The 132,911-nt window shown below is 37.0% G+C and overlaps 3 protein-coding genes across 5 annotated transcripts; 1 reads left to right on the plus strand and 2 right to left on the minus strand.

Annotated features, from left to right (window-relative positions):
• The first annotated feature begins 5,216 nt into the window (after positions 1-5,216).
• Positions 5,217-31,129, plus strand: APCDD1 (APC down-regulated 1). Its single transcript, XM_026671927.2, has 5 exons — positions 5,217-5,963; positions 16,264-16,441; positions 17,699-18,230; positions 25,490-25,811; positions 29,797-31,129. Exons 1-5 carry the CDS (start codon positions 5,906-5,908, stop codon positions 30,246-30,248), a joined length of 1,542 nt encoding a protein of 513 aa, XP_026527712.2. The 5' UTR covers positions 5,217-5,905; the 3' UTR covers positions 30,249-31,129.
• Positions 31,130-38,477: 7,348 nt separating this feature from the next.
• On the minus strand, positions 38,478-73,768 carry VAPA (VAMP associated protein A). Of its 2 annotated transcripts, XM_026671929.2 has the most exons (7): positions 73,654-73,768; positions 56,826-56,978; positions 47,809-47,912; positions 46,758-46,838; positions 42,562-42,687; positions 40,672-40,848; positions 38,478-39,255 (listed from the first exon to the last, which is right to left on the minus strand). In XM_026671929.2, exons 1-7 carry the CDS (start codon positions 73,727-73,729, stop codon positions 39,100-39,102), a joined length of 873 nt encoding a protein of 290 aa, XP_026527714.2. In that variant the 5' UTR covers positions 73,730-73,768; the 3' UTR covers positions 38,478-39,099. The 2 variants fall into 2 exon arrangements, with proteins under 2 accessions (XP_026527714.2, XP_026527715.2); XM_026671930.2 differs by lacking the exon at positions 42,562-42,687.
• A 14,034-nt stretch (positions 73,769-87,802) lies between these two features.
• Positions 87,803-121,497, minus strand: RAB31 (RAB31, member RAS oncogene family). Of its 2 annotated transcripts, none has more exons than XM_026671926.2 (7): positions 121,159-121,497; positions 112,797-112,876; positions 109,636-109,717; positions 104,853-104,924; positions 98,206-98,312; positions 92,045-92,154; positions 87,803-91,196 (listed from the first exon to the last, which is right to left on the minus strand). In XM_026671926.2, exons 1-7 carry the CDS (start codon positions 121,195-121,197, stop codon positions 91,099-91,101), a joined length of 588 nt encoding a protein of 195 aa, XP_026527711.1. In that variant the 5' UTR covers positions 121,198-121,497; the 3' UTR covers positions 87,803-91,098. The 2 variants fall into 2 exon arrangements, with proteins under 2 accessions (XP_026527711.1, XP_087817632.1); XM_087961506.1 differs by having other exon boundaries at positions 90,742-91,196; positions 104,853-104,945.
• Positions 121,498-132,911: the final 11,414 nt, after the last annotated feature.

Raw genomic sequence — 132,911 nt, forward strand, 5'->3', positions numbered from 1 at the left:
AATTATCCAGTGAGCATCCATGATTGAGGATGGTCTAGAAACTGGCTTTCCCTCCTCTTAATTCAACACTTATCCATGGATTACAAAATTCTATTATTTTTTTAAAATGATTAAGCCTTAAGTCTCTTTCTATAAAGTGTTGCTTGTCTATGTTGTCTCCTTAATAATAAGTGATCAAATTGGGAAGATACTTTCCAAAAGTTTAGCTTTTTTGTACTAGCTTTATGGCAGAACATGGAATATTTTCTTTAAAACCTATTTGGAGGTCTATAAGGTGATAAGGATTCAATATCAGTTTGAGAAACAGTTTATTTTGGATTAACCTAACTATTATACTAAAATAATGTTGTGCACTGCCTAGAATTGGCAACTATACCAAATTTGATGAATGAATGAATGAGTGAATGAATAATATATAAGTAAAAATACAGGGCATCCAATTAATGTGGCCTATCTGTAGATAAATAAACTTGGTGGGAAGATATTTATCTTTAATTACCTGCTATGTTGCATGTACTACTATAATCCATTATCTAGATGACAACATTTTTGGTTTGTTTTAAACTGCTAAGGAAGTTTGGAACACGTTAATATCTGATGGACTGGGAAGTTTTTTTATTTTTTATTTATTTTATTTGGTTTGTCAATTGCTTACAAGATAATAGGTATAAGTAAAAACATAGTTATGAATACATGGATACATATAAGAAAAATAAAAGAAACAATAGGACAGGGATGGTAGGCATGTTGCTGGGCTTATGCACAACCCCTACAGACCTCTTAGGAAAGGGGTGAGGTCAATAGTAGAAAGTCTAAGGTTAAAATTTTTGGGGTTTGGGGAAGAAACCACAGAGTCAGGTAGAGTATTCCAGACATTGACCACTCTGTTGCTGAAGTCGTATTTCCTGCAATCAAGTTTGGTGCAATTAACCTTGAGTTTGTATCTATTGTTTGCTCTTGTGTTGTTATGGTTGAAGCTGAAGTATTCATTGACAGGTAGGACACTGCAATGTATGATTTTATATACTATTCTTAGATCAGACCGAAGGCGGCATAGTTCTAGGTTTTCTAGGTCTAGAATTTCAAGTCTGGTGGCATAAGGTATTCTGCAACAAGTAAAGGAGTGGAGAACTCTTCTTGTGAAATATTTCTGGACTTTCTCAACTGCTCCCAATTTTGACCATTTGTTGTCTGTTTGACAGGAATGCTTCTATCCAGTTATGCAGGTGTCCAGAGATACCATAAGATTTTAGTTTTAGGAGTAGTTTGTCATGTACCACTGAATCAAAGGCTTTACAGAAGTCTATGTAGATTGTGTCTATTGCTTTGCCCTGATCAAGTTGTGTAGTCCATATGTTTTTGCAGTGTAAGAGTTGCAGATTGCAGGATAGTTTTTTTCTGAAACCAAATTGTTTATTAGAGAGTAGGTTGTTTGTCTCTAAGTGGAGGATAATGGATTGGTTAATAATTGATTCCATGACTTTACAGGTGACACAGCATAAAGAGACTGGTCTGTAATTTTCAACTAGGCTGGGGTCTCCCTTTTTGAAGATGGGGATGACTGTGGGTTGTGACCATAGTTTTGCCAAGGAGCAGGTCCTGAAAGATTTTTCGAAGATTATGCTTGGAGGTTCAGCTATGACAGTGGATAGCTTTTTTAAGAAGTAGGCACATATTCCGTATGGTCCAATAGATAGAGATGGTTTTAGATTGCGTAGTGCTTTTTCAACATTGTCTATTGTAAAATCGACATGTATTAGATAGTTGTAATTGTCTGTGGTTCGACTAGGGAATACTGGGCATGATCCATTGCTGTTGACAAATACTGAGCCAAAGAATGTGTTAAAGAGGTTGGCTTTAATAGTGTCGTAGTTGCAGTCTTTACCATTAGGTCCTTTCAGGGGTGGGATGGACCTTGAGTCTTTTAGTTAGTTGTTTACAAAATTGTAGAAAGCGGGGGTGGAATTGGTGCGTAGTAGGTTTTCCTCGTGTTTAATGTGATAATTGGTGCATTCAGTCTTTATCTGGTGGCATAAATTTTTGTATTGGCTTTTGAAGTTGGCAACGTGAACAGATTTGTTTTTCCACCAAAGTGATCTCTTCTTGGATTGACGCTTCCTTATTGTTATGGGTAATCTGTTTTTTCTGGTTTTTGGAGTTGTTATTGGTACATATAGTTTGATGACTCTTTTGACTTCAAGTAAAAATATGTTGTAATGGTCTTCAACAGTATTGCATCCAGTGAATAGAAATTGCCAATCAACCCACATCAAATGATGTGGGTTAAGGAATGGATAACATTAAGAAATACTAGATTGTTGACATTAGAAGGACATGATCTGTTGCTGGGGTGGCATGCTTTTCTATGGTATAAAGGAACTAAAACACAGGGATATTTTAGAAGACATTATATACGGGAGTCTCTGTGGTTAAACTGGGAGAAGACTAAAAGGCAATGTTATTTGAAAATTCCAGTCTGGCTATCGACTATTGAAGCATTTTCTTATCCTATAATATATAAAAAGAAACAAACAGTTAGATATGGTGAAATATTGAATGAAAAGGGTGAACTTAAATCTATGCAAAAAGTAGAGGAATGATGTATAAAGATGAATTGGTTTTCATATGCGCAAATACATTCAAGGTATGACAAAGATTCTAAAACAGAAGGTTTCTATGATAAACTGACTGACTTAGATAAGATTTTGACAGGTACTAATGAAAAGGTGATTTAAAAAATCGTATGGATATTTATTAGAAATTAATTAAACTAGAAGAAGAACAAGTTAAAGAAACTATGATTGCTTGGGGGAAGAATTTTGGATATGGGATCGATCTAGAGAAATGGCAAAAATTGTGGTCTCAAAATTATAAAATGACAATGTCAACAGCTTATAAAGAAAATTTGTATAAGATGTTTTACAGGTGGCATTTTCCCCCGACAAGAATAGTAAGAATGTTCAAGAACAAATCTGAAAAATGTTGGAAATATCATCAGATACCTGGCTCATATTACCAATGTGGTGGACTTGTGCGGATGCCAAAAAATATTGGACTAAAATCCACACGTGGTTGGAAAAAAATGACAAAAAAGCATATAGACTTGAAACCAGAGATATTTTTATTGGGAATTTTACCTGAAATATATAGTAAAGAACTGAAATACCTGATTGTAAATGTATTAACGGCGGCTAGGGTTGTATTTGCCAAAAACTGGAAAAATGAGAAAATACCATTACAGGAGGAAATCATTAAGAAAATATTGGAATGTGCTGAAATGAGTAGATTGACATTTGAAATCAGAGAACAAGATGATAAACAATTTTATAAAATTTGGGATCTATTCTATCAATGGTTAGACAATAAAACATGGTAATGAAATATGTAGATTCTTAGAAAATAATAAATATATAAAGATGTATTCTTTTCTTATTATATCTACAAAATGATTGTAGGATAGATTTGAGATGATAATATGAACTGTCATAAAACAAATTAAGTAAAATATGGATTAGTTCGTAAAACATGAATGAATAAAAGTATAGTCAAATGATTAACAATGATATTAATGTATTTAATATTTGATTGAAAATATGAGAATATATACAATGTAATTGTAATTGAAGACTACGAAATGGAAACACAAAACAATTTGTAAACCAACCGACACATTGTATGTATATATATGGAAGATGGCTTGATGTTTTTATGTTTTGTTTGTCTATGTTTGTTTTAAAAACCAATAAAAAATTAAAAAGAAAAAAAGAAATTGCCAATCAAGGGATGAGAGATCGTTGTCTGTTAGATCATAGTTGCTTTTTTGAAGTTATAATTGGGGATCACATTGTCGTGTTGATTTTTGTGTGGACATATATTGAGACAAAAGTCAATCATGCTGTGATCACTGTTGGAAAAGGGTTCTTTAATTTGTATTGCAGTTGTTAAGTCTAGTATTGTTGGTTACTAGTTGTTCCAGTCCCAGGTTTGTTACAGCATTGTAGAAGGTTGCATGTATGGGTTCAGTTTTACATTCGTTTAGGGTCCAGTTAATGTGAGGTAAATTGAAGTCACCAAGAAAGATAAAAGCCTGTGGGCAGGATGTTGCCCATGTTAGTAGTGAATTTAGCTTGTTTACATGTTCGATGTCATAATCAGGGGCTCTGTAACATAGTAAGAATCGAAATGTGATATTTAAGGACAGTTCACAGACAATGGTCTCAGGAAGAGCAAGCTCTTGGGTAACTTGGATGTTTTTTAGATGTAAGGACTTTTTATAGAAGATAGCAACCCCACAGTTCAGAAGATGACAGTAGCAAATCATTTCTGTACTTTCACCAAGAAAACCATATGGAGATGGGTATGAATTGGCTCAACTCCAAGTAGCCTTCATCAGTAATCCTGGGACAAAATGTGGGTTTTCCCACTATAACAGACAAAGAGGGATTTATGGCATCTCCTTAAAAATTATGTATTTATTACATTTGTACTAACCAATTCTCAGTGCGGTGCAAATAAGTGTTTATTCAACAATGAACATCTGGCACTCCGGGGCAAGACTGGGCTACACAATCCTCAAAGAAGACTGCTCATTCACTTCTGCCTCAACAAGAAAAAAAATCACTTTCATTCCTTCTCAGTCAGAGGCTTGGATAATAGAAGATTGCTTCCCTGGCCAGAAACTCGGTAGGTCCATGCCCCCTGCAGACAGAGAACCCAAATTAGGGAACAACGGAGCCCACCGCTGCTTGCACACTTTTGTATCTTCTCGACCCGTGACACAACCCCCAGGGCAGCAAGGGCAGAGAAGCTCTAGAGTTTCCCCGAAGCGATTCTCCGTAGGTGTGCATGAAGCAAGGCACAGGGTCGTCTTTTTCTCTGGAGTATATATAGTGAAATCTATTAGCTTAAAGATGCCACATTTCCTCGCTGTTGTTCTTTTGCAGCAAAAGGGCTACCCCTCTGAGGGGAGGAATTGGGGGGGGTGGACCCCTCCTTTTCAAAATCTGGCTCCAACGTCATCCGCTGTTAGGCCCCGACTTGTTTGGTACCCACGATCAAAGGAAGGCTGAAGCGGGAGCGCAGCCTGGGCAGGAACTCCCGGATCCTCCCTTCTCAGCCTCTCCGCTCTTTGTAGTCTCCTTTCAAGTCAAGGGTGTCTGGTTTCAGGCGGCAAGCTGTTCGCCCCGCCCCGCCCCGCCCCGGGCCACCTCAGATCCCTCCCTTCTGGGGTTGCGGCTGGGAAGGGAAATATGAAGGGGAGTAGTTGTTGGTGCCACCGTCGCCGCCGCCGCCGTTGCCGCTGCCGCGCTTCAGAAAAAGCCGCAGGAGGAGACGCGGAGGGGGGAAAAAGACGGCGGTCGGCGCCCGAGACTTGCTCTGAGCAGGCAGCGGCTTCGGAAGGCCAAGAACCGGGAAAGCCTTGGGAGCTGGGCGAGCGCTCGAAGCCCCTCGCCTCGGCCGGCACGAGGCGGACCGCCTTCCCCTGAAAAGTTTTGGTCGGCGGTGGGTGGGATAGCTGGAGGACTGAAGCCCAGGGCGGCAACTGCCTGAAGACCCTGGAGCCTCGCGCTGCTTTCTGCAGTTGGGGTTCGCCCCGAGGTGGGAAGAGAAGGTGCGAAGGTTTGGGGGCGGTTGGATCCCGCCAGGTGGGTTGCGCGGATCCGGACTTCATCCTTTGAGCAAGAACCTTCGCTCGCTCTTGCGCTGGGTTTTGTCTTCTTCTTTTTTTAATGATTATTATTACTAGCGCGTGTTTCCAGCTTCGTGTGCGTGAGAGGACTTGGGGGATTTGGAAGAACTTCAGGGGTGCGGAAGAAAGAGATTATTAAAGCAAAAAAGAAGAGAGGATTTTTTAAGGGCGCAAAAAAAAAAAGTTTGGAATAGAGAAGTTATTGAAAAGCTGGAAATGTCCTATCCCTGCTGCGTCTTGGTTGGGTACCTGTTCCTAGTCCTGCTCTTGCATGGTGAGTACTCCAGAAAGAAACAATGCATTTGTAATAATCTTTATATTATTCTTGTAACAAGAATAATTCTTATATCTTCTAGCCAGACTTAGGGTAAAGCTAGAAAGGCTACTTCTTGCCTTAACTTCAAACTCCTATGCATTTACTAATGCTGTTATTCACTATTTACTAATAGTGAATAGAATACTTTATTGGCCAAGTGTGATTGGACACACAAGGAATTTGTCTTGGTGTAAATACTCTCAGTATACATAAAGAAAAGGTACATTCATTAAGAATCAAGAATTCTTATGGATAACAATATTTTTCCCTTTAACAATGGGTTGTCTTCTGTCATTTCAAGCCTTTTTGTGTTGTAATGGGAAACGATATTTTAAATGTTTCCTTTTTGGTGTGCAAATGGTTAGAGACATTAGCCTAGTTTTTATTGGAGGTATTCTCATGTCAACCAGGCTTCTCATTGCCTTGAAAGAGGCACATTGGTGAACAATTTAAATATGCAATATTTCTGAGGCTGATTTTTTTTTATTAAAAATGTCAGCTCCAAAAGCAGGAATTGCTGTATAGATGCATTCATTATAAAGTCTGTTGCATATTTGATATATAAGATATTGAAAGATCTAATACAGTATTTAAGTAGAGAGAAATTGGAGATTTTGCTTTGTTATCCATATTAATATAGTTTTGCCTGTTTAGAAGTTTCATAAAAGAGCTTCCCAGTTTTATTTTCTTAAATGTGCACCTTAATGTCACTATGGCCTTAATAGAGAGGCCAAGTTGACTTCTATATCCAAGAAGACCTAGAATAAAGGGTCTTAGGCCACCAACCCAAACTAGTGTTTACTTCAGATGCATGATTCACTAATAAAATGATTGTTATATTGCAGTCACAGTTCTTTTTCATTTAATGATGAAATGCCAAGATGCGTTCTAATGAGGAGGGTGTTTGTCTACAAGTCTACAAGTTATGTACATAAAAGTAACAACAGGATCACTTCAAGCACTTGTAGAATTTATCTTATGTTCCCAACAATACCTAGCTCAGCACTCCACAAATGAGTAATGAACCCATAGTGGTCTTTCGTAGTTTGACCCCAAAATTAGTATCCAAGAGTACTGAGCACTGTTTTTAAACGTATGGTTTTTTGTTATTGCCAAATCTTTTAAATTCATTTTAAAACAGGGATATAACCTCATACTATAGAAATGGATTCTAGAAGCTACAGTACATGCTATGTAAGAAAATACATTTCTTGGCCTGCCTTGACTTTAATGTTCATTAATGTGTATTGCAGTGTTATTCCATACTATTTGTGATGTAATGTACCTCTGACATGATGCTCTCCAGTTTTCTTATTTTCTAGACTGTAAAGTCCATTATTTTAGTCTTTTTGCAAATGGAAGATAATAACTGCATCATTTTTGCACCTTTTCTATTGCTCTACTGTCATTTTTGAGATGGGATATCTAGAACTGTAACTAAAATTGCAGATGATGTAATACTACACATGTCTGTAATAGCATTATGATATATCTATCTTATTTTCAGTCTTTTAAAAAGTTTTTTTTACTGTTGCTGTAAAATCTGGTATTCGTATTCTCCTGCTACAGTTCCAATGTCTTCCAATAATTATAGCTGCTTCATACATCATCAAAGTGTACAAGTGATTAGGATTTTTCTCTTTTGCACTAAAGCAAATTTCAGGAAATTTGAATTAGAGAGAAGAATGTAAGGGAAAATTCAACTGTGCAAAAAGCCCATTTACTTGTTGCATCCAATTCCAAATCACTATACATCCATAGAGGAACCTTTACTCTTTTCACCCCGCTTCTTCTTCTCATTTATTAATTGACAAGAGGACTTTTAAGTTTGTATAGGAGCTTATATTTATATAGAAGTCTATTAAAAACAACTATAGATTTAAAAAAAATTGTTAAGAACAGTGCTAATATTCTTGCAGCAAGGCTTGTTATTTCATAAAATTCTAGCTTTGGTGATCTCCAGTTTAGAATGTCCATAAAAGTTTGTAATGTTTTATTCTAAGTTATAACTGAGGAACCTCGGGTTCTCCACTTATGAGGTCTAGTTCCCAGCTAGGATAAATGAATGATTGGAATTCTAACCCAGTAACATTAAGTTTTCCACCTTACTCTAAATGTTATCTGATAGAAATGTTTATTCATTGGATGAATGAGTATCTGAATAGTTATCCAGTATCTGTTAAATTAATACAAATTTAACATCAGCATTTGAACACAGATGTGGATTTTATACAGGTGTTTTAAACACATAGATGTTACCTTTCCATCTGTTTGGATGCTCTCAAATGCAGAAATGCCACTCCATCATGATTAAAAAAATCTGTACCTTCTAGGTAACTTGTCATTTTATAGATAAAAGGACTGCTTTCAAAAAAGGTATTTATTCTCCTCCAGTAACTCAGCACAACGTATACAGGCTATATAAATATATCTGGTTGAAACAGACATGCCTGGACGCCAAGGTGTACTTTAAAATTCTCTGATCTGGGAGTCTAGAAGTTAGAAGGGAAGGTTTGAAGTTAGAGGCTAAGTAAGGAGAGAAGGTATAATTATAGGGTTAGATCATAGGCTCATCTGCTTAGAATTACCAAGCTGTTTTAAACTTTGGCTGAAATGTGAAACAAATCAGGGCCAGTAGTCAGATCAAAACAGCCTCTACCAAGAGAATTTGAAACGGGGAGTTTTGCTTGTCCCTCCCTCAGAGTACTATCAAATTGGGAACATGAGAAAAGAAAAAAGAGGGGACACAAAAAATCAATTGTTAAGGCTATAGTAAACATAGGGGGAAAGAACGTAATAGAAAATCATAACTCTTTTGCATTCAAGTAAGGACAGACAATTGGATGGGCAGTGCTGGCCTCTTGTGTATGAGTGCATTTTTTTGTTGCTAAATTTATGTAACATTCATCATGGTGACATTTGTTTATAAATAAAGGAATCTATAGAGTAAAGCAACTGCCACCTTTATGTTTTATATAATGCAGCTAACTGAAGAATCTATCAGTTTCTGGTATGTATCTTAAATCTTTTATTACTGTCATTAAAGATTTAAGCTCATTTTTTCCCCTGAACTAATATCTCTTAAGTCACTGGTTCACAATCTGGTTGTGAGTGTGCGAACATGCACATACGTGTTGTATGATACACATAGAATCAAAGGGCCTGAGGTCCAACTTGGGAGAAATAAAAGGAGATTTTAATGCTTATATATATATTCTGTCACTACATTTATAATTTACTGTCTCAGCAACTTTAGTCCTCGACTTGCGATCACAATTGGGGACCAGAATTTCCATTGCTAAGCGAGGCAGTTGTTAAGTGAGTCACACCCAATTTTATGACCTTTTTTGCCATTATTATAAATAAATCACCGCCATTGTTAAGTGAATCACATTACATGGTTGTTAAGCAAATTCAGCCTTCCCCGTTGAGTTTGCTTGTCAGAAATGGCTAGGAAGGTCACAAATGATGATCACAAGATTCTGGGATTGTCATAAAAAACATGCTGATTGACAAGTACCAGGATTTTAATAATGTGACCACTGTGTAAATACCAGTTGTAAGTCATTTTTTCAGTGCCATTGTAACTTCAAGTAGTTGCAAAATGAAGGGTTGTTTTTATATATATATCGTAGATTTTCACGGGTACAGGTATATAGGTCTAGGTGTGTTTGGATCTTTTCACATGTAAGATTAAGAGTATCTTGGCGACGTTTCAGCGAGGTCCCACTCGCCATCCTCAGGCTGGTGCTTTCGGCTTTGTGCCAGTGCAAGCATATATGTATGTATGTATGTATGTATGTATGTATGTATGTATGTTATTCAGCTTTGTTTGGGTATTTTCCCACGTCATTATAGTTGTGCTTTTAAAGTTGTAGCAACGTTTAGGCAGAATCTCATCTGCCATCATCAGGCTTCTGTATTGTGTTCGTCTGTGAGTCAGACTGTAAAACAACTGTAAACAACTGTAAAAGTCTGACTCACAGACGAACACAATACAGAAGCCTGATGATGGCAGATGAGATTCTGCCGAAACGTTGCTACAACTATAATGACGTGGGAAAATACCCAAACAAAGCTGAATAATATATATAATTTTTGTTGCCTTAAAATGTGATGAATTTGTTGAACTAGTTGGAGATGAATGGATGCGTTTGTTGAATTAGTTGAATGTGATGAATTTGTTGAATTAGTTGGAGAATAGATTTGTCAGACTATTAACTCTGATAATCAAGCAAGAGTTTGCATATTAAGAAACAGTACATTTCTGAACTTCAGTTTCTTGCATGCAAACACACATTGCCTCCCGTGTCTTGTTTGTGGGTTTCCTATAAGCATCTGGCAGGCTATTGTTGGAAGCAGATGGCAGAGATAATCTAAATGGACTTCTGATGTCTTTGATTTTTGTTCTAAACATGGAGAGTCTTTGTCTATTATTTCTATGACTCATACTCTCTGAATCTTTTCCAATTCCACCACTGGTCAAAACTTGAAAATCTTGTCTGGAAGATTATATCTGTTGGAGCTGCATAATAGTAATATTACATCCCAATCTCAGGACTTTTCTTTTTCCAAGGCAGACTAAATTATTCCTTCAGGTCAACTATTAAAATTGACATTTATCATTAATGATTGTTTAGGCAAGATAAAATTGAAACAAATCTGTCAAGATACTAGAGTTGTATCTAACCAAGCGGAACTACATGTGGCAATTTGTAATTTATTATGTATATTTATATCAAATATACAAAAACTCTGCTATATATTTGAAAATTGAATTAATTTCCTTATCTACTGACATTATGTAATATAATAAAATGTAAATTGATAAAATTAACTGTATAGAGCAAGGGTGTCAAAGTTGTGTTGTCACTGCGGCTTCACGTGACATATCAGAACTTTTTTCCCCCTCACTAAACCGGGCAGGACTTGGGGCCAGCATGTGACATATCTGGCCCGCGGGCCGCCAGTTTGACACTCCTGGTATAGAGGAGAAAAAGGAGAAAATTGCACCAGGAGAAAAAAAAGAAAAAGAGAGCATCTTATCTTAATAACTTGTAAAATGACCTTTAAAATCCTACATTTATTACTTGTTGACTGTTAAAGGTTTGCACCATGTGACAAAATATTTCTGCTACAGAAATTCTGATTAAAATGTGCAATGGAGTTAATTTATTTTACAATAAAATAGGATAGCTTTCCAAAATAATTAATATTTATATTGTACATTATATATAATGTTACTTACTTTATATTTCCTTTCACAAAATAAAACGATCACTGTTATATTCAGTTTCCAGCTAGTTAACATGAAATATCAGAATAAATAGCAAATACAGACACTATATGGTACCTATTGTAATTGCTTTTATAAGGTGCTTTCAAGTTAGTCTTGACTCCTTTAACTACATGGACCAGTTCATGCAGTTTTCTTGGCAAGGTTTTTCCGAAGTGATTGTCATTGCCTTGTTACTAGGGCTGAGAGAGAATGACTGGCCTAAAGTCACTCAGCTGGCTTCATGCCTGAAGCAGCGCTACAATGCACAGTCTTCTAGTTTCTAACCCACTACTTTAACCATTTCATCAAGCAGGTCTTACCCTTTCTCTTTTTTTCTTAAACAAAACGTTTAAATGTATCCAATGTTAAGAAATAGAATTTGGACTGTGGAGGCATCAAAATAAGGACTACTCTTGAATTTTCAGTAAAATTATCATTTCAGGCATCCATTCATCCTAGAAAGTAACTTCTGTTGAACTATATTAAAAGTCATGATTATAATAGGTACATTATTCTGTCAAATTTGTTTTTATGTTTATTATTTATGTGATTTTGTAAGTATATAAACATCCTTATTGACTGAAGACTTTCATATATAATATAACAACGTTACTAACGTATTTTAGTTGTATACTAATGTATGCAGGCTGTGGAAAAAGTTTTGTCTTTTGATGGTAAAATAGGTGTGACCTAAATATTTGAACAATTAAAAACAAAGAATTTTCATCTACATTATTTAAACTTTGGAAGATTCTTTCTAAATTACTAAATACGGAATTACCTAACAAACTGCTACAGACTTCCACGGGACATAGTAAACTGTTGCATTCTATTCATTCTATGTTGGTTTAGCTATTTATTATGGTTGGTCATACAGTCAGTCAGATGTTTAGCTAGGATTTGCCATTTTATCCAACCATCAAGTCCTTCCCAAGGACCTGGAATAGGCAGAAATTATTTGATGGTGTTATAGTTAAAGCTGTTCCAAGCAAAGCTGACTTTTGCAGTTGACTGATGATGATTTTGTCAATACCCGATGGTGGTATTCCAACTATTTTGGGATTGTTCCCAATGTGTCTATCGCTGTTGGTACTATCTTTGCTTTGCTGACTTACCCACAGCCCTTCTTTTCAAGCCAGATATTTTTATAATCCTACTAGGGGTTAAATTTAAGACCATTTACATATAGATCATGTACTCTTTCTACTGAGTTTTAGCTCCTCCCCCTTTATAATATTTTTTTCCTTTAGTAAGTTTATATCACAATCACAGATTTAAACATAAGCAAGAAAACGTAAGAATATGGCCATTGCTCAGCAAAAAATAATGTATTTAGCCATTCTCCAGTATCTTGCAGTTGTTCCATTGTACATTAAGTCCTTGCAAAAGGATACATGTTTTTAAGGGAGGTATACTAAAGTATCTGTTGACCCACGGAGGGAAAATAGGTTCAGAATTTCAGAGAGCATCTGATTATACTTTAATAACTTGGCTGTAATAAGTTACTGTCATTAGAACTCCATTAAACTTTTATTAACTAGCTCCAAATGGAAAACATTTGTTCCAACATTGTGCAATCTCCCATCTTTCTGGTTTAAGTAGGAAAAGTTACTATGTTATTAATAATTTACTAATCAGTTTGTATGGCCGTCCAACTCACAATTGTGACTTTCAGCAGCTAGCATCATCAGAAAAACACATAAACAAGGCAACAAAATAAATTTTAATAAGGAAATCTATTGTTAACTGCAACCACTCTTAACTCTTACACAACAGGCTTGTCCAACATCCTAGTCCAATGCCTCAAAGAAGAACCTCTCAAAGCCCCTAACCACATTGCTTCATTCTGGACCAGTTGTCTCTTCCAGGTGGTCTTCAAGGATATTTATGTGTAGTTTGCATTGTAATAGTCCAAATGGGAGGCGATCAAGTTTGAGGGATCATGACAGGGCTTACCAACCCTGGAGCTGGTGCAATTAGTGCATAACAGAGGTTTGCTGAAAGACTTTTCTAGCCATAGCAATAACTATGGGATAGGAGCTACGAGTGCAAGAAGATCCCAAATGTATATTAGTTCTTTTTAGGGAAGCACTACCCTATCCAGAACTAATGATGGAAAGTCCTCTGGGGAGCCCTAAAACTCACAGTTTTGAAGCCTATTTTTACTCCAGATCCTCATCAACACTGGGAAAGAATCTAGATGGAATCACTTGGTTGGCCAGGGATAAATATGTGCAACTAAGCATCATCAGTATATTGATGTTGCTTAATCCCTTACCAATGAACCACCTCAACTCGCAAAGCAAAGGCCTAAAATTAGACCTGTCTCCCTACCAATATAATTGGAACCAGCCCCACAGGGAGTAGCACCATTCTGCCCCCCACCCCATTCCTAATTCTAATATCCAATGCTGATCCAGAAGGATACTATGATTAATGACACTTATTTTATTTCCTTCCTTCCTTCCTTCCTTCCTTCCTTCCTTCCTTCCTTCCTTCCTTACTTACTTACTTACTTACTTACATACATCGGCTTTATTGAAGGTCTTTGATAGATGAGAGAGGGCTGTGATAGATGTTCTACCCCTACCTTGGCTGACCAAAAATTATAAACAAATATAATATATCACGGGTGTCAAAGCGCCATGTCACTTTGTGTGACATATCGCAACATTTTTTCCCTTTGCGGAGCTGGGGTAGACATGGCCTGTACATGATGCATTTGGCCCACGGGCTGCCAGTTTAACGCCCCTGTGAAGAAAGTAACAAATATCCTAAAGCATGACAAGTCCTTTCAGCAATGTTTTGGGATGCAGGACAAAGAAAAGTCCCATTTCAGGTAACTCAGAATTTTGTAAAACTTTGGCAAGTTTCTGCTGCAAAAAATATGTTGCAGAATGTAAAGCTTTATATTAATACTGTCATAATAGACTGAATATTCACGTTACATGTTTTTATTAATTTATATCCCATCCTTATTAATTTTATAAATAACCCAGGGTGGTGAACATATATAATACTACTTCCTCCTCCTGTTTTTCTAACAAAAGTCCTGCAAGGTAGGTGGGGCTGAGAGAAATAACTGGTTATCAAGCTGGCTCTCAGGCCTAAGGTAGACTAGAACTCGCGGTCTCCTGTTTTCTGGCCTGGTGCCTTAAATATTAGACCGAATTGGCTTTCAGTGCTCTCATATGTGCTAAACTTATTGCATCATGGAATCAAGTAGGCCAAGTCTTAATTTCTCTTCGTTAAAATATTTGTTAATGACTGCACAGTGCCTTCTTTATACAGAGTTATTCAGATTTTCCTTGCATAAAATTTGTAACCACAGTGAGTATAATCTTGAGATCTGTGCATGTATTGGGTATGAATATATCATATAATTTTTGTATAATTATATCAGTTCTGATTTCCCTCAGTTTCAGAATTTTAGAAATGAAGTAGAAAAAAAATTAAATAGCAGTTCTATATCTCAATTTTGAAAGGCATTTATATTTTTTACAATGTATTACAGGATGAAGTGTTTTCATGGGATATTGTGTACTGCATATAAAGTATTATAATAGAGCATAAAGACTTGGTTTTCCTACACAGTGATTAACGGATCAGTGCTACCTAGAAAGTAATCTCACCATAGCTTGTCCAAATATATATAAAAGCTATTTTCTAAATACGTTCTAGCATAAACAAGAAATTTAAATGTATACAAAGGAAGAAATTGGGATCTGCAATTAAAAACAACTTGATTGTTTAAAAGAACAATCCTGTAGAATGAGAATAGAAGAGGGTGTTGAAAATAAAGGAATTATTATGAAGTGCAAAAGGATCAGCAGATGCTCCTGATACCTTTGAAGATTAGCTATAGCTTGGGAGGGCTGTTTGACGATGAAATTTAACCTTTTTTTAAACTCAGCGAACAGGTGTCTCTTTCTTTTCCTCCCTGTTTCTCTTCCTTCTTTTTCCATTCCTTTTTTCTTCTTTTTGCTGTTTCTTTCAAGAAGGAGGACAAAGTGTGTGTGTGAGTGTGTACATACATGTGCATGTATGCACACGTGCACGTGTGTGTGTGTAATATGTGTAATATAAATTGGTGCATGAGAAAGAATACTTGGAATACTGGTAAGCTTACTTCTGTAAAAAGTGTGATTTATTTTACTGGCAATTAATTTGATTTAATAGCCATTAATTTAGTCAATATTAACTTCATCCCAGCCCCGATTTTTGCAAGGGAAAGGGGAATTATAGCTGCTAGCAGGTTTGCATATTTGCACACATAAAATCAAATATGTCGCACTCATTTATTGACAAAAGGGAATTTTTAGAAGAGGCTTCAAGTGATTTTGGCAACCCAAGCAGTGGTGGGATTCAAATTTTTTTTACTACTGGTTCTGTGGGTGTGGTTTGGTGGGCTTGGCAGGGGAAGGTTACTACAAAATCCCATTCCGTCTCCACCCCACTAACCTGCTTTCCAGCTCCATTCTCCTGTGCAGGGCAACAAAAGAAGACCCAGCCAATCAGCTGGCACTTGTGAGGCAGAGAATAGATGGGGGCGGGGCCAGTCATAGGTGGTATTTGCTGGTTCTCTGAACTACTCAAAATTTCCGCTACCGGTTCTGCAGAACTGGTCAGAACCTGCTGAATACCACCTCTGATCCCAAGCTAATAAATTTGGAAGTTGGGCACTGCATAAAGTAACGCTTTTTTTTCAATGTAGTGATAGCATGCATGTAATTCATTATATGTTGGATCCAAGGATTAGAATCTGTCAGTCAGTAAACTTTTTGTAATTATCTCTACAGTCTTTCAAAATTTGCATTCATCATAATCTTCATTTCAAGCAGAGGGTTAGTTTCTAGAGGCCTGCATTCACATGTCAAACTATCTCTCATTACCAACAACTGGAATTAATTTTGTATATATTAATTTTTTACATTAATCTACATTCACCAGAATGTTTATGTTTCATCTTTGATTATTCAGGGCTGGGAGAAGGTTCTGCGCTTCACAACAGCAGGACTCATCCTCAAACGTTAGAAAAGAGTGCATGGCGAACTTTCAAGGAATCACAGTGTCATCACATGCTGAAACATCTGCACAATGGAGCTCGTATTACTGTACAGATGCCACCCATGATTGAGGGACATTGGGTCTCAACTGGGTACGTTTATAGGCAAACAAAACGATCATATTGGAAAACACTACAGGCTAAAATACTTTTCACTTGCAATCAGTTAAAGGATTTGAGTGAATTATTTTTTCTTCCCCTTAATGATAATCTCCTCCTCCCCTCTCTTTCCTCTCCTCTCGTCTCCTCCTCTCTCTCTCCCAACCCTTTCCTGCCTCCCTCCCCCACTCTCTCTCTCTGCATAAGTATCAGAGTCAGTTCTTATTGTAACTGTGGGTGTTGTGATTGGCTGCAGAATTTTGTGACCACAATCTGTGTTTAAGCCATTTCAAATATTTTCTATCTTCCTGACTTGGAAACTGCAGCATAGCAGAAAATTGTTCATAAGATCTTATGAATAAACTCATGACTTCATGTTTTATCTTCTGACATTTGTACAAATTCATTTATAAATTGAAATTACAGAGTTATAGTTGACAACCCAAGCATGTGTTAATGTTTAATTGACATTATAGATGTTCTTTTAGAGTAAGATTTATTTTATAGCCGTCTTTTACAGTATACTCTAAATTATGTTCTTAGGAGTATTCTCTAGGTTTACAGTTCCTTCAATTCTAATCCAGCAGGCCTTATTCAGGCAAAAAATACAGCTAGTTAATGGAACGTTTACTTTGATAAACACCAGTCTTCATTCAAGTTACTAAAAAGTCCTGGTAGAAGCTATAAAAGCTCATTTCTTAGGTGAATTCTTATTTAAAATAGGCAAATTGGTTCATTTCATAATCATCTTTTGCATTTATAGTCTGTATACAACCATTTGATACAGATATTTGTTTAGTATATTAGTGTAGCATATGTTACATTATTAATCTAGAAAACATTTATGCTACCGGTGTAAAATTTGATGGATGGGTTCACTCTTTTTATAGGAATGTGGATGAAGCATCTTTACAGAAATACAATTAAAATATCTCCCTACAGCATACCATGAATTCTTAATATATACTAAAGAGGGAGAAAAAAAACAATAACTAAAATAGGAAAATGTAATGCAACCGGTAGGAAGAGAAATAAAAGGCTCTTATCTAAAGTGTTCTGTTAAGAAATCAAAGCAAATATTGTTACATATAGAAACATTAAAGCTCAAGTATTCCAATTATCATTATTATAAATACTGTGAATTGGCTGTTACTTAGAGATGGATTAACTCCAGAACCTATTTTGACAATAACTAAATTTTATAATTTTATACCTTAACAAAGGTTTTTTTTTTCCCCTGTTTCACTATAGTTGTGAAGTTAGAGCAGGTCCAGAATTCATCACAAGATCCTACAGATTCTACCATAACAATACATTCAAAGCTTATCAGTTTTACTATGGAAGCAATCGGTGTACAACCCCAATCTATACCTTGGTTATCCGTGGTAAAGTCCGCCTTCGTCAAGCATCGTGGATTATCCGAGGAGGGACTGAAGCGGATTATCAGTTGCATAACATTCAGATCATCTGCCACAATGAGGCAGTAGCCGATAAACTAAGTCAGTTGGTGAACCATACATGTCCTGGATTTGTAGCAGGAGATAAACCTTGGGAGCAGAATGTGAGCTATGATTTATGGAGAGAGGAGAATGGCTACGAGTGTACAAAGGCACTGAATTTTGCTATGCATGAACTTCAACTGATTCGAGTAGAGAAACAATACCTGCACCATAATTTAGATCACTTAGTAGAAGAACTGTTTCTTGGAGACATCCACACAGATCCTGCTCAAAGGATATATTATCGCCCATCCAGTTATCAACCTCCACTCCAAAATGCCAAGGTATGTGAACATTTCAGTTGTATTTCCAAGACGTAAATGAAGTATGTTTTTAAAATTACTTGGCCCAAAACTTAAATCCAGATCCCATGCAGGCTATCTGTTTTCACTTGTATTCTTTATCAGGATTGCTTATCTTGTCTGTCAGTTATGCCTTCTAGACTTTATTATCCTGTTACATCTTCCTATCTGACAATCAAACTGCTATATTCTCTTTGCTGGCTTATCACCCCTGCTTCCATTTTTTCATGTCTTTTTAATTTGGACATTGGATGCAGACTTGTAGGATCAAATCTGTTTCATGTTGTTAATATTTTAATGGGAAAGAATGTTGCAATGTATCATTTTTTTCAATATATTTACAGTAATGGCATCGAGGAGATAGTGAGGTACAAAATGATAAAAGCAAGTATCATGACCTAGGTGCAGTGCAGTGTAACACATGTAGAAAAGGGATAGAACTTGCTGACAGAATGCAACAATATTGCTTTTGTCCTTTTGAGGAAAGATCCTGCAGACCAGTGATCCCCAACCTTTTTTATGCCGCGGCCCGGTACCGGCATCAGCTGGGCGCCGCGGCCCGGTACCGGCATCAGCTGGGCGCCGCCATCTTTTTTTGATGAAAAAGTGCTTCCGGTGACCTCACCGGAAGCACTTTTTCATCAAAAAGATGGTGGCGCCACGCTCGTGAGCTTTTCCGGGTAGAAATGGCTTTCTGCCCGGAAAAGCTCACCGAGCGCTGGCGCCATCTTTTTGATGAAAAAGTGCTTCAGGTGAGCTTTCTACCGGAAAAGCTCACCGGAAGCACTTTTTCATCAAAAAAAGATGGCGGCACCCAGCAACCAGCGGCCCGGTAGGACTTGTTCCGCGGACCGGTACCGGTCCGCGGACCGGTGGTTGGGGACCCCTGCTGCAGACATTGCTGCTGGACAGAATATTTTCTTTGGTGGCAAGGAAGCATTGATCCATACTCTCAAAAGTTTCTGCTCTTTAAAAGCTGTCAGATAGTTGCAAGAGAATATGTTGCAAAAGTTCCTGAAAAATTGAAAAATATACTGTGTGGCCAGTTACCCAGCCACACACCTGAAAGGAAATTTCAAATTTTATGTTTTATTAAAAGTCAAGTACTTCATATCTACAGAAAAGATAAAAGTAGAATAAGGTAATGGCAAACTTGTTATCTATAAATTTTTATAAAAGAAACAATAATATATAAGTAGTTCATTGTTTTTCAATATTTGCTATTTCAAAGTACATTTCAGATTTTTTTTCAATGCCTAATTTTCCCCCCACCTTTTTTGTACTTTATATACTTAATCTGTTTTATAATATTTTGTCCTTGCTCTTTATCCAAAATATATTCAGAATGGCTTATATGGGATCAGTAACTGTCTCCCTCCTGCCCTCCCCGAGAGGAAGAAGCAAAGTGGGGGGGGAAGCAAACTTGGACAAAGTATGTCAAAATGTATTAAGCATGTGTCTGTATCTGCCAACACAGCTGATAGTATCTCTTCCCTCAAAATTATAAAAGAAATATGGAAATTATTAAATGGAAACTCTAGTGCAGGGGTGTCCAACCTTGGCAACTTTAAGACTTGTGGACTTCAACTCCCAGAATTCCTCAGCCAGCTTTGCTGGCTGAGGAATTCTGGGAGTTGAAGTCCACAAGTCTTAAAGTTGCCAAGGTTGGACACCCCTGCTCTAGTGCTTTCCGTTTGAAAGGAATTAATGTTATAAAGCAGCAGAAAATGGGCAATCCTCAATGGGCAGCATTCGTTTATATTAGGAATGGGGAACAATGGCCTCTTTATGACTTGTGAACCAACTCAGGAATTCTGGGAGTTGAAGTCCACAAGTCATAAAGAGGTCATCATTCCCACCTCTGCTTTATATAATCTTCAAGCATCTTTGAGTCTCGATCATTTTATTGGGGGGGGGGGAATGGCATCCATTTAGAATAGGGTCTTTTATGACTTGTGGACCAACTCCCAGAATTCTCCCAGTTCCCCCCCCCCCCTCTGATTTAGAAGATCATAAGTCAACAAACCCAATTATAGGATCTAGAATTAAAGGGGCAACTGTTTGTTAAAAGAATGGAATAGCACAGATTCAGGATAATCATATAAATCAAAGATTAAAAAATTTGCCTTATAAATTTTGATTGAAAAGGAGCATCAAAAAAATCAAAGAAAGTTATTTTGTCCTTCAAAATAACCTGAGGATCATTAACATACTAGCAGTTTGGCTTATTGGAACAGAAGGACCATGCAAGAGAAATGCACTTCCATACTACAGCTAGAGTAAAGAGGCCAACCCAGTTGCCTGTTTTGATATCTATTTGAGGGAGAAGGGAACTTGGGAGGAGCTGACAAGAACACAGAGAGTGGTACTTGGTCACGAGATTAAGATTGTATAGAGTAGTGTTTCTCAACTTTAGAAATGCCAAAATGTCTGGACTTCCCAGGTGGATGGGGGATTCTGGGAGTTGAAGTCCAGATACATTAAAGTTGCTAACATTGGGAAACACTGGTGTAGAGATTTACTTTTGCATTAAGGAATAATTTGGTGGTATATCATGTGACTCCAATGCAGTAGAACACACCAATGTAAGATTAACTTTTCTTTTGAGTAAGGTGTTACCACAAGCTTCTCTAATACTTCTTATAATTATGTCTAATTATTATTATTATGACACCTGTCCTAGTAATATTTTTTCTATCTTGGAGTTATAAAGCAGCAGAAACTAATGCATATTTACACATTTTAGCTGTAATAAAAACTCAAGATACAGTACCTCAATGAGCTACCTTATTCACAAAAAACACACATAGAAATGAGGATATATTGTTTCACAGTAGGGCTGTACATCTTTTCTGATGACATCTCAAAGGAATGTACATAGTAATCGGAACCACATTTGAGATCAAAGTTGTCATCGGTTAATTCCAGCAGAACCTTTCAGAGTTACTTAAACATTTTCATATCATAAAAATTAGATCATAATTATTTTGGTCATGATCATAACTAGTTTAAAATAAAGTGTGATTGAATGAACCAATAGAATATTTGCAAACAATATTTCTTGGTTGAACTGTATTAATCTTTCTGAATGTTTTGTAGAAATAAATTTGAACAGTACCTATTTAAGTGAAGCATATGGCATTATTTTAGACTAAATAATTTTATTGTGTGCAGTGTTACAAATTGTTTTATTGTCATGAATATGCAATAAGAGAACAGAGGAACTGGCTGTCTGTTCAGATTCAGAGCCCTTTGATGTAATGTTCTATTTCAAGCAAAAGTGCAGATATGTCTCTAAAGTCTTTGGTCAGACTGTGCAATTAAGTTAATACGCATGGGGGGAGCGGGGCGCTTATTGGGCAGATTTCCCCAACAAAGCATCTTCCAGACATTTAACTACAAGAATGCTTAGCCAGCGTAGCTAATGGGAAAATTGGGAATGCTGTGATAAGACTTAAACAAAAGTAGAACATCTATTTGAAGTATAATTGCAGTTTGAAGAAAGAATTCACGTGGCTTCAAAGAACATATATTACTTTTCCCATGTCCTACTTTTTAAAATATTAAACTTGCCTTCATGTTGTTTTTTAGCCCATCAGTACAGTTATAAACATATACCTTATATATATGTAATTCTTCTTTGAGATAATTATTTTGAAAGCATAGATGACACTTTTTCACAGAAATGTGTCGTATTTTAGTTTCTTAGACTTCTTTTTGTAAAAAATAAAATAAAAATAAAATAACTATCGCAGAAATATTTACCAAGTGAACAACTGCACTTTGATTACTTATGAGGTAAGCATAAAACAAGACTTACATTAAATATAAAATAAATTGCATAGTTATTATCCTTCTGTCTTGAACACTGATGAAAAACAAATTAAGTAGTAGACTATATTTAAAATCTCTCATCTTAGTTGCTTCTGGAATTGGAAAAGAGACATTCAATCAACTTTTTACACCAGCTTTTTGGCCATCAAACACTAAAGCCAAGGAAGGAGGAAGGAAGGAGGAAGGAAGGAAGGAAGAGAAAGAAAGAAAGAAAAAGAAAGAAAGAAAGAAAGAAACTCTTCTCTGAAGAGAATCCATTGTAGAGAATCAGCCTGGCAAACCTTGCTTGATTATCTGTTTTTAAATTATAAAACATAAATATAATCCTATTTACAACAAAGGAGAGTTTAGAAGATTTTAAAATTGAGGGATTCCATAGCCAAATTGCCATAAAGCAGAACAGTAATCTCTCAATACCATCTTCTGGAAATTGTCATTGAAATAGGATCAGAACTACCATGGTACAGGGCCTTCACATCCAATTTAGATGGTCTAAACAAGATGCTATGTTCAATATTTTCAGGACATTGATAGCTCAAGGAGAACCAAGCAAGCAAGCAAGGAGAATTGCTATCTTTGTCTTTTTCCTGACACAGATAATTCCACAGGGTGACCAAAGTGATTTCTTTTTTATAGCTAAGTCTGAAATCAGTTTGAAATGAATCTAAAATCATTTTCACCTAAGATAATCTGTAACTGATCAGTTACCACCCTCACAAACTCCTTGCCTAGCAAGGGAATATTGACCACTAGCATGTAACTGATCCACTGGGTCCAGGTTTTGTTTCTTCAGGAACAGCTTGATCATTGTCTCTTTTACAGAGGTAGACACCACACTCTGTCTGGACAAGGCATGTACAACTTCCTGCATCCATCAATCCTGAATTACTCTAAACAAACTTTTTGTACTATTCATCTTGTATTATTTTCTATTGGTTAGTAAACATTACTAAAGCCTTGTTAATAAGGGGCTTTTTCCAGTGGGATGCTAATGTTTCTTTCCAGGATTGGCAAATGTTTCACTGTAGATACTTCAGATGTATTTAATTTGAATTGTTTCTGACCTTTTCTGATACTCTATTTCCCATATTGGTGACTCACAACCAGCAGCCCAAAGTAAAGGCAAGTCATCTCTTTTACTTTTGAAAATGGAGAGCAAAGTTTGGGGGTTTACATGTATCCCCAATGAAATATATACTGATCTCTTGATCTCCCATATCTTCCAGGACATTGACATCCCAAGATATTCATTCATTCATTCATTCATTCATTCATTCATAAATAAATATGAAATATAGTATAATAAAACTGGCAGCCTGAACATCTTCCATTCTGCCATTTAATTAAGATTGAGCCATTGGTTTTCTTCACAGAGGTAACACAGTGTGGAAGAAAAAGGACTTCAGGGAATTCAGTTACTACTCTAATTTACACTTTATGAAGTCAGCAACCCTGAGTGGCTGTGCTTGTAAGACATGATAAAAACAGGCTGTGGGAGTAGCACTTATATCAACATTCAGTCTCAAGCATGTGAAAGGGAGCACATTAATGTGTTGTACAGAAGAGCCCTAAAGTGTAGGATGGACTCTATGAAAGTAACTTGGGTCTTTGTTATGTTCGTCTTTGCAGTTTGCTCAGCAATTTGAAATGGACAAGAAATTAGTTCAGCTATGTTGGTACAGGACCAATATAGCACATATAACGTTGCTGCTTTCTGGACCAACTGCAGTTTCTGGACACTCAAATGAGTAAATTGCAGTAACCCAGTGTTAAGTTACTGGCTATGGTTTATCAGCTTAAGTTAACCAAAAATGCTATTTAGGTAAGTGTCAGGGTCAAATTTAGGTGGAACACCAGACACAGAACTTGATTCTTAGGGGAAAGGGTCAGGGGCATTTTCCCAATTTCAAAATTCAGCAGTAGTAGTAGCTCTTGCCTCATTTGAATTCCGTTTCAGCTTTTTCTCCAACATCCAGGTCCCTTACAGCCTAAACATATTATAGGGAGCCCACAGATTGAGTCCCAAAGGGCCAAACAAGAATATTGCAACAACACATTTTGATACCTCTCAGAATAATGTTTTAGAGAGAGAGAGAGATGCAAAATAAACTCTTCAGGACAACGTAACTGAAGTAAATCAAATGTTGCCTTTCAATTGTTTTCTCATTTGAAACATTTATTATTTTATATTAGATATGGAGATTTGTATTAACAAACATACCTGACATTATGTTTACTATTAATTACCTAAGTGGTTAAAATAGACCATTTGCCACCGAACTCAATGTACATGTAAAATGCAGTATTTTGAATCTGTGAAATGGGAAAATGCAGATGAATAAAACAGGATTAATGACTTGTAATTAAGAGTAAAAATTATATAAAGTATAAATCAAGTGAAGTTTTATTTTTGTTCTAGAATATCAATTTTGTTTAATAAAACTTTATAGATTTCAGATTGTTTCATGCATTTCTTTCACATAGCAGTACATTCAGTTTCAAATGCAGAATCTAAGCGGTTTCACATAAATCAATTTATTACCAAAAATATGTTTTGTTTTTCTTTTTGAGAATGGATTCTTGACCTTTATTCTCACATTTCAGTAAAAGAAACAGAATAGCAGAGTAGCATTTTTAACAGCCATCAGAGAATAAACAACTTTAATTTTTTTTTAAAATCCATTAAATTAAAGTTATTAATCTTAGTGGTTTTCTTGAAGGTTGATTTAGAAAAAGCACAGAAAGGTAATAGGAGTGGGAGAGAATTTAGTGGTTATTTAAACAAAGTGTTTTCTTGAATTGAGATACAATATTTTGACAAGGAAAAAAACCCTTGTTTTTGATAAGGGTCATTTCCCTAACCTAATCCTATGCAATTTTACATTTATCAAGGAATTAGGATCACTTAACTTTGTTCTATAGCAGGGGTGTCAAACTCACGTCATCACATGATGCATTGGAACTTTTTTCCCCCTTCGCTAAACTGGGCATGGGTGTGGCCAGCATGTGACGCATCCAGCCTGCGGGCCAGGAGTTTGACAGCCCTATTTTATAGAGATGGACTTCCATAAGGAAAAAAAATACATCTCTTGCATAGAGTTGTAAGAAAGATCAGAATGTTTATTTCCACCATTATTAACATAAAATACTAAGGCTTGTGAATGCTCAAAAAGTTTTTTTTTAATCAAAAATTTAGACTTTTAATCAAAAAGTCTAAAGATTTATTTCCAGCGTGAAAGTTTTCAATTACCCTGATCTCTTAAGCAGGCAACTCTAGCCTTCTCATTTTAGATTCTAGTCACATTTAAAAAAACATGACCCATATGATATGTAAAGGTTATGAGCATTATGAAATGAATTGTATTTCATACAATTTTTTTAAATGACCAATTTTTATTTTATTTCAGAACCATGACCATTCATGTATAGCATGTAGGATCATCTATCGATCAGATGAACACCATCCTCCAATTTTGCCTCCAAAGGCGGATTTGACTATTGGATTACATGGGGAATGGGTGAGCCAGCGCTGTGAAGTACGACCTGAAGTGCTCTTTCTTACTAGACATTTCGTTTTCCATGACAACAATAATACCTGGGAAGGTCATTACTATCATTACTCTGATCCAATCTGCAAACATCCCACCTTCACTATTTATGCAAAAGGCCGTTACAGCAGGGGTATACATTCAACCAAAGTGATGGGAGGAACAGAATTTGTCTTTAAAGGTAAGTTTCTATTCTCTTCAGTTTCAGATTTCTTCATTTTGGGTGAGATGATGATGTAATAAAGCTACTGAAAGAGATGGAATTTGAGCAGGGGGGGATTCAAATTTTTTAACAACCAGTTCTGTGGGTGTGACTTGGTTGGTGGGCGTGGCTTGGTGGTCATGTGACTGGGTGGACGTGGCTTGGTGGTCATGTTACTGACTGGGCGTGGCCAACTCAACATCATTCACATTGAGGCACGCATCTCCTTGCCTGGCCTCTCATGACTGTGGGGATGCTGCAATAGTTGTAAGTGTGAAAAAGGGTCATAAGTCACTTTTTTCAGTGCCATTGTAACTTTGAATGGTCACTCCACAAAAGCAAAGTATCAGCAGAGGAGGGGGAAAAAACTCCAGAGACGTTCCTGAGACAGGAAGTCTAGTCCTGCCAAGAATGTAATAAGGGTTAACGGAGAGGCAGTTTCTGTAAGCAACACCAGAATGTTTCCTTCCTGCCTTCCTTACAGGATTAGGCCAGTAATTTTTTCAAACAACCGGTTCTCCGAACTGTTTAGAATGTTAACAACCGGTTCTAGCAAATAGGTGCAAACCGGTAGAATCCCACCCCAGAATTTGAGGCATATGTTTTCTCCTCTTGGTTGTGGGGAATGATTTTAAACCTCATGAGGGGTTTAGTATACCAGTGGGTTTTTGTTTTTGTCTTGTTTTCTGTCAAAAAATATCAGGAAGTTACACTGCTTCTGTTTGCCTATTTGTATTGTTGTAATTCAGTTAACAGTCTTGGAGGACGTGCAAGTTAAGGCAGTTAATCAAGGAAAGTTAAAATATGCATATTATTAAAGGGAAAAGATAGCAAGGGTATGTTTATCTTCTAGGTAACAAGGAGATAAATAGGAAGGAAATACTGGTTTGAGGCAGTTTTCCCAATCTCCTGCCTTTAGCTTTATTGTGTTTATACCTGCTAGAACTATGTTTTTCTGTTGGCTATGGAATTCTGGAATGTATCCTAAAGTCACTGAGGTTGAGAAACACTGCTGGAGTTTTCAGGCAGAACTGTAACCCCAATATATTTGAAGGGCACTGAATTAGAGAAGGCTGGCATAATAGAGATATTTGGGAGCAACTTTGACAATGTGAGTGTAGAGTTTAATACAGCTCTTAGTTTGGATGAGCAAAGTTCAGATTGTGTGCAGGTAAATGCATGTCAGCTCTTTAGGACACACATATCCTTTCCTAGGATTGTGCTGTCATTCTGCACGGCAGCCACACAATCCTGAGAAAGACAAATTTGACTTCAGGCATTTCCAACAGGTGCTGTCGAAAAGCTTAAGCACGCACTTGAAAGTCTTCTTCCCTTTGAATGAAAAGTGTTCCCCCACCGTATTACTTGAGATATTGGCTTTGAGCCAGGCAAGCATAATAAGTCTGCAGAACTGATTAACTGCCTGTACTTTGCCTTTTAAAAAAATCAGGTGACATGACAAAATTTAAAGTGTACCTTTTGCAGGTTAATTATAGAATAGTCTCCCTGGCTAAATGGTCAGTTAACTGATCACAAGGGCTGACTTGTATTGTTACCATAAACGTAAAACTCAACTTTAAAAATGAAATTACATCTATATTGGTAATGCCAAATAATTTTTTGCTGGGGTTTGAATTTTTATATATGTTGACACCAGAATTGACATGGAACCAGTGAATTTGTTGGAATTACATTCTCTTTTAGAAAAAAGTAGAATTACACCATATGAAAACAGTAATGTACACATGTGTACATACTGATTATTTATAGGTAAAGGGAGAAGAAAAATAAATTTATCTCACCTTGCTCTTACCAGCAAGTGAGATGAAATTATAGGATTTCTGCATCTCTAAAGTTTTATATGCACAATTGTTAAAATCAAATTGCAAATTACATTTATCACTTTTAAAAATAAAAGCTTTTTTCCTAGTGCTAATTTGTTCTAATAAGAAAGCCATAAGGTTTTGCTCTTGATTTAATTTTCCAAGAAATAACCTGGATTCTCCTCCCAAGTAGTGTTTGCAAAAAATAGTGTATTAAAAGTATAATAGAATTTTCAGCAAAATAACTGCATGAGATCCACACAGAAGATACGAATCCTTTGTTTTTCAGAATGATAAATTTTACCTGTACCCTTAAGACTTCATTACCATAGTCCAAGCATCAAACCAAAACTAATAGCTCTAGCAATTTCAGGGTTTAATCTCATGAGTAAATTATCCAGAAATTATTTGTACCTGGTTAATGAAAATTAATGAGGAAATTTGGGCAATATTGCTTGTGGCTTCAGTCCAAGGTCTCTTTAAAATGAGTTACATTGACACCAAGAACCAGCATATTACTGGACTCATCCTTATTAGAATTGCCAGGTGCGGGTAGCTAGATGTCATTCTGAGGTACAAGCCCTTTATTGGGGATTATTGGGAATTGAACTCGAGGACCTTGCAGATGGAGGGGAACATCATATACAGTATAACATAACATCCATTTCTGTCTCCTCTGAGACCTTAAGACTTCATATACCATTCTGATGGCCTGTGAAAGATATATTTTCCCCATATTCTTGTAACAATTTCTCCTAAATGCTTATCTATTTCTATATTTCACTCAGTTCCCTCCATTGAAATCAAATGTAACTACCCACATAAAAGGAAAGTTTCAGGTGTGCAATCTACTCAGAGAGGACATTCACAAAACCTGGCAGTAATAAGCAACACAATTATGTATTTATAAACACATGCCAAAAATCTAAGAAATGCATTGTTGAAATACTTGTTCATGAACAAAACCCATTCAAAACTGCCAGCTCATTGCTTTTCTAGCTGCACGATATCCATGTTGGATGCAAGAGGATAACCTCTGGAAACATCTGGATTCAGCAGAGCACAGCTACAACAAAATTACTATAGTATTCCAGGAACATCATTTATTACTCACAGATCAGTAGGCAACTGTAGTTTGTCATGATTAATACTCAAACATCCTCTTGTTCACATTTTAGAAACTAGAGTGCTAATTTAGTACTGTCACAAACAGAAACTAATTCTTTTGAGTGTTTTTAGATTTTTCTCCACAGCCTATTTTCCACGCATGCACTCAGCTACAGTGTGAAAATACTTTGAGGGGTATAATGAAGATGGAGCTAAAAGGAATGCTATCTTTAGCTGCATGAAATGCATTCTGTTCCCACTGCATCACAGTTTTTCAAGTTATTCGGGGAAGGTCAATAATACACTTTACTTGGTTGGAATCAGATAAACTGTTTGTTCTTAGTCAAGTGTCTGAGTTCATTACAGCAACCCCGACTAGAATAATAAAGAAATAGAGAGGCAGAAATAAGCAATAATGTCCAGACATAAAGATGGAGAGGTGACATTTTAGGTCCCTTCAAAGCATTATTTTAAGGCTATTTCTAAAGACCGAGCATATATTGAGAATACCCATATAAGCAAATACTCTGCTTAATTTTAATACTTAAGACTACAAGTAACATCTGTGTTTGCAGTAGTGTGAATATCTGTGTATTTTGCTTTTATGATATCTGAGATATTTTCACTCAGTGCAAATGCTTCTGCAAGATGTGTTATTTTAAATATTAACCACATTGAAAGAGGATATATCTGAGTTATCATGAATTCTAATGGAATCTCCAAGTGGTGTCTGAAAACCAATTGCTTAAAAGGAAATAAAAAGTGAAAAAGTTGTTGACTTTTTGAAAGGATCTTGATGAATACCATTGAAAACAGAATGCTGGGGCAGATGGGCAAGTGTTGGAATACCTTTGAAGCAAATTAACTTTAGACCTATTACAGTTACATCCGTTTTAATGTGTAAAAGCACAATTTAAAAGAAAACCATAATTTAAATGTAAGGATTTTGATTATGTTCACAAAATAGCATCAATTCATGACTGGACAACATTACTATACTTCAAAATATAATGCGCAGTTTCTTCTCTTTGCAGTAAATCATATGAAAGTTACTCCCATGGATATAGCTACAGCCTCTCTACTGAATGTTTTCAATGGAAATGAATGTGGAGCAGAAGGATCCTGGCAAGTTGGGGTGCAGCAAGATGTGACTCACACAAATGGATGTATTGCTTTGGGAATCCGTCTGCCTCACACAGAATACGAGATCTTCAAAATGGAGCAGGATGCCAGGGGGAGATACTTGCTATATAATGGCCAGAGACCTAGTGATGGATCCAGCCCAGACAGGCCAGAAAAAAGAGCAACCTCCTACCAAATGCCCTTAATTCAGTGTACATCAGCAGCCCCAAGAATAGAAGGAACATTAGAAGAAAACATTCTAGGATGGTATAATAGTGGCGCATCAGCAAGCAATTCCTGTGCATTTGTGCTAGCCACAATAGTGGCTATTTATACTGTGCCACACTTGGATCTTCTCAGCTAGAAGAACAAACATTTTGAAATTTTTCAGATCAGGACAATATAGAAACTGGGATTAATGAGAATGGCAAAAGGCATTTTTAAGACAAAAAAGAATAACTATTTTCTTGATGCACTTGAATGCCTAATAACTTTTATTATTTTCTCATGCTTTCCTGTATTTGAATCATGAACAGCACTCATTTCTTTGAGCTTCATCTAGTCTGATCTACGGTTTGACATGACTGCACAATAGTAATTGCACTTTAAGACTGCAGTTTCTTTATTTCATATTAAAAACTCTGTTACAACTAAAGAACATATTCTGCAACCTTTCTTCCATCGGCTTTGCTGTTGCAGTCCATTGAATTAAAAAAATAATTTCTTCACTGACTTTAAATATCAGGTATTATACTTCTATTGTGCCAATACTAGAAAACTGCATCTTTCTTAAGCTACAATGTACATATGTATATACAAAAAATTCAAACCATGGATGTATCTAAATATACTTTTATAGATTTTACATATTAAATGCTTAGAATAAAAAAACTGAATGACAAATATAAAATCTTCAAAAATTGAAAATGTATAAAGATTTTTTGTGAAATTAAATTCAGTGATGCAGAATAACATGACACATTTTATATTGTTACTCAATGCATGATAATTTAATGATTTTCTGATTTCCAATAATTTGTAATTAAAATTATAAAGTAAAATGGGGAAGAAAGGATTACAAGACTTCTCAGTTAACAGCCAAAGTGTTTTTTAAATATATTTTCATGAGAGAAATGTTGTCATATTCATTGCACGTACCTTGAATCTCATTTTATTAAAGTGGGAAATTCAGTTAAACAGGAATAAGTTCTAATAAAGTCATTCTTTACAAGGAAACTTTTAAAACTAAGATCATGTATCAATTTGTTAAACAACAGAGATTTATAAGCAACTTAAGTCAAATCGCAAAATTGTGTTGGTTGAGCAAAGTAGAGGCATTTTAGATGAAGGGTAATTCCATCTTTATTTGTATAATGGGAAAGATATATGCTACAAATATGTATCATTCTTTTTCTTTAGAATCACAGCTCCTTATCAAATATGACAAGTCCAGAAAACACAGGCTTCTCCAGATTGTTTTTTCTACAAGTGTGCATTTGTGTGTACTGCACTCACAAATGCCTACATAGTTGCCATCTACTAGTATGCAAGCAAACTGCCACTGTGCATAGAAACAGTAATGAAACAGAGCACATGGGTGAACTAAACCACCATTATATCACAAAATATAACAGATAGCCCTTACACATCTTAAAGAGTGCAGTATATAGAATACGATTTAGCCATTTTATAACTTCCTTAATTTTAAAAGTCTAATTGGAATTAAAAATACAAGAAAAAGTTAAAGGGAAGATTATCCTTTGAAATTAAAAACTTTTTGATATCCCATGTTTAATTGATTTCTACAAATTAAAATTGTAGCTTACGGTTTATTCCCTTTTTAATAAAATGCATTACTGAAAGTACTGCAAAGATCTGAATATGAAATTAAGAAAATTCTTAGCTATTTTTTTCCAGGAATTACATTAAAGCTGAATAGCAATTCTATTAAGATTGCTTTTTGTTAGTTATTTTTGAATCTTTACAGCAAGCAATATATGTAGAAAATCAAAAGTACATTAGTACATATTAATTCTCAAACATTTCTAAAGATGATTTTAAAATATCACCTACCTACTTCACTACAACAGTTATATTTAAACCCCATTATAACTGGTAAGGTAGCAGTTTAGTTTTTAATTTAACAGTGAGAAACAGAAGACTTAATGTGCTTGAACTTCCAGTCAGTACTCTGTACTGTATTCACTTCCATGTGCTTCCCACATACTATTTGAGAATTTATGTGCATGTTTATTGACACAATTCCAGCTCCAAAATTTCACTTTACAGACTGAGTTATTGGCAAAACCGTTCCACTTTTATATTTAATAGGGAAGATCACGAGGATATCACGTCTTTAAACTGAATCTTGCGTTAAAAATGTAGTATATAATGCATTCTATTGTTTAATGCTAATAAAGGGACTGAGCTCTGAAATTTTCATCTCCTGGTATCTGGGTATGCTACTGAAATTTACACGAATGCTGGCTTAATTTCCTTCCAATTGTATGGAAAAGAAACAAAATACACTAAAACCAAAGGGAATGGGAAGATGAAACTATAAGCTTACATTAAAATGATACAAAAAACAACCCATAAATGAGCATTCACAAGATGTATGAAAACTAGAGATATTCTTAAAAGCAAATTAGTATCAGTTGAAATATTCCAGTAATACACTGGCCACATATTCATTTCCAGAGAGAGAATTCATTTATATTAAAGGCATTCATTTAAATAATGAAAACAGCATGTAATCAGCTGTATTTTCTGATGTTGACTGGAAAATGGATTTACATGTGTGCAAAACTACATCTACTGTATTAAAACCAATACAGTAATCCTTTGCACTTAAAGGGTGTTGGACTATGGGATTAGACCGCTGCAATTAAATGGATTCAAGCATGTTTTCACTTTTTGGGACTAGATTGTAAACTGTCTTACGTATGTGCCCAGGAATTGTATAACACACTTTTTTCTAATTTATCCCTGTTCATTTTCTAATTAAAGTGCTTGGAAAATTGGAGCACATTAATTATGTTAATACCCTAAATACATGAAACTAATTACTAGGAGAATAACTAAGTCTTTTAAGTAGAATATGTTGTCAACTTCAGCTGTCTCTCATTTCTTCCTATCCAGATGTGTTGAGATTGAAACTCCCAACATTCCCTTAGGAACCATGGCAGTGGTGGGACTCAAATATTTTTTACTACCGGTTCTGTGGGCGTGGCTTGGTGGGCGTGGCAGGGGAAGGATACTGTAAAATCTCCAGTCAGAAGTGGTATTTGCCAGTTCTCCAAACTACTCAAAATTTCCACTACCAGTTCTCCAGAACTGGTCAGAACCTGCTGAATACCACCTCTGAACCATGGTTTCAAAAACTTTTAAGGGTGCAAGTCTATGAAAAAATGTTATTTGATTGCAAGATGAAACATTTTGCTGTTTTACAAAAGTGACATTCTAGAGAACATTAAATACATTCTAGTACGAACTGGCAAATTCACATAGATAAAATGGTGCACAAAAAGTAATTCTGGTAGAAATTAGCTTTATCTTATTCACTTAGTTGAAATTATATCCAATTATCTTTACTTTTAAAATAGCAGGGCATGCTCACAAATAACTTGGCATGACGTTGCAGCTAATGCTCAAAATTTTCATTTTGCTCTTATATTCTTTCTGAGGGGATATATAAAATCTTCACCTACCATTTAATATTTCCAACTCAGATTTTTTTGTTTTTCAAAAGTTGCAGAGTAAATCTGAATTTCATATTCATTAATCTACTGCTGTGCATACTGTCTATACTGTAATGCCTTAAAAATGAATATAGCATTTTATAAATGAAAACAGCAAGATGATTTATGTAAAACAACTATTAGCACAATAAACTAAAGCTACACAGAAAAATGTTCCAGTGCTTCCAACAAGAATTAAAATATTGCCATCTAGTGGCATCATCTTGCCTCCAAAAGTGGATAGATTTCATAGTAATTATATTTATCTAGCGATATTAGTCATTTATTTACAAGTCAGGGGCAGACAGCCAAACACTGATAAAGTGTGAAATAAATAAATAAATAATGTGGAATATAATATGGTAAACAGAAAAAATCCTCTAGGCTAGTTAGATAAAACTATGACTAACATCTAGATTGCCAAGAGAAAGCCATTTAATAAAACAGGCTCTTTGTCTAAATTTAGTTTGGACAACTGGTTTTCAAAAATGTGTTGAAAGCAAACTATTCAATTTATTGTACAAAACTTTTATTTTAGGACTGATATTACATTAAAAAAATTGTGCACAAATTAGGTTGCATCAGAAAATAGGAATTGTTAGAATTATATTTTAAGCCTGACAGTCCTTAAGACACCCATTTTGTCTATTCTGTTCATGTAACTCAGAGGTGTCAAATTCGCATCATCATGGTGTCACATGATGTATCGGGACTTTTCTCCCCTTCACTAAACGCATCCAGTCGCAAATTTGACAGCTCTGATGTAACTCCTCGATGTATAAAAAATGTTGGTCAACTCTGACTTAAAGGAGACAGGTGTCCTTTAAGTCAGAGAATCAGATCAAGAATGAGGATGGTAGTTACAATGGTATGACTGACACTGTTTTTCTAATGTACATGTTTTTATTACATCTGGTTTTTTTTAATGTACACATAAAAAGCAGGTAGAGCTTTGATTGCGTTCCTGCAGACATCTCTGTAAGGTGATTTTAAAAACAGTTAAAATGAAAATGGCAACAGGCAAACTAGAGTTGTGATACAAAATCCTTTTTTCTGTATTTAGGGAAAGGCTATGTAAGATTTGGAAAGATTTACGAACATCAAAGTTGTTGAACAATGTACAATTCTGTACATTATAATAAAGTAAACATTTTCTGTTTTGTTTCTTTCCCCACTAATTTTAGGTCTCATTAGCACTAAGAACACAAAGAAGATGAGAAGAATGGCACTAAAAGCTCAAACCACATCACTCATCATCCCATAATCCTCATTTGATCTATTTCTGTTTTTGAGAGTTGAAGAACATTGAAATTTGCAGTTTCTCTGAATAAAGGCAAGCTTGAGACAGGCATCTTTTCTTACTCCAGTAGCCCCAGACCCAAGCTAACAGAATAAATCTAATTCTGCAAACTAAGATTTTATCAACTCAAGAAGTTTAATTATGTTTAACAAAGCTCAGTCACAATAATTGAGAAATAAGCAAAACAGAAATCTTCACAAAGACATAACTGTAGCTAATCTCAGATATTACCTGTATAATTTTAATTTTGGTAGCTTCCATGTAAATCACTTTCAGAATGACTGATAAATGGGGGTGCCCACAAGAACATCTCCCTTCAGGCATCTGTTCTAGTTTAGGGAAACAGCTACCATAAAAAGAGCACTCAATACATCATCAAGGCAGCAGCTCAATCTTAGAACATTCTCATTGTGAATACCAAGGTTTATATGCTGACATTTGGGAAATGGCACAATATTACATATAACTGAATAAGTGCAGAATAAGACAAATGACAAAATATATTCAACTTTTCAGAGAAATTTTTATGTTTAAGATTAATCAAATCCAGGATGACTTATTTTTTGTATTACATTGAATGCTTATTTGAATGAGCATGTATGAAATGTGATGCCTCAAAATTATATCAAACATATATTATTAACACAGCAAACAAGATATTCAGTATGATCTGGTCTTAAATTTAAGTACTGTAGTGAAAATATAGTTGTCAAGCTTCTTCAGATTTCTGGAATCAGAGTATGCCAAAACAAAAGTTTTCTAATACAAAATATTTCTATGATACAGTATGTTGAATCATTAATCCTAGAAAAAAATTACTTTGCTTTTGATATATATGTAGGCTGTCTGAGATTATTCTGTGATCACCACATAATTAGCACTGGCATGTTTTAGAGAGAAAGATGCAAAAGTGAAAAGGATTACAATTCCAATAATTTCTTGCCTGAAAACTGATCATGCTACTAGAAAATAATCTATTAGCAGCAACTTTGGATCTTACAAATATTGTTACTTTATTACAAGGGCAATAGATTGCCACCTAGTTTATTAGCTTACACGTATTGCAAAATACAGGAAAAGTACGTGTAATAAGATAGCATTAGATAATCATCAGGGAAATGGTTTCCTTTAATTCATAAATTCACAAATTAGATAAAAGAATACAGTTGCTGAGTCAAGAACAAAATCAAACAGCCTTTCAAATTATCCATGTCTTTTCTGTTAGGTAAGAATATGCCTATTCTTATGCAATTTGCACTGATTCACAAAATATAATTACTTATCTGAGCACAAATATCAACATATTCCAACAAGCCAGTATTTACTGAACATAATATTCAAATCCAATGGCCTATTCTATGCATTTGATTGCATAACAAGTAGTTAAGTTTTATGATCGTCATCAAGAACTAATGGGGCACTCTCCGTATTTTCTGCATTCTGTTTCTCCTATAATTATCCCTAGTCTTAGTACAGGTCTTTTAGATGTTCAGGAATTATAATCCAAAACAATTTCTGTTCTTGTAGTTGCCAGCTTCCCATCTTATGAATACCAAGTTTTAATTTATTTTATAAACTCTGTATTCAACACAACAGAAATAACTTGTATTACAAAACCAATGGGTACCATAAATCCTTTGCAATTTTTGTGAATTTTTGCTCAGTTCATAACTTGTAGTGTTATTTTTCCAATATCTTTAACACCACCTGAATGTCCAAAAGACTTTTGGTAATGAGAAATTCATTGGAAAATTCACTTTAATTTTACCTAAGCGTAATTATTTTCTTTGAAATTGATTAAACAGATTTTGGGTAGAGCTTCTTTCTCACTTTATACAACAAGCAGATGAAAAAATATTTCAGGACTTTTAAATAATTTTGCTTTCTGCTATAATTTCTTGCCATAAGCAAAGTTGCCAACCTTAAATATAAAGCTTGCATCATGCAAGCTGCAGGAGCCAATAATTCACTATATGTAAGATCTACTACAGTGAACACACTGCACTTTCTGATGGAAGCACTTACTAACAGGAACAAATACGTTCCTCACATTGGTGTACACAAGCAAAAAGGCAAAGTTCTAACCATTTCAGGAACAGACAATTTAATCTGTATTACATAAATTCACTAAATACAGTTGGTATCATCCAGAATCACTCTTGAGAGTGAAATAGTTCAGCATTACATTTTATATACAGTTATGAAAAGATTAAAAACTAGAAGCGCATCCACAAACAAGATTTTCTCACTCTACTTACAGTAATTATTGAATCATTCCATAATATTTGTTTTTGAAAGCCTTGCCCTACTAAGTGGCCCAGCTAGGACCCTAATTCTACACTTATAATCATCATATTATAAGCTGTGGAATGCTTATGTTATTGTTGTCTTTATTTTATTTTATTTTTGGCAAGAGATCTGCCAAGGTAAGAGTAATTCCCCATACTATGTTCTGCCAGTTCTGGCTATCTGTAATAAATTCTAAGTTCAGGCTAATAAATGTTAAAGTACTTAGCCAGTGCAAACCAGCTTTAGTTTACTTTAACAGAGAACATACCTTTGAAGCTTTATTCTTTCACAGAAATATCAAAACATATGTACATAAATCTTCCTTGTAATCTCTTCCAGTGATCAAGTTCCTTCAAGGAATGAATGCTTTCTCCTGATGTACCAGTTATACAATACAGTATGAACAATACTACTGTTGCTAGAACCAATTAAGTGAGTACCGGGTATGAGTAAGCTTCTTCAAGTCACCAAAGTCAGAAGGCAGATACCAGAAAACACAAAGAATAACTGTGTTTGCATGCTTTTAAGTGAAACATCAGACAAGTAGTTTGTTCATCATCTTCTTTGTAAATTGCAAGATGTTTATAAAAGCTTATCACAGCGAATTGTGACGGTATATGACATAAGTAGCTCGTCCATTTAAAAAAGCATTAAAAATCAAAGGCAAAATCAAAGATTTATATTTTTCCTGGAACAGTTCTCAGCTATGTAAAATCTACATAGCACTGCTTCATTATATCCAAGGACATACAAAATTCTTATAAGTATAAGCCTTCCAAAATATCAATTTCAAATACTTTCTTATGATGGATTATGTAGAATAGCTGTATTGTACTTTCAAAATCATCTATTTAATGACGAAAATAGCGGAAATTAAACAAACCACAAGATTGTGCAGAAAAAATATTCAGACCAAATAAAATGAATTTTATAGAATTAAGATATGCATAGCTAACAGGCAGCTGTGCCAAGACATTTGCTGAACAAGGTTTAATTTTTTCACAAAACTCAATCAATGTTTTCTCAATCAGTATTAACTTTGGGTTATTTGGAAACATTATAGGGAATGTTCTTCTATGGACACCTGGCCTAATAAGTCTGGATGAAAAATCAAAATACAATTGATTCCATAAATCAGACTGGCACCAGTCTAAGCCACAACTAGTGAACAATTTAAATCTGTGACAAGAACAGGCTGTGTATAGCATATGTTGTAAAATCTTTCAAAAAGAACAATTCACAGAAACAAGCTACCCATCAGAAAGTCTGTTAACAGTTTTATTATTTGTTTGTTAAATACCATGGGACAGGGCTGTTAGGATGATTATTTTTTTCTTCCACAACCACCTCACAAGGGTAAGAAATTCTGCCATGATATCAGCAAAGTAAGGTGTAGGAAAAAAAATGTATACACTAAGAGGAACATTTCCCCACAGAATGCCTCATCATTTTCCTGAACAAGCGAATTAGCATTCTAATATTCTTTCCAAGAGGCAAGAATAACAGATAAATTTTGAAAAGGATTATTAAAATAACATTTACAAGACTTTGAACAATTTTAACTCTTATTAAAACCACAAAAAGAAGAACAATTCTTTATTTATGAGTTTTCATAAAGGACTGAATGTGCAACTGACACCTGCTATTAATGAATTAATATACAATTTTGTCCAGCAGCCGAACAGTTTGTCTTTTTATTGTGTTGTCTAACCGTGCAAGATCATTCGAGGCAAAGCCTGTATGATGCTGTACACAAAAATGGTCACTTTGGCCATACTACCAATGAAGTGGTAGGTAATTTTTTTTTTCTGGCCAAGAAAAAAAAAAGGAAGCAGCATTCTGCATGCTTCTCTCTCTCTCTCTCTCTCTTTTCTCTTTCTCCCTTTCTACAAGATGAACTTCCCTAAAAAGAATCCAATGAAAATGGCTGCAATTACAACAAGAAGTGAAGGAAGAGGATTGGAGCCATTATCTCGGAGGGCCAAGCCTGATGCTCCAGGTTTATCTGGGTGTGCCACCTTTCTCAGCCTCAAGCCTTCATCCTGAAAATACATGGAGGAAATTAATCAATAGAGGGAAAAATCATGAGACCACATCAGGCCTGATGTGGGGTTGACCAGGTTGCATTTCACAGAAGTATTTCAATGCTATCATAGACTATTCATTCATGCATTCTTTTAAAGTGTGAAAAGGGGGGCATAAAATAATAAACTTAAATAGAAAATAGGAAGTAAGAAATTTCCCTGTTCATATGTTTACTATAATAGTATGATTAAATATTTAAAATAATTGAGAACAATGATTTTCTGGAAACATTACCGTATATGCCGGCGTATAAGACGACCCGGCGTATAAGACGACCCCCCAACATTTCCATTCAAAATATAGTTTGTTATATACACGCCCCCTCTTCCACACGCCTTCCACTTTTGCACTTTTTTTTTTTTGAGGCACTTTTGTCTACCGTGGAAACGAATCCCGTGAAGCTGAAAGGAGCAGCCAGCCTTCTCCCAGCTCCCAAGGAAACGAGGCTCGCACCGCCCGGGCTCCGCTGAGGTATCCGGCTGGGGCTGTCAGGAGTTGTTACCGCTGGCGCGGTTCGCGCGCTCCAGTCCGCGTTGCCTCGGGAAGGAAAGGCAAAAGGAAGAGCAGCGGCGGCGCTTTGCAATGGCAGCAGCGGCTCCTGGTTTTGCCTTTCCTTCCCGAGGCAACGCTGGGACTGGGCTGCGCGGAGCCGCGCCAGCGGTAACAACTCCTGACAGCCCCAGCCGGATACCTCAGCGGAGCTCGGGCGGTGCGAGCCTCGCTTTCCTTGGGAGCTGGGAGAAGGCTGGCTGCTCCTTTCGGCTTCACGGGATTCGCTTTCCACGGTGCGCAAAAGTGCCTCAGCCGCGGCAGCCGCAGTGCTTCCCAATTACTATTTGCCGGCGTATAAGACGACCCAGCATATAAGACGACCCCCCAATTGGAGGCATCTTTTTCAGGGCAAAAAAGTCGTCTTATACGCCGGCAAATACGGTACTTCTTATTTCAGCTTTAGGATTACAAATGGTGGCACAGAAAAACTTCTAGGCTTTTAACACCATCCCAGCTTTACAGAAAGTTCAAGAAGAAAAAGTTAAGCCTAAATTCACTTGTAAATCAGAGACTACTAAAATACTAAAATAACTTGATTCACATTTAAAACACATTTATATCTGTCTTGATTAATGGAAGCACAACCTAAAATCTTTAAATATTAGGTGTACTGTATGTGATTAATCTATCATTTTAGTAAATTTAACTGCCTTAATTCTTAAAACAAGTATTTTACCATCATTATTTACTGGATTAGTATTCTATCCTTCCCGTGTAGAAAAACTATTATAAACAGCTTGGTGTAAGCAAAACTGTATTCCATGAACAAATCTGTAAAGTCCAATTTTACTGATGAGCTTGTTGTGTATCTGCAAACTTACTCTCAGATGTCTATTTTCCTCTGATAGTTTCACGATATCTGTCTGAAGTCTTTTGCATTCTTCCACTAGCTTCCTTGTTTCAGTGTCATTAAGCGAAACACTATGCGATTTTGGCACCAGACCATCTGGTTTTGTTGTATTCAGTATTGGAGCAGATTTACTTGTTTCTATTTCATTCTGGAAATATTAAAAAAAAACAGATTCAAAATAGGTATTTCCATGTTGATGTCATTTATTACTTTTTTTTAAAATGCAGGTAATTTCCAAGAAGATAAATATGAAAGGGGTTTGAGACGCAGAACTTAGTTTTGAAATAAATATTTTTAAGTGACTGATAAAAATAATCTGGCACAATAGAATTATATATTCACCCTGCATTTCATTATATAAGTTTCTAAAGAATTAAAACATTTATGCCCAAGCATACAATGGATAGAAACATCTCAGTTGAGACAAAGTTCTTGATAGACCATTAATGTTTCAAGACTTCCACTACTCTATTATTTTCTAACTACACTTCCACCAACTAAAATTTAAAGCTAGTCATAGCCAACATTGACATTTGGACAAATGTAGCTTTGAAAACTGGGAAAAATAGATGGAAGAGGGATATTTATAAATTACTTATTATTTAAATCAAAGCATCAGTGGCATGGTTTAAATGTACACAGAGAGTGCCATATACACACGAAGAGGCCAGTCTGCAACACCAATCAAGAAACTATTTTAAGCAGATTTTTTTCATAGTTGATGCAGTATAAACAATGTTTGCATTTTTCTGCCAGCAGTTATCAGTTTTTACTGAAAGAATATGGAGTTATTTCTCTTCCCCACTGTTCCACCACTATTGTGGTAGTCCTTTAAGCCTTACGAGCAGAGATGCTGCAGTGGGGAGCAAATCTATCAAACTATGCTTAGTAAAATACATAGTTTAGAAATGAATAAAAGTATCTGTTCTCATTAACACCATGCCACTGCTTGGTTTTACATATGAACCAAGCCAACCACCAGATTGAAATGATCACTACCTTACTTAATAATATTTTGTTGTATTCTGCTCCTTCATGCTAAGTGACAGAATAAATAGAAAAATCTTCTATTAACTACAACTTCCTGTTTCAGCAAGAAAGAAAGAAATGCTTAATGTCATAGTTCCCAAAAAGGGCGCCACACTGAACTCAAAGGGACACTGCAAAGTATTTTAAATTTCTGAAGAAAACCCTGTGATATTTGACATCTGTCAAGACATTGCACAAACTGCTAGCCTAGGAACAGTTTTACCAAGACATAACAGGCACCATGAACTAAGAGGGCACCTCTGATTTAATAGATTTGAGTAAACCATGATCATTTTAAATCCTGCCATCTACAAAGCAAGTATGAAGTACTTCCTACTTTGAGTAAACTGTTAACTGAAAGAGTTCTGGGTTTTTAATTTCACCACAAAACAAGAAAGCAAAAGCAAAAAAAACAACCTTGTTCCTTTCACTGTTTATTTACCAGATAAATATCATCCAGACTAGTCCAACACCATTTGGGTTGATTCCAGTTGCTGAAGACGGCTTGTAGAAAAGATCCCCACTGGTTCTACCTTAATTCTTAATTATCAATTTTGCCTCTTCCATTTTCCATTTTCATTTTCTCTCCTTCCTATGCATCTCAATCCTAGAAATTTGCAGCAGTCCAAATTTCACAGGAGTATAAATGATGCAAATTTTGAACAAAACATGTATACAATAGAAAATAAACTTAATAATGTAGCTTGGTTTTCGCTTTGACTGAATTGAACATCCTTGACTTTGAGCCTCTTTTGATATTTTTCTTACGCCAGCTGCAATGAACCACTTTAGAACCAGAAAAATCTTAAAGCTTTCAGCTCCCTCAACAAACCTGATCCATCTTGTATTTGACCTCACTGCCTGGTTCCATCATGTCAATCTTCTGTCTATAATTTGCAGGATCCTGAAGAAAGTTTCTGTTGGCTGGAGTTATGTATACAGATCTTGAAGATAAAACCTGAGAGGGCAGGTAAGACATACCCTCAGCACTCAGGAGATCTCTCACTGCAAGGCTTAAAGGAATGACTAAAACAACGGCTAAAGGATTAGGGTCTGGTACCCCACTCTGCTACTTAGAAAAACATAAATGTCATGTACAAGCAGTTAAGCAATAGCTTATAAAGCATTGAAACAAACAAAAAGAAAAGTCTTTAGACACTTGAGTTTTATAGACTAAAACTAGAATCCTAAATACATTTTTGCAGGATTAAGCCCTAAAAAATAATATGGTTTAGTCATAATACATAGTATAGACAGAGCTAGAAATTCAATCCAGGTCATTTTTTAAAATAATTTTGGAGCAAAAAACAGTTGATTCCAAATGTACAAATAACTCAAAGTAAACTGCCTTAAATAGCAAAGACAGCAAACTCCGTTCTGGCTGTTTGCAGCTCTAAAGATCTTGCATGAAGATTAATTTCTATTATTATAAACATAAGCACCCTAATTTGAGCTGATTTTTATTTTTTTAAAATTCTATTTTTTGCTTGAACTGCTTTTCCTCTGAATGTGGCATCAGATAGTCAGATGTGTTATTTACCAGACTGAATGAACATTCAGCATTCATAAATAACTGATTTATCTGATATGGTAAATATCACAACTATGAAAACTGGACTGAAACCTTTCTGCTTGTATATTTTACTTTAGACAAAAATCTATGAACTATATCAGAATTATCATTGTTCCACATCAAAAATACACTATTTAATTACACGTCAGGAGTGAAGCATTATTCCATAGCTATTAACTATATGCATTCTACTAAATTTTGACACTTTTCTCACAAAGACTAGCTTATATATTATGTGAATATTAATCTTCACATAACTATAATAAAAATAAAATACAGGTAGAACTGGGTTAACAATGGTAGTTGGACCCAACATTTCCATCACTAAATAATGCTGTCATAAAGCCCAATATGATGCCAATGCATCACTTAGTGAGGGTGATTGTAGCAGTCTCCAATACTATCATTAAAAAAGGATCATGGATCATTAATTTGTGACTTCCTCCTGGCTTCCAGAAGCAAAATCAACAAGTACAGTGGCTGGAAGTCACAAAGCCCAGACAGCTTGCAAGCAGCCTGGCAGGCAGCTAAGTGGCTGCTGTAAATCAGTACAAATGCAATTGGGCATGGTGCGGGTCCTGGGGTGGGGGGGGGCAGGAGGGTGTGCAAGAGCCCAGCACAATGACAACCAGACTGGGAATGGCTGCTGCCAAGGGAGGAAGGACCTGCAAGGACTTCTTGAGTCCAGACATAAGTTCAGGACTACCTTCATTCAACCTTCTTGTAACTTTGAATGGTCACTGAGGATTGAAAAATTTTCAATCCTCAAAAATCATAAAATACATTATTAAAATTTACTTGGAAATATTTTCTTCTTGTATCCTGTACAAAACTTGAGATAAAAATGTGAACGTATCGGAAAATACTGAACTGCATACTAGGAGGAATCTGAATGTGGCCCTCATTTCTATGAAAGTAGGCCTCGACTTACAATCACAATTGGGATCGGAAGTTCTTTTGCTAAGCAATGTGGTCATTAATTGAGTCATGTCCAATTTAATGAATTTTTTGCCATGATCATTAAGCAAATCACTGTACTCGTTAAGCAAATCCTACTCCCCCCATGGACTTGGCTTGTCAGAAACTCCCTGGGAAGATTGCAAATGACAAACACATGACTCCAGAATGCTTCAACTCTCATAAATACATGCCAGTTGCCAATTTTGATCATGAGACCAAGAGATGCTGCAAGGGTTGTGAGTGCAAGATGTAAGTCACCCTTTTCAGCACCATCATGACTTTGAACATTTGTTAAATGAATGGCCATAAGTTGAGGGCTACCTGAACAGCAAGATGCATTAAGCAGTAAGTGTGTGTGTGTGTGTATGTGTGTGTGTGTGTGTGTGTGTATGTGGATGTGTATATGTGTGTGTGTGTATGTATGTATGTATGTCCCATCGGGAAAAAAATGTAGTTTATATTACTCCCATTTTCTTCTTACAGGTAGTCCTCAACCTATGACCATAATGGAGATTGTCCATTATGATTGTATGTTGTGATGGTTGTAAATCGGGTTAGTCACATGACCAACCCATATTTACCTTTTTTGCAGCATTTGCTTAGCATTTTGCAGTTGTTAAGTGAACCCATTGCTAAGTGGCCAGTCATAAGTTCAGGACTACCTGTACTTGTAAATAGAGTAAATTAGCTATTCAAGTCACTTATTCTTTAGCATAAGCTAAATGTAAAGGAACCTTAGAGATCTTCTAATCCATCCCTACCCACATCATCTTAGATTTTCCCAGACCAATGGCCATCCAATCTTTGCTTGAAAACCTCCAGTGATGGAGCACTGTAGGAGACTGACTCTTCTACTGTTCAATATTTTTCAAAATAAGGAAACTCCTCCTTATTTCAAGTTTAAATCTCCTTAACTATATCTTCTCACCCACTTTCTATAAAGCAATATTTTGACATAAAACTGAGAGAACTGCCTCACGTGTGCCTATTTTGTAGCTTTCTTTATAGAATGAAGCTTAATAATAAAGAAACTGCTTATAAATAGAACAAACTAATAAAACTAATTTAAAATAATTTAAAATGTAAACTTCCATTTAGGGTAAACAAAGTGCCTAACATTTCCAGGATATTTTAAAACAGAAATATACAGTCTGAGACCACTACTGTAGCATGGAATTCCCAAATACCTTGAGTATAATCCTACTACTCCAAAAATTGTTAACAATAACAAATATTATTATTAGTAGTAGAGTAGTAGTATGCTAGGACATAGAATAATAGGGTTAGAAGGGGCCTTTGACATTTTCTACTCCAACCTCCTGTTCAAGCAGGATACCCTATACCAGAGGTCTCCAACCTTGGCAACTTTAAGACTTGTGGACTTCAATTCCCAGAATTCTCCAGCCAGCTATGCTGGCTGGAGAATTCTGGGAATTGAAGTCCACAAGTCTTAAAGTTGCCAAGGTTGGAGACCTCTGCCCTATACCATTCTGAACAAAAGGTTGTCCAAACTCTTCTTGAAAACTCCAATGATGGAGCATCGACACAGTTTCCCACCCCTTATCATGAATACTTACTGCTAGGGATCCTAATAATAATGTTTAAACTTGTATGCAACCAGACTCTGAGAAGCTCACAACAAATCACAGTAAAACCAATGAAATATAATTATCTGCCTGTGAACTGATGGGAGTTTTGACAATGATTCTGTAGCCTTTTCTAGCCTCATGAGCATCAGCAAATCCTTTTTCTGAAATCAAGTTTTGCTTTGGATTGATACACAGTTCATTTCCACAAACCTGTGCTATGAGGATAACCAGTGTGGCAAATAACACATGCATGTTTTTTTTAAATAAGAGAGGATCACATCTCTCTGACCTAATCTACTCAATTGAAATAGGACATCATATACTTTCCCCATCGAATACACTGAATGCCAGATCAACGTGCTAATAAGCAGGATGTAACATTGGATGTTATTAATTTCACCAGAATCTTTTTATCTATTACAAGACTTAGATGAAGCTTTGATCATGCTATAGGACACAATAATTCAGAATTACTGATAGTTATAAAGGTAATTCAGAATTGCTGATAATTCAGTCTTTCACCATTCTGGGTGTAAATCTCAAAACCCTTTTTTCTTTAAAGAAAGCTGAATGAAAACCAATTTCTTTTATCCACTTCCAGTAGTTATTTCTTCTGTATATCCATTTTCTTAATTTATTTTTAGATATACCCATTTTTTACAAATTATAAACTTGCGCTTATATTATACAGACTAAATGGCTTTATTGATTCCAAACCAATTTTTACTTTGACTAAATTCACAACATGTATTAACATAAAAGTAGCATGATTAAACGTTTACAAAAGCACAGTGTTTCTATATTAGAAAGAAGACTGGAAAGCTTTGGAGGTTTTATTAAAGCACTAATTATAATCCCTATATTTAACAATATGCAAAAGATCTTTTCAATATATATTTTACTTACCAGCTTATCATTTTCATTAGGCATTTCAAATACACATCTCAATTTGGAGTCCATTAATTCCTCAGATTTTGCATCCTTCCACTATAACAATGAAAAACATTATGTTATTAGATGTTGTCAAATAAATTTTCATAATGTATAAACTCTGCTTTACATACTGATTTTCAAGAACTAGCATGGCTTAGCAGACAATTTGTCTTTAAGTAGGAAATCTAGACTTAAATCCTTGTGATATATAAATCACTCCTCATCAAGCATCTATATTTTTTCTAGTTTTGAATAGTCATAGTTTCCCCTTACAATAGGGGTAAGTCAATTTCTGAAGCCATGGTTTGAAATCTAGTCAGACATGTAACGATCTCCTAATTCAGATGTAAAATGAACCTACACTGAATAAAAGCAATAAAGTTGTCTGTATTTATGCTATGCTGAGAAGAGGAAAAGTGCCATGTGCAGAAATATATATTTGATTATATATTCTACCACACAACTTTAAGTTTAACTGCCCACACAAAGTTATTCAAGACAATGGACAATATATACTTGTGAATTCTTTATTAGGAAAGAAATTTGACTGGCACATTCTCAGCAAGAGGGGAGCCTACAAAGTTGTAATATTGTAGATTACAACCTGTAAAATTAGGAAGAAAATACAAGTCTAAATTGTTGCAATTCTTATTTTTACATAGAGTAAAACTAATCAGCCATTTTGTAGTGTTCCTCATGATATTGTCTCAAATATCCTGACATTTCAGTACGTTCAAAATTCCTGAAGCTTCTCAAACACGAAAGCTGCCCTGAAAAAGAATGCCTCCCCCCCCCCAAGCAGAAGACATCCCAATTCCACTACTTTGTCTCTAAATTTAGTGAACATATGAAATCTTTCTCAGAAACTTATGCTGCTTTTTAAAAACAGAATCAGAGAAGTTGGAAAAGCTTTGATATATATAAGACAATAGGCAGTCCAAGGGGGCTGATAAAAAAAAAAAAACCGAGAAGGAATTCATATCTGTCCATTTACTAAAAACTGAAATTGTAGATATTTACATACCACTGCTTCCATATCTGTAATGTTTGTAGGGGCAAAGATTGTCTGTACCATAAACTTATGTTTGCTCTTCTCATTTGGATCATAATCAAAAGGCTGTAACATAACTGCATAATAGACAAAGTTTGTATTATATAAAAATTTGCAAACTTTTTCTTGTGAACTTTTAATTTTATTGTAAATTCAGAAAATACAGCATATACTTTGACGTTTTTTTTCAATAAATTGTTTTATTACGTTCAGCTGATCCTTAATTTCTTGTAATTAGCAACACTTTAGAATTTGAAAAATAAGGTATTTTCAAATATTTATCCTCTTTAATTTAATAATTTCTAGTCTCAAATGAATATAAATTCAGAGAAGACAATAAATAAACTGGTTCCATTAAGAAATAAGGGGGAAAATATACATTGTATTCAATGTTCTGAAATACATTAAAGATGATCAGTAGCTCTCAAATTAGAGTCCCAAAATGCTGTATTTTTTCTGTTGAGAATACAATGTACTAGTCATTCTGCAAGTACAGGTGATGAAGAAAAGAATCTTATTACATAAATAGAACTCAACACATATTGCATTGAATACAAGTACACATTTTATGAAGAGTCTGAGTTGTACTACTTGTCAGCCAATTTATTTACTTTATACAACAACTGTGCACCTGTTCTTCTCATTAGCCAGCAAAGCAAAGTAAAGATAAAATAAAATACCCTTCTTCCCAAAAGGCCAGATAGCTTCAACAGATAAAAACAGAGCTCATATATATACATTTGCCTAAACAGAATACATTTTTCCCTGCCGGAAATATTACACCTGGTTCACATACAACAATTAAAAAACAATCCAAAGTATTTATTTTGGCTTATCTGAAAGTACATATTGTAAACCAAAGTTTATTACTTGAGATTAGTTCATATATCACACTGAGCCAAAACTGAACAATTCACGTAACGTTTATCTTACAGTTATCTTACAATTAAATAAGGATCAATTGAGCCTTCCAATGCAGAAAAAAAATCCATAATGATATAATTATTAGATGAATTCACCTAGCAAGGTACTAGCCATTTATGCCCTCAATATTTCTAACATTTTCTTTTTAAAAATTTAAAACTAGTTTAAATGCTAAAGTTTTAATTCCTAATCCTGAGAAGGGAAGAATAGTTAAAGCAGTAGGTAATGCTATATGAGGTCCTCGTATAGCATTAATTAAAGCAGGGTATATGGTGTATATATATTAAGGAACCTGGAAAGTAATAAGAACAGCATTGTTTTAAAATTGGAGAAAGAAACGTCAATAACCTGTGCTACCCTGATCGCCAAAAATGCAAAGGATCTGCAAGCCCTAGTACTAAAAGACAAAGAGCACACACTCAGCATGGTAAAAAAATGGAAGTTAAATTAAATAGTAAGACAACCAAATTAACAACATGTACAACAAGCACTCTTAGAATTGACAGTGAAGAGACTGAGGTGGTGGATAGCTTTTAGGGTCAACCATCAACAGTAAAGGAACAAGCAACAAAAACAAGGAACAAATAAACCTCAGATTAGCACTTAGTAGAGCAGCCATGAAGGTCTTGGAAAATGTTTTAATGTGTCTATGCCTACAAAAATCAGAATCATGCAAGCCATAGTATTCTCCATGAACCTGAATGGAAACAAAAGTTGGACTTTTAAGAAGGATAGGTAGTGATGCCTTTGAACATTGGTGTTTAGAAGACTCCTGAAAATACCATGAACAGCCAAGAAAACAAACACATTATTGAAAAATCAATCCATGTAATATTTTATATCTTCTCCTCTTCTCTCACCACAATCAAATTTAAAATATGTACTGCAAATGCAAAACTATGAGAATAAGTCTCAGTATACTCCTTTACTAGAACAATTACTCCCTTATTCATTCACCACACACTCTTTACTGAAGATATAATTTTACCACAAAAAAATTTGCTACAAAAAAATTCCATCTCTCCATCCTATTAAATATGGGACAGCTCCAGTCATCAAAATTCATTTGAACATACAGCATTATCCTGTTACAACTACCCTTTAGGTAGAAGAGGTTTAATACATTGAACATGATATATTTATTTTGATTAAATTCTATGTACTTTGCCTAAGTAGAGATTAATAGAATTAGATTTTCTCTGCCTAGAACTGAGTTTACCAGATTGACAGAGACTTTCCCTATAAGCCTTTGGTAGCTACAAAAATGGTAGATAGGGTAAAGGGGAAAATGGGCGTTGGTAGAAGTTACCGTGAATGCCCTTTCTATCTATGCTGCAAGAGAACCCATGATGGGTTGACTCCTTCCTATGATGTCATTTAGCTGAGTCTTTACTAAGATATAAAAGCCAGCCCCCGGGAGAGACCCCAGCTTTGGCAAAGATACTTGACAGACTGAAAGGTGTCTCTGAAAGCACAAATGAATACAGAAATATGTCTTACCCTCTCTAGACAAATCAAGGGAGGGGCTGGGCTCTCTTGCAGCATAGATAGAAAGGGCGTTCACGGTAACTTTTACAAACGCCCATTCTCCTCCATGCTACACCGAGAGCCCAGGATGGGACATACCAAAGCTTGCATTTCCATGGGCAGGTCCTCGTCCGGCTCATCACACCGACTGCGGAACCACTTGTTGAAGCACCCGTCTGCCGAAGGCTGCAGTCGCTGAGGCAAAGGCATCCAGATGGTAGTGTCTGATGAAAGGAGACGGGGATGTCCACGTGGCCGCACGACAAATCTCCTCCAAGGATGCTTGGGTTGTCCAGGCAGCAGAAGTGGCCGCGCTTCTGGTAAAGTGCGCCATCAGACCTCGGGGAACCAGAAGGGCCGCAGCTTTGTAGGCCTGCTCAATGCAAGACCTGACCCACCTGCTAATAGTAGGAGAAGCGGCCTTGTGTCCCAAGTGAAAAGGGAAAAATAAACATGGCTTCCAACTTCCTGAAGGAGGAAGTGCACTTAATGTATATTCTAAGAGCCCTTCTTACATCTAGTGTGTGCCACTGCCGCTCTAAGTCATGGTGAGGGAGGGGACAGAAGTCAGGCAACACAATGTCCTGGGACCTGTGAAACCTGGTGTTAACCTTCGGAATAAATGAGGGGTCCAGACGGAGAACAACCCTATCATTGTGAAAGGAACAAAGGTCCTGTCTGATGGAAAGAGCAGCAAGCTCAGAAACCCTCCTGGCAGAAGTGATGGAAACGAGGAACACTACCTTCAGAGTCAGGAAACGGAGAGACACTGTTCTAAGGGGTTCAAAGGGGGGCTTCGTAAGGGCATTAAGGACCATATGAAGGTCCCAGGAAGTTTACCTGTGAACCACTGGTGGGTACAGGTTGGAAGCCCCTTTCAAAAACCTCCTGACTGAAGGGTGATGGGATAAGGAAGGAAGCGAACCCCATGAAAGGACTGAGGAGAGGGCCGCAACCTGCCTGCGTAAGGTGTTGGGGGCCAAACCTTTCTCCAGACCATGCTGAAGGAAGCTAAGAACTTCTGCCAACTGGGCTGAAGCAGAATAGAGACCCTCCCTAAGGCACCATCGGGAAAAAGCCTTCCAGGTGGCATCATAGATGTGCCTTGTAGAAGGTTTGCGAGTCGCCAGGATAGTGAGGATGACCCTTTCTGGAAGAACAGCCTCCTCTAGCCACTGCTGCTCAAGTGCCACATGGTCAGCTTGAACCACTGGGGCTCTGGGTGGAGAAGGGCCCCCTGGTGAAGGGAGATTAGATGGGCTGGGATCCTCCAAGGAGAAACCACAGATAGGTTGACCAGGTCCGCAAACCAGGGCCTCCTTGGCCAATAGGGTGTCAGGAGGAGGAGCTCTGCTCATTCCTCCACCATCTTCCAAATTATTACCAGAATGATGGGAAGCGGGGGAAAGGCGTAGAGGAGACCCTTGGGCCATCTGCACCGAGCATTGGTCCCCTCCGCTCCCTGGCAAGGAAACCTGGTGAAGAATCTGGTGACTTGGGTGTTTTGAGGAGTGGAGAAGAGATCCATCTCCGGTGTTCGAATCTGAGGGAAAGGTCCCTGAATAGAGACGGAGGAATGGACCATTCTGCCTGGTCGATTAGGCTGAGCCAGTCGGCCTGGGAGTTGTCGACCCCAGAGATGTTGTCCACTGAGATCGACAACAGGTGTTTCTCTGCCCATAACCCCAACCATAGAGCCTCTCTCATGAGTGCTTTGGACCTCATCCCCCATGCCAGTTGACATGAGCCTTGGCGGCCATGTTGTCCATAAGGACTAGAACATGAGAGCCGGTCACTGGTTGCCTGAAATACTTGAGAGCCAGAAAATGGCTCTGAGCTCTAGCCAATTTATGGGAAGAGTCTGCTCTGACCTGGACCAAACGCCCTGAGCTATCTGGCCCTGCATATGGGAACCCCAACCCAGGAGGCTGGCATCGGTGGTTATCACTAGTCTGTTTGGGTCCCTGAACAGGAGTGCCTTCCAGATTGACAGGGAACACCACCAATTGAAAGATCTCTGGATTTGTGGCAGGAGCGGTGGATGATGGATGAGTGGCTGGTTCCTGCTCGTTGGTAGGGAAGCAGGAACCATTGAGGGGTCGGGAGTGGACCGAGCCCACGGGATGATGCTAATACAGGAGACCATCTTCCCCAGAAGTTTGGACAACAGCAACAGGGGGACAGTTTGATGTTGCTGGATCTGGCTGATGATCTCTGCAAGGTTCTTTCCACGAGCTGGGGACAGGAAAACCTGGCACAACGTGGTATCAATAACTGCTCTTTTGGTGTTGATGGAAAATCCGTGGCTCTGGAGATATGACAGGGTAATTTGCAGATCCCGATGGGCTCATGGATGGAGGAGGACAGAATCAAAATGTCGTCCAAGTAGCACTGGATCCTCACTGGAACAGGACGAGAGACGCCATCAATGCTGCCAGAACCTTTGTGAAGATCCTTGGAGCCGATGAGAGGCAGAAGGGAAGTGCTCGATACTGGTAATAGGTATTCTGATAACAGAAACGAAGAAACTGGCGATGATGAGGCCAAACTGGGATGTGGTGGAAAGCCTCCGTGAGATTATTGGAAGAGAGGAGATCGCCCTCCCGAATGCTCTCTAAAATAGAATGCAGAATCTGCATTTTAAATCGCCTATATTTTACAAATTGGTTGAGAAATTTTAGATCAAGGATGGCTCGTCACCCCCACCCCCCCGAGGCTTTGGGAACGATGACTCTGCCTGCCAATTTCGGAGCCATAAAAGTCTTCTTGCTGCTACTGAAGATGCCATGGCCCTGGATGCAAATTTGGCAGAATTGAGAGTGGCATCCGCAGTGAATTCCGCCGCTGTGATAATCTTATTAAGGTCTTGGTGAGACCGAAGGTCAGAAGCAGGCAATGTATTCAGGAGTTGGCACAGCCACCGTATGGATGCCCTCGTGAAAAAAGATGCTGCCATTGAAGCCCAAACAGCCCAAGCAGCGCCCTGGTGATTGCACTTGAGGGTCTGTTCAGAACTTTTATCATCCGGTTTCAGGATATCTTCTGGCTCCGTGGGAGTGCCAGAAGATGAGAACGAGGCCAGAACTGGAATGTCAACAGAAAGCACTGCCAGGGCATTGTCCAGAACTGCGCTGACATTGTAGAAAAGCTTATCCAGAGAAAGATGGGCGAGGACCTGCCAAAGGGGAAACGCACTGTTCCTTGACCATGTCCAGGAACAAAGTGGGAGAAGGCAAAACCTCTGCATGCACTACTGGCTTGGAGAAGAGCGAGTCTTCTTGGCTAGATAGATTTCCTTGTGGCTCAGGAGCCACTTCCTCCGGCAACAGCTTGGCAGTGACCAAAGCCTTGCTGAGTAATGGCCTGAAGAGAGTAGGTTTGAAGACCAATGCAGAGGATGTCTGCTCTGGGCGAGAATCCTCCTCCTCTGAAAGATTTTGGTCAAAAATCTTGCCCTCTTCACACTCTGAACGAGAGGAGTAACTGTGTTCAGATGGTAAAGCCCTTCCTTCCTCATCAACCTCTTCCCATTCTGGTAGAGAATGGACCCTGAGGTCCTGGGGCCTATGTAAATCAGGGTGATGAGGCAAGGAACTTATAGATTGAGAAGGAAGAAGGGCCTGAACCCTTTCCAGAGGTCGAAGAATTTGCTTGAAGCCTCCAGCCAATCCCTGCCTAATGGCCAATGAGACAACATCTTGGATATCCCCTGGTCTATGCTCAAAGGTAGAGGCAGAAGGCCGAAGGCCCGCTGCTGTGGGAGTGAAGGTGGCTTCAGGCCTAGATTGAGAAGAGGTTTGAGGGCTGGAGGGAGGGGGAGGAGCATAGGGCCCAGAAGCCTGTTGGAAATAAGGCCCAGATCTGCTGACATCCTGAGGATCTGATTGTTCTGCAAAAGCCTCAGGAGACCAGGATGGAGGATGGAAAGGCTCATAGATAACTTCTCCTCCCCTGGGAGGGCTTGGCTGGGGCCCACAGGTATCACCTGAAACATGCTGTAGTTGCACTCCCTTCTGTTGAATAGTTCTGTTGAACTGCCTCTCTAGGGCCGCATGTCTGCGCTTCTCTGCCTTCAACTCAGCATGAGTTGCCTTCTTAGGGGCTAGAGCCTTAGCTCTCATTTTAGCATCCACCTCCCTCTGGACTGATTGGGTGCATTGCCTATGTCTTTTTCTCTTATTGGGCTTAAGAGACTGTTCCATTGGGGGGGGGGGGAGCTCTGCTTGAGCCTTATCTTGCTCCATTTGTAGAATAAAGGCTCTTGCGTTGGAAAGAAACTGTTTAGAAATTTTTATTAAGTCCTTTAGGGTATAAAATGGCCCCCGGGCTTACAAAATGGCTGCTCACCTTGTGGTGGAAGGCTTCAATCCAAGATGGCCACTGACTTGAGGAAACAGGCTCCGAGATTGAAGAACCACTCCTTAGGCTATAAAGAGCCCCGAGCGAAGTCAGCAAAGGAAAACACAGCTGCCAGCCTCACAATCAGCTGGCTTGCGCTCTTATCGGTTTGCCAATCGTTTTTACGATCGCTCAAAACCGCAGGCGTGGGGGAGGTCTACTGATGCTGCCCAGCTTGCCTATACAGCGCTCTGGTAACGCTGCTCCCAACGTTGCAGGAGAGCCCTGCTCTCCTGGAAGAGCAGCTGCCCAGATCCCTGGGAGCTGCTTGAAGCGAGGAAAAAAGTACTGAAGATCGCTGGTGAGTGCTATCTAACATAATGTTTTCAGAGACACAGCTACTGACTGAAAGGAGCTGAGTCAAAAGCTGGGGTCTCTCCCGGGGGCTGGCTTTTATATCTTAGTACAGACCCAGCTAAATGACATCATAGGAAGGAGTCAACCCATCCTGGGCTCTCGATGCAGCATGGAGGAGAACTACTTAATATATATTCACTCATAATTATCATGCTTACTTTAACCTAGTTACCTTAAACATTTCAGAAGAATAGACAGATATACTGTATGTTCTATTTTTCTCAATGACAAGTTCAAGGTCATCTGCCATAATTTACCAAAATATAATTGATATTTGTTTTCTTTTATTAGTTATATTAGAATACTGGAAAAAAATCTTTTCCACCTTAACTAAAAAAAATATTGCTGATGGGAGGAAACAAAAACTACAAAAACAAAAGGTGACACCTTTACAAACTAATATAATATTTATATTATAAAATGTCTTCATTTTTCTCTAAAGGCAAAACTATTTTTAACAACTAAAATATTCAGGCAGCCATAGTAGAAAAGCATGAATTCATAGTACACTAGCCAGAATAATAATTCGCCTAAAAAAGGATTAAGAAAATGCGAGTGGCACCACCTTGTGGATCTGTAGAAAAGAGGTTGATAAAGCACTAGCAAGATTATCATGATGTATTTATTTGCCTGAAAGGATGACAATTCTTAATTTAAACTGTTCCCAGAGGAACATAAGATAAAGAAATTATAAATTCATATCCAAGTTTTGGCAATGCACAACTTCATATCATCCTAAAGGCTGCCAATTCCAGCTCAAACTTTGGATAGCTTTTGCCTTTTAGGGTCAACCATCAATAGCAAAGTATGAAAATTACAATTCTAAATAACTGTATACAAATGACAACTTGTTTATGAGTGGGCATATTGCATCTGCATATAAACTTGCCACAAACACTGTAGATAAGTTGACTGCCAAATTTCTCAGCCCAGATTTTCAGAGGAAAGGGGAAAAAATGATAGAAAGGAAGAGGAAGAGGCAACTGCACTAAAAGGGAGAAACAAGAAGCGGGAGAAAAATTGAATATAGATAAGGGGAAAGGGGCATCAAAGAAAGGAAAACAGATACTTGTTTAGGTTAAATGCACCAGACAAGCTCTCAACACTCAACCCAGTGACTTCTATTTTTCTTGGCGAATCTAAAATGGTGCATCCAATTCACAATAGATTATTTGGTATGAGAAACTCATTATATATCATGTAAATACATATAAAGTTTCCTAGATGATTTTTTTTCTTCCTGAAGGTGAATGAAATGTTATTTCCAAAAAGAAATCTTAATTGGTGGCTGGGGATATAAGGGTTCATTGAGGAAGCATAAGGTGGTTATCTGTATCTTTCTTTAAAACTTCCTTCTCTGCTCCTATTTGGAATTCATTATATCAAACTCGATATCTTTTTTAGACCTTTGATAAGGTGCAGGTGAATAAAGTGGCTTGATTTTTTTTTTTTTGTAGTTGTGGCCTCTTACTAATCCACTTATTCTGGAGTAAAAGCTGGTGCTACTGGTCCATAGAAATGTAGAGAAGACCTCCATATCCAATATCCCAGCTAACCCTCCCAACATAAATTCAGGATTATTTTCTTCATCAAACTATTAGGCAGAGTATATGTAGTATAAATGTCAACAAAAAAAATGTGGTTAGTTTCAGTTTATATTTTTAATGATTCAATTTATAAATATATTGTTTAATAGTTTTTAAATATGCACTTCAAAAATATTCAATACCTTCTATAAATGAAAAAGCCCAAAAAAGAAACAAAAGTGTATTTAATATTTTTACCGGATACAGTTACTGAAGTTCCTGGGTCAATAATTCCACTATTTGGCCGCACACAGTATCGACGAGGTGCTGTAGTTTTTACTTTAAAGCATACTTTTCTCTCTGATGGATTTCGTAGTTTAAGATTTGTGATGACTACATCTGTAAAAGGACCTGTAAAAAGTTTCAAGGATTATTTTTAGGAATTAATTCTCAAACAATTAATAAAATGAAAAAATCAACAGACTATTCTTAGAAGATTGCAGAATGTAACAAGTTAGCATGCTTTTTTAAATGTTTCAATTCATTTTTCAGCTCTTGTTCTATCATTTCTACCTCTGTTCACCAAAATAGAACTTCTTTCTTAGCAGTTCTTTCATGTAAGTTCTATCAATCGCTCTATTGAAGAACAAAGAATCCCACCCAAATAGAATTTTTTATATGTATGAAGATATTTTCTTATTACATTTACCATATAATAATTTAAAGTACATTAAAAATTACAATCATATTGTTGGCAATACTGCTATAATTGTGCAATAAAGAATGAGAGTTAATTGAGACTAAAGTAGTATTTGCCACTGTGGTAACAATCTTCTCCTAGTTCAATATGGAAAAGAAAAACAAATAATAAGAGAAAGAGAGAGCCATCTAGAAAAAAATTTATTTTAGCAGTTGCTAAACCCAATGTTCTGAGAAGCTACACACCAAGACTCCTAAAAACACTTGTTCATATTGCTTCTTTGCCCCAGTAAATTCTATTGGAGACTGTAAGCTCCGCCATTTTCACTTAGAAAAGCTCTTGACTAATGTGAAAAGGCTAACATTTACAAACTAGGCTATTTCTGAGTATAAGCAGAAGTATGATTTTAGAAGACTATTTCTTCCCATCAAGAACAATAAAAAGAGGTTATGCAAATGTCCTTCTATTTGCCTAACTAAGATAATGTCAAGAAGCTAAGGAAAAGATTATTAAGAATCTTCACCAATTCTGTTTTCCAACCCTTTTAGTCTATGTATCTTCTGTTGGATCTTCATAGAAAAAGAATCATTATCCAAAAGTGAGGAAAGAATTTGGCATCTAACTTTACTTTTGGAAAGTTATCTTTCCAAATGAACGTATCAAGGAGGTAAGATATTTTTCTTATTTTAGATAAAGAACTGCCTCGGAGTCATTACAGCCACCCAAATCAAACAGTGCAACTCTGATCAGAAAACAACCAAAATAAAACAACGATAAAATAATTTCAGCAGTTCCAAGGCTCTACACCAATTTACACTATTTAGGTGACCTTGAGAATACAGATAAATCTCCAAGTGGGCTCATCAGCTTTCTACAAGAATGCAAATGACCAGCTGTCTGCAATATAAATCCTTCCATTCCCTACCATCCAGTCAGGCTAAAGAAGCTTCTTGGATGAGAAGCAAAATGTCATCAAAGAAAAATAAGAAAGTCCAGTGCCTCTTGAAAAAGCACCTTTTGGGACAACCATGACCTGGATGACTGAGAATCCCCTTAGACAATAATAAAATAATAACTAATCTTATACCTATCAATATATTTAATATACTCCTTGCTTAAAGTCCACTCATTTGAAAGTCATCCAAGTTATGATGGCAGTCAATGAGAGGAACCTATGGGTCCTCATAGTTACAGCCATCACAGTATCCCCAATCACATAATCGCAATTGTGGAAACCCAAGTTTTAGTCCTTCTTAGGCATGAAAGCCAGCTGGGTGACTTTAGACCAAACATGGCCAGGGAAAGGGGGAGGGGAGGACTATCAACAGCAAAGTGGATAGTTATGATGGCAATGAGTGTACCATTGGGACACTTGAAAGAACAGACTAGGGTCACGTTGTTATAGAGAAAAATCTATGTTGTAGTACTAGGTAGGTGTTAAAAATAACTTGAGGGCACATGATCAATCAGATTGATTAGACTAGTGTGTTTTATCTCTTACCAATTCAAATGCAATGAAGGACATCAAAACCTTCTGTTTCTTTTCATTTAACTGCAGTCAAACATCGAACAACGGAATGTTGGAAACTAGGAAACTTAAGAAAATTATTTACACATCTGTACATTTATAGTCCTTAAAATTAAGAATATACGAGTAGTCCTTGACTCATTACCACAATTGGGACTACAACTGTGGTCACTAAGCAGTGCAGTCATAAAAGTGTGATGTAATGTGACTGCATCACTTACTGATGACAATCCTGGCATTCCCTATTGCCAGAGTTAATCTAATTCCACCAGTCAATAGCCAAGGACCTCCCACCTCCTCCAATCCAAGTCATTCCAGGCTTGGTCCTTCTTAACCCTTCATCACTAAAAGTTAAGTAAAGGCAGAGGGAGGACTTTCAAATGCTAACCAGATCCATAGCTGTGTTCTTCTTTGCGAGCTCCAAGCAAGACAGCAGAGTTATGTTTTCAAATATTTCTGAAAGACCAGTAGAATGGGGGCCTGCCTCACCTCTGGGAAGAAGAATGTTCCAGAAGACCGGGGGGTGGGGGGAGGGGAGAGACAGCAGAGTACTGTGCCGTACTAAGTGGAACTTTTTAACAGACCAGGACCACAATATATATTGACTGGGTAGAATGGGCTGATATAACAACAACAACAACGATTTATTGTCATTATACATATATACAATGAAATTCTGTAGGTAAGCTGGCCCATGTCATGTAGGGCTTTAATGGTCACAACCAACACCTTGAATTAATGCAATGCGGGTCTCACAGCAAAGGTGTTATATGCACCTTCTTTGTGCATGCAAAATTGCTCACACTGCCATATTTTGTACTAGCTGAGGCTTACAGATACATTTCAAGAGTAGCCCTGTGTATAACGCATTGCAATAGTCAAAATGGGAGATGATCAGGGCATGACTGACACACAGCTGAGCAAAGGCCCCCTTAGCTATAGCTCAATTTGCTCTTTGAGCAGGAGTAGCAAGTCCAGGAAGTCCCTTAGATCAGGGGTCCCCAACCACCGGGCCGCGGACCGGTACCGGGCCGTGGAGCACTCTTTACCGGGCCGCAAAGAAAAAAAATTAAAAAAATGGCAGCTTTCTTCACCTTCGGTGAATGCTGCTGGGATCGGGATCAAGGACACAAATGAAAGAAGGGGAGGGAGGAAGCAACCGAAGCCTGTCCTGCTCTCTGGGTCAGCTCTCTCAGTCGCTCTCTCGCTCCTCCACCAGCACAGGAAGAAACTGCTTCAAAGAAGCCGGGGGTGGTGGCTTTCCTGTCGCCGCAGCTTCCCGAAGCGCCCGTTTCACCCCACCCCACCCGCCCGCCGCCGCGGTTCAGCTCCCACAGTGCTCCGTTCTGCCTGCCTGCCTGTCTGGTTGTTTGGGAGCAGCTTCGGCTGAGAATAATAACTATTCGCCTCTTTTTATCAGCCGAAGCTGCTCCGAAACGAAGAAGGCAGGCAGGCAGGCAGGTAGAACGGAGCACTGTGGATTGAACCGCGAGCGCAACCGGGCGGGCGGGGTGGGGTGTGAAACGGGCGCTGGGAAGCTGTGGCGACAGGAAAGCCACCCCACCACCCCACCCCGCTTCTTTGAAGCAGTTTCTTCCTGGCTGCTGTAGGAGCGATAGAGTGACTGAGAGAGGAACGAGGCAGACACCTGAGAGAGGGAGGGAGGGAGGGAGACACCTGAGGGATGGGGCTGAGGGAGGCAGGACCAAGGCGCTCCCTGAACTTGGTGGTTTGCTGGCAGACGTTTTATTACCCGACTAGGTAACAACATCAGATGTTACCTAGTCAGGTAATGAAACGTCTGCAATACTATTGCAAGGAAATCAGTTCTCCCCCGGTCCTTGAAAAAATGTTTCTGCTTGAAACCAGGTCCCTGGTACAAAAAAGGTTGGGGACCACTGCCTTAGATTATATACCTTTTCTGTCTGGGGTAGTGCAACTTCATTCAAGGCCAAAAGATGACAGACTCCTGGATCCAGAGCTGCCCACCAAAGGCCATACTGTCTTACCAGGATTCAACTAAAACCTACTGTTCTCTATCCATGCCCTCACAGCTTCCAAGCACCACGAAAGAATACCCACAGCATCACTCACTTCACCAGGAATGGAGAATTGGGCTGCAATCACCCAACACACTTATTGCTTAAGAATGTTCACTTCAATCAGGAGTCACACCAGAGACCTCAAATTATTGTCAGCTCAAACTACCTTATGGGATTGTTAATATTAGAAAAAGTGAGAGAAAGAAGCATTATTCGTGTTACTTTTAACTTTTAATTTAAAGACAGGATCTAAATCTAACAAATAAATAAACACATTAAATTTGTCTTCAAATTATACCATTATATAAATTTTAAAATATTTTTTAAAAAATTTCAAATTAAACATTCACATTTCTTCTCAATTTCTTCAAATCTTGAATTCCAGATCTATGTATATTTCAGATTTGAAAATAATCTGAGCACACTTAGTATTTCCAAATACTGGGTACAATCTATGGAGGAATGAATTGTAATCCATTTTTTTAATGTTAACAATACTTCACAGTATAATTTCACATATATCAATGCTTATCATATTGCAAATATCAAGATAGCAAAACTTTTCCAAAGGACCTGCCTCAAGGATCACATGGTATATTCATATATGTGATTAGTTTGTCATATAAGTGCACAACTCAGACAGCACTGAGGAAGGAATTTAAATCAAAACAGCTCCAGATTTCTTCAGTCGTGTTACACATGTCAGGAGACAGGATTAATCTTCTCTTCTGATCACTAAGATCAGGCCTGACAAATCTGACGGCCCACGGGCCGGATGTATCATATGCAGGCCACACCCACAGTGGCTCTGCAAAGGCAAAAAAGTCATGATACGTCACAATATGTCACGTGATGCGTGAGTTTGACACCCGTGACTTAGATGAAAGCTTACAGCACAATAAAACATCTTTGGATATTTCTCTTTTGTATTATTCTTATAACTCAGCAAAATATTGAACACTCAAGACTGTTAATCTGTCCCTTAACAGATAACACAGTGGGACCATATTTGCTAGGGCAGAAGTAGTCAGCAAATTAAAGTTTGATTTCAAACAGGTAAAAATTATAGAGAAGAAAATCCAGAAAAATATTTCCCAATTAATCCTTATGGCAGATAGTGACTTGGAATGTGAGTGACAGCCCCATTCTAAGTCTTGCTCCTTGATCACTTGACCCTGAATGAAGCATTCATAGTCTACCCTCTGCTTCCCAGTGCATGTGTATACAGACAAATAACATCTATACAGGTAGTCCTTAAGTTATGACTAGTTAGAACTAGAACTTGTCACTAAGCAGTGAGGTCATTAAATGAGTCACCACATGATCATGCCTGGTTTTACAACATTCTTTTGATATGGTTGTTAAGCAAATCCAGCTTCCCCTATTGACTTTGCTTATTGGAAACACCCCGGGAAGATCACAAATAGCAATCATGTGTCTACAAGAAGGTGAAATTGTCATAAATACATGCCAATTGCCAAGAACCTGAATCACAGTCATGTAACCATGGGGAGGCTGTGATGGTTATAAAAGGGAGGACTGGTTATAAAAGGGAGTCACTTTTTTCAATATCATCATAACTCCAAACAATCACTAGATAAATGGTTGTTGTGAACTATTTATGGTTATTATGCTGACTAGTAAGAAGGAATAAATAATGAGAAAATGACTCAGGGAAATTCATCATAAAAATTCTAACAACAGGACAGTCCTCATTCCAATTACACATAGAAATGTACACAAGTACAATTTATGTGCACTGTTAATCCCAGAAAAGTATATACATGCAAATAAATGCACACAATGCATTCTACACAAAAAGTAAAATGCCTCCTATCACCGCTAATAAAAGACTAGAAAGAACTCTAAAAACCATGCTATTTATCCTTTATATGCCTTGTTTTTCTCCTATTTACATTCACTGCAGGTGAACAGGAAAGAGGCTAAATAAAAAACAAACAAACAAGCAAAAAACCAGGAGAGGATACAGATCTTTCCTGACCCGTTTCTAACAGCCCCTACACCCCAAAATAATAAAATCAAATTTAACTCAGCTTTTCAAAGAAAGATGGTATGACTGTTCCTAACACAACTGGAATAGCTGTGATTTTGTGCTGTGTTACTTTGGCAGTACCTTGGGAGAATAGAATACTGAGTCATGTATGTCATGCAAATTTATTTACATTCAAAATATATACCAATGCCTGATAAAAATATGTGCCAAAGAAGTGCATTCATGTTGCAATATAAAGTACATTTATTAAATTAATTTAAAAACATACAACATATTTGATTGTCAATAAGAGCTGCTTAATTCATAGATTCTAATGAAATTCTATTAAATCTTAAAAGAGTAACACATTATACCATACACTTTGGTAAACAACATCCCCTTGGCTGATACATAAACAACATCCCCTTGGCTGATACATAAAGTGTTATCTTGAGATGCAAGTATATTCCTATGGGGATGACTGTAGAGGCTTCAATTTTCCAGATTATTCTGCAGCAGACATAAAGCATTTGAACAACAATTTAAAAGTCAAATTCAGTTCAAATCTAAATTCATTAAGAAATTCAACAATATCTTCTGTGGTCTGAACTATGACAGTGAATTATTATTTACCTTCAGCAAGGCAAGAAAGTGTGCAATATTAATTACTTTCTATGAAAGGTCAGTATTAGTAATTTCAGAATTTATTTCTATCTCCAACTTTTAAAAGTATCAGAGGGCATCTGATGGCGTCAATTTGGTATACATGTAGTCTTTGACTAAGAACTACTTATTTAATGGTTGTTTGAAGTTACAAAGGCGCTGGGAAAAAAGTGAATTGATCCATTCTCAAAAGTTATCACTGTCGCACCACCTCCATGGTTGCATGATCACAATTTGGGAAGTTGGCAATAGATCATATTTATGATTGTTGCATCATACTGTGGTCACATGGACATAATTTGCAATTTTCCCAGCCAACTTCCAACAAGTAAAATCAATAAAGAAAGCCAGATTTAATAACCATGCAATTTGCTTAAGGATCAGAGAGGTTTAACAACTACAGCAAAACCGGTTATAAAAGCATGTCTAGGCATGTGATGATTTGCTTAATGATTGCATTACTTTACAACCAAAATTCCAATCCCAATTCTGATCATAAATTGAAGACTATCTGTAGTAGTTAAGACTGTAAGTTCTAGTCCCGTTTTAGGCATGAAAGCCAGTTGGGTGACTTGTTCTCTCATTCCAATCCAACTCGCAGGGTGGTTGTTGTGGGGAAACTAAAAAGCATGAGTATTAGGTATGTTTGCAGCTTTGAGTTATATATTAATAATGCAGGATAAAAATCTAATACTAATAATCTAGAAGAAGAAAAAAGCAAGAGTATGTAGAAACATAAGCAAAACGAGCTTGGAAATAGTCACATGACCTTGACCAGTTTCCAGGAGAGAGCTAACAATGTTTCTCTGGAATTAAAGATGAGAGTGGGACATGGAATCATGAATATCTTCAAGGAGAAGAGAGCAAGGCCTGCTTAGGGAGAGGCAGGCAGACTCTACGTAACCAGGGGTGATTTGTGTGGAAACCATGGTAACAGCAATGTTAGGTGTCTGGATTGAAGAGAGAGTAATGCTGAACCATGACCCATAAAACTCTGGTGAGTTATTTATTTATTTATTAAATTTATATTGCCACCTATTTGCCATGGTTAACATGTTAATATAGTTAACAGGAGTTACAAGAAAATGCTTCTAAAGCTTTGGCTGAAGGTTGAAATCTGAGGGAGTAAGGACTGGAGAGTCAGATTAGAGAAAATTCCTACCCTCTCCAACATATGAGTTCTAGGCCATTATCTTCCCAAACATTGTTTTCAGATATGCTAAATGCTATATCTGGAAAGTAATTGTTACCTATTTCAAGGAAGTTGCCTCTAATTTTTCTATCAGAAGTTTATTAGTTTTTGTTATAACTAAAGTATTATTTGCTCCATCTTAACTTCTTTGTGCCTCAGATTCATTTATTTGGATCTGTGCCTGCTTTCCCATAGCATTTTAAGTGCCTTATTTTAGGTACCCAAGCTAAAAAATGTTTACTTTTCCTTATTTTTAACAATATTTTTAAATACTAAGACTAATGATCATGTTTTCACTTCATCACAAGGCAATTAAGCTGCTGTTATCTGGCCATAAACCTCAACATTGCTAGAACCAGAAAGTGATGCTATAAAGCAGGGGTCTTCAAACTTGACAGATTTAAGACTTGTGGACTTCAACTCCCAGAATTCCTCCCCCAGTCATGTTACCTCAAGAATTCCACAAGTCTTAAACTTGCCAAGTTTGAAGACCCTTGCTATAAAGAATTGCATCATAATTATTATTGTGCTCAGTCTTGCAGCTGAGTTAATTTGCCTGGGCTATAAGAATCTTATCTTTCACACAAGTTGAATGGTTAAAACATTTATTTCCTCCAGCAAGTGGTAACAATGTTAAAGTATACTAAATCATAACCAAAAGCTATGCCAAGTACCCCAGCAGAAGGATGATGGGATATACACAACCCAGCTAGCCACTCACTACTACTACTAAATGACCTTAATCCACTCATTTCATTCAGCGTATTACACCCATGAATTGACAGATCTATTGGTCTGCCAATTACTAAAAGCAACACTCATAAGAAATGTGATAACTGTGGTGAGATGTGGTGATACAGTGGTTAGTATGCAATATTGCAAACTAAGTCACTGCTCACTGCCAGGAGTTCAATTCCGACTGGCCCAAGAGTGACTCAGCCTTCTATCCTTCCGAAGTTAGTAAAATGAGGACCCAGATTGCTGGGGGCAATATGCTGACTCTGTAAACCATTTAGAGAGGGCTGTAAAGCATTGTGAAGTGGTATATAAGTCTATAATATGTTACTGCTATTACTATTATGTAACTGCTGAGGTCTATTCTTATATTCATTCAATCTAAGGCACTTAAGAGTAGAATTGTATATTGCTTGCGATTTGAAGAACATATTAATAACAGCTGTTAAAACATTGCAAACATTGGGGTAGATTGTCCTAAACATTTTTACTGGTTCTATGTTTTTGTTTTATATTTTCCTCGTTTGTTACTGTGAATAACCAGGAATCCTTAAGACGCAACACATCCATCTGCTATGTATGGTACAACTTAATTAACTTCTCCACCAGCACTGTCAAATACTTTAAACCTACTTCTCATATTACATGTAGAACTATTTTCATTTATATTATTAGAGATTCAGAAGCAAGTATTTATAATGGGCGTTTAGGGTCAAATTATTAACACCTATTTTCTAATCAAATTAAAATTTTCTAAACACACATTTGTTATGTAATGACCAATTTTTGCATTTTAGCAACTAAATTTAATATTTTACTATTGTCCTCTCGAATCTTAACTTTTTGGCAAAGGAAAGTATACCAACAATATCGTTCTTGGAAAAGCATACCAGGAACTGTAAGATAAATCTAGAAGTCCCTATGGAAAAAGAGAAGTACTTTTGTAGCTCCTGTGAAAGCTACACCATAGTCATAGCTCTCTAAATCTAATAAGGGTATGGACAGTTCCTGGGTATGCTAGAAGGGGATTGGTTGCAACATCTTTCCATTACCTATGGCTCCAACTATGCTAGTTAATCTTACATCACTATTTTTAGTGGTTAACTATTTTTTACGCTTGTGTAACCAACTGTATTTGCAGTTGTATTTCCTTAGTAATACCACAAGCAATTGTGAGCTATACTCTTGAACACATATTCAATGTTCACAGAAAATCTCAATATCAAGCTAACAATGAATATTTAGTAGTTATAAACTAGCATACATATTAATAATCTGTAAGAATATTTTATATGGATTGATTAAACGAAAAGGTAATACAGAATGAGTATTGCATCCAATTCCCTTTAATAAAAGAAGTTAATATATGTAACATAAAATTAGTAATTTACTTTACTTGAAATATCTAAAATTCTTATATTAGGTCAAACACATTAACCCATGTGTTGCTACTGGTTTTTCAAAAGTATGAAAACAGGATTAAATTTTTAAAAAACTTTTAATATTATTTAATATTTTCCATTCTACAAGGAGAATTTTGGAAAGAAGTCAATCTTTACATTGTTACCAAAGGAAGGGCATGATTTTATCTTCCATTAGGAATTATAAACCAATTTTTTCATGAACAATGATTGTTTTAGTGTTTTCATCAATTTTTGTGGACAAACTAAACAAGTGCTTACTCAATGTGGATTTCTACCTAAAATATAATTAAAAAACAATGTGACAACTGTACTGGATGTAACAGAATGGCCAAACAATGTAATGAAATCAAGCTGCATTAATTTTCTTAACATAGAGAAAGTTTTAGCTAATCACCTGACAGGACTGTTGTTGTGGGAAGAGGAGGAGGAGGAGGAAAGTGTGTTGGATATTTCCACCACCTTGAATTATTTGTAAAAATAATAAAGGTAGGCTACAAATAAAGTAAAGGTTCCCCTCGCACATACGTACTAGTCACTTCCGGCTCTAGGGGGCGGTGCTCATCTCCATTAGAAAACCGAAGAGCCACCGGCATGACTAAACGCCGAAGGTGCATGGAATGCTGTTACCTTCCCACCAAAGTGGTCCCTATTTTTCTACTTGCATTTTTTACATGCTTTCAAACTGCTAGGTTGGCAGAAGCTGGGACAAGTAATTGAACTCACTCCGCTATGTAGTGCTAGGCATTAGAACCACCAAACTGTCGACCTTTCTGATCGACAAGTTCAGTGTCTTAGCCACTGAACCACGACGTCCCTTTTAGGATACAAATAGATTAAATAAAATTAATGGTGGTTTGACTAAATCATGTGATATCCAGAAGGGAATAAGGTTGTCCACTGTCCCCTTTGTTGTTTATTTTGCTTCTTAAACAGAGATATTAGACAAGATGAGAAGATAATGGGCCTAAATATTTAAAAAAATGAGATTTTTGACTTCAGAGTTTTTGCTGATAATTTGGTTTTGATTTTACAAAACCCTCTGAAAGGGATTGAGTTTTTGATGAAAACATTGAAAGATTTTGATGCACTAGCAGATTTTGTGATTAATAAAAAAAAAAAGCTGCTGGTAAAAATATGACTAAACGAAATCAAGGCAATCTGATGAAAATAATCAGTTTTTAAAAATATTAATTACATGTCATTTCAAAATAATATTAAAATATAGAATGAAGTTTTAAAAGATAGGTTGAAATGGGAAAGACTTAACTGTCATTGTTGGGAAGAAATTCTGTGATTAAGATGAATGTTTTACCTAGAATGTTATTTTTATTCCAGACAATACCTACACTGATGACTGATGTAATATTTAAGCAACAGCAAAAAAATATTTCCAAAATTGTTTGGCAAGGCAAGAAACTGAGAACTATGGCAAATACAAACTGCTGCAGGATGCTAAAGAAAGAGAGGAGTTAGAAGACCAGATTTTAAAATTGTATTTTGCAGCTTGCTGTTTAATATGGGTGAAAGAGTGGGTTATTTTAAGAATTAGACACCTATTGGAACTGAAAGAACATGACTTAAGACCTTTTGGCACAACTACTAGGATATGATCAAGTTAAAAGTTAATATAGAATTTATAATGTAGATTTATCATTTTATTAGGCATACACTGAAAATTTTGAATTGACATAAATCAGAAGTATCTCTCCTAAAATTCCTTCATAGTTGTACCCTAAAAACCTTTTATTAGAAATGAAATTACACTTAAAAGAAATGGTTAACTTAACACTGATCTGCTAAATTTTTTCCAAGGAGTATTTAAGTGAAAACCTGGAGTTGACTTTAAATGCCTTTGGAAATTGGCAAGACTTATGAACTTGAAAATACTAAGACTGATTTTAATGTTGAATTGTATTGATGGTATTATTGCTAAAATGTACTAACTTTTATTGAAAATTGAAACAGGATAAACAAGTGAAATTCTGTATAATAAAATGGGCAAAAATGGATATAATATACAGTTGGGTCAATGGGAGAGTATGAGGAAGGAAGGGTTTAAATTTACATTAAATTATAATCCTGATTTTTTTAAAATGATGTATTCCTGATATATGACACTGGAAAATTTGTGGAATATATACAATGGAATTTCAAATATTTGTTGGAAATGAAATCAAACTGAGGGTACATTTTTTCAGCTTTGGTGGACAAGTAAGAAAGCTGGAAAATACCAAGACTGAGCATGTATTAAGAAGATTTTAAAAATGAAGGTATAATTTAGTTTCAATTTTTATTTGGGGTTCAGTGGATAAACAAATGGAAACATTTTATGGAAACTTACTTTATATATGATAAACTGCAGCGAGACTTTTGTATGCACGAAGATGGAACGTTTACAAATACCTATGGAGTATACAGAAAGTATGAAGAATGGATAGTGAAACTGATGGAATTTACACAGATGGCAAAGTTGACAGCTTTAAGTAAAGAATATACTAATTTTATTTCTAGTTTGAAATCACTTTTGGATATTTTTTTTGTGACTGAAAAAATTGTTGATTTGACGATTTGACGATTAGAATTACACAGGATTAAAGAAATAATGTAGACAAATGCTAAACTTATAATAAAAGCTTTTTTCATTCATAATTGCATCAAAAAAGGCAGAAATCATTATAGTTTGCTTTAATTTTTTATAATTTAAACCTGTTTTATATTTATATATTTTTTATATTCACATATTTTGTGAGCCACTCAAAGTTAACATGCTGCTTTGGCATAGCATTCAATATGCTTTCTCCAAAGCATTTAACATGAGCTCAGTGAAACGTATTACATATGTGTATGGCACATAGGTAAAATTAGTCTTTGATGAGCATATATGTGTATGTATACATTAATATACATTAAACATGGTGGTTAAAATAAACTAAGAATTAAAGAGAATGAAAAGAAGGGAAGTATTACTACCATGCTAAACATTCTCTGTGGTATTGGAGTTACAAGGGCAAAGATATTTGTGGAACTGTTTTTTTTATATATTTACCATTGATAACTGCTGAAGGAATTGAATCTGGCCAGGGCAAATGTTCTGTCTGCAGTGTTTGTTATTTGTGATTAAACAATAATTGGTTTGGTGGCAGAAGAGTTTCCAGAACTTATATACCCTTGATGCTAAAACTAATGTCATATTATCATCCTATATCAAGGAAGTTCTCCTTCAATGATCTTTTTACTTGGTTATATCCCATCTTTTGTACTGGCTCATTACAAAAGCCATAGGCTTCTAGATAGATTGGAAGTTATCTCTGTTAATGAGGGATGTTAGGTCTGTTGGGTTAAGAGTACTTTTAAGTCTGTAATTAAAAATAATGATCCAAATCCTAGCTTCTATATCCTATTCCTCATTCCAGTCTTAAAACTGAGTTAGACACAGATCTAGGGACTTGCATGACTAATCTTGGATTGTATCCTCTGGGTTGCAGTTAGTGTAAGACCTCACTGGAATCCCAAATAATAGTTATCCCATAACTATTTTGCCTCAAAAAGTTTTAGTGGAGTTGGAATATAATGGCCAACTTTGCAGAAATGAAAGGACAATACATTGTGGCATTCCTCTAGACCAGGGGTCCCCAACCGCCGGTCCGCGGACCGGTACCGGGCCGCGGAACAAGCCTTACCGGGCCGCTGGTTGCTGGCGCCGCCATCTTTTTGGTAAAAAGCGCTTCTGGTGAGCTTTTCCGGGTAGAAAGTTCACCGGAAGCGCTGTTTCGTCATAAAAGATGGCGGCGCCAGCGCTTTCGGTGAGCTTTTCCGGGTAGAAAGCCATTTCTACCCGAAAAGCTCACCAGAAAGCTGGCGCCGCCATCTTTTATGACGAACTGCGCTCCGGTGACGTCACCGAAGCGCCTTTTCGTCATAAAAGATGGCGGCGCCCAGTTGACGCTGTACCGGGCGCGGCGCCCAGCTGATGTCGGAACCGGGCGCGGGTCGAAAAGGTTGGGGATCCCTGCTCTAGACAACCTGCAATATGTGAGTCCCTGCATTCCAATCAGTGAAAAGTAATTTCTCAACAGTTAAAGCATTTGACTTGTTCAATCACTGATATACCAATTATGCTTTTGAGGACTTTTGTTAAAGAATCAATTTTCCTTTTTCACAACATTGACCAAAGGATCTTTGTATCCCTACCACAGATAATGACAGAATAATCATGCTGTCATCAGTGGTGGGCTGTAACCGGTTTAACAACCAGTTCTGTGAGTGGGCGCCTAACACGCTTGCATGCAGTGTTCAAAATACAGCAATTTGACGCTCAGCTGCTTACCTTTTAGGCTAGCCCGGTAAGTAGAACAGCTGATGCACAGAAATCACCTGTGCCACACGAATCAGCTAAGCCAGAAAGAAAATATAGGACAGGATAAGCCGAGGGCGGGGCCAGTTGATGGTCGGAAGTACCAGACGCTAGAACCGGTTCAAACCAGCAGCAGCCCACCGCTGGTTGTCATGCAGGAGAAATGAAGGATGTCTATCAGTTAATTTTAGTGGGTGAAAGTTGCCATTATTGGTGCTGTGTGAATTACAAAATAATGGGGCAACAATAGTCTAATCCTTGTGCTGTTGAAACTGAGTTGGCTTGCTGCTCTTGGGAACCAAAACTTACCCTCAAGTTGATATTGCTGTAAAGTTTATAAATTAGGAGAAGCAGTCATTTATCTATGTTGTTAGATGGTTCTTCTTCCATCTACAAAATCTGAACAAAAGATTCAAAGCTATATTTCTCTACTAGGTGTTACAGGATTATCACTTGGTAGATCTTGCTGGTCTAAAGACAACCCAGGATATTGCATGTTGACACTACTGAAATGTCTTCATGGTATATCTTGCCAAGCTTCTACAAAGACTCCTCTTAACAATCCCATTACAGTTTCCTTTCATTGAAATTATCAATGAATGAACCACAGATATTCAAAGCATTTATATGTTCTATCATTTGAGCTATGCTCAGAAACAAGAATTATCATCTAGCTTTATGCTGATTCTTCTAAAAACATTAATAAACAGTTCAAAAATATGAATATATTCACTCATGTTCATAAAAATATAAACTGCATGAACTGTATAGGAAAAATGTTTTCGATCCTATGCCAATTTCACATAATGAGTAAAATGTTCATATGAGAGCTTTCAGAACTTTTTCTAAAGTCCTAAGCATTTAAAACACATTATTTTCCCTAAACTGTAAACAATTAAAAGGCAAATCCTGTAATAATTCAGAAAACTAATGTACTACTATCTAGTCCTGCATATCCCTCCTCAACATTCAATTCACTGTTGAGCAGAATGCTTTTCCTGCTTAGGGTTTGCTAAGTTAAAACTTTGGTCCCTAAAGCCCCTACTCATTCAATTTTTGAATTTCAAAATAAAAAAAATATTATGGAGGTTTTTGTAGAATTATTATTTTTAAAGCAAAAGGGGCTATAAGACTTATATACCCAAGTCCATTTCCCACACCTAATTTATTCTGTTAAAAAGCATAATTAAAATGATCTATAACATCTGGAACTAATGATGAATACAATCCTACCAGAAGAAGAAATGCTTGTTTTAAGTTACCTTTACCTTGCTCTAATTTGATATTGATGTTGATATAATTTGATAGCTCTTCTTCTAATGGAGCCAATCAGACAGTAACGTTTTTATCATACAGGATTTCACACCCGAATTTACTGTACTAAGCATACAACAGACACCCAAGGTTTACAAAGTTATGAGCCTTCCACGCCGTTTTATCGAACTGCAGCTGGAACTCCCTTTAAATCGAGCCATCTATCTGAACACGAGTGCAATTTATAAAGTTCAAAATGCAAAAGAGCATAAGCGTTGCAGTGGAAAACGCCCTGAACTAAGTACATACATGACACATCAAAGGGTGTTGTGGTGCAAGGTATCGCCACTCTTTTACGGCCGTATATATACCCGCACGGACAAACCGCCGCGATCATGCGCTGCATACAGTACTGTATTGTACGCTGTGTACTGAATGGAAGGAAGCAACCCCCTTCGCCAGCCCCGATACAAAAACAGCCGGCCACCACAAGCTCTGAAAATGCAAGACGCGGCGTGGAGAGCTACCACCAGTCCACAAGCAGGGCATTTTCTGCAACTTGGGCCTCTCCTAGCCAACAGAGGAGGGGCGGGGAAAAGACAACCGGGAAAGACTCGGTGTCATGCCTGTGACACGGGCCATTCCCGCCTCAGAGCAGGAGGGACGCCGCGGCTCGCTGGCAGCCGCTGAGCGTCCCGGGGCTCAGGGACGGAGGGTGCTGCGGTGCAGCAAAAAGAAAAGGAACGCCTTAAGGCAGCCCCTGCCAAAAGCGCTTGGGCTCTCCTCCTCCTCCCCTTCCACTGGCGGACCTCGAGCAGCCGCTGATGGGGGAGCAGCAACCAGAGGCGACTTCGGAAGGAAAGCCAGCGAACCGCAGCCTTTTACCGCTCACTACAGCAAAGCCACCGGGAATTGGGGCGGGAGAGGCGGGGAGGGGGTGTCGTAAAGACAAGAGAAGAGCAAAATGGCGACTGCGGCGCTTCGTCCTATTCCCCCCGAATCGAGCCTCCTTCTCGGCCCTCAGAAGGGGGTGTGCGGGAGGGGGGAAAAGGAATAGCTGGGGCCTCTTCGGGCTGCTCTCTTCCCCCATCGGCAGGCTCTTGCGCGCGGGAAGGATCTGGCAGAGAAGGCACCACGGTTTCCCTCCCGGCCCTCTCGCTCTCGGCTCTCCAGTCCTCCACCGGCCTTTCGATTACCGTACCTTTGAATTTGAGGTCGGTGGGCGGATCGAGCACCAGAATCTGCTCGTGCTTCGCCAGGACTCCGGCGGCCGCCATCGCTGCTCACACGTTCGCTGACTCCAGGAGGAAGGAGAGGGCGGGCGGGGGGAGGGAGGGAGGACGTTCCGCTGGGGCAGGAGGTGGAGGAGGAGGAGGAGGGGGAGCCTTCCGAGGAGGACTTGCGGCGGCAAGGCTCGCAGCCGCCCCCTCCTCGTAGCCCCGAAAAGCAGGCGGGCGCAGAAGCGCGCGGGGTCAGCCACCGCTTTTGCGTTGCTGTCCTTACCCTTCCCCCCCCCCCCGCCTCCCTTCGCTGCCCCTGGAGCAACTGACTCACTGGCTCCCCAGCGCACTGCGATCAACGCCAACTCTGGCGCGGGCACGAGGACAGCGGCCGAGGAGTTCGAGCACCCGCGCGCCAAGCCGTGCGGGGAACCGCGCCGGGCGCGAGCCCAGACAAAACACCGACTCCGCGCGCTCCCGCTTCCACCCCCTTCTCTCTCTCTCCCGGCTCTCGTTGGTTGACAGCTTCGCTTGTTGGGGGGATCGGCGCCTCTCCGGGAATTGTCACGCGCGAGGGAACGTAAAGCCCAAAGGCAAAGAGTCACTCGGGAGGGTTTTCTCTGCAGAGGGGGCAGCGCCTGACGACTCGGCTAACCCGAAAGGAGAAAATTTGACTCAAGGACTTTAGGCGTCGGAAGCTTCAACGTCGCTGAAAGAAAGCGGCTTGGATTGCTGAAACTCCACGCGAACAGCGCGTACCCGAATTTCGTTCAGATGCATGCTGGGAATTGTAGTCTTCAAGTAAACGGGAAAGAGGAGTTACGTTGCGCGCCCTTCGTTACCTTTGACGAATTCGGCTCTCGACTTTGGGGAGTGCTGGTCGGCTCCAGTTCTCCGGCACGGCTCAAAGGGGAAGAGCCTGAACTAGGGCTGCACAAATCCAGACGACCTTTAGGTGTCGTCAAAGAAATATGTACTGCTTATTTTGTGCCATCGAGTTGTTTTCGACTCCGAGCGACCACGTAGAAATAGTGGTAGCCTGAGATTTTGCAGTGCTGATAGCGCTCTCGTTGGTGATTTAAGCTTCTCAATGAAACGCAAATCAAATCTCACTTTATGTCACACTAACATAATGCAGAGGAATCTTTGTTAACTTTAATCAAGATTTTTAAAAAGGGCATTTTTCCCACGCTAAAAGAATCGAATAGTGTAATGTGCTTTTATCTTAGAGAAAAATTCGGATGATGAAGGTTGCATATACCTGGGCTAACACACTGTAAAGGCTAGTCGTCCCGATGCTTGCAGCCCCTGTAGCGTTGCCTCTGTTTAATACTTAACATCATTAACATCAGTTCACAACTGACCAACTTGTTTGCTCTGCAGAATTGGTGCTCTTTGTTCTGATAAGCTTTTGACTACTTACTTTATAAAACACTAATATAAATGAATATTAAGAGCAAAAGGTGCAAAAAGGAAAAAAAAAAGACCTGCCTTACTCCATCCTTTCCAGAATAAGGCTCACTGCAAAGAGTGCTAAGCCACAGTTTGATTATAATATATTAAACAAACCAGAATTGGTTGGCTTTACATATTATATTAAAGCAATTGTAAACAAATTAAATTATAGCATTACAATATTCTAACTTCAGTGCTGCCTAGACTAGACTAGACTAGAATTCTTTATTGGCTAAGTGTCATTGTAACACACAAGGAATTTTGTCTTTGGTGCATACACTCTCAGTGTACATAAAAAGGAAAAAAATACATTCATCAGGAATCGTAAGATACAACACTTAGTAATAGTCATAGGATATTGAATAATCAAATCATACTAGGAAACTAAATAAAACAATGTAAATTGTAAAGATACAAGCAACAAGGTTATAGTCATAAGTGGGAGGAGATAGGTAATAGGAAGGATGAGAAAAATAATAGTAATACAGTCTTACTAAGTCGTTTGACAGTTGTGGAAATTAGTGATTTAGCAGAGTGATGGCATTTTTTAAAGTACTGCTGCGCCATATCACAAAAGTGATGCTTAATGGCCAAAGGAATATCACATACTATTTATCTTATGATCAAGGGCTTACATTTGTCTGGGAGTAGGCCACACTGAGGTGATAGTGTGATTTAATTTTAAATTAAGGTTCCAACTGTCAAAAGGGAAAGTCCAATATTTATAATGAAGAAGGAAATGCATAGTAAAATATTGGGCCGCATGTATAACTGACCACCAATGATTGAACCCTTTCAGTTTAGCAGCCAATTTTAAAAACACGACATGAGCCGGCATCTGTCTCTGGACAAGTGTATAGATTCATACAATTGACATGTAAACTGCAAAAGGATCTGACCTAACATTGATCAGATAGGAAACTGAAGATACCCAATAATTTACTGTCTGCAGATCACTCTTTCCAAAGTATGAATTAAAAATGAGGAAATGAATTAAACAAAATAATGACTTCTGGGAAGGAAAATATATTTTACAAAATGTTATCAAATCATATGCAGTCTAATGTCAAGCAGACATTTTCATTCCAATAATAGGCAGTATTTGCAAAAATTACCAAACTGAATTGCATGCTCTTTAATAAATGTACTTCACAGTAATGTCAAGCTCTTGGAAGTTGACTCAGACCAAAAAGCAATCCTTTTCACAGCCACAAATCAGACAGGATCTTCCTATGAAGACTTACTGAAAAGAAAGTCTTTCAGCACTGGAATTATGTCTCATTTAAGAGTGATTTCTGTAAGACAATTAATGCCTTTCATAATTTCTAATGGACTTTCTGTGAACTGTCAAGGATGGAAATCTTGTTACTGATAAGGCTGCAAGTATCTATTAACTAAACTGTCTCTTGAATCCTTTTCAACATAAGGGTCATCCCAGATCTCATCCCAGTCATACATTGTTTGAGGTAGTCTTTAGGACTTGCATTCAGTCATGGTTAATCTAATGTTTATTTCAGAAGCAATATACAGATAGTTCTCAACTTACAGCCACAACTGAACCCCAAATTTCTGTTGTTAAGTGAGACATTTAAGTGAGTTTTGCCCCATTTTATGACCTTTCTTGCTATAGTTGTTAAGTGAATCACCGCAGTTGATATGTCAGTGAATCTTTGCTTGAGAGAAGGTCACAAAAGGTTATCACATGACCTTGAGCACACAGCAACAGTCATAAATATGAACCAGTTGCCAAGTATCTGAATTTGATCACATGATCATGGGGATGCTGCAAAGATTATAAGTGTGAAAAATGGTCATAAGTCACATTTTTCAGTGCCATGGTAACTTTGAATGGTCACTAAATGAACGATTATAAGTCAAGAACTACCTGTACTGTCAAATGAATGCTACCTGTTTATAGGTCATCTTGTAGCGGACTCTCTTCTGAATGTATAAACATATGGTTAGGAACATCCCAGGTTTTTTATATTCCTTGGTTAGAAATTTGATGGTATCTTGGGTTCAGGGAAACTTAAATTAGATATCACTGAAAGCAGTCACATAGAAGAAATGCATTTGTGAATACATAATACAGAATGAACCAACATTTATTGTGGAAAATGCCACTTCTGTTCCTTATTTGCTTCTGCCATCAGAGTAATCAAGCATTAATGAATGTAGCATAAAAACAGTCTTGCCATTTTGAATTATAGTTCTTAAAAGGACAGCTCCTCAATGGTGGAAGAAATATGATTTGGGTAAGCTAGACATTATTTTAGCACAGAGTGATGTGTAAACTTAACTTCCTCTCTGTGTTTAACATTATTCCAAACTTTTGCACAAATAAGGAATTCTGATTTAGAGAACAGCTTTAGCATCATTTATTTATTTGATTTATTTGGAAAATTTGGAAAAAATATATTTGGAGGCTTCAAAACCATATCTTCTGTCATAATTTAAGTAAATACAATGTGAAAGATGTTGTGAATGGCAATTATCTAAAATCATTTTTCTCTCAGAGAAACCAAGAAGTCAAAAACCCATTCAGGATTACATTCAAGAAGTAATGCTATACATGCTATCCTGAGCTCATGAAAAAAAAATGATAGAAAAACCCAACAAATAAATACATTTTTAATTAATTAGCATGGATTTATTCTATATTGAATTTATTATGAATAAATTGCATAATTGCATGCAAGCTCCTCTGTGACATATCATAGAATCATAGTGCTGGATGTGTCCTCAGAGGCCTGCAATGGGATTTTCAGATTTTTTTACTACCAGTTCTGTGGGTGTGGCTTGTGGGCGTGGCAGGAGAAGGATACTGTAAAATCTCCAGTCAGAGGTGGGATTTGCTGGTTCTCCAAACTACTCAAAATTTCCACTACCGGTTCTCCAGAACTGGTCAGAATCTGCGGAATACCACCTCAGCTTCTGCTCCAGCTCAATGCAGGAACTGCTAAAGCATTTTACACAGATGCTTATCAAGCCTCCAAAGACCTCCAGTAAAGGGGAACACATCACTTCATGAGGCAATGTATTCAATTGTTTGATAGCTCTTATCTTTTAGAAATTCTGGCTAATATCTAATCTGAATCTACTTCCCTGTGGTTTCAATCTACTGGTTCTGCTCCGATCTTTGAGGCAATAGAAATCTGTCCTCACCTTTTTCTTGTATCTGTCATTTTTTTATTATTGTCCTTTTTAGACTGCAATGCTGGAACTGGATACAATATTCTAAGCGGGACCTAACCAGGGGTGGGATTCAAAATTTTTAACAACTGGTTCTGTGGGCATGGCTTAGTTGGTGGGCGTGGCTTGGTGGTCATGTGACTGGGTGGACATGGCTTGGTGGTCATTGTTATTGGCTGGGTGTGGCCAACTCAGTATCACTCACATTGAGGCACGCATCTCCTCGCCTGGCTTCTCATGACTGTGGGGATGCTGCAACAGTCGTAAGTGTGAAAAATGGTCATAAGTCACTTTTTTCAGTGCCATGGTAACTTTGAATGGTCACTCCACACAAGCAAAGTACCAGCAAAGGAGGGGAAAAAAACTCAAGAGACGTTCCTGAGACAGGAAGTCTAGTCCTGCTAAGAATGTAATAAGGGTTAATGAAGAGGCGGTTTCTGTAAGCAACACCAGAATGTTTCCTTCCTGCCTTCCTTACAGGATTAGGCCAGTAATTTCTTCTAGCAACCGGTTCTCCGAACTGCTTAGAATGTTAACAACTGGTTCTAGCGAATAGGTGCGAACTGGTAGAATCCCACCCCTGGACATAACTCTGCAACTGGAGGAGCAGTGGGGAAGATTTGGAAATACAGAATTTTCTCAAAATTGCCCCAAGTTAAGAGGCTATGCAATCCTGAACTAGATGGTAGAAGAGGTAAGTGGTTCAGGGTACCCCACCCCCCCGAATCCCATAGGAAATATCTAGCAGGTTAAAAGGATATAGCTTTAATTTGGCAAGATAAGCCAGTTGGGTTTGGCTTATCTGTGGATAGGCTTATTCTAGACCTAGAGCATATATTGTACAATAATGTTTTTAAAAGTATCATATTTCCTATATATACAGTACTTAAATCATCCATATAAAGACCTATGAGGCTTTAGCCAAAATACTATGAAAAGTATGCGTCAGCTTATTTATGGGTGGTGATTTTTATTGTGTTAGTTAAAATTTTGAAGGTCAGTTTATCTGTAGATGGAGTTATAAGAGCCTATGTGATAACATTTGTCTTTTTAGGTGAACTATACATGGCTCCCACTGAGCTTTTGAAACAACCAGATCTTTTCACATACATGACTACCGTTGAGGTATTCCCCGTTAGGAGAGTGAGTGCACTCAGGGAAAAGTAGTGCGAGTGGTGAGGAATAACACACGACCAGCATACAGATACACTGAATAGTAAAATGTAGGTTTTACTTCCAGGAAACAGGTAAACAAAGTCCAACAAACAGTCCAAATCATACAGGGTTATAGCAGGTAGTATTCAATACAATCAATCCAGGGATTATCTAACAACGAAGTCCAGTATCATAAACAAAGTTCAGTAAACAGAGTTTGCGAACAGTTGCAAGACTCACAGCACTTCAAGCAGAATGACGATCAGGCAAAAGGCAACAGGAAATGCACGGAGAAACCAAATTTCTTATGGTCGTTGGAGGAACCTCAGATAATCACAATTACAGCATTCTCTTAAAGATACAACAGTATTAAATAACTATTCCTGGTTTATATATTGCCAACCCAACTGTTACGTGACTATCATTCCTAACAACTACCAAGCCAGATTTCCTCTATTCTATACATTTGCCTTTTTTTCTTTTTCACATGGAGGATTTCATATTTCTCCCTATTAAACCTCATTGTGTTATTTTTGACCTAGTCCTCAAATGTATCTAGATCTTTCTGATTCTTTTTTTTCTGGAGTGTTACCATTCCCTTAGTTTCGTGGCATCTGCAAATTTTATAACCATTCCTTTTTTTGAGACCTTGATAATCTTTCAGGAGTCATTATTACAAGCAGTTTCATAATCATCCTTATTCTTTTAGTACCCCAGGCTGTAATTAATCTGGTCCTTTCTCCTTGCAACAGACCCACAGCTTCTTTGCCTCTCTTTTATTTCTGTTCCCAAATTATATTTTTCTTGTTTTAGGTATTTCTCCCAAGATTTACCTTATTTTAAACTTTGGTCTTTCTGACACAATCCTTTCAGTTTCCTGCCAGTTTTATATTTAAAAAAAAATCAGAAGTTATGAAATATTTATTTCCTTTCAGCTGGCTTGTATAATGCTGTAGTTGGAATTGCTGAGTCTTCTGTTGAATTATTTATAGGCCACTATGACGGTGATACTAATGAGAAATTTCTACATTGCAGCTTGTAACTGATACACTCTACATACATTAATGTGTTTTTATGTCCTTCCTTTTTTCAGTTCTTGTACTCTTCTTTTTATTATTTGTTAACCCTACTAAAATAGCCTTTAAGAATATAAGCATTTGGAAAGACAGTATGTTCAAAGCGTTATAAGAAGAAACATTGTGCCAAGGATTATTTGGCCCCAATACAGCTATCTATCTCAATACTTGAAGCTTAGCCACAATTACATAAACACGTCTGGGTGAACTGGTGGGTCTATGTAATACTTAAGAGGATTTATTTCAGAAGCCTGATGATGTAAGCCCTTTACAGAATAGAATGAGCACAAAAATGGTTTCTCTAGATATATTGCCATGAGCCCTAGTGAGTCCTAATAAGCTCTAATTTATTTTCAAGCGATTTCTTTGCCCCATTTCATATGGCAAATATGAGTTATTTCATTGTTACTATAGTGTCCAATTTTTAATAAGCAATATTCTACTTCTGTGGCCCCCAAACACAAGAGAGGTATCACCTGTTACTTTAGTGACTTTCAATGCCTGGGTCTATACTACTGACTGACATAAGATAAAATCAAGGCTTCAATTGCTTGGAGATCCTTCAGCAGATTGGGTAATCATCTGGCAGAAAGTCTTCGGCTGCATTATGCACTGCAATTTCTGCAGTGAGCAGGAAGTTGGGATCTCTAAGATCCCTTCCAGCTCCATTTCAGCTCCATTATGCAGGCCTTCCAAGAAAAATATATTGTCATTAACCATTAGTATGACATTTTATCTATTTTATTTTTGAATATTGCAGCAAAACAAAAATATAATTTGTCTATACAGCATTGCCATTTTAATCGGTTATAGGAAATTAGCCTTATCCTTTATTACAGAGGTAACCCTATAAAATCCATGAGTCAATTTCTTGGGGTGGATGCTATTTGTGTGTAGGATGTGGAGAACGATGTGGAGAACCTTCTTAAGACTCATCAACTTCCATCCACTTTCTTCTCCAAATAGAAGCTTTCAGACAGAAGATGCCATTACATGTTGTTTATTGACTTTCTGTAGCCAACTGGTTGGACATTACGGAATAAGAATGCTGGATGAGGCCTTTCATTGACCCAGAACACTTACTTATCTTTTAAGGATTTTATACTCCACTTCATATATATTATTGTATTGGGCAAAATGGTAGAAGTATGAACTTTTTATGGTCTTCGGGAAATTATTTATTACATGCATTTTTATGCTACCCAGAATCCTAGACTCCGAGTGAATTAAAAACTAATTATGAAATCCCATAATAAACCTCTACTATGCCAATACAACAACTTGGCAAATTACAATATCAATATTGTAAAACAACCAAATCAACCCTCAAAAGATATAATAAAAACATATGGCCCAATTTTAATGTAAAATTAACACTATAAGAAATAAGAATTCCCGAGTTCTTCGGGTTTTGCGCGGCTTCGGTAGCGGTAGGAATTCGCGCCTCTACGATCCCTGCTGCGTCTGCCAAGGTGCCCCGATCTAAATAGGTCTGGGCTATGGCTGCCTTGTAGAGGCAGCCGAAGAGAGAGGGGATCCGGATAGAGGTTTGGGGTAACGCAGACCCCTTTCCAGCCGGAATAACCCCTTTTTCCTGAGGTGGTGGAGCGGCGGTCAGTAATGGTCGCCTCAAAGAAGCCGGTAGCCGGGTAAGATTTGTGTTGGAGGAAGAGGGAAGAGCTGTGGAAGTTGCTTCTGACTGGGATAAAGTTAAGAGAGAGAGTTCCTGTAACCTCTAAGGCTGCTAAGGATACTTTGTTTCTAGAAAGAGATACAAGCGGCGAACATTTCAAAAGAGTAAGTTTTTTTTTTCTTTCACTCTCCCTAACGTGACAGCAGTGGAACCATAAGAGAAATCCGGGAATCTGTTCTGGAGGTAAATGAATATTGAAGGAGCAAGGATTTCTGAATATTCAAAGGGGGGGAAAAAAAAAGAATTTTTTTGGCTGTGAGTGGGAAGGGAGAGGGAAAAAAAAATTGGAGCAACCTGAAAATAAGGAGAAGACTGGCTAAAACTTTAAAGAGTTAATTTTAAAGAGCTATTAAACAGCAATAAGACTTCCTAAAGATATATTTTAAAGAGAACTTTGTGATCAAACTTTATCCCAAAAAGAGAAAGTGGAAAAGAGAAAGTATTAAAAAGAATCAGCTGATTGGACTGTTTGATGACTTTGGATTTTATGAGAATTATCTCAGACTAAAAGCACTTGGGTGGTTGTTTTGAAAAAAATTTCTCTGTACAATGGCATCAGTTGTGGATGAACTAGAACTTATACATCAAAAATATGAAAGAGAAAAGCAAGAAGGGAAAGATGTTTTTGGCACTCTTTTCAGTTTATAGAAATGGCGGTCTGTGCTTATGTAAAATCGTATGAGCAGGATAAAGAAGAAGCCATTTTTGAAGAACATGTGACTTTGGTTGGGGAAGAAAAGAAGGAGGAGAAAAAGGAGAAGAAGACTTTAAGACCTGGGAAAACAATCCAAAAAGAGAAGAATAAGGTGAAAAGAGGATATCGTGTTAGGAAACAACAGAAAGAGGGAAAACAGGATAAAAGGGAGGTGGAGAGACAAGGGGGTAAAGAGAAGAAGGAGAAGAAGAAACAAGGGAGAAAGGAAGGGATGAGAAGCTTTAATGGTGGGGAGCAAAATGCAAAAACCAAAAGTTTTTTAGAGATAATGGATAGATTTTATTGAAAAAGGGATTCTAGAAAGGTACATAAGATTGCATTTTTATATTTGTATTTAGAAATAATTATAGAAGATTGGAAATAATATGTAATTTAAAATGTGATAAATATTTAGTATAATTTAGTGAAATTTTTGTTAAAAGAGGGGAGTACTTTAATGAAATAATGATTTAAGATCGGTGATGTGGCGGGGGGGAATAATTTTGGAAAGTATAAGAAGTGTTCCCATAATGGTATGATAATTAATTGAAATGTGTAAAATGTCTAAAGATATAAATGATTGTTAACACCAATGATTAGGCTATGTTATAATAGTGAAACTATTCGTGAAATGAGAGGTTTGAAGAAGGAGAGGGGAACATGTAATAATGATTCATAATATATGATGTGGGGATGGAATTAATATGGCAAATAGGTGCTCCCATAGAAATACGTGACCTAATTGATAAGAAATGTGCTAGATGTTTAAGATATGAATAAATATTAATATTAATGAATAGATTTGTATTGGTTTTGATGATATTGTATAATGTCAGAATGTACCAGACAGAATCCCAACGTAAGTTATGTACTTTAAATCAAGTATTATAAATATAGGGGAAAGAGACATAGGCGCATACTCCAATCAGTGTACAGGAGAAGGTTTTTCTTTTTTTTTTCTTTTAAGAAGAAAGATAAACAGATAGTTGGAAATAGAACAGACAAAGAATAAATATTATGATTTGAATTGAGAGGAGATAAATAAAATTGAGAAAATTTAAAAGAAAGGAGAAGCTATATAGAAAAATGAAAATGTAATAAGATATGGAATGGTATGTAAAATGAATATGAATTTGAATGTGTGTCTGTACCAAGAGTTTTGACCCGGGATTAAGCAACTTTCAGAAAAGAGATTTTTTATGTTATGTCTTGAATTTTTGTATGTTTTGTATGTCTTTAAAAATTAATAAAAATTTGTTCAAAAAAAAAAAAAAAGAAATAAGAATTCCCCAATCAGATCAATCAATCCAAAAAACTTCCCCATGTCTGCTTGAATAAAAATGTCTTGGCTGTCCCATGAAAGATGGGTAGAAATTCAGGCAAACTTTCAGTGGCAAAGTTTTTCACAACTTTGATGGCATCACAAAGTAGGACTTTTGGGGCCCAAATATCCATATTATTTCAATTGAATTCGAAGCATTCCCTTCAGGAAATGTACATGGAAAGAGCAGAAATATTTTGAAAATAGTTCCTCAAATACTAGGAATCAAGCCATCATTTTATAGTGCAAAACTAGCATTGTATTTGAAAATTTATTGTTAATAGTGGCATTACAAAACAATTACATTACAGAAGTGGCTCTTACCCAGTCCAATCATATTTTGTACCAACTGCTGTTTCTGGATTGTCATCAAAGACTAAGAGCATATTATATTAATATTTCTGAAGTGATGAGTGACTACTGTTAGAGTCTCTAAATTCTGTCCTGGCCATAATCTCCATCTGTTGTTTTAGCAGTTGTAAAGTGCAACAGGACCATCCAATTGTGGACTAGCTCCTTCAGAAAAAGTATTACCTCTTTGTAGCATAATGATTAGATCAAGATTAATTATCTGTTTCATTATGACTTTTTAAAAAAAAGAACAGCTCAATTTGCTGGGATTCGATCTGAGCTTCTTTTGTGTTATTGAGGACCAATAGACTCCAGATCAAGATTTACATGGCACCTCTTGCCTGGTTTGGGATGGAAATACGCAGATGTTAAATAGCACAGAACAGAGGGTCAAGCCCTGTAATACTTATTAGTGCAATCTTGGGTACAATTATTCCTTCTCTGCGACTAATTGTAAGGATAGAACTATTAAAACCCACTGCCTCCCGGTCTTCAAATTCTGTAGTCTACAAAGATTCTGCGCTTGATCGCATCAAAGATGTCTAACAGGATAAGAGGGATATCCTGTCTGTACCATCCAATCCTAACAAAAATAATCAACCTGATGGTAACCAATGCCATTTGATAATAATTGATTGAAAGAGATCCAGATTATCTGTTTCATTATGACTCTCTAATTGAAATCTCACTACCTTCTCCAGAATCTTCAGCAAAATAAGGAACGTTGAAAAAATGTTGTCTAATGCAGCCAGATTTAGAGATGCTCTCTTGGGGAACAGGTAAATTATTTCAAAGCTGACAACACAATCCAGATAGCATATGACCTAGAACCCAACTACACTTTCAGATTTTTCAAGATCATCTAAGACAGTGATGGCTAACTTTACCGTTGTTGCGTGCTGCAAGTATGTTCATGCATGCGCGGAACACGTGCCTGCACCCATAATGAAATGTGCCCATGACCCTGCGCACCACTGTGCATGCACACATGGGAGAAACATGGGCTCTACCCCCTGCGCATGCTCGGCAGATACCCGACAATCAGCTGGCTGGCAGGAGGCGTGCGTGCATGCGCAGTGAACCTGATCCAGAGCAACGTGCCATAGGTTCGCCATCATGGATCTAAGATGACTTCACAGGTAGTGAAGTCAATTATCTTAGCTTATTCAAGTAGTGTCTAATATATTATAATGAATTGGTTATTTTATTCATGAAGAATCTTGCAAGAACTGCTCTTCAGTTACACTTAATTTCTGTCAACTATGAAAGATCCCATCACAGAAATTACAAACATTTATTAGTATTGCTTACAAGAGGTAAATTAAAACATTGTTATAAGCTCAAATCTTGTTGGCAATTGTACAATTATTATATGGAGCAAATAATATTAATAGATAGAGCAAACAATATTAATAGATTATAACATTCCATACATTAATGGGTCCAGCCCATTCAATCAACATTTGATATAAACAATTCAAAGAGTACAATGCATTATTTTTGTTTAGGTTTAAACAAATCTGATTTTTTAAAAGAAAAATGTGTACTGTATAGAGCAGGGGTGGGCAAACTACGGCCCGCGGGCCACATCCGGCCCGTTGGTCTGTCCAATGCGGCCCGCCCCTGAAAAAAATCGCTGCCATTGGTCTGTCCAATCCGGCCCGCCCCTGAAAAAAATCGCTGCCGCATTGCCCTGTGCCGCGTGGCCCCCAAAGCTGCAAAACAGTGCGGAGCAATCTAGGGTAGGGAAAGAAAAGAAATTTGCAAAGGCCTCGGCTGGGAGTTCGAAATCACCTTCGAGTGCGACCTCTCCGAAGGTGAGTCCCCGCTGATCCCCTTTTTTTTCCGGGGCTTCAGGCTTAAACTTTGCAAAGGCAAAGTTTGCAGGGTGGAGCGTCTTCCCGCCAAGGAGCGGAAGGGTTCCGCCCGGCGGGCGGGCGGGCTGCTTAAACTTTGCTCGGGCGGCACTTTAAAAGCCTGCTCCCAGCACCCGAGCAACTTCCCAGCAACTTTCGGCTTCCTTTTAACTCACGTGCGCCGCCTGGCCCCGAGCCGTGCGGCAGAGGGGAAGCCCGGCGGGCGGGCGGGCTGCTTGGAGGAGGCGACCCGGCGGTGCTCCGGCAGCAGCAACAGGCAGTTTCGCCCGGCTCTGCTCAGGTGTCCGGCTGGGGCTGTCAGGAGTTGCTACCGCCAGCGCAGCTCCGTGCGGCTCCAGTCCCGCGTTGCCTTGGGAAGGAAAAGGCAAAACCAGGAGCCGCTGAGCCTGAGCCTCCGGTGCCGCTGCTCCCGTTGCAAAGCACCGCTGTGGCTCTTCCTTTTTGCCTTTCCTTCCCGAGGCAACGCGGGACTGGAGCCGTGCTGGAGCCGTGCCGGCAGTAGCAACTCCTGACTCAGGGGGCCTCCGAGGGGAGGGGAAGGAGGAGAAGAGGGTGGGGGAGGGTGGGGTGGGGGCGATTCCCAAAAATCTTGTGCTGACCCGGCCCGTCTGTCAAATTTTAAAAATCAATGCGGCCCCCGAGCCAAAAAGTTTGCCCACCCCTGGTATAGAGTATATAGATAAGCAAAGTGCCCTGTGCACTGAAATATTACTACAATCGGCTATACCATACAATGAAAGACTCTAATTAAATAGTGTTGACTTGGATAAGAATAAAAATAATCTGTGAATACTTAACAGAAAAAAATAATTTGATTCTCTTGCTTGAGTAACATAATTCTGCCATTTCTTTAAAGATAAATTTTCATGCCATCTTATACTACCTAGCACACAAGCAGGTATGCTACTTTATTTATAGAGAAAGTAGGAATCAAACCTACTGGAAGTGCAACTTTTATTTCATTTTACCAATTCTTCTCACTCCAAAAAGACCCTTTATGAATCTTTTTGGAATCTGAAGAGGTAGGTTACAGGAGACACACATAAGGGTCTTATTTTCTCTACCTTCGTTATTGTTTTGGAGGTAAGAATTATTTCAAGAAAATTCTTTTACAGAAAACTTTTCAGTGGAACACCATAAAGTCAATCCCAAGCATTGAACCTGAATAGTAGGGATTCACCCTACACATATTACTCCAATTCTGATATGTTCAGAGGGTTTTCATTGTCAAGAACTTTCTTTTGAATCTAATGGGGGGGGGGGCTCAGAAATTGTTGGTAGAAAAATATTTGTTTGTGGTCCCATGCCTCTTTATCTTGCTTTGCTCACACAATCCTCGTGATTAGCTGAAACATAATTTACTAAACCCATTTCCTTAGTTCATGTCATATTTTCAATTATAAATAAATCACATTTCCACAACATATTTTGGCCTAGCATGTTAGGCAAATCCAGCTGTAACCTAAAGTTAAGGATTGTTTTGTGATAAGAATTTTTCTCCCAGTTAAGAGCGATACGAAAAATGTTCATTTCCCACTCAACTAAGAAGATTTGGATTTATTTTTACAGCAGGATTTGTTTTGCTTCACCTTAACTACAATACTAAACACAAAACTAGAAATCAAATTAATATAACCTGCCAACTTCATACATAAAAGTTAAAATGGAAAGAAAACAAAGCTTTCCACCAATATTTTACAATGGCAATTTCAGAAGCTCTGCAATTGAATGAATATATACTTGGGAAAATATCACATGGCATTGATTGGGTCTACTATTACATAAATAGACATAATATTGCCTCATTTTTTGTTATTTATTCATTGAATTGCACAGCTCCTTAAGTTGCCACTGTAAAATAATGATACTAGGCTTTGTTTTCTTTCCATTTTAAATGTATGAACTTGATTCTCAAATATTTACTTTCTTTTCTTATAAGTCACTGTGCTGTGTACAGAAGTAAATATTTGGCCCAACCTTTGCAAAGAACCCCTAAAAGATTTAATATACTATTTTTCTAATACTCTTCCACTAAAAATTATACTGTTTATTCTTATGCCAATCTTCTTAGCAAAATTGAATATAAATTTTGGCAGAAAATTTCAACCCCAAAAGTTATTCACTAATTATTCTCAAAAAAAGATAATCACAACTTTTTTTTAGGCTATATTAGGTAATTATTCTAATTTGACTGTTTTTACTGTCAAAATAATAGGGATTTAGCTAAAGGTCTGTATTGTATAATAGAAGAATGAGCATCAAAGCTTCTTCACAGAACATCTATTCTATTCTATTCGTTCAAAAGGAGTTTTCAAGGACCTTTTTTCTATAGCCGCCCTGAAACATATTATGTTGAAAAATATGATTCAACATGAGCATCCTACAGATGGCAAAAATTAGTGTCCTCTCTTATTTCTACTTAGAAATATTTTGTGCCTCCACAACTTCTACAAAATAACATCTAAACATGCAATTCTGTAATAACAAGCAATATAAATATGCTGTTTCAAGCAGGTAGTCAGACTAAATAGTTATTGATATTCCTTCTATGATTCTACCCTGTAGATATGCAGAACTAATTATGTACTATCTATACAGAACTAATGTACTATCAAGTCAGGATTGACTCTTAAAAGTCTTTCACTGTATAAGTTTAAGGACATGAAAAAATCTATAGAATTTCCTAATTCTGTATTTGTCACTTTTTACTATTATACACTTTTAGGATGGAATCTTTTTTAGTTATACTGCACATGTAGCAACTTCAACATATATTCAATTTACAACAAAGGAAGCATGAAATAAAATATATCAGTACTGTAATGGAATGTGTGAATAACCTTGGGGAAAATATGCTATTTAGGAAACAATTCAACAAGAAAGGCAGGAGCCCCCAGTGCTTAACAAAGAAACTTAGGAAAAACCCACTTGAATGGCTCAGGGAACTAACCGTGGTGGTGAGAAGTTTGTACAGTGATACTTTGGTGCGCTATGGCATCAAAACTTGTTAAATTTGCTACACAACACATTTTGACACAAAAATGTTGTCCTGGTATTCATTCTTTGTTGGTACCTGATACACTGCTTTCGTTAAAGGGGAGCAGTTTGTGGTGAATGGACAGGAAGTTAGCCAAACTGGGAAGGTCACTGCAAAAGGAAGAGGAGGTCAGCTGCAGAAGGCAGACAGGAAGTTGGCCATGCTGGGAAGGTCACTGGTATTGGAAAAGGGAGAGACAGGAAGTCCTTCCTGGCCAAAACAAAGGGTCGTATGATAAGTCAGGTGGTTTGTTGGCACTCGTCATTTTTAGTACTAGTCATGTCTCCCCATATCATTTAACAATGAATACCAAGGTATCACTGTACTTTCAGAGTTACAAGATTTTATTAATGTAGCCTTACAATAAAGTGGAATTAGTTTATCTAATCATCGGGAAATCAAGTCATGGCAACTGGACTTATTTCCTTGTTGGTTTGAGATGTTTTGCTGATAACCCAAGCAGCTTTCTCAGTCTGAATAAGTCACCGGAATGCACTGATTCCTCTCGCACCAATCTCAAGAGTGTCCTCCCCAAATTGTGTGACAATATGTTGATGAAATTTCTCAGTCTGGAAACTAGTCTTGTTTCCTGTCTGGTGTATCTGAGAGGGCTGACAGTACTGAGATCTTTCAGTGGGTGGTTGTTGTGGTTTGTATTAGCTTGGTATGATATCAGCTTAATACTCAATCTATTACAAAAAGGACTCAGATAAAAAAAGGTTGTATTGTTTTCAACTTCCTTGGACTCCACCTTGCATCTGTATTGTTACTAAGTAAGAAACAGACAGATCAAAGATATAGATGCAGATAACTACACTAAAGGCCACTATATTAAACTAAAGAACAAGAAAAAATACAAGTATAGAACTTTTGTATTCAGACTGTCAGATTGTTGTTAAATTATTTCAAATTTAAATGAATTCAATAGAAAATGTATCCTGGTCTTTTTTGGCTTTTGATGAAATGTCTGTTTGCCTTTAACATTCTGCAATATTTAGTATACCCAAAACCACTGCTGCTGTTTAACTTAAAGTGTCTGCATTTCAATGATTTTGCTTTTCCAATACAGAAGTAACAGTTTAACATTTATTATAATTGTTATTGTCACTAGATTTTATCTGCATGGGATGCAGAAGTGTAAGTATGTCATTTATACCTTTAAAAATAATTCTAAAAATAGTAGAAGCCAAATCCAGTAAAATAAAACGTTCTTCATTTGATTATAATACTGTGCATTATAATTCTGTAAAATTATACATAAGGAGAAAACATACTGAAAATACAAAAACGATTTGTAAAAAAATTGTTATTGCTTCTTTAGAATAGTCAACGGTTTAAACAAATTATTCCAAATAATTTGAGTCATTGTTTCAACCAGTTTACTGCTTAAACGAATTGTCTGCATAATTCTGCAGAATTCATTAGAAAGATATTTTTCTCCTACTAATCCCATCAATAAAGAATACTGATACTACTGTTTTTAGAGAGTGCACCATGTTGTTGGCTTTCTGAAGTCCGTGGTTCAATAAATAAATGATCTTGTTTTATTTTCAAGTGCATCAAACCAGTTCTGGTTTAACAGCATCTTCGTGTTGTCTGAGCTGTCTGCTTCCTGAGTTTGATTGTTCTACTGTTGCCATTTTCATGAGTTTCGAAAGGTGGAATCTGCTGGCCTAGAACGGTTTAAAAGCAAAAAACCAAACAAAAAAACAAAAAAAAACACAACACCATATACAATTGTTAAAATCTTACAGCTTCTCTAAATGCTTGAAAATAGGGTTTCCTAGCTACAATATAGGATTTCCTATATGATATGGAAGGTGAATCATTGTGAACCTAATCAATTGCAAGATACATACATACATACATACATACATACATACATACATACATATGCAGGCCTTGGCATGATTGGGTCTTTTCCCGTGTAAGATTAAGAGTATCCTGGCAATGTTTTGATGAGGTCCCACTCGCCATCTTCAGGCTGGTGCTTTCGGCTTCGAAACCACTGCCAAAAATGGGTTGAATTTAAGCTCAGGTACTTTGCTTGTTTGGGGACCTAGCCCCTCATCTTTTGAGTACTCTATTGCTTGTTTTACTGCTTAAATGGTCAGCAGAACTTTTGTTTTGACTTTGTAATTTTCAAATCCAGCTTCATTGTTTAAAATGATTGCTCTATAGAGGTAAATAGGTTCAAACAAATAGAGATAGGTAGAATACCCATCCCATCTCCAAAGTTTCAGGAATTAAGGATATATGCTATAATATTCTTAAAAATATTAATTCCTGAATTTATAACAGAAGAAAAATAATTTATACTGAATTAGTATGAGGTGAAATATTTTGAATAATACCTCTCTAGAAGTATATCTATATGATTCTCTGTGAAACAATTATCTCTTTCATTGTTGTCCTTTTGTGAGAAATAAACTAGAGCTTTAGCAAAGCTGTGACCTAAATAACACAACTTTTTGAGTTGTACAAGCTTAAATATGCAAAAACAAATTCTAAGTTTACTTACTGATTGCTTGAAAGAGTTCTTCAATGTTAATTGCGTTTTTGGCACTAGTCTCAACAACAATTGCACCTATAGATTCTGCATATTCTTTGGCATCTTTCATAGGTACCTCCCTAAAATAAAGTTTTATAAGTTTAAATTAAGTTGTTGTGCAACAGAACGTTGGGTTCAACTATATTATTTTTCATAATTTGAGCACAGTAAATATTCATTTATTGTTTCTCATATGAGAAATATAATTTCTTCTTGTTCTCCCCAAATCTACAGATGATGGAAAGCTGTATGAACAAAATTCTTTTGTTATACAGTGCAATACAACACAAAATCCATGAGTGTTTTCTGACAACATTAGGATCTGTCTACCTTTCTAAATAAAATTGTGACTGTAACTCCTAGGCACCCCAGCAGTTGGGCCTATTTATTTATTTATTTATTTATTATGCATTTGTTCCATAAATGGCTTATATCAGAATAATATTCTTTAAGATGTATTAAAAAATTCAATGAGAGTTCAGTTAATAATTTAATGAACATTTTAAAGAAAAATTCAAATCTACTTATACAATTAATTGATCACTGAATAAAGTCTTTTATTTTCAATTATTTTTCTTTACTCGTTTTGAAATAACTTAATTCAGGTTTTAATTTTTTACAAATATTTTCCATATGCAGTGTTCTATAGATATTCATGTTAAAGAAATCAGATAATGTATTTCTGTTGTATGCTAATGCATTTTTGCAAAACAGGAATATGTAAGATTCCTTATTGGAAGTTTTCAAAGCCTGCAAATGCTGTTCTAGAATGATCCATGTATGAAACCCATCTTGATATCCCCTTAAATAAAATTTAATATTTCATTTTGAGAAATTAAGAATTCCATGTTTTACATAAATCAAAAAACTATTGGAAATTTTAATATTTGATTATGTTTCACACTTTCCTTTTTATTTTTATCAAGTTCTTTTAAGTTCAACCTACCACGTAAATAATCTATAGATCACATTTTTTCAACTTCCTTTATATTTTCTACAAGGATACAACTGATACTTGGTTCAGTCATATGTATGTATGTATATATGTATGTATGTATATATGTACCGTGTTTCTCCAACAATACGGCCTCCACCAATAGGGAAGGCCCAGTATGTTTTTTCAGCATAAAATCAAATTAAGCCCCCCCCCCAAATTTAGGCCTATTTTAAAATATGCAAAATAAGGGGGAAGGCGGGAGACTTATCATTAGAGCGCCCAGCGGGCGGAATTCCGCACCAGCCGCTCCTAACGCGCGATCATGGCCAAGCACAGAGAGCTCCTACTCCCACCTTTGCTGCAGACACCTTTGGCACCTGCCCGCTGTTGCTTTCCCTTCTGCCCATTACGCCGCCACGTTTGAGCTGCCGCCCGTGTTTGGAGTGCCGTCGCCATTTGGAGCTCCAAGCGGAAGTGGCAGCTCCAAACATGACGGCGGGCGATCTTTTTATTTTGGGTCCGAAGTTCAAAGCGAGCAAGAGGGGGAGACTGCGATGCCTCCATCCGAGATGGCAACCTCACTAGTGGATCACAACGTGGCTGGAAGCCCGAATCTGCGGGATACAATGGCGATCTTTTTGGAGCGAGAGGAAAGGGAGAGAAGAGTTGCGAGGCGTAATTTGCAGGAGGAAGTGGGTGTACCCCACGGCAGGGAGCCCAAGGAAGAAGGGCTGGTAGGCAACGGAGAGCGTCCCGTAGCTCCGGAAGCAGCCTAGAGATGCGCCCGGGAAGAGGCGCAGATGCTGCCTTGTAGTCCCCAAGCCAACTGCGTGCGCCGCTTTAGTTATGTGTGCCCGCGCTTTGGACATCTCCGTGTGATCGTGACCCTGTCCTTTCCACCTGGCGCCTTGCTGCTTTCTGGCTCTTTAGCACCGGGCTTGTGTTTGGAGCACTGCCGCTGTTTGGAGCTCCAAACGGCGGCGGAAGCTCCAAATGCAGAAGCTCCAAACATGACGGTGGGCGATCTTTTATTTTGGTCGTGCGAAGTTCAGAGTGAGCATGAGAGGGAGACCGCGATGCCTTGCTAAAGAGCCAGAAAGCAGCAAGGGCGCCAGGTGGAAAGGACAGGGCGCGATCACACGGAGATGTCCAAAGCGCGGAGTTTAGTTATGTGCGCTCCGGCGCTTTGGACATCTCCGTGTGATCGCGACCCTGTCCTTTCCACCCGGCGCCTTGCTGCTTTCTGGCTCTTTAGAAAGGCATCGCGGTCTCCTCTCATGCTCGCTCTGAACTTCGCGCGACCAAAATAAAAAGATCGCCCACTGTCATGTTTGGAGCTTCCGCATTTGGAGCTTCGCCACCGCTTGAGCTCCAAACAGCGGCAGTGCTCCAAACACGAAGCCGGTTGCTAAAGAGCCAGAAAGCAGCAAGGGCGCCAGGTGGAAAGGACAGGGTCACGATCACACGGAGATGTCCAAAGCGCCGGAGCGCACATAACTAAAGGCGGCGCACGCAGTTGGCTTGGGGACTACAAGGCAGCATCTGCGCCTCTTCCGGCGCATCTCTAGGCTGCTTCGGAGCTACGGGACGCTCTCCGTTGCCTACCAGCCCTTCTTCCTTGGCTCCCTGCCGTGGGGCACACCCACTTCCTCCCGCAAATTACGCCCGCAACTCCTTCTCTCCCTTCCTCTCGCTTCCAAAAAGACGCCATCGTATCCCGCAGATTCAGCTTCCAGCCACGTTGTGATCCACTCAGTGAGGCTGCCATCTCGGATGGAGGCATCGCAGTCTCCTCCTCTGCTCGCTTTGAACTTCGCGCTGACCAAAATAAAAGATCGCCTCGTCATGGCTTTGAGTTGCTACTCCGCCTGGAGCTCCAAATGGCGACGGCACTCCAAACACGGAAGCGGCAGCTCCAAACGTGGCGGGCGTAATGGGCAGAAGGGAAAGCAAACAGCGGGGTGCCAAAGGTGGTCTGCAGCAAAGGTGGGAGTAGGGAGCTCTCTGTGCTTGGCCATGATCACCCATAGAGCGGCTGGTGGCGAGGATGCAAGGGGGGGAATTAAGTCACCCCGAAAAGGACGGCCTAGCCGCTTTTTCTGGGCTCAAAAAAATAAGGTTCGGCATTATTATGTGTGAGAGAAACGGCATGTATGTATCAATAAATAAAGAAAGAAAGAAAAATGGTTGGATTTTTATAAATTTAAATAGGTACCTTAGCAAAAATAATATTTTTTCTTATTTTAATCTGGAGCAAAACATCATTTGCTACACTACTGATGTCTCAAGTCTAATATCATTCCATCTATACAATATTATATTTCCTGATGCATAATTATGGAATTTTTTTTAAGTTTTAGCTTTGTACATTCATTTTGATACTACCTTAAGTATCTCTTCCATCAAAATAAACTACAATAAACTTTCTCTTTTATAGTCTCCCATTAAAAATATTTTCTGAACTTTTATCTTTTAAGTGCTTTAACCTGTTCCATTATTATGAGAACCAAGATAATGAAAGAAACCATCTACCCTATGTGGACCTAACACTAAATTGAAATTAATCTAAGTTAATGTTTATTATAAGTTAAATTAACACTGAAGTATTTTGTAGTTTTATAAGAGTTGCAGAAGGGTGCTTCTGGTTTTGCATTCTCACGTTTGGTTAGAAGTCTTTCCTACTCTTCCTCTTTTTTTACAAATCTAAATATAGTCAAGCTAATCAAAACTTGAGAAATGGAACCTTTGCCCAAACATCAAAAGTAAGATTATTTAAAGTCTTAGAATTCAGTATTATTGTTTTGGGCTTAGATTAATAGACATAATTTTAAAAAAATTAAAGCAATAAAAATGTTAATGACTTATGAATACACAAAGGGCTTCACTGTGCCTGAACATCTAATGGCAGGAAATCATGTGGTTCTGTCAAAGAAAAAAAACAACAACCCAGAATTATAACTATGTGATTTTGTTCCCAACACCTGTTTACAGTTTGTAACCAAACAGCATGGCCTGCAACTCTTAATTTATAAAGCAAATGTCTGAGAACATGTTATAACTTTTTAAATTCCCTTTATTATTTCTAAATGTTTCTCTAAATATATTGACTAAGGTAAGATATAAGTCAAATCCTGATCAACTATGAAGTAAAGGACTTCATACAGTAATTATGGTTAAGATAGGGGACTAGGAGAAGAAAAACCAATCTTTTCTACTACACAGCTCAACCAGTAACGCTGGGCTAACCCCTTGCTCTTAGTCCAACAGAGGTTTGTTGGTGTGAGTATAAAATTAGGGGAAATTCATGTTGCCATTTTGAGCTATAATTCATAAATGAGGTAAAATGTATTATTAAATATGGAAATGTTTATTCCTAAAACCTGGATCCACACAATAAATCCTGATAATATAATTTATGTTTTAACACAAAATATTTTCTGCTTTAATTTTTTGTTGGGTTTATTTAAGAGATTGTCCACCAATTATCCTAAAATTTACTCGCTTTTCAAAATGTATGGAAAGCTATATGTACTGTAACTGATTGAAAGGTGAGAACCATTCCAGTGGTTATAATGAATTGAATTATTGATTATATTTACCTTTTTACTATGTTTTGCATTTGCATTTTTAATAGTGGTTTTAGCATGAGTGTTTGAGGTGTGTGTGTGTGTGTGTGTATGTGAATTGTTGTGACCACCTAGAGTCCTATATACAAATGAATTAAATAATTAATAAGTATCAGGACTGGTTGTTTTATAGTATATATGTTAATCAACTATTTAACTTTGTCTTTTGCAGAAAATAATTCATTTAAAATCAGTTAAATTCACTGAAGTTTTGTATAATCTATTATGAGCAATAGATTTAAAAGGTTCTAGTGAAGGAGATGATTTGTTGCTAAAAACAAAAATAAAGTTTGTTCCAATAGAAAGTTTATATTCCATAATAACAAATCTGTCTCAATGATTAGATACTTACAGTAAGTTGTTCCCCCAGAAGAAAGTTAAATACAAAAAAGAAAAAAACATTTATAGTCATTTATATAATCAAGAATAGAGACCACATCCAGACTAGAGTTTTTGCATATTGTGACCAAGGCAAACGGGACACTACAATTTTGCATGGGAGTCTGACAGACAGAATATGCAAACCTCCAAGTACCACAGACAGAATTGGACACTCTGCAGTAATAATGAAGGTATATGCAATAGCAATAGCACTTAGACTTCTATACCATTTCACAAAGCTTTTACAGCCCTTTCTAAGCAGTTTAGAGTCAGCATGTTTCCCCCCACCCCCAACAATCTGGGTCCTCATTTTACCCATTTTGGAAAGATAGAAGGCTGAGTCAACCTTGAGCCTGGTGAGATTCGATCTGCCAAATTGCAGGCAGCTGGCTGTCAGCAGAAGTAGCCTGCAATATTGCATTCTAACCATTGTGCCACCGCAGCTCTTAATGTTGGGTCCCCTGCCAGGAGAAAACTCAAGCTACATGTAGTAGAAGTGCAATTCTGTGTTTTTATTAGAGTAGTAATTGAAAGAGCTTGATGAAAAGCTCAGCAATGCCAAGGAAAACTATGAAAGCCATTGACATGGATTGGAGACAAATAACAGAAACATAACTGTTGCCCTTTCTAGCTGTGTGAAAGGGATGGTAGGAAAGGATAGTACATGGGCAACATATAGCCATTGGACTAAGTGACAACATCCAGCAAGACAGAATTCTAATAGTATAGAGCTCCGTTTTTCAAATTTGGCAGCTTTAAGACTTCTAGCACTTTAAGACTTCTAGCACATGTGACTTCTACCACATGTCTTAAAGTTACCAAGTTTGAAAAACATTGGTTTAAAGGGAGGCAGGGTACAATAGTGAGTTAATACAAATGTTTTGTTAAAGGCACCCCAGTTTTGAAGATTGAGTTGTGAATAAATAAAACAATTTGGACAAAAAAGTAGACAAGGCTAGAACAGTAAAAATATTTAAGATGGAATAGTATATTACTAGTATTATTTTGAAACTGTAGACATCTTTATTTCTTAAATTAAATAAATTTCAATAAATAACATTTTTGTTATTATTTGCATTGGTTTAATTTTAAATTTTAAAAAATAATATAAAATGTATTTCTGAATTTGTCATACTGTAGAAAAAGCAATGGAAAACTGCAAAAAGTAAATATATCAGAATATATACCTAATATCAGAAAGGTCACACTTGTTTCCAACGATAGCCATTACAATGTTTTCAGGACCACGTTCTTTTAATTCTTTTACCCACTTCTTCAGTATATGGAATGAATCCTAAATTAAATACATAAGTCAAAATGAACTTATTAAATTGAAGCATAATATTTGAAGACACTGTATAAAATCCATAATGGTACAAACAATCTAGAATACCAAGCAAAATGAGATATGTTTCTATCATGCCATAGCCAACCAACAAAAGTTGTACAGAGATACCCTGGGACTCATATATAACAATATATATTCATAGAAAAATTTCTACATCACATGCTTCCTCCCTCTATATATTCAGAAAACATATGAGAGAAAACATATGTGAGAAACAAATAAAGAGAGCGCTTGTGTTTTCAAGACATGCTTATTAATAAAAGGCTTGTTCATAGTAATAATTAACATCTGCAAAAGGAACATCAGGGCAATATACTGTAGCTATATAATCCAGTTTTTAATTAGACAAAACTTTCATAAAAATGTTCTGGAAATACTTCCGGTTTGCCAGGCTTCGGCGGCGGCGGGGTTTCGCGATCTTGCACGATCCCTGTTGCGCTAGCCGTCTTGGTGCCTCCAATCCTGACGGGTCTGGAGGATAAGGCTGCCCAGTAGAGGCAGCCGAAGATAGGGGGGATCCGGACAGGGGTTTGGGGTTTTCGCAGACCCCCTCCCCACCGGCATAACCCCCTTTTCTCAAGGCGGTGGAGCGGCGGTCAGTAATGGCCGCCACAAAGAAGCCGGCAGCTGGACAAGATTGTGCTGGAGGAAGAAGGAGAAAGTTTTGAAGCGAAAGTTTTTTGGCTGAACTGGGACTATAAGATGCATTTAATATCCTGAAAATCTTGATTTTCTGAGCGATACTTTGTTTCCAGAAGAGATTTATAAGCGGCGAGTGAAAGTGCTGAAAGAGAAAGTTTACTCTCCTTCCCTATGGAACTAACAAATGGATATTGAAAAGCTTGCTATTTTATAGAAGGTAAAAATTTAAAGCTTTTTGTTACAAGTGGGAAGGGAGAGGACAAAAGAGAAATTTATATTAAGACCTTGTTGGAGGAGATGCCTGGAAGATTTTGAGATTGGAAGTTGATTGCAATAAGACTTTAAAATACAGATTGGGTTTTTTTTTCCCCTTTCCAATTGATATTACCCCAGGAAGAAAAAGTGTGAAGGGAAGAACTTTGTGCTCTGTTTGGATTGTTTGATGACTTTGGGATTTTGGGGGATTGTTCTAAGCTTTGAATTATCTTGGTTGTTTTAAGAAGAAGAAGAGGGGGGGAAAAAAGAAGAAAAGGTTTATAATGGCTTTATCTGTTGATGAACTGAGAGAGGAATATGGAAAAATAAAGAAAGAAGGCAAGGACGCTTTGAGAGAAATTTTTCGCTTTTTAGAAATGGCGCTTGCTACCTATCAGCAAACACAACAATTGATGGAGGAGGAGGAGGAAGAAGAAGAAGAAGAAGAAGAAGAAGAAGAAGAAGAAGAAGAAGAAGAAGAAGAAGAAGAAGAAGAAGAAGAAGAAGAAGAAGAAGAAGAGGAGAAGAAGAAGAAGAAGAAGAAGAAGAAGAAGAAGAAGAAGAAGAAGAAGAAGAAGAAGAAGAAGAAGAAGAAGAAGAAGAAGAAGAAGAAGAAGAAGAAGAAGAAGAAGAAGCCATCTTTAACGAATCTACAAAGTTGATTAAGAAAGGAAGGAGAAAGAGAGGAAGGAAAAAGGACATAAGACTTAAAAAAACATCCAAGAAAGAGAAAAATAAGATGCAAAATCAATACAATGTTAGAAAGCAAAAGAAAAGAGAAATACAACAGAGAGGGGAAGCTAAAAAGGAGGAGGTTAGGAGTGGGGGGGGTAAAAAGACCAGATGGGATAAGATAGGAAGGAAGAAGGTGGGGGGGGAAAGCCACAAAGGTATGAAACAAGATGGGAAAAAGAATTTTTTTTTTTAGGGATAAAGGGTAATGTATAACTTTTTTTCAAAAGGATTCTGCAAGGTACATAAGATAGTATTGTAGTATTTGTATTAGAAATAGAAAATTAGAATTTTATAAGACTTAAGTAAAGATTAAAACATTAAAGGTTTAATAATGATAGATTTTAAGATTTAATAAAATATTAAAAGGAATGTTTAAAATATTTAGTTTAAGTATAGAGTTTAATTGACTATTGTGTGGATGTTAGTATAAACTTACTATTGTAGCATTTGTTTTTGAAATAGATAATTGGAATGTTATGAGATTTAATGTTCAATTATATATTTAATTACTTTATAGATTTACTATTTTCTTTCTCTCTTAAAAATTAGTAGGTAGAATGTACTAAGCATAATCAGATAGGGAACTAGGTGTTACCTTAAATGTTAATTTAGGGGAGCGATGGAAAGGCATCATACTTCGATTAGTGATTTCAGGAGAAATCTTTTTTTTTTCGACTATAGGGAATGAGATAAATGGATAAGTGGAAAAGAATGGACAAAAGATACAAGTATAATGATTTAAATTAAGATGAAATAAATAAAATAGAATTAAGAAGAGTGGAAAGCGGGGAGAAGTTATAATGAAGATATACAATGGTAAATAAGATAGGTAATGGTATATATGATGAGCATAAATTTAATTGAAGTCCATATAAAGAGCTACTTTTTAAAAAAGAAGTTTTATGTTTTTGTGTTTTGTGTGTTTATGTTTGTTTGAGATTTAATAAAACCTTGGAGGAAAGCTAGAGGAAAATAATTTTAAACAAGACAGAGGGAAATATGAATATGATGATTATAAAATGGATAAATATAGAAGAAATGTAATTGAATAAGAGCAAAGAGAAACAATGAGAAATCTGCTAAAAGATATTTAAGTGGAAATGGGATATATTAGAACTATATTGTATAAAATAATGTTTTATCTGCCTTGTAAAAATTTATAATGGAAAGAGGTTTAATGTCTTCAATGTTTAATGATGTTTTGTTTGTCTTTAAAAATTAATAAAATTTGTTTTAAAAAAAATGTTCTGGAAATCAAAAATACATATTCAATTTTTCAGTATTTTGCAAAAGGAAGCAAAGTATGGGAAATAAATAAAAAGCAATGCTAATGATTAGTAGGAATACACATACACATACATGCACACAATACATACACACACACATATACATACACACACATTTATATATACACACACACATACACACACACACATACACACATTCTTCATCTACTCAGCAGAATGAGAAAGAGACCTCAAATACAATAAGGCTAACTTATCATATTTTAAAGTAGGCAGTTCAATTTGTATTGCTGTATATCAAAATTTTAGTTGCTATACCTGACTATAACAAACTTTATTAAAGAATAATAATCAAGTTTAAGATACAGTGCAGAATGAATAACAGAAAAATACAAAAAACATTATTACAAATATAGATTAGTATTTATAATAAACATTGTGACATTAAATTTTATAACTACAGTAAGACTTATTCTAACAGTATACATTCAAAAACGTGGATTGTCTGGTCCTTTTAAGTTTGCAATACAAAGCAAAAATGGCCATGGTAACCAATATAACCAATTACATCCAATAGCAAATCTTTAATGCATTCCGTTTCAGAGCCTGAAAATATATCAATAAATATCAAAGCCCAGCATTTATGTCATAAAACTGACAATGTGGGTTGTAATATTTGCTATATTTCACTGCAGACAGAGAGCAACTCTTTCATGAAGCTTGAAATATGCAAAAAGCATGGCTTATACAGTTAAATTACTGTGCTGTTTAATGACTGCAATGAAGTTAAATATGTTATAAATTCATACACAGAGAATGGATAAGTACTGCAAAATTAATCTGTTTTTCCTAAAATAATACAATTTAAACATTTCATATATTGCACCAAACTAGCTATGTCAGTTATCATACCGCCTCAGTGTATTTTTGTATTTCTTTCTTTTCCAGTAATATGAAGGATAAGATTTTGTTAATTTATTCTAACTGAATCCTTCTTGTCTTATTCTTAAATGAGTAGCAAAAGTGCCTTGAAGGAGACGCAGAAGTTTTCTAACAAAATTAAGTGTTGGAATTATTTTCTCATTTCTACATCAACCCAGTGCAAAATGTATGTACTGCACTTATGCTGTGCTACCTTAGCATGGTCATGTTGTGTGTTTGGTATGTGTTCTTTGGACAGTTAACAAAGCAGGCCAGAAGTATGTACCCAAAGCTTACTTCTAGCAGAGGCATCCAAAGCACAAACATCACCCAAGTTGTTCTACTAAGGTAAGCAGGTACTACTTACCGTATTTGCCGGCGTATAAGACGACTGGGCGTATAAGACGACCCCCCAACATTTCCACTCAAAATATAGAGTTTGTTATATACTCGCCGTATAAGACTACCCCCTCTTCCACACACCTTCCACTTTTGCACTTTTTTTTTTTTTGACGCACTTTTCTGCTTTGGACAATTTTGAAATGAGCTAATCCAATTTTGAACCAAGAATATGCAAATAGCTATGGAGTTTAGAAATGAGTTTTAAAAATATTTTTCATTGCTTACCATTAAGCGTAAAATATGTTGTAAATAAAATGAGAACACAGGAAACGTTCTCTTCTCAATACAGCTGATCTCTCTCTCTCTCTCTCTCTCTCACACACACACACACACCAAAAACCCGGACACTGAAAAGGCTGCCAAGGAACAGTATATTCAATGCCTTCTCTTTAATCAAGAAACAAGGAATTCCTTAGAATCTTTTTTTTTCCCCAAGTGGCCCTCTTTAAAAAAAAAATATGGAGGTAACACTTTCATTCAAAAAGTCTTCCAGTATCTGGAGTCGCTCAGACATATTGAAGTGAGGCAGGAGAGTAAGTGAAATTTGAAATGATCCAGCTACCGTTTTCTTCCCCTCCCGCCCGAAGGCCATTATCTCCACGTCAAAACGAACGAGGGGAGGCAAAGAAGCCAAACACGCTAAAAGGATCTCTTTATTTTCCTACACAAGGTCACACCTACTTTTCCGCATTCAAAGGACAACCTCTCCTCACCACCACCACACACACACACACACACACACACAATACCCGCAAAACAATGTTCTGGGCATTAATCACCATTGCTACATTAACCTGGTAAATTTATACCCTGCCTCCCCCAGTGTTGCTTTGACGGCAGGATTTCACACAGCGGGGCGCTCGCTCGCTCTCTTCTCCGCTCTCCCACCGTTCGCACATGTTGGAAGCACCGTAAAACCTGATAACCCACCCGGGGCTCCCCATCCTTAACCTACAGCCGCCCGCATGCAAAACCTGCGTGCAAAAGAAAAAAAGAAAAAGAAAAGTACGCCGCACGTGAGGATCTTCGAATCCTCTCCTCCCCACACCGCTAAGGAAGGAAGAGGGGGAAAGGTTGCGCAGCGCGGCGAGTGACACCCGCCACACACACACACACACACACACACACACACACACACACCCCCCCCAGCCTCCCTCCCGGCTGCAACTCAAGCTCGAAGTGGGAGTCGGAGTCCTCCCGGCGTATAAGACGACCCCCCCACTTGGAGGCATGTTTTTCAGGGCAAAAAAGTCGTCTTATACGCCGGCAAATACGGTACTTTCTATTAAGGTAAGCAGTGGGCAGTACTGATATAGGAAGGTGATGCAGGCATATGATCATGTCCATGACAATGGCAAAGGCATCAGTTCATACCATCTGGGAGAAGACAACCACTCATACTTTACCAAGAAAACCACAGGAATAAAGAGACTGTCAATGTTGTGATGGATAATAGGCCCCTCAGGTCAGGTGGCACTCAACATGCTTCTGTAGAAAACTTGAGTATGTATACGACACAGTTAAATTAAACACTGCCAGACATCAAATTGCTGATGTTTAAATACAGAAAAATGAGATTCAAAGGTGTAAAAGACAAAATTGCAATGGGAACATGTAAGAAGCTTGGACATGGGAAGCTCAAAAAAAAAAAAAAAAAGGCTCAATTACATATTGACATTTTGGGCAAATATGAAATAGACTGCAGCTAGACAGAAACCCTTACTGTTTACTACTCAAGGCATGAAAAACAAAGAAAGAATTGTGTTGCACCTTTCATATAATTCCACCAAGCAATTTTTTTTTTTGTAATTATGGGTTTATTTTCAGTAACAGAGAAACTCACAAAGATCAAAATTCGCAAAGTGAAATTCCAAATTGAGAAGCTGGCCCCTAAACCTGCCTGAAATGAATTTGATTATGAAGCGACACAGCAAAGTTCACACTGTATTTATATGAGTGATGGGCAAAAAACATCTGTCTACAGCCCTTGTCTGCTGAAATTCAGCACAAATAATGTAAAAAAAATAGTGTCCCAAAGTACACTTAGTGTCATCTTTAAAACCCCTCAATCTCAAAAGATTGCCAACCCAGTTTAAAAGATTAAAAGAAAATAATGTTATGTTTTAATTATCTTGATTTAATAATGTCTAAAAATCTTATGAAAATATAAATTACTAACTTTTATGCTGGATTGTTCTCTAAGCCAGCATAATAGGATGCTGACAGAAAAACACAATTGAGTTGGATTTTTTAATAAATGTCAATAATGAGATAACAGTAAGCTCACCTGGTTAGTTATGTCGTAAACTATAATAGCTGCCGCTGATCCACGATAGTACATAGGTGCCAGTGAATGAAACTGTGAAACATGGAACAAAAACTAGAATCAAAAAGTTATATATTGTATTATGTAAGTCAAAAAAATACGATAGCATTAAATTAATCTCTCTCTCTCTCTTCTTTCCTATATTTACTTAACTAATAGCTGTGGTTTACATCAAGTAATAAAAAGCATTAAAATAAAATCATAGCACCCTAGAATGCTTTCTCCTATGCAATGGGATAAGTCATCCTCCTGAACTGTGATTTCCAAGACTCTTCTGAAACTGCATAAGGAGGTTAACAGAACATCAGGGACAAAGTGTTCCACAGAAGGGATCTACCATTGAGAAGAAGACTCAACCTGTAGATTCCTATAGGTGGCACTCAAGTGATGGGATCTTAACAAGTTTCTCTTCCAGTTTTTGCAGGATAGACAGATCCAGCCCAGAGCTGAAACTATTTAAACTCTGCCCATTCAGCTTTTTAAAAATGATAATATTGGTAGTCAATATACCTCCTAAAGTAGTAGCATCACATTTTTAGTTCTACATATGCACACAGCTATCTTGGCCTGTGATTAACCCTGAGAAAAAAAGAGAACTCTTCTTACTTTCCCTTCCTTCAAACAAATCTTTTCAAGATGGATGATGTGTATTCAAATAAAAAGACAGAAAAGGAATAAAGGAGATAAAGAATAGATGCACCTGAATGTGTATCCCTCAACCTAGTAGTTTTAAGATTACCTGTTCCTGGTTACAATCAATATCTCCTGGCCCCAATTTAAGACCCATCATCATTTTTAGAGTAGCTGTTCTAGGGAGAGTGTAATTCTTGTTAGACTTGCCAGAGTAGAACTACATTTCAAGGAAGCACAGATTATTTTTCAAGCCATAGAGCTTGCTAAATAATCAAGGATCCAAGAAAACATCAGAGAGAAACATCTGGCCATTCATGTTCTCATTCCCCCCCCCCTTTTTCTCTCTCTCTCTCTCTCCCTCCCCCCCCCCTCTCTCTTACACACACACCCCACTGAGATACATACTGGAATGAAAGATCAGATCTACAGGTGAAGGTCCAATTAAATTGATTTATTGGAACTCATGTTTATGCACAGAAATCTTCTCAACTAAGAGTTAGCACCTGCTTGGAGTTAGATAAAGGTCAATGGAATTCAAGAGAGTTTCGACTTAGTTCAGCTGTGGTTAGGTAGAAATTCTAGACTGATCCTTCTTTTAACACCGCCTCCAGATTCTGCCATTCTTACACACACATAGCAATTTATAAAAGAATGTTTATTTTTCACAATGGAAGCAAGGCATTTTGAATGTAATCAATTGAAACAAAAAAAAAAAAACACTCTTTGTATGACTTTCAGAAAATAATATACTTTTTTTTTGTAAATTTTATTTGAGTTTTCACAAAAAGAAAAGAAACACAATTAAAACATCTTTTTTGAAAGCAGCATAATCCCGGGTACATTTCTTCGTGCAGACACAATTTCAGGTTCATGCTCATTTTTATATTCTATTCCATATCTTATTACAATTTTACGTTTTCTATATAGCTTCTCCCCTCTTTTAATTTCCTCAATTTTATTGTATTTATTTCATCTCAATTCAAATCATTATATTTATATTTTTTGTCTGTCCTGTTTCAATTGTCTATTATTTTTTCTCATTAAACAAAATTTCTCCTGTAGTTACTGATTGGAGTATGACGCCTTTATATCTTTCCCCTAAAATTATAACACTCAATATAATACATAGCTTGCATTCGGATTCTGTTTGGTACATTCTTAAACTACACACAGTATTCTTAAAGAAAAAAAAGAAAAAAGTATAAATGTATATAGTTAAAACATTCCATTCCAATTCAATTCTATCATTAATATTAATATTCATTAAAGTCTTAAGATTTTTCACGTTACTTTTCAATTAAATATCATACTTCAATGGGAACAATTATAAACTTTCCATAATCAATTCCCCACTTATATTTTATAAAACATTAACTAATTAAAGTGTTCCCATTCCTTCCTAATTCAATTTTCTCATTTATTTTATTTCATTTACTTTATTCACAAACATTTCACTAAGTTACACTAACCATTCTATCCCTCATTCTAATCATATGTTGTTTCCAATTTTCTGAAGTTATTTCTATTTCAAATATAACAACACAATCTCATGTACCTTTACTGAATCCCCCTTTCAGTTAAATTTTCACCCATTGTCTCTAAATAGGTCCTGTTTCTTTATATCTTGCTCCCGACCTTTGTAACTTCTTTTCCTTTCCTTCTTCCCTCTCTTCTTCTCCCTCCCCTTTTTACCCCTTTGTCTCTCTACCTCTACTTCCCTCTTCTGTATTCCCCTTTTCTGTTGCTTTCCAGTATTATACTTATTTTTTGAATTATTTTTCTTTTCTTTGGTTGTTTTTTTAAGTCTTAAATTCTCCATCCTCTTTCCCCCCCTTTCCTTTTTCTTCCCCACATAGGGTTACTTGTTCATTAAAGATGGCTTCTTCTTTGTCCCAGTCTTCTTGTTTTGCAGTCTTTTCTTGTTGTTTCTCATAGTTCCAAATCTCCATTTCTAAGAATTGAAAAATGAAGCCAAAGGAACTCTTCCCTTCTTGTGCATCTTCTTTGTACTTTTTAAGTTCCATTTTCAATTCATCCAAGAGTAATGCCATTGTAGAAATTTTTAAACAACCACCCATTGATTTTAGTCATTCAAATATAATAGCCAAAAATCCAAAAGTCACCAAGTAATCCAAATACACACAAACTGTTTCTTTTTGCTCTTTCTTTTTTTCCCCACTTTCTCTTCCTGGGGTTACTATTTAGTTGCAAAGTTTCAGTAAAAATGTATCTTTTAGAAGTCTTATTGAAATTTTACTTTAGATTCTTTTAAAGTCCAGGCAGTCTCCTCCCTCTTCCAGATCCTGCCCTTATTCTTTTTCTCTCCCTTCCTGCTTATAGAAGAAAAAGTTTTTAATGTCCAGAAATCTTTATTGTCCCTTTGGCATTTAGATATTTTCAGCTTAATTGCCTACTGATGCCAAAGCGGATTTTTCCAATTTCTTATTCTTAATTGTCAATATAAGGAAGGAGAGAGAAGGAAAAAAAAGTCAAACCTTTCCCTTTTCACTTTCTTTCGCTGCTTCCGACTCTTCTTTGGGAGCGATGTTATTTCTTGTAGAATATAAATTCCAGGGTACCTTAGTTATTGCTTTTTCAACTTAGCCCGGTCAGCCAAAACTTTCACTTCTTATCTTCCTCCTGCATGTTCTTTTCCGGCTGAGTACTTTTTTGAGGTGGCCATTTCTGACCACCGCTCCTACCGCCTTCGGGAAAGGGCGTTTGACCAGCTGAGGAGGAGAGATGCGGCTCTCCTCGACCCTGCTGGCAGTCTCCCCCTTCTTCACCACCTCTACAGGGTGGCTTAGCCCCGAAGCCAGCCGGCTCGGGGTGCTCCAGCAGCGAGCCCAGGCAGAAACCGCACATGATCACGGATTCCTGTCTGTCGCCGAAGCCCTTCAAACCGGAAGTCAGAAAATAATATACTTTTAAACAATGTATTCTACTAAGTTGACATTCTTTAATATAACTTTTTTTAAAAAAAATCTAAGGCCTCTATAATTTTTTTTGTTTGCTTTCTCTTTCATATAGTTTGCTATATGGAAGAAAAGATAAATATTTTCCCCCAAGATCAGGAAATCTCATATTTTTGGCAAAGTATGATAATTAGATGGAGCAACAATAAGCTACTGGTAGAAATCAATAATAGCATATTGTGCTCAAGAAACTGTAATAGAAGTCTTAGCAAACAAGATGTCATTAAGTGAACTAAGAACTTTACTTGCCATTGTCAAATAAAACTATATTAGCAATATTAGTTCATGGTTCATATCTCAACCATGATACTAATTAAGTACAGAGCAATGTACCAACTTGATCATATTGTAACAATTTAAACAAACACATAAAAACAAATTAGCATTGTTAAATTAGTTACATAATCTCTCTCTTAAACTAACTTTCAAACCTTTCAGACAGCATGGTCAAGCCAACTGATAAGCTGAGCAGTTTTGTCAACAGGGCAAATGGAAAGGAATTAAAGGTTGAATTAATAGCATAATGTAGCAAGAGATGCAATGCAAGCTGCCCCTTCACATCACAATGAGATTGCTGGCTGATTGCAAGAGGCCAATCATCAGATCCCACACTTCAGCCCATCAACAGACAGCAGAAGAGTCTGAACCAGTTTGAAATAGATGAAAGTACATCGGATTTTAAAGATACCGGCATGGAAGGAAATCCAAGTTTGTATTACAGATGTAACTACTTCACCTCCTTTCCTATGAGGCCAATTGTAGGAAATAAGAATATTATGTCAGAAACAGGGAGAAAGACATGGTTCAGAGATTGGGGCCATTAGATGAAGCCTAGAAGATCTTGAGAAAGCAGAAATTAGAAGATTGTAATGGTTCAAAATGTTTGCCTTTCCAGAAGCCTGGAACTAGAACTTGGCTGCATATTATTGTGATTCTGAAAATGTCAATCTGTTGATGATTTAGTGTTCTGTTTGTTTAATTATGCAAGTGTTTCTGTTGAAACAGAATTTAGATTACTGTGAGGTTTAAAACAATATAAACATACCATGCCTTCTTACCTTCAGTATCTATGTTACAGATGCTGGTTCCCCCACTTTATCAAAAATACTGTCTTTAGATAAAAGACTCATACTCACCCTCTCCTGACCTGCTGTGTCCCAGATCAGAAATTTATGAAGTTCATTCCCACAGGGGACTGTTTTAGTCATAAAAGCAGCTCTAAAATTTACAAGAAGAGTTGCACATAAGAAGAGTTTACATTAAATTACCGTGCATGCATTTGCCAATTAAGAAAACAACATTTTTAGAAATGTAATCTTCACAAGGGAAAAAACAAAGCATTTCTTCTTAATGTTTTGAGAAATAGCAAACATTTTGCAGATATTTCAGGCAATATAAAAGCTAAATATAATGATGCATATCATATGCAATGTATATGGAATTAAATAGGAAAATGTTATTTCTTTTCTAGAAAGAATTCACATTTGTAAAATTCGAGAAGAATTAATGATGATGAATGACATAGTAGCCACTTAAACTACACTATCCTAATTAGTTAAAATGTGATGAATTGCAAAATGAAATTGTTCTTTTAAGTGAAGCAGAAACATACCTAGGAAACTTCATCTAATCAGCCCTAAATATTATAATCTGATTTTCAATAGCATTCAAATAGATAATGAGAGATTAAGTAAAACAAGAAACTTTATTCTGAGTTATATTTCATTACAAAAAAAAAAAGAATCTTTTTTTCCCTGCATGGTAATGTTTCTTAAGATTTCCTGCATAAATTATTATCATTATCTGAATAATTATTTCCCACTTTCTCAATTAATTATACAAAATAATAAATGAGTTACCAAAACCCAAATCAATAATTCACTATTCAGTAGCTGAATGTTGATTTTAAGACTGGAAGGAATTAGAAAAATATAAGAGTTTATGAATGTTTTATGTCTGAAAGAAAACAAAAATTAGTAATCTAAGAAGCCTGAACTTCTTTCATTCCCCCAGACATAGCTGGAATGTGAGACCCTGATGGTATTTCAGAAGCTTGGGAATTTTCAGAAGGATCTGTTTCAAGGCCTTAGTATCCATCTGGTATGGTTGTATGACAAAGAAGAGTGATGTATCAGGAAATGCAAGGTCAAGGAACAGACACGGAGAGATTCCAGGAATGCTATTTTGTTGTAGGAGTAGGATGTATTAACAGAATCCTGAAAGCATGTCCAAAACCTTCACTATGCCTTTTTTAAACAAAGTCAAGATGAGACTGTTCTGAATCTGTTTCTCACGCTTTCTACATTTCCAGAGCTGAGCAACCCATTTCTTTATTATTCCTTCTTTTCAGTACTGGGACTAAATTCTTCCACATCCCTCACCATAGGAACTATTGCCAAACAAGTAATTCTGGATAATTTTCATCGAACCTCCCCTTTGGGGGAAAAATTGCTGAGAAAGTAGTCAGGCTGAAGCTTCAAAAAAATAATACTAATAATGATTATCTATTTCAGTCAGGGCACAGGCAGTATGATCATTGATATGATGGAGCTAGGATGGGGGTGAATGACCATTCTGGTTCTCTTTAATTTTCAAGTACCATTGATCATGATATATTTCTGGAACAATTACTTTCCCTTGGATGCTTCCAATTATCAGTAATTGGAGCAGAGATCAAGCCCAAAGCATCTAGTTGTGGATATCTAAGATTCAACATTCTTATCCTTACTGTTTAACATTGAAGAGGTAACTAACTATGCATACATCATTAGTAGGTTGATGATACTGGTACTCAGCTGTATATTTCAACTCCTGGTTGACCAAGTGCTGCTGTTGAGTCTTGTCACAGAATCTGGAGGCTGCTAAAGTCTGGATGTGAAGGAACTGGCTTAACTCAACCCTGAGAAGTATAAGTTAACTATAGCTTCATGATTTTTCCAGTACCAGATGTTTCTATCTTTAGTTTTGAGTAAAGTTGTACTTTCCATACAAAAGTGGTTTGTGATTTGGGAGTCCTTCTGAACTTACAGATCCTGCTCAAAGAATAGACGAGACTGTGGCCAGGAAGTCCTTTGCACATATTGACCTAATGTGCCAAGTGCCCATTTCCCTTCACTGGTAATTTCTTTCTCACAATCATTAATGCCTTAGTCACTTGTGCATGGAAGCCCACTTAGAAGCTACAACTGGTCCAGAATTCAATGACACAAACTGTCATGGGCCTGCCTCAAAACACTGATGTAACACCTGTGCAATGTGAGCGGCACTGATTATCAATGAATTTCTGGATGCAATCCAAGGTGCTGATTATCATCTGTACAGTTCTTCATGGCATAGGGCCTGATTATTTGAGAGACTGCCTCTCTTTCATTGTTTTTGCTTCTGCAATACTAAAAACAAATTTCTGTGAACTCAGCATTTACTCTAAGCTCTGGTACATCCATTTGATACAGGGTATATTTGTTCCCTTCCCACTGTTTGTTTTAGGGACAGTGAAACTGAGTTACCTAGATTCACTGTTGAACCGGTCAGCATTAAAAATGTAAAGTATAAATAAATAAATTTTAAATGAAAAGCACTTTTCAAAAACATGGGTTTAAATCAGAGTAGTCAATGATTTATAGAAAAAAATCATAACTACTGTACATCCAAACCTTCTGGAGAGCCATAAGAAGTCATCTTATGGCACAAAGAGCCAAATTGATGTAGTGGTTAAAACACCAGATTAGAAACTCTGAGTTCTAATCCTACCTTAGGCATGAAAGGCATCTGGGTGACGTTCAGCCAACTCACCTTACAAGGTTGTTGTTGTGGGGAAAATAGGACAATGAAGGAATATTAGGTATAACCACTTTTTTAAAATAATATTTTTATATTTATAAAAAATAAAGTCAGGATAAAAACATCTAACAAATAAGTGTAATTGTAATAGGCAAGATCAACCCTTCTGTCCACTTTTCAGAATTTTAAGAGTGGGAATGGGAATAGAAGAATATTTCTCTCATCTTTACCCTTAAAAATATATAATCCCTAGCCCATAATAGGCCTACATTATTTGGTCTGGATAGTGTTGTGGAAGTTATAGGCGCTCAACAAAAAATTGCAGAGAAATGTAAATACTTTGCAGTTGGCATTAATAGCAGAAGGTGGTAAAATGTTCACTCAATAACATTCCATGTTAAAATAGGGATGGAATCTGTAATACATATACAGCTATCTTGAATAATGAACTTTCCCTACTTTAAATTAAGAAGGAATTCATCAGTGTTTATTTAGCTTAACTGTGCATGGTACTTACCCAACAGTAACGCTAATATTGTGGTCAAAATGATCTTGAACAAATCGACAAACTATACTTGATTTGCCAACTCCAGTATCCTAAAATTTAAGAAAGGAAGAATCAGTCCAAGATTGTCCTGAATGCTCATCTGTTTTAAATGAAGAAACCTCCATGGATCCAATCCACTGGGCTGCAGCATGCCAGAAACCGGGCTGCATAAACAAGCAAAACCCCTCTACGGGATCATACAGCACACGAAATCTTCTCCAGTTCACAGAAAAATCTCTCCTATGGAAGCAGTTCCTGGTGTCCAAAAGGTTGGGGGCCACTGGCTTAGGTATATTTACTTAAGAGGCTGTACTGTCCTTTGTAAGTAAATGGCTGAAGGATATTAGAATATGGAAATGCTGCATCATTAGCTTCTTCAATAATAGGGGAACTCCCGAAGCAATAGCTGAAATTTTCATAAAATTTTCATAGAGAGCATTTTAACATACTGCACCTCTGTATGGTTTGCCAATTGCACAGTGGCAGATAGGAAAGCACTCCAGAGGGTTAATGTCATTGCCCAGAAGATCATTGGTTGCCCTCTCCCCTCTTTGAAAGAGCTTTATAGCTCCCGCTGCCTTAAGAAAGTTCAAAACATTCCCAAAGATCCATCTCATCCTGGGAACCCTTTTTTTGAACTATTACCATCTGGCAGACGGTACAGAATAATAAAAACAAGGACAAATAAGCTGAAAAACAGCTTCTATCCAGGGCAGTAGCTCTTTTGAATTCTGCTGTATAGTGCAGTGCTGGTGTGGTGTCGGGGATTTCCGGTTCAATGTGTGAAGGGTGAAGGATGTGTGTTTGTGTTTATTTTCATGGTCATGGTCATGATGTGCACTGAAGATGGTGTTTGATTTCACTGTACGAGGTGCAATGACAATAAAGTAAAGTAAGTAATGGCAAACCGCTTTCAAACAATATTTCCAAGAAAACTGCAGGGGCTAGTTCAGGTTGTTGGCAGGAATCAAGATTGATTCAAAGGTACATACATGTGCATACAGACAATTAATTGAACAGATTCTAAACAATAATTTTGGCAAAATATTACCAAATTCAATGTATTCTATTGATATCTTTATAAGTTGTTGAAATGATCTGTACATAATTTATTTTAAGATTTTTGGGGTCCATTCCAATGCATCCTGCATGCTCTATTCATGTATTAATTGGAACTACTGTAGATGTACTTGTCTGACTCTAGGAAAATCTTTAAAATGTTTGGAAGATAGGCTGGATAAAATTTAAAAGGTCTGTGTGGAATAGGCAAAAAATTATTTTATTCCATTGCTAATAATCTATTCAATTCCTTAAAATTAAAGCCATGTTATCTTGAACCATGGCTTTATGCTCATTTCTAAAGTGAAATACTCACTCTATGGCATATTGTATACTATCTTGGTTCCTTCAGCTACTCAAATATGTGGCATGCATGGAGATACATATGTAAAGTTTTAAGGAAACCCGTTATCTATGTAAAATGGTAAAGAAGAGCCAATAAATAAATAAATGAGGAATTACATTTCCTCTTACTGCCATTCCAAAATAGCATTTAATCATTATCAGCTGATTGGATATCAACAATTCTACATTTTTTTCCATGCTTTTAACCACATTTCCAAGTGCTCCTTAGAGAAAATGTCTGAACACAGCTGTCAATAACTGCAACTAACTATATTTTTGTTGCATTCAAGGATCATTCTAGAACAGTTATTGGAAATAAAAGTTAAATGAGTGCTATTCATGATCTTTCTTAAACAATGTAGAAAATCCTTACTGAAAGTTATCCTTGGGGATAAAGGGAAGAGGACAAATGACTTAAAATTAGTTTTTGCAGATGTGGGCAACTATGGCCTCTTTATGACTTGGGAACTTCAATTCCCAGAATTCCAATTTTGGGAGTTGAAGTCAGGGGTGAGATTCAACCAGTGTTACTACCAGTTCGATGACTATGTTTTGCTGCACACACACGTAAAAAACCTTAAGCTGTGCCGCCCGGACAGCTGAAAAGCGCTGCACGCAAGTTCGCAGTATTTGAAAAGCCTCTTTTTTCTTTCTGTGCCGCGCAAAGCAGCTGAGGTTGAAAAAGCAGGAAATAAAAGACAGGTAAGAACCCAGGCGGGCGGGTGGGCTAAACAGCAGCAAACACAGAACCGGTTCAGTGTCTGCTGCTCTTCAGAGCTACCGGTTCTATAGAGCCGGGCAGAATCGGTAGCATCCCACCCCTGGTTGAAATCTACAAGTCATAAAAAGGGGTCATAGTTCCCTGACTATGCTTTATAGCAGGGGTCCCCAACCACGGTCCGCGGACCGGTACCGTCCGCTGAACAAGTCCTACCGGGCGCTGGTTGCTGGCGCCGCCATCTTTTTGATGAAAAAGTGCTTCGGTGAGCTTTTCGGTAGAAAGCTCACCGGAAGCACTTTTTCATCAAAAGATGGCAGCGCCAGCGCCGTGAGCTTTCCGGTAGAAAGCCATTTCTACCGGAAAAGCTCACTGAAGCGTTGGCTTATCTTTTTTTGATGAAAAGTGCTTCGGTGAGGTCACCGGAAGCACTTTTTCATCAAAAAGATGGCGGCGCCAGCTGATGCCGGTACCAGGCCGCGGCACCCAGCTGATGCCGGTACCGGGCCGCGGCATAAAAAAGGTTGGGGATCACTGCTTTATAGGATAGATTGTCAGCATATTTTAAATTGAAATATTTTCTTATTGCCTACTATGCATTAATTTCCTAATGATTTCAATTAGTATATTCATCTCAGAATCTACAGTCTGCAAAAGTATTTGGATTATATTATTTGATGCAAGGAAAAGTATATTTAAACTATTTTATGCAGTTTGAACAGTACATTCAAAGAAACAAAAGCTTTATGTAGAGAAAAATATTTTTATTATAATATTTGAAACAATATTGAGCAATAGGCAATAAAGCAGTAAAGTATCATACAACTGCCAAACTCTGAAAATTTTCTGCACAAAATGTTCTAGTCGTCTCTGCCATTATTTGAGCAAAGATTCTCCAATAAATATTCTGCAAACCAATCTATTTCCACTTGAACTTCTAATGTCTGATAAACTTATTAAATGGTTTGACGTTCAAAAGTTTTCCATGTTTTTCTTTGGAACCATGTACCTCAAGCCAGTAAACCTTTTTTAAAAAACTAAGGTACTTGTATTATTGTTCAAGCAATAAACAATTAATGGATGGCTTCCCATTGACACCCTTCTGATTTCTTGGATGTATAGGAAATCCTCACTTAACCCTTCAAAGTTTTGTCAGATTTTTAAAAAAGCTACTCATGACCTGTTTTTGAAGTCATGAGTGCTGCATACCCCCGTGGATCATCTGATTGCATTTTGGGCACCAGGCAATTGGCTTGCATTTATGATCAGTTGTGGTGTCCATTGGATATGCTGGATTCACTTAAGAACCATGGGATCGGTTTAATGATTGTGTTGTGCTTTATGATTCTGGTAAAAATGGTCAACTTATGACCAAAAGAGGTGGGGGGGAAGGGTTATTGTTTTTCCTATTTGTGTATTGGTTTTTTATTTTTTGTAAGCCACCCAGAAGTCACTGAAAGTGAACGAGTGGCCATATAAATTCTCATAATCACAGTTGCAGTAAAAATAGTTGGCCAGTAAAAACATTTATATTGCATTAGCTGCAAAAATATATACTGTACTTTATTGCTGTATTATTAGGAGCCCTCAACAACTCACTTCTAACAGTTGTTCCTAAAAACATGGTCTAGTTCAGGGGTCGCCAACCTTTTGGACCTCAAGGACCACCAAACTCATAATTTTAGATCCCAGGGACCACTAACCTGTTCTGTGGGCGTGGCCTAATTTGTGGGTGTGGCTTGGTCATCATGTGACTGGCTGGGCATGGCTTGTATGTAAATATTATAAATATTTATATAAATATTGAATTTTTTATTAAAAAAAGAGCAACTTTTACCCAAAATCAGGCAAAGCAGGCAGATTGAGTTGCTCACAGAATCACAGACTCATTCAGAGATCTATCTATCTGCCATTGGCTAGCTCAGTCTGTCACATACAATAAAATTTGCTAGCAAGCAAACTCACAAAATTAACTCACAACACACCACACATGTAAATATTTTATTTTTTATTTTAAAAAAGAGCAACTTTTACCCAAAATCAGGCAAAGCAGGCAGATTGAGTTGCTCACAGAATCATTCAGTGATCTATCTATCTGCCATCAGCTAGCTCAGTCCCTCAAATTTGCTTGCCGTGAGTCTGCACTAAATTTGCTTGCAAGCAAATCTTCAGTCCTAAGGGAGGTTTGGCTGTGCTGAGCCAAAGATCTAAAGACTAGCTAGAAAGCAAGAAATCCAATCATTTCCTGCTTCCTAGCTAATCTAAATCTCCCGGCACAGCAGAACAGCTGATGGTCAGAAAAAGGAAAAATAGCAATTTAGCAAGCAAGTTTGCCGGGTAAGGAGTGAGTGGGTGGGGAGGGTTCCCGCGGGCCATGTGGGCGGCGCAGCCTTGTGTTTCTCCGCAGCTTGGATTAATTGCTTTGTGGGGGTTCTCTGGGGGTGAGATTTCTCTGCAGCCCACCAAAATTTTCTCACAGCCCACCGGTTGGCGACTGCTGGTCTAGTTTATAAAGATGTTAGTACTTCTATAAAAAGTGACTGCCTTCATGAAATGTAATATCAATATACCATGATGAAAGTGTGTTTTCCTAGACTAAATTTTATTTAAATTTTTAAAAATGTGTACCCAGTAGTTGCTACTCCAAGCAAAAGTTGTATAAGCTTATCATCCTGTCGTTTCTCAGTGTTAAAAAAATACCTGCACATCTAACTTTACTATTAGTAGTTAAAATACTAAAGTCACAATTCTATGTAGATTAATATGTAATACGTTCAGTAAAACTGAAGTATATATTGATTTAATAAATTTCATTTTGCTTAAGGAAGATCTAAATAGGCTGTGTTTCTAAATAAAACTACTGAACAAACAATCCTTGGTTTTTTTTATGAAATACAACTTTTACAGCGAAAAATGTTGGAATGTTCAGCATTCCATTAGTATTTTTATAAAAGATAATATTTTACACATACACACACATCTTAGTATTTAAATAGAATGTATGGGGAATTATGGGGGACTGTTTTCCTCTACATACTGTTAGGCATGTGGTTTAAATAATCAATAGAAAAAAATAAAGTTATGTGGAATGAAAATTCATCACAAGTTAATGAAGCTGGGTAGATTTTCCATTAGTCTGGAGAAATGAGGCAGATCACCATGCCAAGCAAATGCATATTTCAATATATTAGAAAAAACACTTGTGTTGATTAAAGAGGGGAAAGTGTTGTTGTCTCTCTACAACTATTGTCACATGTTGTTGTATCAGTTGTGTACAATGCCATTATACTCAAAATCTAGTAAAAGAAAAACTATAAACAGTCAGATTAACATCAATACCTAGAAAGCTTCCAGATTATAAAGCATATTATCTATAAGCATCTTGAGGACAATAAAGTGATTACAGAACTCAACACTGATTTATCTATTGTAAAACTATTTTTGACAGGCAAACCTTGTCTCATTTTTTTTGATCAAGAAACTTCCTTAACAGATTGTGGAAATTCTTTACTTGTAATATACCTTGATTCCAGAAAAAGATCTGACAAATTCAGGGTGAATAGTTAAAAATTTAATGCTACATGTTTGACTTAAAAACTGAACTGAAAAAACACTCATCAATAGTTCCTTATCAGATTGGAAGAAGGCATTGAGTGGAGTGCTATGAAGTCAAATCCTAAACACTAATTTCTTTAACTTTTAAATGAATTACTTGAATGAAGATGTGGGGAATGTGTTTATTAAATTTGTAGTTGACGCAAAGTGCATAAGATAGCAAATAATAAACAAATAAAATGAAAACAATGTTGACAGATTAGATAAAATTGGCAGAAAAACACAATGAAATTAAACAGAAACAAATGTTACAGGAATCAAAATACTGGGTATAGATCAGGGGGAAAATTACTTTGAAAAATATATTAGAAGTTGATTATAAATTAAGCATGAAGGATTAAAAACTAGCATCAAGGACTGAAAACTAGTTCCATGAAGAAAGATCAAAAGTCATGCACCTATTAAGCTACATATAGGTAACAAACCCAAGAAGCAAGACACACACAAATATAAAAAATACAAACTTGGAAATAATAAAAGTCCCAAGTACCAAGTCAATTAAAATGCTTCCTTTTAAAGCACCCATATTTTATCTGCCTATCTCATACCAAAATAATTCCTCTACCTGATTCTCACAGCCTGGCATATAGTAATACTTATTCATATAAAAGAATTTTGCATAGACAGTTATATATATGCAGTGGTGGTGCAGTGGTTAGAATGCAGTACTGCAGACTACTTCTCCTGACTGCCAGCTGCCACGAGTTTGGCAGTTCGAATCTCACCAGCTCAAGGTTGACTCAGCCTTCCATCCTTCCGAGGTTGGTAAAATGAGGACACAGATTGTTGGGGGCAATATGCTGACTCTGTAAACGGCTTAGGGGGGGTCTGTTAAGCACAGTAAAGCTGTTTATAAGTCTAAGTGCTATTGCTATTGCTATTAAATGCAGAGCAATAGTGACTCCAAATAGCAAGGATCTTCTTCCCTAAATGTAGACAAAGATGCAAGGAAGTCAACTGCTGTGATGTTTTCATTTTGACTCCTACCCAGAGAGGGGAATAGATCTCCATAGTCAAAATTCCAATTCCAAGTCTATGAATCTATGCCTATACAAAAAAATGAGTGGTAATCCTGATACATACATGTAACTGGTGCCTCAATATAGTTTATACATAAATAAAAATGCCTACACATTAATAGGCTAGTGTGTGCTCTAGCAGGCAACCGATTTCGTTCGTCCCTACTATGTCTTCAACAGTAATTTTATATTGATCTGCTGGGGAGTCTGCCATGAATTTCTTTGTATTTCAAAAACAAGCCCATCAAAGAGAAAACAATTGGTATTTATTTTCCTGCCTTAGGTGGGAAGGAAGAAGAAATAGGAAAATCCACAAAGCAGAAACTAAGTTAACTTCAGTCTGAACAAAACATCTGGCTGTGTAAATATAAGAGTACTCTGGAGAAGTATTTTTATGGCAGTTGCTGTAACTTCTGAAAATGGAATGCTGTTTTAATGCTGTACTGTTTTTTCTTAGTAATGGGAGCGAAATATAGTGTAAACTATTAAATCACCATGACTGTACAAAACAGAATTCCCTGACACTGGTCTATGTGGGCCTGTAAATGATCAGCTGGGAGGGATTCACCATAACACTGCAGAGAATTATTCTAAAAAGAGGATATGATTAGCCACAGAATTAAAGTTTTTGCTGAGTTGCATCTCATGGTGAACTGCTTTTTGCACTGAAGCAATTTCTGTCCACTTACAGCCAAAATCAGTGAGGAAAGGCAAGTGTGTAGCAATCTCTTCCGTGACCTCAAAATGTTATATGCTAAATACAAACCACAAAAACGCCATATTTAGGATAAAACACAACACACTTAACTTGCGGAAGACAGCAGAGGAAAGGAGAACGAGATTTCTATATTTTAACGGTTGAAAAGAATACTCCTCAATGGATATTTCCAAACAAGAAAACATCTCTACAAAAATTACACCTATCTGTGAATCTGATCATAATGCAAGTGTGGAATGCAGTTACCTTACTCTTAATAATTGGTTAAAAGAGTTAAAAGAAAAATTACTCCACATGATCAGCTTGCCACATGAACAACAGTTTCCTTTTTTTTTTTTTAATTTAATTTGCTATAAAGCAGCATTCAACATTGCGTGCGCACTGCATCTTTAAAGATTCAATGGGGTTCCATCATCTCTCTACGGGAATGAAAACCCCAGAATAGCTGTAAACGTTTGCCATCAAGTAAAAGAAACACAGACAAAGTAGAACGTAACCAGAACAAATTTGGGACAAGGAAGAGGAAAGTTTGCCTTGCTTAATCCTTATTTAGTCTAACTGCCTGAGCTGCCAAAATTCCCAGCAAGCAAATCGAAAAAGTAAAGTGAGCGGAAAGCCAGTCAGCATCCGAACTAGAATGGGCCAAAAGGAAGACAAAGAAAACTGTTCTGTAAAACGCAGGCTTGTCAAGCTGCTTTCCAGCGCCCGTCCTTCCTCCGCTCGGCTCGCGCTCTCTGTCGGTCGTTTGTGCGGGACGCCTGTTTGCTTAAAATCTTCACTTGCTACCCAGAATTCAGCGTCCCCTTCCCAGATTCCCCCCTCCCCCTCGTATTTTTCTTTCTTTTGGTCGCTACTCACTCCAAGCAGACAGACTTTCAGCTCTCGTATCGCCATCATCTGTTTGGAGCGAGGCAGCTTCGCATCCTTGAGAGGAGCGAATCCTTCGGCCTCTCGCTTGTTACCCAGTTCCAAAAACGGGCAAAAGCGGCAGCAGTTACGGCTACTTCTCAGCAGCTCCAGCCCTGTGCCGCCAGCGGTCACATGAGCTTAACCCCGGCTTCGGCTCCTCCTCGCTTTCTTTTGCCGCTTTCTTCATCCAAATCCAACGCTTACGAAATAGCTGCGCTTCGGCGTATTTCGGAAGACGCAGTTGCCGTTCTTGGATCGGCGCGCTGGACCCGCGGCTGGCCCTTGAGCGTTTCCAGGTTGCGAAACGAACAGAAGTAACAGCGGCGTTCCCGCCCATTTTTCTCTCAGCGCGCGTCCCGCCGGGCTGAGAGCTCAAATTTCCAAGTACAACAGCAGCACGCAACGCTTTGAAGGAGATGGGGAGGAAGAAAATGTAACAGATATGATAAGTGGACTGATTTAAAAGCTGCTGGATAAAATTTAAAGCAAAACAAGATACAGTACTTTTTTTTAACACGGCCTCTTTGGATTGCTATTGCTACTAGCCATTTACCTGGAAGCAGATTTCAAAGCTAAAGTACACCCCTGTAAATAAAAATAAAAACACATTACATCAGAGATTAAACCGTATAAGTAGCAATGCATGTAATAGAATTATCATTCATTAAGGTTATAGTCAATAATGCAAACATGCGCTAAGGAAAGCAAATTTAGATTTCTAAGCTTATCAAAAGCTGAATTTTGTGACCTGTATAAATCAAGTCCATTTATTTTGCTCTAATGCAATCTGAATGTTTTGCAAGCCTAATCCAGCCAGTTCAGTGAGACATCAAGGGTGATAGAATTAATTCTCTAGGATTACCAAATTATGGAGTACTCAAAGTCTCCCTTTGTATCTTCAAATGGATAACAGTATTTTCACAGTATCAATATCTTCACTCAGAACAGGCAGAATAACTACAGCATCTGACCAAGCTTCCAATGACTCTTTTTATTAATTTTAAAACCCATCTTCTCCAAGAATTCAAGATGTCATTCATAGCACTCCCCTCTCAACATTTCCTATCACCCCAACAATCTTCTGGTACATTGATTCGAGAGACAGTAAATAGCCCAAAGTGACAATCTTAAACTGGGTAAATTAATTTAATTTAAACCTCTCCAGCAAAGTCCCAAAAGTGCTTTTCCAAAAGGTAACTGGACTTTCTTGTGTTTTTTTTTTAATGATTCACTTCTCATTTGGATGAGGAGCGAACATTTTTAAAGGAAAAAAACCAAGAAAGTCCAATTGCCTTTTGGAGAAACATTTGGGGCAACAATGACCTGGATTATTGAGAATCTCCGTAGACATCTCTCCAGCAGGCTTTTTTCCAAGAATTTTCCAGTAAATGAGGTTTATGGTTATAATAGGCTACTACCATCCAGAGTGAACTGACATATTGTCTAGCAGGAGAATTCTTAGCAATTCCATAAAAGTCTGGTTCTCTCAAACAATCCCTAGAAAAACAGAATTTGCTGCAGAACTTCTTGCCCGTAACCTGAAATCCAGACTTTTGAAAATTTTGTGAACTTCTTGAAACAGCAGGGTATCTATGAAAAAATGCAAATTGTTTTTAAATTAGCAAAACTGAATCTCTAGATATAAAAGAAATTGAGAAAACAAACATAGGAAACTGGTATGAAAAATATTGGCCGTCTTAGGTTTTCTGAATTTGTACATATTTTTGCTACTAAATCAGAACTTCCTATGACTTCTACTGATATATAAAATGAGTCAAGTTACAAGTACTGTAGCATCAGTGATCGGATTCAATTTTTTTTTACTATCGGTTCTGTGGGCATGGCTTGGTGGGTGTGGCAGGGGAAGGATACTGTAAAATCTCCAGTCAGAGGTGGTATTTGCCAGTTCTCCAAACTACTCAAAATTTCCACTCCCGGTTCTCCAGAACTGGTCAGAACTTGCTGAATACCACCTCTGTGTAGCATTGATATTACATGCTTGAATAAAGTTTTTGATTTTAGGGCATGTTAAAAATGGCTTAAGAGAATGTTTTTGGACCCCTTGGAGAAGTAAAGAATATCATTCTTTAAAATAAAGCAATGCGTTTCAATGAAGGCATAGTTTTTCCCATTGATTAGCTGCTTTTATTTTTTTATAAGATAAAAAAGTTCAGTGCAGTATTTTATCAACATTTTCCTTCAGTAGCTTGCTCATAAGTGTTAAAAATAGAAAAAATGGAGGGATGTGTAGCCTAATTTTTATTATACCTAATCCTTCAAAAGACTGAAATAAGAATGAATGTATTTTTACTGGAAATAGATAAATGCCACATTTAAAAAAACCTCTTCAATTGGGTTTTCTTCCAACCTTAATAATGCCAGGAATCATAATTGGAGCTCAAATTTATAAGGAAAGCCTATTTGACTTGACTTGATCCAACAAAAACACTGCTGTGCCTAACAGGGATTAAGACCCAAATGATTGTATACATCTGCCCTCCACAAGACACATTTCTAAAGCTAGGTTTCCTCCAAATGTTGGCTTTCAAGGTAGGTCACAATAACATAACATGGACTGCAGAATTTATTTATTTTTTAAAGCTATCGGATAAGTGTCATCTAAATATTTTAAATTCTAAGAGAAGAGAAAAAAAACTTTCTGTAAAAATGTGTTCTTGACAATTGAGAAATTAATTCACAATTTATTCTGGAGTTCTCATATGATTTTTTTTTTAACAAATACTGAAATAATTGCATTTGTGCATTGCAGACTCACTCCTTTAACAATTAAGGAATCTATTTAATACAATTTGGATAATACAGTATATTGACCAAAGAAAATTGGGGGAAAAAAACTATTATTTTGAGCAAGAGAAAAAAGTGTCAGTAAATCTACTAACTATACTATGTTAAAGGAATTATAATGTTTCCTATCACTAGATCACACAGGATAAAGAACAAATTAAGATAATCATTGTGTACAAACAGGATAAACATGGAATTAGTAATTAGCAGTAACAGTCTCTGACCCTTTCTATTCCAGGAACTTTCATAACAGTCAGTCTGTATTTAAAGACCTGAGGTCAAGGAAACATTCCTAAGGAATCTCTCACTTTTTAGTATGTTTAAAACTTATGGAAAAAAAACCCAAGTCATGTTATCCTAATTATAGGCCCTGCTGATTTTAATTTGGAAAACATCTGAGTTGTAATTCTCTACAAAAAATTAAAACATTTACTTTTAAACTCAAAAAACTTTATTAAAATAAGTGAGAGCGTAATAGAGTGATAGAGCAAACTATTGGCTGCAAAATATCTATGCTCAGTTCTTGATCTCTCTAGTATCCAAGAGTAAGGTTCTGACAAAGATACCACAGAAAAGATCAAAACTATAGTCTTTTTGTTAAGTACTGTATGTATATGGATTGGAAAATGTAAGGTTGAGGCATAGCAATAATTGTCCATTTAAGGCCGGGAAAGCACTGAGGATTTCCCCTATCTCTTGATGCTTGCTTATTAATTTGTGAGTTTATAAGATTGTTTGACATTTCCTAGATAAACTAAGAATCAGGCCTTCTCATGTGATATTTTATTTATTTATTTATTTGATTTGTCAATCGGTTACAAAATAATAGGTATAAGTATAAACATGAGTAGGAATACAGGAAATAGGTACGATTAAATGGGGACAATAGGACAGGGAGAGGAGGCACGATGGTGCACTTATGCATGCCCCTTGATGGATGGATTGATATTGATGGAACCAGTTTTGACAGTGATGGGATTTGTGATCCAAAACTGAACATAGAAAAAGGATTTGTTACTATCTTTTTCCAGTGGTGCACTGGGCTAGAGGTGGAGAGTATGCAGCTCCTTCTGGGTGTACAGTATTTTGTGTGTTATTGGCTGGACTTATATTTATATTCTTGTTCTTTATTTTTTCTTCCACTTATTTTTCTTGCTTTTTTATTTTTTATGTTTATTTTATTGTTGTTATATTGTGAGCAGTTTCAAATCAGCTAGTAGCTAAATTGAATGAATTAAGTTAAATATTAAATTAAAATTGAACTGAATGATAAAATTAAACTAAGAAGCATTTTCTAAATAAACTGCTTTGTGGTGACCAAAGAGAAATGCTGATACTACATGACTATGTCATGCCAGTATGTCTATGGAAAAAAGGAAAATATTAGAAGTCTGAAGTCAGAGAGAAAGATTGATGACTGGGAATGCTGGGAATTCTGGAATTATCTTTGGTTTAACAAGATCAAATGTTGAATGCCATGGAAGGATCTGAAAAACAAAGTTACTGTGGAAGATAACTATTAATTTTATACAGAAAGAATATGTTTCCTATATGGTACAGATACAAACCAAATACAGGTAGTCCCTGAGATACAACCCTAATGGAGCCTGCCCATTAGGGTCATAGGTCAAGACTGTTATAAAATGGATCACTCATTTTATGACATTTTTACTGTGCTTGTTAAGTAAATCAACTGGATCATTAAGTGAACAAACATTGGGTTTGCTGTTTGCTTTGGTTCATTAAATGACCTTCACAATTGTTAAGTGAACTGAGATGGCATGGGGCCTCTGGAGAGAACCACTGATGTCTGCCTATCAGCTGTTCTAGCAAGGCAATGTGGCTCTCCATCTTCAAACGACAGTGCCTCCAGGCAAGTGCTTGGACTTAAATTGGGGTAGGCAGCTGAATTTCCCAGTGTGGAGCCTCCAGACAGAACTTAATTCAATTCTATAAGATTTAGCAGAAACATGTCATGCCAGATGTCAACAATTAAGAAAACACAACCATTCTGCTTTATAGATCCTTGCAACATATTTTCTAAAAGACATATGTTAGAGTACAAGATGAAAAGGCTATCACAACATAGTCCTTTCTAGAGTAATCTTAGTGTACTTATTTCTTTGCTTAGAAACAACCAAAAGGAAAGATACGTGAAGAAATAAGAAGGAAATTATCAAAACAGCAGGATTTTTGGGGGACTTGGAGAATGAAATGTTCATGAGCAGAAGAAGCAGCTGTCTCTGAAGAGATATGGATGGCAGGGAAACATATGATGAAATGCATGCAACAATGTTATCACACACATTTACATGCTTGTGTCAGAAATTGAAATGTATAACAGTGGAGTTATTGGCTATATGTGATTGGAGACACACAAGGAATTTGTCACCGGTGCATAAGCTCTCAGTGCACTTACTGTATATACAAGCAACAAGTGATAATCATAATCATAAAATACAATTATCATACATCATAGATACAACACTCAGTGATTGTCATAAGTTACTAAAGCAATCAAAATAAATCATAATAGGATACTAAATAAAAGCAATCAACAAATATCATGAGATACAATAACAAGTTATAGTCATAAGAATCTAAGGAAATAGGTATGTATGTATTCCGTACATAAAAAATATGGAAATAGGTGCATGAGAAGAAGCACATAGACCTTTGAGGAAAAAAAATATTTTGGTCAGTTGCTTCTTCTGAGAGCCAAGAAGCAACTCATTGTCATACTGGGATTGTGACACCTCCCTTAAGGGATGTAAAGTAGCCAATCATTTGCCTTTATTCTAGCATTGTAGTTTTTGTTGCTCAAGGAAACAAAGCTAAGAGAGACAGGTTTGTCACTTATACTAATTTTATTTATTTCTACAAAATATTATATGCTGCTTAGACTCAAGGCTGTCCTTAATTAACCAACATTCATAGCTTACAATTCCCCCACAAATTAATTAATCAGCCTTCCTAACTAGTAAGTACATGGCAGCTCTTAGACTGCTAACACCAAAGATACAGTGGAACAGACTTACTCGAGTATCTTCCAGAAGGCTATGCGGTTTAGGATATTTCGCACCTCAAGAGGTTAAATGTTCCAGAGTACAAAGGCAGTCATTAGAGAAGGCAGGTCATTGGATGCCCATGCATTTCACTCATATGGAGTGGGAATTCTCAGTGGCTGATCCCTGCATGAACGACAATTTTGCTCACAACCATTTTCTATCCCATTTCCTTGTTTTCGCATAAAGTATATAACAAATGACTAATACTGCTTTGCACATAAATATTCTAAAAAGCAAGTCATCTGAATTTTTATGGTTACATTTCAGTGAATTTTTATGGTTACATTTAAGTATGCTTAACAGTGTTGGACAGGGATCAAAATATTCTAAATTAATTCAGCAATTCATTTTTAAAATGTTTTCATGAACATAAACTGCAGATCTAATCACATCTACCCTACCTACCAGAGGACAGAGGCAAGGAATGCTGCAAATCCCCTCTCCTAAGCAGTGGTGGGATTCAAATTTTTTTACTACCGGTTCTGTGGGCGTGGCTTGGTGGCATGGCAGAAGGATACTGTAAAATCTCCATTCCCTCCCCATCCCACTAACCTGCTTTCCAGCTCTGTTCTCCTGTGCAGGGCAACAAAAGAAGAACCAACCAATCAGCTGGGACTCGTGAGGCAGAGAATAGATGGGGGCAGGTCAGTCAGAGGTGATATTTGCCGGTTCTCCGAACTACTCAAAATTTCCATTACCAGTTCTCCAGAACTGCTCAGAACCTGCTGAATACCACCTCTGCTCCTAAGGAGGTACTATCTATTGGGACCAAGAAGGGCCTTCTCTATGATGATTCATTCCCTTTGAAACATTATCTCCACAGAAAACAAGATTAGCACCCAAGTTTGACACTCTTTCATAAGGCTCTGAAGACCTGGTTTTGCCAACAGGCCTGGGGAACCCAGAATAGGATGGGACCCATCAAGTGGCTTATTTGACTGATTATTGTCTTCAGGGGAGTGAGGGTTTATTTCTTTTTATTTATCTCTGTAAGCTGCCTGGAGTCATTAAGAATGAATTAGGCAACCATATAAATTTTCATCCATTCATCCATTCCATTCATTCATTCATAAATACACCCTTGAATTTGAAGCAAGAACTTGCAATGGAAATTTCTCTTTTTCCATATTATCCATTTGTAGCTAATTTTTTAAATAAAATCATTGTATTATACTATATTACAAAGTTAATATCCCAGGTGATCACTAAAATCTTTGGACTACTAAATAATATTTTATATTTAAATCTGTGGGTTATAATCTGGTTACATGAACATAGAGAACTTACTTGTTATGGTGTTCAGTGTACGAAATACTTTTTTGTGTCATTTGGAAAATACCAACTACAATACTTTGCAATGCAAAGTACAACCTTGTATTCACCTTGTTGTGAATGTCTACTCTGTGTGTGATTAAATGCATCTTCATATGAGAAGCTCTCAAGTTCCTTAGAACTCATTGTTATATAATTTTTCCCTATTCAACTTAAAATTGCCTTTCTTTATGGTAATTGTACATTATTTCATATCCTGCATTTAGTAGAACAGACAATAGCTTGTGGCTTTTTGTGAGTAACAATTGTCAAGTACTTGATATGTACTGTCATATCTAACATTTAATCCTTTATCAGGATTAAACATACCTAATTCCTTCAATTTCTCCTTTGAATGTTTTTGTGTGTGTGTGGTACCATCTTTATTAATCTTTGTTCTGAATCTCTTCTATACTTCAAGTTTTAATAGTCATTCTCATTTCAATCCACATTTTTGAGAGATAGGATTCTTCGTGAGCTGAACATAGCTGTTTTTGTTTGTCACAGCACCAAATCACCATCTTTTTCCTCATCTTCTGGCAAGGAATACTTTTTTCTCCACTTCTCTGTTCCTTAAGCTTCCAATTTTTTTTCTATCCAGTAAGATTTGTTGTATGTCTTCCTATTAAATCTCACGGCCAATTTCTTCCAACAAAATCTGAAAGCACAGTATATAAATCCATATATCATTAAACTCTTACCATGACCTTTAACTGGGCAAAAACAGTGTGGTAACTTTTCAACCAAGGTACTTCAAATGGGCTTGCTTACAGAATGCTTCCAAAATCTGGGAATCATGACTCCTAAGGGAATGAAAGTTATGGCTGCTTCAGTGCTATTGGCTGCTGCTGTGCTACCAGGTTTCTGCAATCACATCTTTATTTTCAACATTCTGACAATTTCCCACTCACAATCCCTCACTCCTTCCCCCATCTAGCAGCAGCCACTTTCCTGCATATTAGAAAGGAATGGGATGGGAAGGAAAGGGGATAATTCCAAGATTCCAACAAGGGAACCCAGTGCTAAAACCAAAAGAAAGTTGGAAGATGTTCCTGCTACATTGGTTTTTTTAAATGTGGAATTTATCTATTTTCTGCTACATTGCTTTTTTGCCAGCCTGTGGTCATTCTGTTTCTGTTTAGTTAAGGAAATATCTCTAAAACAATGACCCCGGGGACACATGATGTTTAGTACTTTCTAAATCTCTTGCCATGCACTCATGTACATGCAACTTTTCTTCAAGCTCGTAAATTCTCATTCTATGTTCTCTTTATAATCTTGAATATCAAAGTATGGTCCCTCATTATTCTACTGCTTAATGAATCTTCTGGACACCAATCAAATTGTTTTTTGCTTAGCAATGCATTATTTTCACATATTTTCACACACCTCTAATAATTAGGTCACCATAATAAATTCCTGTCCATCTTGCAGTTCCTGCAAGTTTTGTTTCCTCACTGTTAATATAAATGCTTTTGCTTCCTCTTTTCTGTTGGTAGCTTTCCGGTGGACCCTTTCAGTCTATGTCCTTATTTTGTGACAAAGTGTTTGCTTTCCCTGTTTACTTGTTCTCCACCCAGGCTTTTGTTATCTGGATATCGAACCAGTCTGCAGCTGGTAGTCCTACTGCATTAAGCAAACGTGATTTTTTTTAAAAAAAATACCATAGTTATTTAACAAGGCATAGTAGGATAACCAGTTCACACATAATTTTAATAAGCCCTCCAATGGTATAGACAGATTTGTGAACAAGCCTTTGTGTGTTTTTCAGGGTATGAGGTTACAGATTTTAACTATTTAAAAGGTAGTATGTTATTATTTATGTTGTACTTTTTGCGCTTATGTATTTATTTAAATAAATTTATATGGCTGCTCAACTCACAAATACAGCTCATGGCAACTGATAAAAATTTAAAAAATAACAAAATAGCTAGTGAATACAACATATACTAGGAGTGTGGTTTCATTTATTCTGACTGTCTCCATGCATGGGAAAACAACTTGGTCTTTAAATCTTTCCAAAAGATGAGCAAAGTTGGGGTCAACCTAGTCTTAAATGGTATGGCATTCCAGAATGCAGGGACAGCTTTGAAAAGATGCTTTAAATTGTTTTATCTATATTTGTATGCAGTATTTTGACATGGGAAGAATGCAAACAGACAGGCAGGTTTTAATCAAATGAAGGCAGGTGGACATAATTAATGTATTATGATTTTTAATGAGTGTTCTTGGACTTTCATGAGAGTTTTTGAAGCTTTATTATTTGTTCCATTTTAAAATATTGCAATATGAATAGTTTTTAATGATACCTATACTAAACTAACCCCACCCACACCCTTCTTCTCTGGGATAGGTACTACAGATTACGTGCTACATAGAACAACTTTCAAATGGCCCATGGTAAGATCATAATACAGAAAATGTAATACCATACCTGTATCTGATTATACCAGATGAATCTGGAATTTTCTTCTTTTGTAAGAAGAATCATAACCATAGTAGTGCATAGTTTAAAAGTTTGAGGTAGCAAATGTAGCTATCATTAATGCAGCAGTCATTAAGTTAATTGTTTGAGATGAGACATTTTTGCTGAAAACTGGAGGCAGTTTTGGGCAAAAAAAATATCATAAAATGTGGTGACATGATTGTAGGATGCTGCAAATGGTTGTAAATGTGGCCCAGTTGCCAAGACCCTGAAATGAAGACACAGGACCGCAGAGGGGGCCCAGCCATTGGAACTTCAGAGCTCAGTCGTAAGTACCTTTGGTGGGTCCATTGTAACTTTGACTGGTTACTAAATATTTTATCCATATTATAGATTACAATCCAATATTATTGTCTCTATATGATAGATTAGAAGCGGGTGAAACTATTTGCTGATCTATAACATAAGCCTTATTTTACATTTAGCTTCAAAATTTCATTAAAAGTTCTACCCTTGATTTATAGTTGCAATTGGAGGACAAACTCCTCACTATTGGTTTTCATTATACCATGCCCTTATAACATTGCCTTCATTCCATTTCCATGCTACAACTGAAGCAATTTTAACTATTCCTATTTTAAAATAGTGCTCCTTTTCTCCCAATGCACTTTTTGCCAATGGGGAAATGGCATATCTAGTAATTTTCATCGTTGATGTAATATTGTGAGATGTAAGATCTGCCCAGCTCCTACTGACCAATTTAAGTTTCTGAAGGCACATCCTGTTATGATCTCTAAGAATTATCCTCCTTAGCCATCTTTGCATGGGCTAAGAGGGTAAGTAGGTAGGTGGCTTCCACAAAGAAATCTACCTAAGTGATGTCTGCCAGGTGCTTTCTGGTACATTAATAAGGTAATGTAGTCTTCTTATAAATATTGGGTTCATCTTTTTAAAGAGAGCTGCACCTGTTTTTTAAATAAGGATTTCATGTCCTGTTGAAAAAGAACTAGATCTATTTTTAAAAAGTAGTGCTTCTTTAAGAAAAGGCTAGTCCTGTGCTGCAAAGTTTGATATAAACTAGAAGAGACAGACAGGTCCTAACAGTTGTCTGCGACTGGTTCTGCCATAGCAGAGTACATTAGACCTTTTCTGCTATATAAATATGGCTGTATTTTTTTTAAACTTTGGTATAATTCCTGGTACTGCTCTTTGACAACAATAGCATGCCTTTGCCACATTACCAGATGGAATTTGTTCATTATCAACCACTCTTTCCTGCTTACCCCCCACCCCCCACTCTCTTCCATGCCTACAACTTGTTTGCCAGTTATTTGGACAGAGATTTAGCTTTCATAAGAATGCTAGACTCATAACCTGACATAGCATAGGCACAGAACAATAAGGGTCTGCAACCTTTTAATTAGACAACCTGATATGCTACACCAAGCACTTCCCTATAATTGTTCATCTCACATCAGACAGAGTGATTGGTGGCTGTTTTCCTGTTGGCAGGTGATGCATGGTGGAGGACTCCACCAATTCTTTTCTTTAAAGTATTGTACATTCAAACAGTAAGGATAGCAATGGTCATCAGTTCATTACTGTAACAGAACATAGCTAGCAACTGAAGCAGCAAATTTTATGCCAGCATACTTTTCTGCAGAAAAGAAAGAAAAATATCACATTAATGTGGTCATATGACACTTTAATGCTTTATCCTATAAGATTTCAACCAGGGAGCTTCTATCTGACAATATTTCTGACCATTAGAGTATAGCAGTTATTTTGCTGTCAAAATATTTTCTCTTAAATCTCAGTGTACTTGTATATGAGCCTAAGGATTCTTACTATTATGTCTTTCCTTCACATAGTAGTTTGCATTCCAAACCATAGTTTCAGATTATTTTTTGTACAATTTCTTATACTGCCAAGAGATAAAATAAAGCATGAATTTGCTGCATTGTGACACCAATTCTGAAAGGTAGTTCTTCATAGAATGACATCATAATGGTTTAATCTATTTATTGCTGTGCCAGACATCAATAGCTCCATTTGCCACCTTCTAAACCACAGGGGTCACCTACAGTTAAAAC

The sequence above is a fragment of the Notechis scutatus genome, chromosome 3 (genome assembly GCF_049901735.1).
Source record: "Notechis scutatus isolate UNSWTSFEM ecotype Mainland chromosome 3, rNotScu1.2, whole genome shotgun sequence".
In the NCBI taxonomy this organism is placed as follows: Eukaryota; Metazoa; Chordata; class Lepidosauria; order Squamata; family Elapidae; genus Notechis; species Notechis scutatus.

Bases quoted from the DNA above. Each gene is read 5' to 3' on its own strand.
- VAPA (XM_026671929.2), bottom strand. From the start codon at position 73,729: ATGGCGGCCGCCGGAGTCCTGGCGAAGCACGAGCAGATTCTGGTGCTC. The intron at 47,913-56,825 runs GTAAAAATATTA...TCTATTATGCAG, and splicing joins AACTTCAGTAACTGTATCCG to TTATGTTACAGCCTTTTGAT. The intron at 39,256-40,671 runs GTAAGTTTGCAG...ATGTATTTTCAG, and splicing joins AGGAAAATAGACATCTGAGA to GATGAAGGCTTGAGGCTGAG.
- RAB31 (XM_087961506.1), bottom strand. From the start codon at position 121,197: ATGATGGCGATACGAGAGCTGAAAGTCTGTCTGCTTGGA. The intron at 104,946-109,635 runs GTGAGTATGAGT...TTTTGATTCTAG, and splicing joins ACACAGCAGGTCAGGAGAGG to TTTTTGTTCCATGTTTCACA. The intron at 98,313-104,852 runs GTGAGCTTACTG...TATTTAATTTAG, and splicing joins TTTACGACATAACTAACCAG to GATTCATTCCATATACTGAA.
- APCDD1 (XM_026671927.2), top strand. From the start codon at position 5,906: ATGTCCTATCCCTGCTGCGTCTTGGTTGGGTACCTGTTCCTAGTCCTG. The intron at 5,964-16,263 runs GTGAGTACTCCA...TTGATTATTCAG, and splicing joins CCTAGTCCTGCTCTTGCATG to GGCTGGGAGAAGGTTCTGCG. The intron at 18,231-25,489 runs GTATGTGAACAT...ATTTTATTTCAG, and splicing joins CTCCACTCCAAAATGCCAAG to AACCATGACCATTCATGTAT.